Source organism: Haliotis cracherodii, unplaced genomic scaffold (assembly GCF_022045235.1).
Source record: "Haliotis cracherodii isolate W230 unplaced genomic scaffold, xgHalCrac1.p SCAF_7, whole genome shotgun sequence".
NCBI lineage: Eukaryota > Metazoa > Mollusca > Gastropoda > Lepetellida > Haliotidae > Haliotis > Haliotis cracherodii.
The window spans coordinates 21,608,270-21,752,448 of record NW_027266330.1 but is presented as its reverse complement, the minus strand read 5'-3'; the positions used below and the strand labels follow the sequence as shown (position 1 = coordinate 21,752,448).

Genomic DNA, 144,179 nt, shown 5'->3' with positions numbered 1-144,179 from the left:
AAGCCTAAACTCTGTTACACTGTCTATAGATCTATATCTCATTCTTATTTCCTTCACTTTTCCAAGAGAAATTGGTTAGCAAGACCATGTTAGCAGTGAGTATTTTAATTTCCATAAAAAGCAAAGCATGCTGGGATATGAGCCATTTATAGTAAGGTTTCTCAACTCCGTTATACTCAACTCTGTAATGCTGTACAGCGTAATGGAGAGGAAAAATTTGTGCATCTGCACAATTTCGATAGTTATTGTCAGTACATAGCTTTGTTCTTCAAGAATATTTTATTTAATTTTAACCCTATACCTGACAAATAATTTCCCACAGTCTGTAGTAAGAACTTTTTTTTAAAATAGTCACTCAGACTGCTCTGATGTTTCGGATGAACAAGATGTTAGGAACTGTGCAAAATGTGGATTTGATACTATTGATAACACTCTTTCTGACAGTGGACTAATTATTGAAGACAGAACTGTTGTCTTTTACATTGATGGGAGTGCCTGGCTATTGTCTTTTGGCTGCAGAAAGCAATTTCATTATGCATGTATAAACATCATATTTTCTGACAGTGTTGATGATATGATTGATCTGAGATTTGATCTTGAAGTTTTGTAACTATATTATAGTGATCTAAAATAGCATTTTAAGCAACTTTGTGCTTATTTATTTCAACGTCTATACAAAGGGTTGAACATTAGTAATTTAGTAGACCCACTTTTGTATGCCATTACTGCAGAAACTGGCTCATAAACCATGAGTACCAAAGTACTGACAAGTAACACAACACAGTGCATGTATTTTCACATTTCATCTCAAAAGGGATGAAAAGGTTGTTATTTTATGCTAGAGAGCAATAACAAAATATATGAGTTACAACTCCGTTACAACAAACTCAACTCTGTTACGTCAGAATTTTTTTAATAGATGACTTCTTTTGACAACTGACGAAAAACTTTGTTGTTTTTATGAGTTTTAACTTTAGATTAGGATTAATGATAATATATGTTGTGACAAAAGATGAAAAATACTATATTTTGGATACTGTCTTTCATGTAAATGACTTTGTTGTCTAGGCAAACTTTTGAAATATGGAGCGAGCACTTACAAATGTCCAATCATACATTTTATTTAGCCAGTTTCCATTTGTTTAACACTGAATTGTATTCACACTTAATGTTAATTGCTGAATATGATTTTATATTTCAAAACAACCTAGCGCTATTAAAATTACTTTCCATTTGTGATCCGTAACGGAGTTGAATGTCCTAGCAGATTAGGCTAATTCATTAATTATTTTCTAATTAATTAAACACATCACTGCACTGCATTGAACTAGAAAGTACTTCTCAAGTATCATATACTCTAATATCAAGAGAAAAATTATATTAGGGACACTTTTATTTTTGCAAGTTGATATCAGAAAATTTGTCGGTTTTGAGATTTTTACCCGAGTAGGACTCGGGTACCCACAGGACTAACCTGACCCGTGGTTAGTCACGTGATATACTGTTTAATGACAAAAGGTATCTAAAACTCTTTGTTTAAACTACAAGTCACTAATGTTCGCAGTTCTTCTTGACTACTACGCCCATTCCTTCTGACTTTTATATGTTTGAATAAAAATAAAACTTCAGTCATCTTCAGTGTATACACCAGATCGTTTCATACATATCTTAACACATTTTACCAGAGCTATGGTCAAACTTTTCCCAATCGGACAGTTTGTACCTACCTTTTGAGACAGCTGGTACAGCTGGTACCAGGGTAGGGTCGAGTAATAGGGGAGTGGGTACCGGTGCAGTAAATTTGGACTCGTCCCAGCCCTATTAGAAACCCATACTATATGTTACATATAGTGTCTAGAAACCCATACAAACCGTGAAAATCCCTGTTAGGATAGGTCTTCAGCAACCCATGCTTGCTGCAAAAGGCGACTGTGCTTGTCGTAAGAGACGACTAACGGGATCAGGTGGTCAGACTTGCTGACTTTGTTGATGCTTATCATTGATCCAAATTGCATGGATCGATGCTCATGATATCAATCACTGGATTGTCTGGTCCCGAAACCTAAATCAAAGTCTAGGTTTCAACTTTGCCACTTCAAGCCTACTTTTCTTGCGTGGATCCTGGTGCCACCCTGTGAAGAACACGAATTGTGCCCAATGTGATGAAAACATGATATCCAATCAGATCGCTGTCCTTATTTCGAAAGGCTTTACTTTGAAGACTACCATAGCAGACGATCTGGTTGATCAGATAACACAAAGATTCCAGATTTCATCCCTGACAGACAAACAAAATAACAGATTACCACAGTGAAGATACTTACTGATGCCACGTTTCTCTAACAAAAATAGAGGCTCACAGACTAAACAGTCAGAATGGTTTTACGCCTTTAACAATTTTTCAGCAATATCACGGCAGGGTACACCAGAAATGGGCTTCACACATTGTACCCAAGGGGAATTGAACCAGGGCCTTCGGTGTGACGAGCGAACGCTTTAACCACTAGGCTACCCCTCAGATCCCAGACTACACAGTATTAAGTAACACTGCACATCGTGGTGACAAGATACACTCAGCTGGAGTTGTCTGAAAACAGCACTGCATCTCAGCCATTGTGATAAGTGCTCATTGTTTGAGTGAAAATACAATGAAGTTTTCACTGAAATATATATCATGCCCTAAGTACTTTGGCAAGATGATTGACAACTTTGAAAGACTTCAAACATATGGTCACATTTCATCGTAAATTTGACAAATTTAGTAAAACATTCTTAGATAGGACTATCGACATGTGCTATAGTCCAAACCTGAGCAAGTCTGTATTAACACAGAAATTAAGTTTGAAATGGCAAGGGTGAAAACTAAACTTTGATATTTACTAGTCCGGACTAATGTCGGTTTTATTGTACTAGCACACCAAGATACCAGGCCACAGTTTAACAAATGTTGAACATGAATACCCCCGACTCTGAGCTGACCAGTCCTTGTTTTATCACCATAATGCTGAGCACCAGACGGGGAAACAACAAATACCATCTTTTAATATTTTTTTATTAGAGTGAGTGAGTGAGTATGGTTTTACGCCACTTTTAGCAATATTCCAGCAATATCTCGTCGGGGGACACCGGAAATGGGCTCCACACATTGTACCCATGTCTGGAATCGAACCCGTGTCTTCGGCGTGACGAGCGAACGCTTTAACCACTAGGCTACCCGACCGCCCCCTTTTGATTCGAGTATTTAGACACAGCTGGGGATTGATCCACAGACCTTCCGCTCTCCGGGTATATCCTCTTTCCACTTGACCATCCAGTTACAGTGGTCACCAAGTTAACACAGTATAGGTGTGATGTGGTTTTCAATCACAAATCAATTTACACCAAATACAAAGTATGCAAGCATGTGTCAACCTTTAAATAGATTTATTCACCATGTTCACTGTTCATAGCCAAATTTGAAACATTATGAAACATTTTACAGTCTGACAGAAAGACATCTAAAACTTATTCTTAAGGTGATAACATGAACATGTAAAAACTGCAGGGAAATCCGAATTCAATATCTAACTTCATTTGCCATGTAAAACTCCTTGATGTTTAGTAATGTACAGTTAAGTCCCGTTAATCTGAGATTGTCAGTTGCACATAATGCACATGATTATACCGGATTAACGAGTATGTTGGATAAACGAAATTAGGTAGTATCAACATTCGTGATTGAAAATTGGACAACTATATGATACATTACGATTCAAATTCTGTTTTGTTTACTTAAAGCAGTAATTGTTTATTGTTCAGCAAGTTTATCTCTGCAGCCCTTGAAATATGCAGCTATTCGCTGACTCGTCTCGCATCAAAACACGGGGCTGGCAGATGACCACGGAGTACGCTGATCACTGTCGGATTAACAAGACTGATTAAAGAGTGATTTAAGCAGTTCATTGCAAATTAGGTGTGTCGGAGTCCAAGTGCAAGATTGTTGGATTAACGGGTCAAAACAGCACTGATTTAGTCGGTTCCCATCATTTGTGTCGGATAGAGGCTATTGTTGGATTAACAAGTGTCGGATTAACGAGACTTGACAGTATTATGTTGATGGAATTATTCACCCAGGTTAAAAAAATACCAAAAAATACCCGAGACCATGTCCAGCAGATATCATGTCCAGTGAACCTCATTAGTGTGGACACCTTAAAATACCAAAACCCGCATTCTGGAGGATTACCATCAGTACTGCTTGGAACGCTTATATCATGTATACCATGAACATGTGGGATCAATATGATCAAATCTACACAACTCTAATTTTCTCCCTGTTTACCTTGTAAACATGTTCTTGCACTTGTTGCATTTTCTTCACTACTCTCAGTATCATAATTTTTTCACAATGAATCAATGTCTTTTTAACATGTTTAACATATCATGATTCTTCGTCTTCTCTTTGCATCTGTTCAATAAGTCTCTTTCTCTCCTCTGCTTGGCGCATCTTCATTAAAACTAAGCTTTCAAAATCTCTCTCATGGCTTGTCTTGGGTATACAACTTGCTTGCATGTTTTTTTCAGGAACCGTTGTGAAAGAAACACTATCACTTTCTGTGGGAAATGAAGGAATTTGAGGGTTTGCATCACTGTATGTCTGATTCACAGTCTCGTAAGTCGGTGTTTCTGGTTTACCAGATAACCATTTCAGAGTTAATGGATTCTCTCGCAAACCACATTCATTCCTAAAAGCCATATCTGCCGATCTGGGAGATTTATACTCAACTATAGCACGTCCTTTCTTGTTCCCTGAAATAACAAGAGCACTCACTTCTCCATATTTTCCTAACATAGCACGCAACATTCCATGTGAATATCCACCATTGCTGTTATCAGTCTTCTCTGCTGTCCATGTAACTTTTAGTTTGGGTGAAACAGCTGGTGGCTCTTCCTCCTTGTTCTTGTTCTTCGGTATATTCTTTATCGCTTCTTCTCTATCCTTTTTTAACTGTTCCTTCAAATATTCTTGCTCTTGTTCAAGAAGCGAAGAGCCCTGTTTTCTTAATCGTTCTATTTCTGCTTCTAAATTTCTCTGCGCCCGAAAATCATCTGATTTCTGGTCTTGAAACGCTCGTTCTCTCGCTTCCAAATCTTCTTTGAACTTTTTTCTCTTGCTGTCAAGAACTTTGTGTCGTTCCTCGGCCGCTTTCTTGGCTTTTCTCGTCTTATCATAGGCAGCTCTTGCCGCAACATCACAGAGGATCTCGAGTGCTTTAGAAAGTCTCTGAAACTCATTGGCCGCGTCTGGATTGTCCGGGTTTTTATCAGGATGGCATTTCAAGGCTGTCTTTCTGTAAGCTTTCACCATTTCCTTTTCGGTGGCATCTTCTCCAACTCCGAGCAAACGATATAGATCTGTTTTGTTCAAATCAAGCGCCATGTTTGTTCTTCCTATCAGTTCATAAAATACACTACTGTACCTGCGAGTTCGTTATTACCACAGATTAGTTACACATACGTCGCAATACACATGAACGTTTCTGTTCCGGAAGCTTTCAGTTCACTTGTTTCACATACCGAAGAGCGTCCAAAGGGAGATAATTATTTCATCCGAGAACTCGTGTTAGTAAATTTCTGATAGTTTGGTCCGAGTAATACATTTAACAAAAACGGAGACCGAAAAACAAGCCTTAAGTGTTTTATATCAACGATCTTAGGGTTTGTTTTCGAAATTAAAAAAAGCAAACTGATTTTTTTTCAGTACTTGTCATGGCAAATGTTTGAGAAAAATTTAGAGTTATCTCCCTTACACCCATTCCTGGCCACAAAGTTGTCCACGAGTGGAATATTATCTCGACTGAAATCGTGTGGACTTTGTGTTCTGCTCGAGTAGAGCATGGCTGAAGTTCTCAAAGTCACTCAAGGCCTGCTTTCGACAGTTTACAGTTATATTCCCGGATTGCCATCATCTAAGGAGGTCGAGAAAGTGATAGTCCGAGAGATTGAAATGGCTCGACCCAACGCATTTTATCGCCTCGCCGGCTTGTCAGGCGCAATTGCCGTTGCAATGGGCGCTTACGGGGCTCACGGTGGGAATTTTTACTTCTTATCATCAACGTTGTGCATATGATAGCGTTATAAAATTAATTTAAAATCTTTGATAACTGAAACTAAGTGCAGGCACGATTGCATTGAGTCTTTGTGACGTAACACGCGTGCATGACGTCATAATTACGTCACCATGCAATATACCGTATTACCTCTCGTAGATGCTGGAACTACAATACATGTATTTAGATATAAACGATCTGGTCATGCACTGAAGTTGACATGAAGCTTTATCTGTTTCAAACATATAAAAGTCAAAAGAATGTTTGCAAAGTCAGAAAGAAATGCGAACACCAGGTCCTACCCGACCTGAGTACTGGAGTTACATAGCCCAGCCCAAGTGGTGCAGTGTGTAATGTACCATTCACTGATTCACCCCACGCTGAAGACCCAGGTGCGATTCCCAACATGGGTACAACATGTGAAGCCCAATTCTGGCGTCCCCGGCGTGATATTGCTGGAATATTGCTAGAAGCGGCGTAAAACCATACTCACTCACTCACTCACTGATTCACTCAGTTCATGATGCTCTTGATGCTACTGTTCTTGATGCTACTGCCGAGAAATTTATACCACAGATATTTTGTTTGTTTTGTTGTCACACACACTTAACAAATTTCCAGCTACTGTAAATCTTGAAATTAATGCAAGTGTAGCGGCCATAAAATTTCCGAGTCCCGTGATGGGATTCGAACCACGTACCTTCTAATCCGAGGTTGGACGCCTTGTCCACATGACCAAAGAGGTTAACCCCGTCAGCAAGCTGACAAGGTAAGGATGTCATCTGTGGAACGACTCCACGCCCTGCTACATACTCCCCTGTCAACAGAAGGCACGTCCCGGGCCGCATAGTAGGGTACTGAGGCTTATTTTGCTCAAATTTAATATGAACGTGCTCATCCCCACGTTGGGCGCCAATGTAGTGGCCATAAAATTTCCGAGTCCCGTGATGGGATTCGAACCATGGACCTTCTGATCAGAGGTCGGACACCTTGTCCACATGACCAAAGAGGTTAACCCCGTCAGCAAGCTGACAAGGTAGGATGTCGTCTGTGGGATGACTCCACGCCCTGCTACACAAGAATGATTTAAATGCAAAAAATGTGAGTGGTTGGATTAAGGTAAGGCTGGATTAAGGTAAGGATATGTATCATTCCACTGGGGATGGGGCGGGGGGAGTCTCATTGATATTGAGTCACATTTGTTGCTAGGGGTCAGCAGTCATATTTATTATGAGACATATTAATTTCAATATTTACAGTATATGACAGCGTCCTGTAAATATCTGGACTAGACATTCAAGTAATTGATTTCAAAAGTAGTGATCCATGATGCTGGTGTATGGAGTTGCAATAACACAAGCCACTGATTCTGATCATGTGATCTATCTGGTTGCCTGGAACTTTTCTAACCACAATTCCAAAAGGGGATGAAAAGTTTGATCATTAGTGAACTAATATTGAATTCAAAATTTGCCCTAAACTTTAACCCTGTTTTGTATAAACTGTTTTCATTTAGACTGTTGGTAATGTCAGTCCAAGCTTCTGCCTTGTGTCAAGGAAAAGTATCTGTTTGAAGTTTTATCTATTTCCACTGTTGAGTTAAGACCCTGCAGTAATGTCAGACTGTGTTTGAGTTGCACACAAAACACTATTGTGTTTGTTTGTTTGTTGTTTAATGTCGCACTTAGCAATATTACAGCTATATGACGGCTGTCTGTAAATAATCGAGTCTGGACCAGACAATACAGTGGTTGACATCATGAGAATCGATCCACGCAATTGGGATGTGATGACATGCATCAACCGAGTCAGCGAGCCTGACCACCCATCCCGTTAGTCGCCTCTTACGACAAGCATAGTCGCCTTTTACTGCAAGCATGGGTTGGTGAAATCTAGCCATACCTGGAGCTTCACTGATCCACACTATTGTGTGCTGTTCCCCCAAACAGCAACTGAACGATCCCCATCCTGCCACAACTTTCAAAAATACTGGATTATTGTCTGTTACAAAGAGCAGTGGCTACTACAATATTTAAGGGTTGTGTGGGTGTAACGATATGGTCGGGTCACGATACTATTCGTATCCCGATGGTTTGGGTCCGATACCATTTTTATCCAGAATCTTATCCACTCACAACCCTGAATCAATTCTTTTTAGATGAGATGGAAGATGGCATACTGAAGGGCAGAAACATATAGGCTAAAGGGCGCTGTGTTATGCTATTTATAACCAAAAGGGAAATACTAGAGAATTTGCATAAGCTGGTTGTTGAATAGTTTCTGTTATTTTCGCATATTTATGCATCAATATAACTTCTAAAGTAATGTATCCTTTGTATCGCGATAAGGGTTGTAAATCACAGTATTGTATCGTGAGCCTTGTATACATACGATACGATACGATACGATACTATATCTCTGTATCGTAACACGATAGTGTGGCAATACATTGTGGACTGAACATGTCATAGAAAAATCAACAAAGAGGGTGTGTTTCAAGTTATCAGAGAAAACATCTTGAAATTGTGCACTGCACTGTCTCCGACTGTGACATCATGTTTTGCATCACGTCAAGCTGTGTTATTTCATAGTAGCGATGCTCAGTTTGGAACTAAGTTGTACAGACATTTTGTTTATGGGCGACCACATAATGTTTGCTTATAAATCATCTGCCACACGTAAAATATTTTGATGTGAAAATCATTGTATGAGTGCATAAAGCTAACCATTGTTTAAACGCTGTTATCAGGTTTTCTTTAAAACAACAATTCAATCATAACATTGGCCATGTCGCTTCACTCATTATCTTTGCTAACACCAAAGATTTTTTCATATTATTGAGTTGAATGGCAAATGCATACTGTTGTTTTATGTGGAGATATGTAGATTTGACAGGGCTAAATTGACTTTTGAACAGAGCACACAGCATCCAAATTAAATGACTGACAACGGGGGTTTCAGGGTCAGTGCAAAATGTGGTAGAAACAAATACATTGATGTCATTTTGAGAGGATCAGGAAGTACATTAACAGTGACTCTGCTGATGAAAAATCAATAGAATTTGTGTGATTTCGTCATTTTGACATTTTCCACTTTGGGAAATTTTCCCGTTATGATGTTGTGGACATCATTTCAGTGAGTATTCTGTTTGTTTCAGTTTTCCGTCCCAGTGATGCTGACGAAAGATTAAAAGAGGTAAGTAAAATAGCTTGTGAACCAGTTTTACAACCAAAGAAATATATACTCCTTACATATGGAGCACAGGGGTGTTAAAATTAATTTAATCAAATTTAAAGTGTTCCTCTAATTTTTAAGTTATGTATTAATTGTTTATGTATGAGGGAATTACTCTGCACAGTGCCACATTGTTAGTCTGTCATACAGACCCTGACACAAATATATCCGATACAGCCCTTGCAAGTCTATAATGTTTGGCAAGTCTAGATTACTGCAGTGTCTGAAAATGAAGAGAGTCTCTGGGCTCCTTATTTTTATATTTTTATTAAGATAATTTAACAACTGTTTTTTTCTGTAACACATGTTCATTTCAGAGACTAGATGTTAGTCTACCACAATGTATGTAATCAATAGAGTTATTGAACCATGGTGAGAATTACTAAAAAAATGAACATGGAGGTTTTTGATCCAATTTATCATTGCATTTGAAATTTTTCTAAATCTTACCACATCATACATATGTCTGCATATTTTCTAATCATATGCTTGTCGTAAGAGGCGACTAACAGGATCAGGTGGTCAGGCTCCATGACGTGGTTGAAGCATGTCATCATATCCCAGTTACATGTGACCCGTGAAGATCTGGGGTAGAATAGGTCTTCAGCAACCCATGCTTGCCATAAAAGGCGACTATGCTTGTCGTAAGAGGCGACTAACAGGATCGGGTGGTCAGACTCGCTGACTTGGTTGATGCATGCCATCAATCCTAATTGCGTGGATTGATGCTCATGATGTCAATCACTGGATTGTCTGGGCCGGAATGGATTATTTACAGACCGCCGTCATATAGCTGTAATATTGCTGAGTGTGCGGCGTTAAACAACAAACAAACAAACAAAACTTCGAACATGGCAACACGATTTGCTTCCTCAAATATAATGTTGGGTTAGCCCAGTGTTGTAAGACCTCACAACTGGCCACTTCCCTAAGGCTTGCTAAATACCTGTGGGTTCAAATCGAATTGGTAAATTTCTATTGTTTTGAGATCTGTTGGCACTAAACCTGTGCATATGGGTTTCACTAAAGTCAAGAATTTTTCCAGGATTCCAAATTGGGACATTTGTTAAAAATTTGATTTTGTTCTTATTTTCTCAAATTAGGAGGTATCTTCAATTGCATTCAGTGCACTAGTGTAAAACTGAGCACGTCAGAACTTTCAGTCCTCTTTACTGGTCCGGGGCGGTTGGGTAGCCTAGTGGTTAAAGCCTTCGCTCGTCACGCCGAAGACCCGGGTTCGATTCCCGACATGGGTACAATGTGTGAAGCCCATTTCTGGTGTCCCCCGCCCTGATATTGCTGGAATATTGGAACTACATGATTTGGGAAGTTTGTGATTCCAATTTGGACACTGGCTGCAGACATTGGGGTCGTATATCGGCCTCTGACTAGGGCTTGATAAATTCTTGAAAGTGGTGAATACTTAGATCGGCATCACTGAAATACTGAGATCATGCAACGCCATGACATAACTGAACTACTGCTTAAAGCGGCATTAAAACTAAACCTCGTTCACTCACTTGGTGAATCCTGCATTCCTGGGATATTGGACCGTCTCCGTAGTTCAGTGGTAGAGTGTCCGCCCGAAGAGCGGAAGTTCGGGGTTCGATCCCCGGCCGTGTCCTTCCAAAAGACATTAAAAGATGGTACCCTGCCTGGTGCTCGGCATTAAGGGGCTAAAACAAGGACTGGTCGGCTCAGAGTCAGTAAACTGTGTCTGAGTGTGGTGTTCATGTTAAACTGCGGCATGGTATCTCAGTGGGTTATCACTATAATGCATGCAAGTCGCTATATAAGTGCAATAATCTTGGACGTGACGTATAACACCATTTCACCTCACCTTACCTCCTGGGAGATTGCATTTGAAATGCAAACTTATGTCAAAATGTTAAGAGGTGGGTCCAGGATGTGAGAGTGAGTATGGTTTTACGCCGCTTTTAGCAATATTCCAGCGGGGGGACACCACAAATGGGCTTCACACATTGTACCCATGTCGGGAATCGAACCCGGGTCTTCGGCGTGACGAGCGAACGCTTTAACCACTAGGCTACCCGACTGTAATGTAGAGCGTTTGCCCCTTCCTTTTACGCTGAGATCGAAAACAATTTCTGAATCATCAGAATTTTTTTCTTCTTTCTTTGTTCCAGGAATCATGCTGTGCATTGAGCATGTTCATATGGGGTGGTTTTTTTGCATGTGTTGGGGCACGGGAGGCCCAGTCGTCTATGGCACCTCAAGTTGCTGTGCAGTTGCGTCCCTTGGGCATGCTAGAAACCTATGATCATGGGTTTGAATCCCGGTTCGCCCCGATTATGTTTCTAGGTTTGTCAGCACCATACCCGTGGTAGTGGGTTTCACCCAAATGGTGGAAGTCTAGACCTACATCACTTCGGGCTCTCCTCCCACATGATGTAACTGGAATACTGTTAAAAGCGTTCATTCACTTTACATGTTTCTCCAGATTACTTTGGCGAAAGAACATTTGTGATTGGCTTCCTATAATATCCATCACCACAAGGTGTTTTTTAAAAACATGATTTCCAATTTTCCATAGGGGACCAGGAACATTGTTTGACTCTAACATGAGTTTAATCATTGGCACTCTACTACACCTTTCCTCATGGCAAGCGTGTCCACTAGCCTATATCAAAGCCTAGTTTCTGCCCTTGCCACATCAAGGCCACTTGTCTTGGCTCGACCCTGGCGCCACCTCGCGTAGATCACAAGGTGTGCCTCTCGTAATGAAAATGCAATATCCAATCAGATCGCTGTTCTTATCTCTTATACCTTCACAAAGATGGCTACTACCAAAGGCGAGGACCTAGTCGATCAGATAATGAAAACATTCGCAATTTCATCCCTGACACAAAAACATATGCAGATGTTGTGGGTTTTAAGAGATGAAAAAGATATATTTGTGTCAACAAAGACAGGCAGCAGTAAATCACTTTCATACGAAGGTATACCAGTCGTGGGTGTTGATTTTATGAAACGTTCTCTGATATATGCGATAGTCCAATCATTGGGAAAGTGGGCTTGATGTGGCAAGGGTGGAATCAAGACTTTGATCAAAATACTAGTGGATGCCGTTGCCTCGGGGAGATGTCTACTATAAGGAATTAGGACCATGGGTTTCCTATCTCTCAGTCATTGTTGGGCCGCCCTGCCCCCACTCCTCCCTCTATTCTCCGAGCTACGTGCTCAGCTGGTGACCCCATGAACCCATTTAGTCACTTACAGCAAGTATCGGAACCAACACTACCTTAGGGGATCAGTAAACACCAACTTCCATCAGTATGGAAATTTAGATCTAATAACAAAATGATTGGCCTGAGATCTGGTTTTCTGTATATGAAGATGTGACCAGCTTGTTTTTTCTGGGGGCTATTTTGATATCAGGGATCTGTTCAAAGTATTCTTAAAATTGTTCAGGATTTGTGTAAGTTGATAAAATGAAGGGAGGTAACTCCTTCCGGCTTGTTAGTCTATTCACGTGAAGGCTACATCACTTCAGCAAGAGAGGACTATTTTTAAGAATTATCAATCGTATGATATTCATATTTTTTTCTGATACAATCTATGCGGAGGAAGCCTATGAGGCCACAATACATTAATTTTTAGATTTTCAATCATCAAATTTCTTCAAAATGTCAGGCTTCAAGAAAAGCATTTTTCTTTTTTCCCCTCAGAATCTGTTGTAGTATATTTGTTGAAACTCCGGCTAAATGTTTGTCTCCATGATAAGGTTAAAGTGTTTATAAAATCAGTAAAGTAAACATGGTGAAGTAACGAATAAAACAATAAGTTGCTAAAATCGTTTTTTTGTTGCATTACTTGTTTCATATTTATCAAAGTCCTCCTCTGTATTTTTTAGAAGTAATTAAATGTCAATACTGACGACAACTTTTGTAAACTGAACTTTGTAATGTACACTCAGGTGAGCATGTGTTTGGAGACAAGACTGTATGTATTAAATACAAAAGATATACAAATTCAATTACTTTCTTACACTGCTTCGATTAATGAGTCTCATAATGACTAGCAGTAGACCTACAGAGATCAATCACATCAATGACTAGCCAAACTTCCATATATCAGTCACATCAATGACTAGCCAGACCTCCATATATCAACCACATCACTGATAAGCCAGACCTCCAAAGATCAATCACATCAATGACAAGCCAGACCTCCATATATCAACCTCATCAATGACAAGCCAGACCTCCAGAGATCAATCACATCAATGACTAGCAGTAGACCTCCAGAGATCAACCACATCACTGACAAGCCAGACATCCAAAGATCAATCACATCAATGACTAGCCAGACCTCCATATATCAACCACATCAATGACAAGCCAGACCTCCAGAGATCAATCACATCAATGACTAGCAGTAGACCTCCAGAGATCAATCACATCAATGACTAGCAAGACCTCCAAAGATCAATCATTTCAATGACTAGCCAGACCTCCATATATCAATCACATCAATGACTAGTCAGACCTCCATATATCAACCACATCAATGACTAGCCAGACTTCCAAAGATCAATCACATCAATGACTAGCCAGTGAATTTCAAGGCTCAGTCTCATTTCATAAATAAGTTCTTAAATTTTTCTTTAGCTTGTATTTTTGTCCCAAACGTTGCTATAATTGTTGGTGATAAACTGGCCAGTAAACAAATGACTATTTTCTGTCATGAGACACAAGATGGATATTGGTTGTGATGTTTTAGTCCTGATTTAGGTTATTCAGCTTGACACCATGTTGTTGTTTCAGACGTTCAGAACTGGTTACATGATTCATCTAGTCCACTCCGTCGCTCTGATGGGCACCCCAATGGCTTGCAGACCTGTGTTGGTAAGTTAAACCACCTCCGTCGCTCTGATGGGCACCCCAATGGCTCGCAAACCTGTGTTGGTAAGTGAAACCACCTCCGTCGCTCTGATGGTGACCCCATGGCCCGCAAACCTGTGTTGGTAAGTTACACCGCCTCCGTCACTCTGATGGTGACCCCATGGCCCGCAAACCTGTGTTGGTAAGTTACACTGCCTCCGTTGCTCTGATGGTGACCCCATGGCCCGCAAACCTGTGTTGGTAAGTTACACCGCCTCCGTTGCTTTGATGGTGACCCCATGGCCCGCAAACCTGTGTTGGTAAGTTAAACCGCCTCTGTCGATCTGATGGTGACCCCATGGCCCGCAGACCTGTGTTGGTAAGTTACACCGCCTCCGTTGCTTTGATGGGCACCCCATGTCTCGCAGACCTGTGTTGGTAAGTTAAACCGCCTCTGTTGCTTTGATGGGCACCCCATGTCTCGCAGACCTGTGTTGGTAAGTTAAACCACCTCCGTTGCTTTGATGGGCACCCCATGTCTCGCAGACCTGTGTTGGTAAGTTAAACCACCTCCGTTGCTTTGATGGGCACCCCATGTCTCGCAGACCTGTGTTGTTTAGTTACACCGCCTCCGTTGCTTTGATGGGCACCCCATGTCTCGCAGACCTGTGTTGGTAAGTTAAACCACCTCCGTTGCTTTGATGGGCACCCCATGTCTCGCAGACCTGTGTTGGTAAGTTACACCGCCTCCGTTGCTTTGATGGGCACCCCATGTCTCGCAGACCTGTGTTGGTAAGTTAAACCACCTCCGTCGCTCTGATGGTGACCCCCATGGTCCGCAGACCTGTGTTGGTAAGTTAAACCACCTCCATGCTCTGATGGGCACCCCATGGCCCGCAGACCTGTGTTGGTAAGTTAAACCACCTCCATGCTCTGATGGGCACCCCATGTCTCGCCGACCTATGTTGGTAAGTTAAACCACCTCCATGCTCTGATGGGCACCCCATGTCGCACAGAGCTGTGTTGGTAAGTTAAACCACCTCCGTTGCTTTGGTTGGCAACCCCATGTCTCACAGAGCTGTGTTGGTAAGTTAAACCACCTCCATTGCTCTGATGGGCACCCCATGGCCCGCAGACCTGTGTTGGTAAGTTAAACCACATCCGTCGCTCTGATGGGCACCCCATGTCTCGCAGACCTATGTTGGTAAGTTAAACCACCTCCATGCTCTGATGGGCACCCCATGTCTCGCAGACCTATATTGGTAAGTTAAACCACCTCCATGCTCTGATGGGCACCCCATGTCTCGCAGACCTATGTTGGTAAGTTATACCACCTCCATGCTCTGATGGGCACCCCATGGCCCGCAGAGCTGTGTTGGTAAGTTAAACCACCTCCGTCGCTCTGATGGTGACCCCATGGCCCGCACACCTATGTTGGTAAGTTAAACCACCTCCATGCTCTGATGGGCACCCCATGTCTCGCAGACCTGTGTTGGTAAGTTAAACCACCTCCATGCTCTGATGGGCACCCCATGGCCCGCAGACCTATGTTGGTAAGTTAAACCACCTCCATGCTCTGATGGGCACCCCATGTCTCGCAGACCTATGTTGGTAAGTTAAACCACCTCCGTGCTCTGATGGGCACCCCATGTCTCCCAGACCTATGTTGGTAAGTTAAACCACCTCCATGCTCTGATGGGCACCCCATGGCCCGCAAACCTGTGTTGGTAAGTTAAACCACCTCCGTCGCTCTGATGGTGACCCCCATGGCCCGCAGACCTGTGTTGGTAAGTTAAACCACCTCCATGCTCTGATGGGCACCCCATGGCCCGCAGACCTGTGTTGGTAAGTTTAACCACCTCCATGCTCTGATGGGCACCCCATGTCTCCCAGACCTATGTTGGTAAGTTAAACCACCTCCATGCTCTGATGGGCACCCCATGTCTCGCAGACCTGTGTTGGTAAGTTAAACCACCTCCATGCTCTGATGGGCACCTCATGGCCCGCAGACCTGTGTTGGTAAGTTAAACCACCTCCGTTGCTCTGATGGTGACCCCATGGCCCGCAGACCTGTGTTGGTAAGTTAAACCACCTCCGTTGCTCTGATGGTGACCCCATGGCCCGCAGACCTGTGTTGGTAAGTTAAACCACCTCCGTTACTCTGATGGGCAACCCCATGGCCCGCAGACCTGTGTTGGTAAGTTAAACCACCTCCGTTGCTCTGATGGTGACCCCATGGCCCGCAGACCTGTGTTGGTAAGTTAAACCACCTCCATGCTCTGATGGGCACCCCATGGCCCGCAGACCTGTGTTGGTAAGTTTAACCACCTCCATGCTCTGATGGGCACCCCATGTCTCCCAGACCTATGTTGGTAAGTTAAACCACCTCCATGCTCTGATGGGCACCCCATGTCTCGCAGACCTCTGTTGGTAAGTTAAACTACCTCCATGCTCTGATGGGCACCTCATGGCCCGCAGACCTGTGTTGGTAAGTTAAACCACCTCCGTTGCTCTGATGGTGACCCCATGGCCCGCAGACCTGTGTTGGTAAGTTAAACCACCTCCGTTGCTCTGATGGTGACCCCATGGCCCGCAGACCTGTGTTGGTAAGTTAAACCACCTCCGTTGCTCTGATGGTGACCCCATGGCCCGCAGACCTGTGTTGGTAAGTTAAACCACCTCCGTTACTCTGATGGGCAACCCCATGGCCCGCAGACCTGTGTTGGTAAGTTAAACCACCTCCGTTACTCTGATGGGCAACCCCATGGCCCGCAGACCTGTGTTGGTAAGTTAAACCACCTCCGTTGCTCTGATGGTGACCCCATGGCCCGCAGACCTGTGTTGGTAAGTTAAACCACCTCCGTTGCTCTGATGGTGACCCCATGGCCCGCAGACCTGTGTTGGTAAGTTAAACCACCTCCGTTGCTCTGATGGTGACCCCATGGCCCGCAGACCTGTGTTGGTAAGTTAAACCACCTCCGTTGCTCTGATGGTGACCCCATGGCCCGCAGACCTGTGTTGGTAAGTTAAACCACCTCCGTTGCTCTGATGGTGACCCCATGGCCCGCAGACCTGTGCTGATAAATTAAACCACCTCCGTTGCCCTGATGGTGACCCCATGGCCCGCAGACCTGTGTTGGTAAGTTAAACCACCTCCGTTGCCCTGATGGTGACCCCATGGCCCGCAGACCTGTGCTGATAAATTAAACCACCTCCGTTGCCCTGATGGTGATCCCTATTGCTCGCAGGTGGTCTGGTGGGTCCAGTGTTTCAGGTTTAGTCATGACAACCCCACACTAATTATGTATCCTATGTTTCAGGTGGGCTCACTGATGACGGTGGGCACACTACTGTTCTCCGGGAGCTGCTACTACCATGCCTTGAGTGGCAACACATCTGTCCGGTACATCACCCCTTACGGTGGCATGATGATCATCTGCGCCTGGCTGGCCATGACATTGTAGCCCAACCCAGCCTGCATGCCCCCACAGCCCCACAGACCCACACACCACACAGACTCGCAACCCCAACACCCCAAACACCCCCACACTCACATCCAAAACACATCTAACACACATCCAACACACACCCACCCTGACAGTGCAAGGGAAACTGTGACAGCTCCACTGTTAAGAAAGAAGAAATGTTCAGAAGAAAATGTCATTTTCGTTATGCCTTGCAGCAAAAAGTGCTTTTAGATTGTGAAGAGTAACTATATTTGTGACATTGTTTGTTGGATTCAGTAATGTGTTAGTGATGTGCCAAAAGGATTTCATCTAATTATAGTCACTCTCAGAGTCTGAATTCAAATTTGTTTGAAGAAAGCGACATTTTATTGTAGGCAATTGTTTATTGATGCATATATAGATTGTTATTTGCTAACATTGACATTTTGATGTCATGGCTGTACATGTCCATTTGACACATATTATAGTATTGCCATGCTGGGAAACTTTTCAATAGGATGTTTGCAGTACCCGTAGATTGAATTACCTAAAGTGTTTTATAAATGATTAATGAAAACTGAAACTGAAAGAGGGAGTAAATAATGGATGGCGAGATGTTGTCCTTGTAAAGTTTGTATGTTATCAAAGGTCATTTCGATAAGAAATAAACAGAAAGTAAATAGGTCTTTTGTTTGTGTGTTGTAATGGTGTCAATCTCTCCATCACAGTGTAGGGGGTATATAAGAATGGTGTATTGTCAATCTGTCTAGCACTATGTAGCAGGATATATAAGAATGGTGTGCCATTAATCTATCCATCACAGTGTAGGGGATATATAAGAATGGTGTACTGTCCATCTATCCATCACATTGTAGGGGATATATAAGAATGGTGTGCCATCAATCTATCCATCACAGTGTAGGGGGTATATAAGAATGGTGTACCATCAATCTATCCATCACAGTGTAGGAGGATATATAAGAATGGTGTACCATCAATCTGTCCACGGTGTAGGAGAATAAATAAGAATGGTGTACCGTCCATCTATCCATCACAGTGTAGGAGGATATATAAGAATGGTGTACCAAGAATCTATCCACAGTGTAGGAGGATACATAAGAATGTTGAACCGTCCATCTATCCATCACAGTGTAGGAGGATATATAAGAATGGTGTGCCGTCAATCTGTCCACGGTGTAGGAGAATATATAAGAATGGTGTACCGTCCATCTATCCATCACAGTGTAGGAGGATATATAAGAATGGTGTGCCGTCAATCTATCAATCACAGTGTAGGAGGATATATAAGAATGGTGTACCAACAATCTATCCACAGTGTAGGAGGATACATAAGAATGGTGTACCGTCAATCTATCCACGGTGTAGGAGGATATATAAGAATGGTGTACCGTCCATCTATCCATCACAGTGTAGGAGGATATATAAGAATGGTGTACCATCCATCTATCCATCACAGTGTAGGAGGATATATAAGAATGGTGTACCGTCCATCTATCCATCACAGTGTAGGAGGATATATAAGAATGATGTACCATCCATCTATTCATCACAGTGTAGGAGGATATATAAGAATGGTGTACCATCCATCTATCCATCACAGTGTAGGGGGTATATAAGAATGGTGTACCATCCATCTATCCATCACAGTGTAGGGGATATATAAGAATGGTGTACCATCCATCTATCCATCACAGTGTAGGGGGTATATAAGAATGGTGTACCATCCATCTATCCATCACAGTGTAGGGGATATATAAGAATGGTGTACCATCCATCTATCCATCACAGTGTAGGGGGTATATAAGAATGGTGTACCATCCATCTATCCATCACAGTGTAGGGGGTATATAAGAATGGTGTACCATCCATCTATCCATCACAGTGTAGGGGATATATAAGAATGGTGTACCATCCATCTATCCATCACAGTGTAGGGGATATATAAGAATGGTGTACCATCCATCTATCCATCACAGTGTAGGGGATATATAAGAATGGTGTACCAACAATCTATCCACAGTGTAGAGGATATATAAGAATGGTGTACCGTCAATCTGTCCACGGTGTAGGAGGATATATAAGAATGACGTGCCGTCCATCTATCCATCACAGTGTAGGGGGATATATAAGAATGGTGAACCATCAATTGATCCATCACTGTGTAGGAGGATATATAAAAATGGTGTACCGACTATCTCTCTATCCCTTTGTCTGAGGGTATATAAGAATGGTGTATGTTCAATCTATACATCGTTATAACCGTAGGTCGTTATAAACATATATGCAACGTATATACAGCAAATAGCCGGGACCAAAAAGATAAGTTTGTTGTATCCGTCAGTTCGTCATAAGCGTGGGCGTTATAAACGTATTACTGTATACAAGACTGGCGTACCGTCGATCTGGCCGCGACAGTGACAGGGTATGTAGGAATTGGAATAGCAGATGGAATACGATGACACGCAATCAACCAAGTAACCGAGCTTGAACACCCATCCATTTCGTCGCCTCTTACGACAAGCGACAAGCGTAGGTTGCTGGGGACGAGAATTCTTCCCTGGAATCCCCACGTAGCGCAGTGTAGGAGGATACGGAAGGTTTGTTGTACTGTTCATCTCTAAATCCTTACTTTCAATAACATTGTGAGCTGAGGTGTTTTAAAAGTATTGGCCTTTGTTAATATGAGACTGGATTGTGTTTTATAATTAGGATGTAATGAGGATTACAAACTAGATCTGTAAGCGTCATGGCAATGTAATTTTGCCCAAAGTATCAATGACAGAAGATTAGCGTCAAGGTAATAATTTGATATATCAGATCTTCCTTAAGACACTCTTCTGGTGTCTCTATAAGAACACACAACCCTCAGCAACCGCCTCCGTGGTCCAGTGGTAGAGCGTCCGCCCGGAGAGCGGAAGGTCCGGGGTTCGATCACCAGCCGCGTTATACCAAAAGACGTTAAAAGATGGTACTTGTCGTTACCCTGTCTGGTGCTCGGCATCAAGGGGCTAAAACAAGGACTGGTCGCCTCGGAGTCAGTATACTTTGTCTGAGTGGGGTATTTATGTTAAACTGCGGCATGGTATCTCAGTGTGCTAGCACTATAAATCGGCATCAGTCCGGACTAGAACAAGCAGCCACACACACACGTGCATGCACGTCGCTATATAAGTGCAATAATCTTGGACGCGACGTTAAACCCCATTTCACCTCACCTCACCTCACAACCCCCAGTTACTGGAGATCCAATTCTAAACCGGACCATCTGGGTCAATATTAGTGAGACACAACAGTGCACATATCATCAATGTTATTCTAGAGCTACTAACGTTGTCTACTATTCTTTTATTACAAAAGGCTGAATATTACCGCGTCTGGACCAGACAAACCAATGATTGAGAGCATGAACACACCACAACATCAATCCCAATGGCACACCAGGTGATCCATTTCAACCACCTAATACCATTTTACTTTCCTCTTACGACAATAATGGGGAAATGTGGATCATTTCTCCCTCGGATACTCCCCAGGGAGTTCAACACATAATCCATAACTATTTCTTAAATTGTAATAATAATTTCTCAATTTGAAGTTGTTTTTTTTATGTGAACATTGACACAAGAATTCTAAATTTTCTGAATAATGTAGAATTTATTGTCCAATACGACATTAGAAGAATTGAATTCCTCTTTTTCTGATGGAGAAATCAGTGATAAGCCTACTCGGTCATCGAAGGTTGTATCAATCTGCTAGTGACACTGATAGATATAATGACACAGAAATAAAGCACAAAGTAGGTAATAGCGTCGCTAATAGATCACCAACAAGCGCAGGTACTTAAATGCGTAATTTGGTTATATGAACCGCCCATTTGAAATTCTGGAGGGCTGGGATACGCGTTTTGAAGAAAATACTGGAAACACTTAATCCTGCGTCAAGATTTACAAGCAAGAATAAATGTTTCCAGGACAGTCTTGATACCGCGAAAAAAATGTGTTGTGAAAAAACAAAAACCTGTTGGTTTCCTATTTTCAGAGAAAAAAATGTGTCTTGAACCAGTAGACATATTGTGTCTAAAAAACAAAGGAAGGCAAGATCTCATTCCAGCCAGATTCATTCAGTATGTCACAGTTGTTAGAAAACTTGGATGAACCTATTTTTCTTGTACTTTTTCCACATTAAAAGTGTTAACCTAGGAGTGTCATAGACAAAAATATATAAATATCACAATTAATTAACTTATATTTGCATTAAAACGATTCATATTTTTCACATTTACCAAGTGTTCTATTTCCACAACAAAAACACCATGGCTTATGCCCCTTGCAATATGACGTCATTGGTGCCAATTGATAAACATTATGACGTCATCATGCTTTGTTAGAGCCGCTTCACGTGGTGTAGGTACAGGTGTATGATTCTAGCGTCTCAGATTCCAGCCAGCAAAGTGTTATGCTGAGTCACCACTGCGCCGGAGTGTGTCGTAGGCCATGTTGTTTTACCGCAAACTGGTACTCGATATCTTTTGCGTTGAGAATAGACAGGGACCCAGTTGAATTGGCACCAATTACGTCATAATCTAAGGGGGATAACTCAGGCCTGTTAAGCTCGAAAAACGAAGTCCTCATAACGGCATAGCATTTTCACACTATTGTGAGCTTCCTACTTTCACTGTGAAAAAAATGAGTGTATATTTTCAAACACAGATACTAACTAATACTAAAATTGCGTTTTGTTTAGAAAAAGAAAGAAAGTGATTTTACACTTCCCCTTTAAGCTGTGCATTTGCACTCAAGTCGGCGTAATTATGGTTGGTTGGTTGGTTGTTTAACGCCTCACTCAGCAATATTCCAGCTATATGACGGCGGTCTGTAAATAATCGAGTCTGGACCAGACAATCCAGTGATTGATATCATGAGCATCGATCATCGCAATCGGGATCGATGACATGCAGCAACCAAGTCAGCGAGCCTGACCACCCGATCCCGTTAGTCGCCTTTTACGACAAGCATAGTCACCTTTTACGGCAAGCATGGGTTGCTGAAGACCTATTCTACCCCGGAATCTTCACAGGCCCGGCGTAATTATGATAACGCAACATGCTCCATACATACGATCATGTAAGGCACTGCCCATTTCAGATACTACGTGTGTCTAGAATGGTTATTTGAAAAACTTTTATTTCAGAAATACTTGAAAAAGATTTCGCCTGTAGATTTCGGTGTAAACAGCATTGTTAGGTTCCCCCGTTTTAAGGACAATAATGCTTTTGTTTGTTTGTTTGTTTGTTTGTTTAACGCCGCACCCAGCAATATACCAGCTATATGACGGCGGTCTGTAAAAAATCGAGTCTGGACCAGACAATCCAGTGAGTAACATCATGAGCATCGATCTACGCAATTGAAATACGATGACCTGCATTAACCAAGTCAGCGAGCCTAACCACCCGATCCCGTTAGTCGCTTCTTAAGTCAAGCATTGTCGCCATTTACGTCAAGTATGGGTTGCTGAAGACCTATTCTACCCCGGATTTTCACGGGTCAGAAAACAATGCATGCCTTGAAGCACATGCACAGCTAAAGGTAATAAATACCTTGAACTTGGTGTCTAGGAGGAGGTTATTTTCTTTTATTTGAACATAAACCTTTAACCCAAGCTGTTCATCAGGAGAGTGAGTGAGTATGGTTCGAAACCGCTTTTTGCAGTATTCCAGCAATATCACGGAGGGGGACACCGGGCTTCACACGTGGTACCCATATGGGGGTCATCAGGGATGAGTGAGTGAGTATGGATTTACGCCGCTTTTAGCGATATTCCAGCAAGGGTCATCGGGAGATTAAGAAATACACACGGTAAAGATCAGCTTGTGTCACAGACTTAAGGGTTCGATTTTCTCTTGAAGTTCAACAACTCGGCCTTTTCCAAACATTTAAGCCATACTTCTGCGTTGTTTGTTGTTTAACGCCGCACTCAGCAATATTCCAGCTATATGACGGCGGTCTGTAAATAATCGATTCTGGACCAAACAATCCAGTGATTAATATCATGAGCATCGATCCACGCAATTGGGAACGATGGTCAACCAAGTCGGCGAGCCTGACCACCCGATCCCGTTAGTCGCCTTTTACGACAAGCATAGTCGCCTTTTACGGCAAGCATGGGTTGCTGAAGACCTATTCTACCCCGGATCTTCACGGGTCACTTCTGCGTTGACCATGTCTAAAACCCGCAAGTGTTAACAGAGCAAAGGGTAGTTGCCAGTTCTGTGAATATCCTTATAATTTATTTAACAATTTTAATGTTTACTTGACTTCAAAATCTGTTTTTGTTCAATGTGATAAAACAAATCTGATCTTATCTGCTACTTCAAAGAATGCGCGATCTACAAGTTCAAGAATTCATCAATGTTTCGGCAGACACACGCCTTGATGAATAATATTTTTATTGTGAACAGATGTTTTCATTCACACCGTGCAACTCGTGCGCACAAGTACAACACGCGCCACGCGGACTTGAAAAAACTTTTAAAGGCTCCTTGGCTTTCCTGAACGCATATACAGAAATGAGTTCATTTCAAATTACGGTACACAATGAATTAGTTTGGTTTGCACGGGGGAGCTAACAGTGCACGTGCAGATCATGCAAATGAAGCTCTGTACATGTCGAGCGATGAGGTGTCCCAGTGCACGGTCAACGAGAGCGAAATGTGCGGCAGTTGTACCCGACCTCGTCAAGCTGTTGAAATGTTCTTTCCAGAGAAAACTCAATATGTGTCCAATTTCCAACATATATACTCAAACTCAAACGTCACTGTAGTCATACACATTTATGAACAAGGAGAGCACTCCTCTCTTAGCTACTAACGATCTTAACGTATAAAAACACATGTAACCAAATCTTTTGGGGACATTCTCTCAACAAAAATAACAATTATTTGACAATATCTTTGGCTAACAAACGCAAATTACTTCACGACTTTTGAGCTTGCATTTCAAGTGCGCATCCTCTTTTCCCAGAAGGATGTATCGGGCTTGACAACAAACCAAGAAGTATCTTAATGCCATTTTAATGCGGTAAAGGGTATACACAAAAAGTCACACCTTGGCTGATCTTCCCTCCCAATCCGCTGTACTTCTCAATTACAGGGATTAGAAATATAAAGGCATTTAAAAAAAACCCGTGAAAACAACAAAACAGTGCGAGGCAGAATTCGAAATCCGGAAATTTTGCATTTGCTTAAATTTTTATTTAAAATTTGAAAATCTCTAGAATGCCAAGGGGGTTAATCTTCAGTCAATAAAACACCAGTAGACCCTTTTTTAAAAAAACCCAGCAGTTAAAGTTTAACTCTGTGATACATGAACACTATCACTAACCTCTGTATATAACCTCACCTCCCTAAGATACAGAAGTTAAAATTGAAAAAAATAAAATCGGGTTTCAAGGAAAAACTGAAATCGATTTACGTTGAAAACTCAGCGACTGTCTACCTTCCGAATGAAGTAGTGCTGATTTCGAAAACTCCGCACAGATGAAAATCGATTGAGAAATACTACAGAGTATCATATGCGTAAACATGTACATACTGAAAACCGTATATATTTCAACCATATGTACATGGAAATCAAACTGACTCCGGAATTCCAAGCGGTAATAACAATACGACAGAATGGATGAACGTTGTTCGTGACATTGAATACAGTCAGCAGTAGACTCACAAATCAAATGTATATTTAAAAATATATCCATCCCTAAAATCCATACCCACATTTACCAACATATATCTCCAAACTTTAACGACATTTCCTTCTTAATAGTACAACAAAGATGTGAGGGATATTCACACATTGGACGCTGCAACGTCCGTCAACGTCATCGCCATAACGCGCACTGACGCTTAACCCTTGTCGTCATCTTATCGCATTTATCTCTAATATCCCCTGTGGGTTTCCATACATTCTCATGTTTATTCCTCCCCACTTTAAAGTCATATATTTATATCTCCTCACGACCAACCCCACAGTATATCCCCAGCGTTAAATTGTAACAATATACCGTAGTATCAGGGCCAAGACGGAAAATTCGGTGTAATAAAATCCGAATTTTGTCTCGCGAGATCGATGGCTTTGTTCGTAAATTGATTAATTGTTGTCACTTTCGATCTTTCGTTGCCATTTCTTTATAGGCGTAATGTTTTAATGACGAGGGCCCGGCTCTTATTTGCTCAGCTAATTAAAGTTCCCCGCTCTCCCGCTTGGCCCGGTCAGCCGTTGAGGGACGTCCCCACGGGCAGATGACACACAGCTTCATACGGCAATAATCTCGGCATCTCACACCGCCTCCATGTTGAGAAGCTGCCAGAAAACAGTCTCGCGGCTGAAGTCGTAAATGTGGGTTGCGTTGTGGCGCCGGCTACCACAAGGACAAGAACGCTATTTTCTTCACATACGGTTGGCCCGAAACGGGGGGAAATAACGGTGTTGCGACAACTACAGTAAAAAGCTTCAAGGTCATGACAATGACATAATTAAGAAATACATGTAGAAATCCATGGGGTGACACACGGGGCACGTGAACAAGTTAAGAGAAACGCCATATTCTTACATCTCTGCATCAATTCTGAGAGAGGGAGGGAGTGACCGAATGATGTTTGGCGCATATCGCGGCATGTCAAATCAAAGGCAATCATTGAGCACTCTTAGCAATCGCTGCTTAACCCAGATCAGGGCTTACAGTGTCGTGCTCGTGCGTCAGCGAAAGTTTCTCAACATAAATACGAGGGCTGGTCAAAAAGTTCTTAGTTGGACTAGCTTTCAACGATGGGCCATAACAAAGTGAACTAGTCAATGTAGTACATTGTTCGAGTAGTTCATTGCAAGTGTATTTGGTCTGTTGAGGCCGTTTGGATATAAGTGACAGCCAGTTGAACGTGATAGGGATCCAAATGGACACAGAAATGGAAAAATGCGAGATACGAGCAGTCATCAAAAATATGACTTTAGAGAAAAATATTCCCCCCAAAAATGCATGACCGTATGTCACAAGTGTATGTGGATAAGTGCCCTAGTTATTCCATTGTTAACGTTGGGCAGCTATGTTTAAGGCTGGGAGAACAAGCCTTGGTGATGACCCTAGGTCTGGACGTCCCTCAAGTTCCATCAATGAAGAATCAGTCAAGAAGACAGAAAAAAACATATACTGTCAGATAGACGTATTACCATTGCTTAACTTGAGAAGAGTGACAGGTCTAAGCTATGGATCCACTGAAATTATTATTCATGAACATTTACAGATGAATAAGATATCTGCTTCTTGGGTGACAAAGTTTCTAATTTCTGATCTGAAGTATAAAAGGACTGATATTGGAAATTGAAGAGGATTTCGTCCAATTCAAAAAGAGATTAGTAACGGGTGATGACACATGAGTCTACCACTATTATCCCGAGTCAAAACGACAATTCATTGAATGGCACCATTCCACTTCTCCGGCGCCAAAGAAATTCAAGTCTTCAAGATCAGTGAAGAATGTTATGGCCACTTATTCTAGGATGCAAACGGTGTGATCCTTGTTGATTACTTAGGAAGTCAAAAGACGATTACCGGTGCCTTCTATACTGATTTGCTTCATCGCCTAAGAGATTCTATCAAAGAAAAGCGTCGAGGAATGCTGACTGCAGGAGTTCTACTACTTCATGACAATGCCTCTTCTCACACCTTTCGACTTGCAAAGTTTCCTCACCCTAATAATACCGCTCCAGCAACAAACGCATTACTTGATTACAAAATGCAAATTGGCAAATTAATATATGTAAAAACAGCAGTATACATATTATTGCAAGTTTTGGTGCGTAAGTAATTAATGTTATAATAGACCCAATATTCCTATAAGATAGTTTCAGCTTCTTGATCGGATAGCATTGAGCATCATTGCATTTGTAATGAAGGCATGATATTATCATTACCATTTCAATTTGTTTATTACGTTTTCAAATTATATCCATGAGTAAAATAGTACATGTTATATTCAATAATATCATAACGTGCATTTTCGGTTAGCCCCTTTTAAGGGAATGACAGTTTTGTCGGTATGGCCTTGAATTGTTTCGGAAAATAATATTCCGGGTTGATAAAATACGTTTGAGAGAGAAGGACGGCATAATTCATGCGCCATATACAGACGACACCCGTCCAACCAGTTGAAGTTCTGATATTGTCGGGGCGGTCGGGTAGCCTAGTGGTTAAAGCCTTCGCTCGTCACGCCGAAGACCGGGGTTCGATTCCCGACATGGGTACAATGTGTGAAGCCCATTTCTGGTGTCCCCCGCCGTGATATTGCTGGAATATTGCTAAAAGCGGCGTAAAACCATACTCACTCACTCACTCACAGTTTCGGGTTTTTGAAGCATATATTGAAGTGACGAGTCTCAAAATGTTATCATTCGGAATGGGATTCGTTTTTTAAAAAAACTATACATTCAAAACGTCAGAGAATAATGTCTGCAGAAACAGCTTCCATAGGGCGTAAAACGTAGTGATGAAAATTATATGAATGGATCGCTGAAATTTAGTGATCACACCATGTGTCCACGAAAAGGATGTTCTGCCCTACCGGTAGCACCCGCCACTCATACAGATTTCAGTAATGAAGTTAGTGCCATTGCGTAAGTATTAAAAGTTTGTTTGTTTGTTTGTTTGTTTGTTGTTAGCGCCCCACTCAACAATATTCCAGCTATATGACCGCGGTCTGTAAATAATCGAGTCTGGACCAGACGATCCACTGATTGACATCACGAACATCGATCTACGCAATTGGGATACGATGACATGCATCAGTCAAGTCAGCGAGTCTGACCACCCGATCCCGTTAGATGCCTCTTACAACACGCATGGGTCGCTGAAGACCAATTCTAACCCGGATGTTTACGGGTCCGTCTGAAGATCATAGCATGGGATAACATTGCGCACCGTGTTGTCAAAACTTTGGCACGAGATCTTGGACGCAGTTCATGTTGTTACACAGGCGATGCCAGATCACATGGATCCCGGGGAACAGTTTGTGTGCTAACTCGGTGGTCACCAGTTAGACATTGACCAGATGTCACTTGATTTGATTGATTGACACCTACTTCTTTCCACCATCTTCCCGAGGCAAGGGAGTTAACTGACTATAAAAGTCCAGTTTCCACCCTTGCCGAACTTGTCTGGAATTTTCAGGCTCAATTGTAGCGTCATCAGTGGCTGTTATGAGTTATGTCCCTTCTATGTCCCTTCTATTGACCAATCAGATTCCATCTCTCATATCGCTTGCATTTGCTTCAAAATAAATGGCTGCGCCCAGTCAAGACGATCTGATCGACAAACAAGATCTGGGGTCTTACCCCGCGAAGTGCATCAAATCACTTGAGCACCTTGATTAAAATATGAAAAGATTGCAAAATGTCTGTCGAATGTTCATTTATCTGTTCATTTTCTGTGATGTTTTGTATTTTAATATATTCAAATGTGTGGAGGAATTAAAGACACACACTCACTGACAGATCAGTGACGTCCTCAATTCAATTACTCTTAAATGTTCTTCTGAACTAGCACTCGTTAACTCTCGCCCCTTTCCGTAACCTCAATGACACGAGTGATCCCCAACACAGACTTAATATTAAAGCTGTATCCCTGTGTGGTTCACCGGCCCCTGAAGATCCGGGATAAAATAGGTCTTCAGCAATCCGTGCTTGCCGTAAAAGACGACTATGCTTGTCGTAAAAGGCGACTAACGGGATCGGGTGGTCAGGCTCGTTGACTTGGTTGATGCATGTCATCGATCCCAATTGCGTGGATCGATGATCATGATGTCAATAACTGGATTGTCTGGTCCAGACTCGATTACTTACAGACCGCCTTCACATAGCTGTTATATTGCTGAGTGTGGCGTTAAACAACAAACAAATAAACCAAGACTCTTACAGCAAACAAACAAACAAACAAACAAACAGTATGGTTCACCGTTAAACGGTGTTCGGAATAGAATGTAGCTGTCCACCCTTCTCCTATGGCCAGCTTTTTGGGACAGCAGTGATGGCTAAGGGTGTAGACCCATCACCCTCTAGACCTAACTGTGTCCCCCTGCCGCGATGTAGCTGTGCTGTTTATAATCTAACTCACTCACTCGAGTCATCACATTAAGGGGACAAACCCCTTTCCATATTCACAAGTAATCTCTGCCAAAAGCAGAGTCGATTGTACGAGACCGACTATATCAGGAACATGTGTTTATGAATCACCATCAAATCGTGATGACACCAGGTGTAAACTTGAGCAATACTGAAGCATTCCGTGCGTTCCAATGTGTTGTCTTTATGTTGTACATACAATGAAAGACCGTTAGTCTGGTCAGCATGGTTCCGGAAAATTAGATTTCTAGACAGCAACTGTTGAGAGTTCAAAAGTCATTAATACGTAAAACGACCCGTGAAGATCCGGGGTAGAATAGGTCTTCAGCAACCCATGCTTGCCGTAAAAGACTACTGTGCTTGTCCTAAGAGGCGACTAACGGGATCGGGTGGTCAAGCGCGCTCACTTGCGTTGATCGATGCTCATGATATCAATCACTGGACTGTCTGGTCCAGACTCGATTATTGACAGACCGCCATCATATAGCTGGACGTGCTAAGTGCGGCGTTAAACAACAAACAAACAAACAAACAACAATACCACAGCAGTACAGAAACATAGCAATTCGACCGATAACTGTATGTCTACATTATACAGTCTCCGCTGTTTTCTACGAATCTGTGGTCACAGAATAGTTTGAAGAAAAGCCCACTCGCTGCAGAAATCTACCTGTCTTGCACACAACCACATTAACACGTGTGCCGAGAGATGGTTGAAAACATGTAAACGGGTATTGATTTCGTTTTAAAGTGAAGTGCACTTTTTGATTACTGCGAAAGTGGATTTCGGTAAGTTAACACGAGTGACCTCCAGATTCACTTCAGTAATCTGTTCTTTCGGCGGAAGATTCGGACACTGATCCCGGATAACCTGGTGTCTGTTACCTGGAGGGGAGAAGAGAGTCAGCCATTGTTTTGTGGCAAGATTACATCCACCATTGCCAAGTCGACAAGATCGCCCCCTGCTGTAGTCCACGCTTCTGTTGTCGCAGAATATTTTGCCACAATTCCCTCTCGGTGCAGAAAAATACCTATCTTCATCCTTTGTGCAGAATTTTGCATTAAACTGCCACACAATTTGTCAAAACACTGCAGAATTTTTAAAAGGATGTCAAAAGTTGTCTTTAACATTTAAACAGAAGAGTATTTCGTCTTGAAGTTAAGTTGACTTATACATCGTTTATATCGTTGACTGAAACTGCAAGTCTGCATGTTTACACGAGTGACCTCCAGATTCGTTTCAATAAGCTGTTCTAGCCATGGATAAGTTTATCATAAAAACGTCTGTCACAAGTCAAACAAGTGCACAACTACGCAATCCACGAGAACTAAGCTTAAAGTTTGCAGAAATGTGTGCATAATTATTAAAAATTAAAGAATTTATATGTTTTGGCCAAAGAAAGACACCAGGGACTGAATTAGTTGTATGCTTATCGTGGGGGAAATACGGGTTCATGTTCGGGGGGTACATCAAATGGTGGATTAGCCGACTACAAGTAGATCCTACAGCCTTGTTTATTATTTACCACAATTTGAACAACCACGGTAATTTATCTCTCTAAAAGGAATTTGCCGAACTGTGGGATCAAAGGCAGCGTTCTAGCCATGTCATTGGTGTTCTGAAGGCACAAATGTACATCGAACCGTATTTACTGAGAGATAAGGCTTAACGCTAACATTTCTTCTGCTCCTCACTAGACAGCCTTCAAACAAAACGGCGTCTACTTTTCGCTCGCTTATTTGCATGCGGCCATTTTGTTTGTCCCAATATGGTGAGCGCCAAGAGTCAATTTGTGTATGCTTAGGCTCAGTGCACCACGTTCATCTAAAATTCAATGTTAATGTAAATTAATAAACGCCGTTTTGCTGTAAGGAGCTTGAATTGCAGAGATCGGCAAAATATCCGTCGCCATGACGGTAGGATATATTCCTCCCTGTTGTCCACCTCTGATATATATCAAAACGTCAGCTAATAAACATTCCTAGTATTCTATGTAAAGTAAGATAATTAGGAAAAAGAACATACCTCTAATGATTCATGAATACGGACATCTGCTAATCTGGACGAGTTTACTGGACACGGGGCTACCCTGTATGTTACTCAGTATGACATCAAAACGGGATGTTTTGTGATTTCAAAAGAAGTAAAAGAACATCCGCGTGAAATGACATGGCATGACAGAATCCTACTTTAGAGATATGAAAAAAAGGTGTTCTTGAACTTCTTTTGACTAGTTTACACAACGATAAAATCACAGAATATAGTCGTAGTAGTAGTGGTGGTGGTGGTGGTGAGTAGTGGTAGTATTAGTAGTTGTGTTGGTGGGTAGTAGTAGTAGTATTAGTAGAGGTAGTTGTGACACGTCCGTTGTGACAGATTAACTATAGTAATTTGAAAGAATCGGGTGTTCTTAACTTCTCTTTGGGAGTATATACATTGGACGCTATGTAATTTGGTGTATGACGTTTCACGTTTTTTGTGCGTAGTTCTATCACCGCTATTTGTGTAAGATGACAGTTCACTCCCACGGGACGCCAATGTCCAGAGAGGCAAAAAGTACGTTAAACGGTAGTGAGCAAGTCCCATACCAATCCCATCTCAATGTAGCGAGCGCGTTTCGGCAACATACTGTAGCGGCGGCAGTTGCATCGCTATTAGGGGGCACGGGTGGCCCAGTCGTCTAAGGCGCCGCGATTCGCTGTGCAGAGTTGCGTCCCTTGGGCACGCCAGAAACCTATGATTGTGGGTTTGAATCCGGGTTCGCGCCGATTATGTTTCTAGGTGTGTCAGCACCATAACCGTGCTCGTGGGTTTCACCGAAGTGGTAAACATCCGAGACCTGCATCACTTCGGGCTTTCCTCCCATATTAAGCTGACACGCCGCGATATAACTGGAATATTGTTAAAAGCGGCGTTAAACCCAACTCACTCACTCACTGCATCGCTATTGGGCACAGTTTCTACCCACCGCAATGGATATACCTGTACCTGTCGCCGCAAATAGCTGCAAGATTGATGCTGTGGCGTTAAGCAATATTCACTCACCCGCTCTACGTGTCTTTCAATACAGGTGCCTGTGGTTCACACAGAGAGATGGTGAAATGACGGGTCAGTATAGAAAATTACGGGTGAATATATATTCAATTGTTGGTTAGCCAAACACTACTTATAAATATTATATATATTCGCGAGCAACGTGGACAATACATATTGGGATTAAATTTCAAGAAATCTTGACAGTTGGTAGTTGGTTGGTTTGTTGTTTAACTCCGCACTCAGCAATATTCCAGCTATATGACGGCGGTCTGTAAATCATCGAGTCTGGACCAGACAATCCTGAGCATCGATCCACGCAGTTGGGATCGATGACATGCATCAACCAAGTCAGCAAGCCTGACCACCCGATCCCGCTTTTACGACAAGCATAGTCGCCTTTTACGGCAAGCATGGGTTGCTGAAGACCTATTCTACCCCGAATCTTCACTGGTTTGGAAAAGGCACCGATGAACACGTAATATTATATATTTTCGCCAGCAACGTGGACAATACATATTGGGATTATATTTCAAGTAATCTTGACGGTACAATATAAGGAACATGCATGATCATACCCCAATTTCAACAATAAATTTCCACAATTCAACCCTTTTGAAAAACTGCAGCGAGTTCAGTACACTTTGCACAAAGCCGATCTGAGATACCACATTAAATATAGACATTGTGGTAACACTGGAAACCTGGTCCGAATTACCAATTATTAACTTATAAAAATACACAACCAAAACCAAAAACATTACACAATAGACTGCTCACGAACGTAACAACATCATCCCCTGATCTTTGCCATATAGCCTCATCCCTTGCCTCAAATCCTTTCAACTAATTATCAGATAGACCCACACATCTTCGTCTCCACTCAAACAGCCATCAGGTGCAATGTTGGTAAAGTGGAATTATTCCAACTGCTTCACTCTCTTCTCGTTATCTATTATACATGCCCGTTAATGTAAAAAACATCAATCATTCTAACAAGGCTTAATTATCAGCAATGGAGAGGAATTCTTCTCAAGTTTGTCCAATAAAGCCAAACTGGCATTCTTCCGGTTCAATCGCTCTGGCTTTCATTAGGCCCAATTGTCAGCTGTTAATTAAGTTAACAACTGATACCGTTCAAGCATTTTCACCTATTGTACCGATTCGGCGACACAAATAACCTAGTGAAGCAAACAGTTAAAAACTAATGAATCCATCCGGGCCCGATAGTTCAGATTAAGTGCTGATTTTACACCTTTCACAGATAATACTGTGACCTCTCCCAGAAGCGAGGCAAGGGAGCACAATAGGTGACGCCGAGACCTTATTCCCAGAACAATTAACGGTGGAATTGTTTTACCTCCATCATAAGGCGATCTCCGAACGGGCCTGGCTGTGTTAACATGGGTCGACTTGAGCAGTTTAAATTTGCCCAACTACCGTAAATGTAGATTAGATTCTTTGACGAAGAGCGAACACTTATAACCCAATAACCGAATTTAAAGAGTCGACTTTTCTTTGATTTCCTGAGGTCGCGAGAAAGTATCTGGTTGTTGATTGAAGAATAAGGGACCTATCTTGTCGTAGAAGACCTCAGCCATTCCATTAAGACACGAGGTCACGCTTTCCCTGAAGGCGGCTAACATAGGGCGAGACTTGGCCATCTTACCATGCATACGATTTCGAGTTGAGAGACTAATTTGCGGAATGTTACCACCGCATTTCGCAACCCCTTGAAAGATTAATGTTTTAAAAGGGAAACAAAGTGTGGTAGGCGTAATCTAGTAAGTTCACAAGAAGACTGAATTTGTCATTGGAAACCACTTCCCCACGAAAAGAGTTTCTCAAATTGACGTCTGTTTAGGTGAAGTTTTTTCTTTACACCTTGTACAGCGTCCAGCCACAGTGCCCGATTGTCTGTCTGTAGGAGGGTCTGTTTATCCAGTAAATGTAATAACTAGCTTATTGGAAAGAAAAGCTGTGAAGAGGATTGAGACCTACCCACTAATCTGTTTTGTATGGAGATGTTGTTTGTGTTACCTAATATTGTTACAATCTAGACCACTTTCGTGGCAAAAGAAATTATTTGTGACAAAATTAAAGGAAAAAACAAACTATACTAGATGCGGAAACATTTGTGTTTATCAGAAAACATAATGTTTTTTTGCATCTGTTCGGTTTTGAGATATTTAACTTTTGTAAATTGATTTTTATAATTAGTGATTTGTTTCCAAGTGAAAAATATCCTGTTCTAAAACAATTAATTATCTATACCGAAATTAATGAATGAATTTTTTTTCCGGAACGATGTTTTTTCCATGATTATGTTCACAGCATAAAAATATGAATAAAGTGCAGAATGATATGTTAAACCCTAGGTAATTATGAGGATTGTTTCAAACCGATACATACTGACAATATCTCCTGTAAAAGGCAAACCTTTAACGCACGCACACATATATGTAGATATATAGTCACGGATTCCAACGTTGTTCTTTTAAATTTAATTCAATTACTTAAGAATATTTAAGATAACTATTATGCATCAAGATGATATTAAAACGTAAACTAATAAACTCCAAAGGGTTAAGTGTGTTAATTATGCACATTTCCATTTTTTAGTAGCTCGAGTATACAACCGAGGGCTACACAAACTATACCTCTCAGTTGATATTATCATATGTTTGAATTTTTAATTGAAAATATCTAAAGTAAACGATATTATAATGATCCAAAATATGAATTGAACTGGTGCTTAGTCTGCACTCAAAGTATACTTACACATACAGGTTTTTTTTTAAAAATATAAGTTGAAAACAATGTTTTTCGCATAATACACAACTGCTGATTTTTTACATCTTATTTTGAAAATAAATAAATTGGCTGCACAAATTTACATTTCAAACATGGTGGGGGTCATGTAGTTGCAAATTCATTTCTTACCCCAGTCGTCATTGAACCAAGTCATTTTTGCAAACAAAATTACCCAGCCACAGATTTCTTTTGATTAACTGTGGGGATGAGTGATGGTTAAATAGACATAATCAAATTTAATAACAGTTCTTTCAATTTTCAATTATATAAAAAAATCGGTATACTTTCTTTTGCCCCTCAGGTTATGCGCAAACAGATGAAATCCGTATTCGAAATTAATGTAATCTTCTAGCAATACCAATCGAAATGGATTTTTTTTAATTGTGTGAATGTGTGAAATAGAACCAAAAAAAAATTGTTTTTACAAAATTAAAAATCTATGTAAAATATGTATGCAAAACAAACGAATACTGATCCACCGATGTGACGCACGCTGGAGGAATGGACGTGTTGTTAAATGATAGAAAACTCCGACTTTGAGGACACGTGTGGCCCAGCCGTCTAAGGTAACACGTGAAGAGTTGTGCCCCCTAGTGGCACCAGAAACCAATGATCGTGGGTTCGATTCCCAGATCACTACAGACAATATGTGTGTCATGAGCGGTGTGCGCCTGGCGGTCTGGGCGTTGGGCTCTTGCACACATGTTCCAACAATGTAAATATAGTTTCTGTTTAATATATTTAGGATGATGATAAACTGACATTCAAATGAATTTATACACCTGATAATTGGATTTGATCCCCAAATGCGATGATCGATGCTCATGATATCAATCACTGGATTGTCTGGTCCAGACTCGATTATTTACAGACCGCCGTCATATAGCTGGAACATTGCTGGGCCCAACCACCCCTATCCATCTAATCGCGGAGCCCAACCACCCCACCCATCTAGTCGCCGAGCCCGACCACCCCATCCATCTAGTCGCCGAGCCCGACCACCCCCATCCATCTAGTCGCCGGGCCCGACCACCCCATCCATCTAGTCGCCGGGCCCGACCACCCCATGCATCTAGTCGCCGGGCCCCACCACTCCATCCATCTAGTCGCCGGGCCCGACCACCCCATCCATCTAGTCGCCGGGCCCGACCACCCCATCCATCTAGTCGCCGAGCCCGACCACCCCATCCATCTAGTCGCGGAGCCCCACCACCCCATCATCTAGTCGCGGAGCCCGACCACCCCATCCATCTAGTCGCCGAGCCCGACCACTCCATCCATCTAGTCGCCGGGCCCCACCACCCCATCATCTAGTCGCGGAGCCCCACCACCCCATCATCTAGTCGTCGAGCCCGACCACCCCATCCATCTAGTCGCGGAGCCCAACCACCCCATCATCTAGTCGCCGAGCCCGACCACTCCATCCATCTAGTCGCCGGGCCCCACCACTCCATCCATCTAGTCGCCGGGCCCCACCACCCCATCCATCTAGTCGCCGAGCCCCACCACTCCATCCATCTAGTCGCCGGGCCCCACCACCCCATCCATCTAGTCGCCGGGCCCCACCACTCCATCCATCTAGTCGCCGAGCCCGACCACCCCATCCATCTAGTCGCGGAGCCCCACCACTCCATCCATCTAGTCGCCGAGCCCCACCACTCCATCCATCTAGTCGCCGAGCCCCACCACTCCATCCATCTATTCGCCGAGCCCCACAACCCCATCCATCTAGTCGCCGAGCCCGACCACCCCATCCATCTAGTCGCCGGGCCCCACCACCCCATCCATCTAGTCGCGGAGCCCCACCACCCCATCCATCTAGTCGCCGGGCCCGACCACCCCATCCATCTAGTCGCCGGGCCCCACCACCCCATCCATCTAGTCGCGGAGCCCCACCACCACCCCCCCCCCCCCCCCCCATCTAGTCGCCGGGCCCCACCACTCCATCCATCTAGTCGCCGAGCCCGACCACCCCATCCATCTAGTCGCGGAGCCCAACCACCCCACCCATCTAGTCGCCGGGCCCCACCACTCCATCCATCTAGTCGTGGAGCCCGACCACCCCACCCATCTAGTCGCCGGGCCCCACCACCCCATCCATCTAGTCGCCGGGCCCCACCACTCCATCATCTAGTCGCCGAGCCCGACCACCCCATCCATCTAGTCGCCGGGCCCCACCACCCCATCCATCTAGTCGCCGGGCCCCACCACTCCATCCATCTAGTCGTCGAGCCCCACCACCCCATCCATCTAGTCGCCGGGCCCCACCACTCCATCCATCTAGTCGCCGGGCCCGACCACCCAATCCATCTAGTCGTCGAGCCCCACCACTCCATCCATCTAGTCGCCGAGCCCGACCACCCCATCCATCTAGTCGCCGGGCCCCACCACCCCATCATCTAGTCGCCGGGCCCCACCACTCCTCCATCTACTCGCCGGGCCCGACCACCCAATCCATCTAGTCGTCGAGCCCCACCACTCCATCCATCTAGTCACCGGGCCCCACCACTCCATCCATCTAGTCGCCGAGCCCGACCACCCCATCCATATTCGTTTTTCTAATAACGAAAAACAAGCCAGCATCGGTTTCGTTATTCAAAGGCTGTATATTAAACACCTACAGTAATGTGGTCAAATACACTGAAACTCATTTAATATATGACAGCAGATTTGTCTTACATCGTCCAAAAGTTGTTTAGTGTTTTAGTACTTTTGAATAAGAAAAATTAAACTGCAGCATTTTAGTTTTTTGTTCATGTCCAACAAATTGACAAATGTGAGGTAGTCTAATTTATGTTCAAGCAGTTTTTAGTTACTAAGTGTTGTCCAGCAACTTGAATCTAAACAGCACCACTCATCTTTTTTGCAAAAACACTAGTCAGTCGGATTCTTTCCGGCAGTTTATGGATAAATAATAACGAACTAAAAGGGGATAGATCAAACTGTATTAAATTTATTTGCAGGAAAGGGTTACAATACTAATTACACTCTTGTATGATAATTTTCATTACAGTTAAATGTAGTGAGTTACCCAGACAGTAAGTCTTTCGTCAGATAGCAGTTATGTTCATTCTAAAGGTAAATTTGCTGTGGACAGAAAGTTATATACGTCACAATGCAAAACTGATCCATCTGACTGCTATAATACTAAATGGCAATGTATCTATACAGACAATGTGCACTTATGTTTACTGAAGTCTTGAACTCTACTGAACTATAATCTAAGTTTACTACACTATGCACGTGGTTGTCTAGAACTCTGCCAACAAACGTGAGTTTAACTTGTCACCTATATGATGAATACAATCATGGGATCCATTCCAGGTCGTAGTGTACGATCAAGGTTACAAACACAAACAAATCTAATGTCATAGTATCAGACATTCGGAGAGTAGTAAGACATCTTACTGCAGCTGTGTGATATGTCATCACCATTTACTGACCAGTCATGTAATTCATGAAAACATAGATACATTGTAAGACTCTTTTCTATAGTGGGTGATGATGGACACTGACCAGAAACGTTTTTTTTCTCTGGGAACGGATATAGGTGGTGTGGTTGAAGATACAGTGGCAGAGTCTACGAGCAGAGGCCACACTCATTATACAATTAGATTTTCCTGTATTTGTTAATTTGTCCTAAAATAAGCCAATATTTAATGAGGGCTACTTCTGCAAAGGTTTTCCCACAATTTAAGTCTTTTTTGTAAATAGGTACATAAATAAAAACAGTAGCAGATTCCTTATTCCATTTATTTATATATTTTCTTGGCCATGAACTGAATAACGAAACCCGTGCTGGTTAGTTTTCTATACTCAAAAGTACTGAATAGCTTAACAGTCGTTGGGAGATTGACCATAGCCTATCGTATATTTAATAGAATTGTTGGACATAAATTAAATAACGAACCCGGTATTTGACAACATTACTGTAGTTGTTTAATATACAGCCTTTGAATAACGAACCCGGTGCTGGCTTGTTTTTCGTTATTCGAAAAAACGAATAACGAACCCACTGGTAATACGGTATCTTATACAATGTATTTTTTATACCAAGTCTGAATAACGAACCCGGTGCTGGTTTGTTTTTCGTTATTCAAAAGTACTGAATAACAAAACAGCTTTTGGATGATGATGTAAGACGAACCTGCTGTCATATTTTATATGAGTTTCAGTGTATTTGACCACATTACTGTGGTTTAATATACAGCCTTTGAATAGCGAACCCAGTGCTGGCTTGTTTTTCGTTATTCGAAAAAACGAATAACGAACCCGCTGCTAGCTTCAGGCCCCTGACAATTGTTACCTGTCTAGTTACAAAGTTGAGAGCCAAGATTTCGTAAAATCGCTTTCGGTTAAATGGTTTAATATCAACACACGGCGTGGGCGGTCTGGCATTGTCACGCCACACACTCACTACTCTGATGCAGTGTTTAGAGTACACGCCAAACCTTTATGCGTTCTTCTAAATGCTGGCATTGGCTACAGAAAAGTTCGTGCAGTCGCAAATGTGTTGCTGATCTGTATTCGTAGAACATCATGTCAGATAATATAAATTTTAAAACAGAACTTCATATATTTTACATACGGTCTAAGACATTCAACACGACCATCGGGCGTTCAATTTCTAAAAAATAACTGCCTACCGAAAACAGCTCGTCTCAGACGGTCGGGCAGGCTGGTAGTGAATGTTGCTTGTGGTAAAAGGCGATTACTAAACAGGATCAGGCTCGGTGACTCGGTTGACTGCGTGTTATAGTTTGTTTGTTTGTTTGTTTGCATTCAACAGTTTGTTTGTTTGTTTGTTTGTTGTTTAACGCCGCACTCAGCAATATTCCAACTATATGACGGCGGTCTGTAAATAATCGAATTTGGACCAAATATCCCAGTGATTAACATCAGGAGCATCGATCCACGCAATTTGGATACGATGACTTTGCATCAACCAAGTAGCGAGCCTGACCACCCGATTCCGTTAGTCGCCTCTTACAACAAACAGTCGCCTCTTACGGCAAGCATGGGTTGCTGAAGACCTATTCTACCCCTGATCTTCAGGAGTTGCGTCTTATAGTACCCGGCGTCATGGGACGTTGCTCATTATGGCAGCAAGAAGAAGAACTGAAAATAAAATTGTTTCCCAAAATACTGTTAGGGAAATATTTTGCTTGAAGTTTTACCAAATAAATAATAAGGTTTGCTAGTTATAATGGACGTCCTAAACATGAGTTGTGAAAAAACACATCGACTCCTATTTCAGTAAAACGATGTTATACATACAAGTAGTAGGCAAAAACATATTCTCTCCCAACCCCGCCCCCATCGGAATAATGTTGGGAAGTTTAATGTTGTGTTTGGTAATGAACTCTGAGATTAATACTAAACTTATTGAGTAAAAATACCCCTTATTTGTCAATATTAAATAGAGACTATTCTCCGAGCGTGTTTACTTATCGTAAATATCAAACGTTAGGAATAAAAATAGGCGAGCTTAATCCCTATATTTTATTCCTAAAATATGATATTTACGATACGGAGACACACACTGGTAATGATCTCTTTAGAAGCTGAAAATACATACAATGTTTGAGTGAACCGCCTCATTCATCATACAGTTCCAGGTGAGGTATGTCCACGTTTGCCTATTATTATCCATATTATTGCGAATATCCCTCAATTACAAAATATACATGTATATCACTGATGTTTAAATAATATAGGACTATCCTTATAAACATGTCCAATTATATCCTTTCATCAATGATTTTTTACTAATATATATATATATATATATATATATATATATATATATATATATATATATATATATATATATATATATATATAACATATATATATTATACATACTGTGTATTTGTCTCATGTATTATTATTATTATGATGATGATGATGATGATGATGATGATGTACAGATTAAAATAAAAAAGGCTACAAAGAGGGTTTGGGTGATCCTGGCTGTCAGTGGCATAATCAACTCAGGGCCCTTATTATTTTTAGTAGTAGCAGCAGCAGGAGTAGTAGTAGTAGTAGTACTAGTAGCAGCAGCAGGAGTAGTAGTAGTAGTAGTACTAGTAGCAGCAGCAGGAGTAGTAGTAGTAGTAGCAGCAGCAGAAGCAGCAGGAGTAGTAGTAGTAGTACTAGTAGCAGCAGCAGGAGTAGTAGTAGTAGCAGCAGCAGCAGCAGCAGGAGTAGTAGTAGTAGTACTAGTAGCAGCAGCAGGAGTAGTAGTACTAGTAGTAGCAGCAGCAGCAGTAGTAGTAGTAGTAGTAGTAGTAGTAGTAGCAGCAATAGTAGTAGAAGTAGTTGTAGTATCAGTAGAATTAGTAGTAGTAGAAGTAGTAGTAGTAGTAGTAGTAGTAGTAGAAGTAGTAGTAGTAGTAGTAGAAGTAGTAGTAGTAGCAGCAGAAGTAGCAGTAGTGGTAGTAGTAGTAGTAGTGGTAGCAACAGCAGCAGTAGTAGTTGTAGTAGCAGCATCAGCAGTTGTAGTAGATGTAGTAGTAGAAGTAGTAGTAGCAGGAGTAGTAGTATCGACGCACCCACACTACATCTGAATATATGTGTACATATGAATATATTCTCTTTATCACACGTGATGAATTAGAATAAATTTGACTTGACTCGACTTGTCTACAGAAACACCAAGACCTCGGGAAAACCCTACCTGAACCTATCTGGAACATGAGGTAATAACCTATTGATCACGCAGACATCGCACCGATGTACAGAGCCGACAAGTAGTTCCTGCTAAATGAGCTCATTTGCATATATACTACTCAAAAGAAGATAAGGATCACCTGATTTTTTCATATTACAATAGTTAAACTCTCATGCCATGACAGATTAACATTACCAATATGAAATAATCGGGTGGTCCTTAACTTCTTTTGAGTAGTATATATATAGCATCGTGATGCCAAGTTCATGGGACTGGTTTCTCGCATCGGTACCCTATTCATTGCATGGTAACGTGATTTCCCTATCATTCTTAATAAATCATTTATTTTCATAAGTCAGCTGAACATATGTTACAAGCCACGTCAAATCACGACGTGTGGTGTATGTTTTTATTTCATACATGTAGGACATCCGGCTCACAATTCACAAGCAAAATACTGATTAACGGTCTGCCTTTGTTCATTCAATACATTAATATGAATATATATCATCAACAAATGGTACTGCAGTAACTATAAACAGCATCAATTACGAACACGCTTCCACCGAACTGGCCGATATAACGAATTCATTTTTTAGTCCCGGTCATTTGTTGCATATATGCTGTACATATGCTTATAACGAACTACGGTTATTACGAACTAAAATTAGTGGCCCCTTTGAGTACGTTATAACCGTAGTTTACTTTTATTCATATCATAGTGTTTTTCAATCCATTGTCTTCTCTCATTGAATCTATAACATATGTATGCACCTAGTTTCCATACATGGTTGTCATTTCAAATCTTCATAATATTGATAACATTAATATGTCCTTTTAAAACACTGCAATACTGACAATTTCCATACAAATGACAGATCAAGAGAAAATATTTTCCATCTTCAATAACTTTATTAAAACATCATTTTAACTATATAAATATAATCATTCTCCGTACAAACTATTTTCACTTCGTCAACTCTCATTACGTAAATTCCCCGTTTAAGAGCCGTGTCAGAATTGGTCTTCCCCAACTCATGTTTGTCGTAATATGCGACTAACGGATCGGATGACTAGGCTGATGCATGTCATCGAATCCCAATTGCGTAGATCGATGTTCATAATGTCAATCAATGGATTGTCTGATCGAGACTCAAGGATTTACAGACCGCCGTCATATATCTGGAATATTACCGAATGCTGAGTTAAACAACAAACAAATAAACATTAATGGTATTTCTTGCAACACAAGCCAAACTACCAACAAGACATACACCGTATGTAATCTTTGAAACAGGTGGCAGGGGTGGCCCAGTCGTCTGAGGCGTCGCGATTCGCTGTGCAGAGTTGCGTCCCTGGGGGCACGTGAATGTGGGTTCGAATTCCGGTTCGCTCCGATTATGTATCTAGGTTTGTCAGCACCATACCCGTGCTCGTGGGTTTCACCGAAGTGATAAACGTCTGAGATCTGCATCACTTCGGGCTTTCCTCCCACATTAAGCTGACACGCCGTGATATAACTGGAATACTGTTAAAAGCGGCGTTAAACTAAACTCACCTTGAAACACATCTTTGACGTCTTTCTACTGTTAAAAATGTCCATTTTTTTGCAGGCATGGGCAGAGGACCGTCAATTATTCATTGTCTTGAAGCAACATATCAAACAGTATCCCCTTGTTATTGGTGGAACTTATAGGTTTTGGCCATTCTCGTGGACGATTTCAACTTTTGTCGGAAAACACGTGTCGCCAGCGGGGCTCGAAACAGTAAAAATCATTAAGGGCACCAGGTGTTCGGGAAAAGAGTAAGCATATCCTGCCCTACCTGTGGCAATTACAGTCGTATACAGAAGTAAGTGACCTTTTCGTTTTTGTTTTTGACTTTTCCATTTCATTTTTGATATTTTCGCTTCACATTTCAGTGATTCTATAGCTACTTGAAAGTACATTTTCCATGTTTTCGGTTGTTTTTATGCATGATTTATCACATATTTGGAATGGAATATTAGAATCACGGAGTGCTTCAAGTCTATATTGAATAACTCGTTTGATGTTTCCAAATAAAATGTTCCAAAGTTTTAAATTTGCCTCGAAATGTTCAGGTTGCCTTTGTTAGCATTTCATTTGCCACGAGTCCCGCATCAGAAGACCAATTACTGGATTCACGAAGACCCCCGACTGCTGCCCAATGAGGGAAACTTTGTGTTTAGATAAGATATTGATAGCAAGGAGGCACCGGGGTTTTATCAACTGTCTGTTAACATGAAAGTTATTTTGATATTGTTCTAAGACAGATTGTCTGTCCAGCAGAAACAATGTCTGAGTGCTGACTTGTCGTCCGTGTGAGTAAACACGATTCAAAACGGACTAATCGCAATGTGTACTCCTCTGGTAAAGGGTGTGTGTGTGTGTGTGGGTGGGTGGGGGGTGGGTGGGTGGGGGGGGGGGGGGGGGGGGGGCACAATTGCGTGGTAAACATCTAAGACCTGCATCACTGTGGGGTTTTCTCCCACATTAAGCTGAAACGTCGCGACTTTACTGGAATGCTGTTCAAAGCGGCGTTAAACTCACTCACTCACTCACTCACTCACTCACTCACTCCTCAGTTGGGATTCCGAGTTAAAATTGTTCCCAGCAACACATGTTTGGTTGTTTTGTTGTTTAACGCCGCACTCAGCAATATTCCAGCTATATGACGGCGGTCTGAAAATCATCGAGTCTGGACCAGACAATCCAGTGATTGACATAATGAGCATCGATCCACGCCATTGGGATACGATGACATGCATCAACCAAGTCAGCGAGCCTGACCACCCGATCCCGTTAGTCGCCTTTTACGACAAGCGTGGTCGCTTTTTACGGCAAGCATGGGTTGCTGAAGACCTATTCTACCCTGGATCTTCACGGGTCCCAGCAACACATGCTGCTAGTAAGGGGCGACGTGGTGGACGTAGTAGAGTGCCTGTCATCGTCTTCAGCGTTTATCGTTGCTCATAATATCAATCACTAGTTGGTCTGGTCTTGATTGTTTACAGGCCGCTGTCACACAGCTGGAATATGTTTGACTGTCAATCACATGCATTTACCATGGGCATGAAAACATGGGATAACTTGGGATAAAAATATAACGAGTTGAACACGGCTTTCTGTCTGACAGAATGATTAAAGGAGATCTTCACATATCGATCAGCAGGTATAGACAGTTCGATCAAAGGAGATGTATACCGTATCGGTCAAGAGGGATTTTCACAGAGATACTCCCTCCCAAGAGTGAGTGAGTATGATTTTACGCCGTTTTTAGAAGCAGCGCAGCAGGATCACTGAGTTGACACACGCAAGGACAGGTCCCATGTAGGGTTTATGTACGAGTATCTGCGCAACGAAGTTCGTTTGCACAAGAAATTAACGAAATCTTAACGTCCGTTGTTTTTTCATTTGACATATCATACATAATAAAAGTTAATTTCGCGCTAATACTACGCCTGACTAACTTTCAACTCTGGGCCATAACAGAGTGAACATTGTTTGAGTAGTTCATTGCAAGTGTATTTGGTCTGTGGAGGCCGTTTGTATATTAGTGACAGTCAGTTGAACGTGATCGGGGTCCAAATGGACACAGAAATTGAAAAGAACGAGTACCGAGCAGTCATCAGGTTTTTGACTTTAGAGAAGGTACTCCCCTAGAAATTCATGACCGTATGTCACAAGTGTATGGGGATAAGTGCCCTAGCTATTCCATTGTTAACGTTGGGCAGCTGTGTTTAAGGTTGGGAGAACAAGCCTTGGTGATGACCCTAGGTCTGGGCGTCCCTCAACTTCCATCAATGAAGATTCAGTTGAGATTGAAAAAACTTATACTGTCAGATAGACGCGTTCCATTGCTGAACTTGAGGAGAGACACAGGTCTAAGCCATGGATTCATTGAAACTACAGTAAACTACGGTTATAACGAACACGTTTATAAAGAACTGACGGATATAACGAACTAAGTTTTTTAGTCCCGACTATTTGCCGTAGTTATGCTGTATATATGCTTATAACGAACTACGGTTATAACGAACTAAAATTAGTAGTTCCTTTGAGTTCGTTATAACCGTAGTTTACTGTATTATTCATGAACACTCGTGTCAACACATTCCACCTGTTACAAACATGTTTAAGGTTCCTAGACAATACTACTCAATGATTCGTTTTATGACACTGGCCGATTTTAGGATACAGTAGTCGTTACCATTTACTATTTGTCGTAAAACGTTCATAGACAATGTATTATTGATGACAAGTGTCACAGCACTTTTAGATGATCGTGGTTTGTTTTCCTGTGCTGATCAAGGCCTATTCTATGGATTTGTCCTTTCCAAAGTTACCATCAAACAAACATCTGGTTACATCTCAGACATGTCGGCAACGCGTCTACATCTCAGACATGTCGACAACCCGACGACATCTCAGACATGTCTCAACCTGACTACATCTCAGACATGTCCCAACCTGACGACATCTCAGACATGTCGGCAACCCGACTACATCTCAGACATGTCTCAACCTGACGACATCTCAGACATATCGGCAAGCCGACTACATCTCAGACATGTCAAAACCTGACTACATCTCAGACATATCGGCAAGCCGACTACATCTCAGACATGTCAAAACCTGACTACATCTCAGACATGTCCCAACCTGACTACATCTCAGACATATCGGCAAGCCGACTACATCTCAGACATGTCTCAACCTGACTACATCTCAGACATGTCCCAACCTGACTACATCTCAGACATGTCGGCAACCCGACTACATCTCAGACATGTCTCAACCTGACTACATCTCAGACATGTCGGCAACCTGACTACATCTCAGACATGTGAGCAACCTGACTACATCTCAGACATGTCCCAACCTGACTACATCTCAGACATGTCCCAACCTGACTACATCTCAGACATGTCTGAACCTGACTACATCTCAGACATGTCTCAACCTGACTACATCTCAGACATGCCGGCAACCCGACTGAATCTCAGACATGTCGGCAACCCGACTACATCTAAGACATGTCAGCAGCCCGACTACATCTCAGACATGTCAGCAACCCGACTACATCTCAGACATGTCTGCAACCTGGTCACATCTCAGACATGTCTGCAACCTGGTCACATCTCAGACATGTCAGCAACCTGGTCACATCTCAGACATGTCTGCAACCCGGTTACATCTCAGACATGTCAGCAACCTGGTTACATCTCAGACATGTCAGCAACCCGGTTACATCTCAGACATGTCAGCAACCCGGTTACATCTCAGACATGTCAGCAACCGGTTCACATCTCAGACATGTCAGCCACCCGACTACATCTCAGACATGTCAGCAGCCTGATTACATCTCAGACATGTCGGCAACCCGGCTACATCTCAGACATGTCTGCAACGTGGTCACATCTCAGACATGTCAGCAACCCGACTACATCTCAAACACGCCAGCAACCTGGTCACATCTCAGACATGTCAGCAACCCGACTACATCACAAACATGTCGGCAACCCGACTACATCTCAGACATGTGAGCAACCCGGTCACATCTCAGACATGTCGGCAACCCGACTACATCTCAGACATGTCAGCAACCTGGTTACATCTCAGACATGTCTGCAACCTGGTCACATCTCAGACATGTCAGCAACCTGGTTACATCTCGGACATGTCGGCAACCCGACTACATCTCAGACATGTCAGCAACCCGGTTACATCTCAGACATGTCTGCAACCCGACTACATCTCAGACATGTCGGCAACCCGACTACATCTCAGACATGTCGGCAACCCGACCACATCTCAGACATGTCAGCAACCCGACTACATCTCAGACATGTCGGCAACCCGACTACATCTCAGACTACATCTTCAGTCATGTCGGCAACCCGACTACATCTCAGACATGTCAGCAACCCGACCACATCTCAGACATTACAGCAACCCGACTACATCTCAGACTCGTCAGCAACCCGACTACATCTCAGACTACATCTTCAGTCATGTCGGCAACCCGATTACATCTCAGACATGTCGGCAACCCGACTACATCTCAGACATGTCAGCAACCCGACCACATCTCAGACATGTCGGCGGTTAATCGTGTTGCATGTTATGTATGTTCTCTCAGATGTTGACCGACATGTAGTTTGAGTATTTTGTCTGCAAGCCACTTTAAAGCACACATATACCTCCATTTAATTGAAAATTTAGAAGAAAAATGTCACTGCCAGAGTTTTAATTAAAAATCGTGGTTCTTTTTACATGAAACTAACATAGAATTTATCGATTTTTTTGTAGGTTTATGTTAATCTGAAGTTAAAAACGAGAGTAGGGCAACAGAGATCTGACCTAAACGAAATATTGATTTCTGAAGGCTAAAAAGTTTATTTACTTTTTAAAGAGGCTTTTATGAGCATTGATTCTTCATATTAATCAAATGAGTAAGATAAATAACAACAATCGATCGAGTCAACCAGGATGCCAGTGACGGATCGACAATTCCTGGGGGTGGGATGAGGTTTTAGAGAGTCTTACCTTGACGTCCTTTCCAGTCGTAATAAAACGAAACAACTATCGTACTGTTAAACAAGGAAAAACTCAACACCGGGTGTCGTGGATCCGGGGTAAAATTGTTCCCAAGTCGCTTGGCTTGCTCTTAGAGCTTATTTTGATAGATCGGATGTCACCATACCTTGACGGGCGGTGGGGTAGCCAAGTGGTTACAGCGTTCGCTTTTCACGCCGAAGGCCTGGGTTCGATTCCCCACATGGGTACAAAGTGTGAAGATCGTTTCTGGTGTCCCCCGCAATGATATGACTGGAATATTGCTAAATCCGCGTAAAACCATACTCACTCACTCACTCACTAGACACGCTTGTTGCATGTAAGGTGGCGATGTGAAATTGGGTTTAACGTCGCGTCCAAGATTATTGCACTTATATAGCGACGTGCATACACGTGTGTATGTGTGTGTGTGTGTGTGTGTGTGTGTGTGTGTGTGTGGCTACTTGTACTATTCCGGACTGATGCCGATTTATTGTGCTAGCACACTGAGATACCATGCCGCAGTTTAAAATGAATACCCCACTCAGACACAATATACTGACTCCGAGCCGACCGGTCCTTGTTTTAGCCCCTTAATGCCGAGCGCCAGACAGGGTAACAACAAGGACCATCTTTAAACGTCTTTTGGTTTGACGCGGCTGGGGATCGAACCCGCATGTAAGGGTAGTGCTAGTTTGACGTAACAGAGTACATTGTGAAGGAGTGTCCATTGGATACAACTCCAGCAGAGATCATGTTTACATATCTCCAAGACCTTTTATTTTTTAATTTCTTGGCGTACGGTTTGTGTTTTCTGTGAAGGTGATCGAAATATATATTTAAAAAGAGTGAGTGAGTTGGGTGATGCAGGTCTCAGACGTTTACCACTTCGGTGAAACCCATGAGCACGGCTATGGTGCTGACAAACCTAGAAACCTAATCAGGGTGAACCGGGATTCGAACCTGCAATCATGGGTCTCTGGCGTGCCCAAGGGACGCAACTCTGCACACCGAATCGCGGTGCCTTAGACGACTGGGCCACCCGTGCCCCCTATTTAAAAAGAGATTTAAAGACGATAATTTATAAGTGCTCACTGAAGAGTAAAGTCAGTAGGGTACAATGTGTACGATACATTACCAGTTTTACAACTCACTAATATAAAAAAAATATATGAGCAACTGTGGCAATTATTAATAAAAACACACACTTTTATACCATTAGGCTACAGGCCTCGAAAATTGGCCTACCCCGTGACAATATTGTCTCTGCTTAGAGAAATATATCAACACAATCGGCGGGAATAAAGAATGGTTGTCCTCATAATTATAATATTCTTCCACATTTGAGAAAGCTAGAGTCGGCGGATGTGTAAACAGACTATAAACACTAAGGGCCAAGATATAAATAAGAATATAAATAACGTTTTGAGAGAACCCGGAAGCCCTTTACAAGAACATGTCTGTAGTATCGATTACGGAAATAACGTTGCTCGTGTTTGACGACGTGGGTTGGGATGGGGTATTACAAAGTTAAAGATACGATGTAGATAGGTTAATTTTGATATCCATTTTCGATATTCCATTTATCCAGGATATCTGGGACATGCCGTGTGTATCGACTCACGTGATGTGCCATTATCAATGTATAACCGTGTAGATTTTGTAGAAACATCTACGGTAGAAACATCTTATTGCATTGATAATATCAATTATGTCTGACCGAATACATACATTTATATCTGTCAACAATGCATTTATGTTGGTTTTATTGTTTCTACAAAAACAAGGAAATGACTTTTTTGTAAGTTTTAGAAACCGATTAAGTATCAATTTAAGTCACCTCGGACAGAAAAATATTGCAAAGAGTACTGAATGTAGGTTACACTGAAAGTATGTGACATTTAGGCTGTCCGTATTTTGTCTGTGTTTCCGATCTCCCGTCCGCTCTGAATTTTCATTCAGACGTGAAACAATTACAAGTTTTCTCATCTCAATTTCCCTGCCGCTGTGGAAATTGATGTCCCGATACCGTAAAAAAAGTACCCCTGCCATTGCACACTCATAAAAAAACATGATCAGCTTGATCTTTTTTCAACTATATTGATTAAAGATTCGTTTCCGAATCAAAACGACTAGATCCGTGTCTAAAATAATTTAAAGACTATTATCAAGTGTTTAAACTGTAAAACTTAATAAGATAAGTTACACAATTAGCTTACGCAACAGTTTTGTTGGATTTTTGTTGTTGGATTTTTGTTGTTGGGTTTTTGTTATTGTTGTTGTTGTTGTTGTTTTCCCCGCCCGCTCTCTTGCTGGTTGAGGTTGGTGATGAGAAACATAAAAAAATAGGGATGGCCTCATACGCTTCATATTAACTCAGATTTTCCAAAAATAAACATCACTGGGTGTATAGTCTCCAAATTCATCGTTTCCATGACAACTCCCTATTTTAATCATATACAATTCAAGTTGATCGCTGTATCAGCAATTAATACTTCTTCGTGGTCTCTTTCCGATTGGCGCAAAATGACACAATTTGGACAATTCTGTCAGTTTCATTTCATCCTTTCTCAAACACTAAAGACAGTTTTTGATGTCTAAAGGGATCTCTGCAGACAAAGGTTGGTGCCATACTTCAAGGTATACCCCAAACATCCACCTCTACAGCTCCCTAAGTTGTCCAGCGAGCCCCCCTTCCCTCCACTCACAATAGCAATTATCCTGTATGTCGTTATGCCAGAACGTGAATGGCAGTATACTCATATATTGTGTTTATATTGTTTGAAACTGACATGTGTGCAATTTGTTAGGAAGCGTGGAAGTTCGAAACCATCACGGCGGCGAGCGTTGAGACATCAGGTCACGTGTGCGTTTGCTTTTAAAAAAAGTGAAATGTTTGTTTTCCTTAGTAGAGGAGATGCGGGAATCTTTTATTAATATCTGTATCGCATGCAAAGCTGGAAAATAACCCACTGATACAAACACACAGATTTAAAAAATAGCTCTTCGTATTCTGTAAATTAAGAAAAAAACAACTTTTTGTGTATTTTTTAAAACTAAGCATTTGTAAGAAACATATTTGACTTGTTACAAATGTGATGGTATACAGTACACCTTATAATATCTTTGATGATGTTTGTAGGAATTAAATAGAAATATACGTGCTTCAGACCGATATAATATAACTTCTTTACAGGATTTAATTCTCAAAATATCTCTCAGACATTTACCACTTCATTGTTGGTTTTAAAAGGTTAGGCAGTTTACTTTTAAGTCTTTTAATTTTATATATATTTATATTTTAAGTATATAAATATTTTGGTTACATTTTAAAACGTAATTTATCACTTTTTATCGCTTGTTGTGGACAGATATGTATTACAAAAACATATGGATAAAAAATATACGATACGAAAATATTAATTGATATCAAAAACTCCAAAATGACAATTTTAAAAGTGTTTCTGTTTTCCGAAAATATAATTACACACAAGGAATTATTGTTATTCAAACGGTTTACAATTAACAAATAGAAGCGTCAAAACCATTTCCACGATCATAAGAAATATCTGCTAAAAACACTGTATATTCCGACAATATTATAAGCATGTGTTTATGAATCACAATCAAATATATAGTGATGTCACCAGGTGTTAGCGAAAAGGTGAAGATGAACTGTTTTGTAATTATTTAGATGTACTGACGCCATATTCAGTGGCACTTACTTCATTGATGACAATTGTGTGGCAGGTGCTACCGGACAGGATCACCATTTTCCCGATCGCGAACACCCGATGTCATCACTAAATTTCAGTAATCCATTTAAACAATTTTCATAATTATATTTCCCTTTTCGACCAACGGAATCTGTTTCTAGCTATTTCCTGGTATTTGTGTTTAATCTTAATCTTACCGAAAGTTTAATTAAAAGTCAAAAGTAACGTGTTTACTTTCAACTTGCCTTCAAAGATGTAATTGATTGAAAGTAAATTAATCTAATTTTCATAATACGAATTATAAAATAGAGTATCAAAATATTAAATGCGAACCATGAAAACGAAGATGTTGATCGAGCAAATGTAATTATCTTTTAAAAAGCTGTAGTAAAACACCAGTGAAGGTACCGGAGAAAGACAACGGACGCCAATCCACAAGCAACACAAAGAAATATCGCCAATCCGGAAAGCTAAACTTTTGTAACTATCGTTCACATTAACGGGGATCCGTTTCAGCGAGGTATTATATTATAAGGGATAAATCCATTCATTTTTTCATTATCCCCGCAGCACCAGCCAGTATATGAAATATAGTTCGATTGAAAAAAAAGGCTTCATGCAACGACCACTAAGTTTCAAATCTGGAATACCTCATCATCATCATCATCATCATAATAATAATAATGATAATGATAATAATGATTTTATCTTTATCCTTATTATCGATAACGACAGTCACATTTACGGAACAATCTTATCCCATATATGATGATATCGTCATTCATCATATCGCTGTATGTGACACAGTCAATTAATCTGTCACGGACCATGCCATTATTATCGTAATCATCCTGCTCGGAAACAGCAGATTCCTAATGACTACAAGCGCGTTATGAATTATGAATCTAGTCCGACAATTCTCATAACTTCCCACCGTGTCGTCCCGGCCGCCTTCTGCACAAAAATCATATCACATTCGGACATCAAACCAAAATTAATAATGTGTTGACAGCATAAAAGCTGGCCGTGACCCCAAGAGATCGTTAACAAACGGTTCTCCGAGATTCAGCTCTCGCCCCCCTCAAATGGACGTATAAAAAAGAAATTTGGAAAAATATAAAAGCGGGAGAGAGAGATATAAAGCCATTCACCACAGGCCAATGGATGCTCTGGTTATATTTTCCTAATTTCATAAACACCATTTGACTCGTGCCATAGTCAAGCATATGGGCCGCTTTGATATCGCCAAGTCTGAACGACCGGGCGCGTGCCAATGACAAGCAATCGTTGATGTTAACCGCTTTCTGCGCCCTCTGTCGGCACGTGACGTCACTTGAACTGGCCAATCACAGGAGTTATGGCTTCTACAGTAAATGTTTAAGAAGATAATTAGCAACTCGGCAAATCTATCTTATTAAATTAATTACGCTTCTGTGTTGAATATGAAGAATGGACCGGAGGCCCTTTAGGACGAAACGACTCCGACGGAGGACGCGAGAGGACACATTGAGCTCCTTGTCCGATAGTCTAGTTAGAATGTGACGAGCTGTGCCGGTCTTTGACGATCCTTCCTGTTCCAGGAATTTGTCCGAAGACGGTAATAAATTCTTTATAGGATCCTGCTTGAAACGTTTTTATCTCGGATCTTATGACAAGCCCTTGGAGGAAAGTATTTGATGGTGTGCCGTGAGTTTTAAGGTTTCGAACCTTTTAAGGACTCATTTTACTATAGTTTACCTGAGAAGAATTTTTTTTCGAAAACTTTTTTTTCTTAAAAGTGTATCGGTACTTTAAGGTATTTTTAAACGGATTCAGCGATGGAAGGATTGACGGAATTTGTGTCCAAGTCTTTTGAGGAGTGCACAGATAACATCAAGAAGGAGACAATCAGTATACCCGTGGTTTGTGATGACAAAAACAATTTGGACTCTGAAAATATCAAGATCACCAGTTCGGGAAGTGAAGATGAGAAGAGCTGCGACGAATCTGACGACGACTTGTCCATAGGAGGGAGAGAAAAGGGTGTTCTAACAGTAAAAACAGGTAAGTGAAATAAAGACTACCTGAACAGTATAATCGTTATCCGAGTTCGTTCATGGAATATTTATATTTTCTTGACAATATTGTATTGTTATTTAATTCTACATGCTTTGAACTGAAAGATAAGATGGCATACATTCACATTTGTTTATTTTTCATTTTTAATGTGATTTTTATACAGTAACATATATAAACATAATCTGTTTTATCGTTACATGCGCTATTTTTAATGCAAATATTTAATATATCGTTTTATTGGAATATTTCACATTTAAATTCTATTGAAAAAATACTTTGTCAGACCATGTCAGCAGTTCTGTGTATGAACCGATTAACCGTTATAATGATTATTATGAAATATTACAGAACATACCTCTACTATACTGCCCCCGACGGTGTGACAGCATATAAACACCCTTGTGAGTTACTGTTATAAAATAGATAACTAAACAGCCAAACTGTCACAATGGTGTCAAGAAGTAACCATGAGAAGAGAAACGCGTGGTTGAAGATAACGAGGAAACTGTTTACAATGCCAACTAATCGTTTTTTATATATAAATACTCTTCAGTAAAGTTGTATAAAATAATATAAAGGGTTTATTCATTCAACTTAATTCAGGGGAAGGGTTATCAGGAAATTGTGTGTGTAGATGGCATTAATAATATTAGATATTTAGATGCAAGCAAATAACGTTTGATTTTATGAATTTTGAAACGCTGTTTTGGTATTGTGTAAAACTGCATCTCTCCAACACCATATTCTATATAATGATAACATGAGGTTATTCTTAAACTGCTTCAAAATAGTTGAATTTTGTCTGATATTCTTTAAAGAAGACACTGCAGTACACATGAACAAATAATGGCAGATACATGACACAAATAAAATACAGTTGCTTTGGTTATTATAAATACTGTATTGTGTTCGTTTCATGACGGTCTTCCGCAGATAGAATCTCTCTAGTACATTATTCTCATCAGTACATGCATTGTTGTACTGAAGAAGATATTCTACACATACAGTCTGAAATGTGAACGAATTACGATAACCTCACCATGGATACGATATGCTGTTCTTATGATATCAGTGAGTGCATATGTTTTATCATGTTTCCATATTATTGTGTATAGTTCATATCGCTATTATTTCGTTATTATAAAAATATGTTTTTACTAGAGATAGAGACGGATCAACATTTTTAAAGTTCATAGATGTGCTCGATAATGAGGCAAAGCAACACATTTAAATTGTCACATTTCAATATAATATTACATTCATATTTATAGCCGATCCAAACATTTCGTTGAAGTAGAAATATATTACGTTATTCATTTGATTGTTGAACTGTTATGTTTGAAGTACATTGTATTGTACATGGAATACTCCCAATTATTAAATAAGGTTCAGTGAACAATAAATGCTAAACAATCTTCAAAATATATATAAATAATATATAAACAAAATTGATATGGGCTAATATAATTTTGGAACTAAGGATGCGTGAAAATATGAAGGGTCACGTTATATGACTGTAAAGGGTTATTGCAAAGTGTGCTTTGTAGACAGGAAACGGTATCGCAATATTCATGTACAGTGTCCTGTCCATACTTTTGTGATGATATATCAGCATACTTTATAATATAATATTTAAACGTTTTGGTGATTATATAAATAAAATTACACAATATAGTGAACACCAACTCCACATGAGACGTCCATCAAAAGACGATACGTGTATAACACTCGGTCATTTTTACCAAGTATCTAGTATATTAGAATGAATATCCCCTTACACATGAATAATTTTTATAGTAGCAATACAAAAATCTATTACCTTATCTGAAAAAAAATAAAATTAATCAAAATAATCGCCCGGGAGTATTATTTCACCATCTCTTTAACGAATAAAACGAGATAATGATCCACGCTTGTTAATAACGGCTCACGTGGTTCATAATACACATGTTATTTACAAACCATGCGTCTGTATAATGGAAAATGTCGAAAGAAGAAATAGGGCTTCACTTAGTTCTAGCAATACATATATACAAATGGTATATTCAGAGTAATATGTATGTAAATACACGCGCTAATGACGGTCGAGTATCCATTCCAATATTTGAACGCAGGGTTTCGCTTCGACGCTGAATCCACAGGAGAAGTGCTTGAACGAGTTATCGTAATATGGCCCGGTGCTGTGTTAATTACTCGTCTCTAATGACTCCCTGGTGAGATTTCAACTAATTTTAAGCGTCGTTTGTTTGAATGTGCATCAGAATTATGGCATGAAATGTCAGAGGTATTTTTCAGTTTTTGTGTGGTATTGCTAGCATTACCGCGAAGTCATCGAGTGATAAACATTTACAACTATACATTGTTTTATGAAATGTAGTTTTGTTCGTTTACGTATGAATTACCAGGGAGTAAAACATGATAATTTCTTGTTTGTCGTTACTGGCTTCTCCGTTACAGCCAAAGGGCATTGTGCCAGAGGAAGTAATTGTTGTGGTTGGTGGTGTTTGTGCTATGAATTACAAACAATTAAATAAATTGCAACATTTGAATCAAGGTAATTGATATATAAGTAGGTTTCATTTATTTATGTTGACAGTCTCACCCAAACTCGTGACCTTGCATGAAGGATATTTTTTAACCGACGCGCCTCCACCCTGTCAGTAATAGAATATCATTTTCACAGATCTCAGACTAATATATTTGTCCCTTGAGTTCCTTGAAGCGAACGCAGTGTTGTACACTTTATTATTTCATTTTTTCGTTAAAACATTTATATTTTTTCCCAGGATTTGAACACAAACATTCATCATCTGTTTTATTACTGTAACAATTCAACGTATAAAACAATAGTTCTATTATACACGCATCCGAGGGATGTTTTGATAGAGCTGTTCTATATCATCCAGGAGTAATCATTTTATTATATCATCGTAATTCGTAAATATTTCCCGAACCAGTCTGTATTAATTATTTATTCTACGGCTAATGTATCGTGTTAATGAAATGAGATGTACGTTCTGTTAAACATTATCGCTACTGTGTCTCTCCTGCGAACGAGGGTATGTCTGTATAGCATTATATCAGTCTGTACCTCTGCATTATATAAACACAAGTTGATAATGCAATATAATGCTAATGGAACGAGGTCTACAGACACGGGATGAAAAGGCTAATATCACGAATTGAGCGTGTAAACCACTTTAAGGGAACGAGAACAAAAATAAACTCGTTCCGTCCATGTTCTTCTCTGTCTCACATCAGAACGAGTCTCGAGATCTCGTTACAAATTACACCAACTCTCGCGACATTCCCTCTTCTGAAAAATCAAAGCGTCATTGATCTGTCGCGCGCCCTGATCGGAAGCGTTGTTCGCGCTTCATAGGATGATAAGGGCAAGCTTCAAATTAAAATGACAGCGTTAGCCATCGTTTATTACGTCGTACCACAGACTCCTATAATAAATGCTCGCCTATTAGCTTCCAATTACTAACTGAAAGGAAATAACAGGGTAAGAAATTCGCTGTTGCCCAGGTTGACAATTTCCTTAATAAAATGATAGCTTAGAGATACCGTTAGGGCCTTGCGATAATGACATCTCTGAACAAGAGCTCGTTACTTTAATACATTAAAGGACGAAATCGGTCTAAAATTGTTCTAATCGCCCGCCAATGACTCTGCAATGAATTAGTTGCAATCAGTAATTGATTTTAGCTAATAATCTCATGTAGTAGATTTTTAGCGTCAATTTCTGACACTGATTCTCTCTCTGTAATTACGTAAATATATTCCGGGGCAGACGAACGTGGTCGGCTTTTTATACACACCAATGGTTTTGAAGATTTGGGCCTATGCGTTGTTGTCGTGTTCGGAAGTGGCGCACTGCTAGACGAAGAAGGAATTGGTAGATGGATTGTTGGTACCTGGATTGTCATGTGGATTGAGAATAGGTGGATGTATGACAGATGGGTTGATGGTACCAAAATTATGGATTGATAGTAGATGGGTCAGTCATTTTGACAGATGGATTGATGGTTGATGGATTAGTAATAGAAGCATTTATGATGGATGGATTTGTGGTAGATGGGTTGGTAATGAATTTAGATTTATGACAGATGGATAGATGGTACATGGATTGAAGCATATTCACATATAATAGATACCCGTATCAAATGTATCCCCATCGAATAACCATTTCTTGTTTGTTTCTTGTTCGGCTACCATCAAACATGGGTGCATACTTGCTTTTGACCGACAGTTTATGTATGAACGCTGGGTTAGCTAAACCAATTTCTGTATGGGGGAATATATTTATGTATGGATGAATGTGTGCATAGGGATGGAAAGATGGAGGGATAAAGAGATGATAAATGAATGTCATTTAATCGAACAACAGTATTGGACAACACATGGAATGTCCAAACGTTGAAACCAACCCCGGCATTTCGGTGACACGAACGTGCGACCTCGCCTCTCTGCATCCCACTGGCCGGACACGTAGATAGGCAAATAAATGGATAGAATGTATGTAAGATAGTACGATATGTCTGTACAAACTCTATATTAGAAGGCTAAATACGTATTGATAGATATATGTATACATGGAAAGGATCACATTCAGACAGCTAGGGGGTGGGGTGGATGGACAAACATTTTACTATGTTACAGGATTTAACTACACTGTATTCATTTTGAAATTGCACTTTCCTTTCAAAGCAGTGTTAAAAGATCCATAAATTAAAGATATAGCAAAAAGATTTGAAACAAATATTTTGGATTTTAGTCACAATTGTGCTATCTAATTTAATGATTAATGGAGTATTTGTTGAAGCTTCTACCCATGATACGTCCATGTGAGATGGGGTATATTTCCTCTGATGATTCTTCAGTAGACCAGAACCAATTTGCATATAATGCAGGGTCGGGTAGACTAGTGGTTTAGGGTTCGCTCGTCACGCCGAAGACCAGTGTTCGATTCCCGACATGGGTACAATATGTGAAGCCCATTTCCGTGATATTGCTGGAATATTGCTAAAAGCAGCGTAAAACCATACTCACTCTCATATAAAACAGGCCATTAACATGATAGAATAACCAGTCTCCCTTATCTGATTCCATTGGTCGTAAAAAGCAAAAAAGCGATAAAAAAAGTATGAATGGATCACTGAAAGTCAGGTGTTCGGAAAAAGGGTACGTATATCCTTCCATAATACAGGTTGTCCATCTCATCACTTCCTTCTACGCATATCCGCTGATAATTTTGTCATTTGATAGATTAGATTTATCAATGTAAGGGCACTGCGTAAATGGGAGGACAATTAAGCCTATGACACGTCATGCAACTAACCAATGCCTAGGCATCCTAGGTGCAAATGCATACATATTTTGTCTCGTAATACTAATTACTGTCGCGTTGTTCAGCCAGCTATTTATTGTAATCAATAGTAAATAATACCTCCGTGACTATAATAAATCAAACCGAGGCTTGTCCTGCTCATTATACGTGACAGGGATTATAGGCTCTTCACCAGTTTGTTTCACGAAGCCCACAGTCTAATCACTAGTACTATTTATACATCATTTGAATTTTATACACGTTTATAGAAATCTATAACAATATCCGGCTTTGGTTTTCATAAGTGGTCTCTAATTTCGAGATGATTAATTTGATCATCAACGGAGATACATGTATACGTGTTGAACTGACATAGTAGTAAATGTGGTAAGTGAGTGAATATGGTTTTACGCCGCTTTAAAAATTATTCACGCAATATTACGTCAGTGATACCACAAATGGTCTTCATATATTGTACCTCTCTGAGGACTCGAACTCAGGCGACTGGAGCAAACGGTTTTACTTCTACGTAACACAAAGGTCTTGTACACCTGTAAACCTTTCTACGCGTAAAGATTAAACTTGACGTTTTACCTTTTTGTCTGCGATGATTTATGTTATATATGCAGCTATGAATGTTGCTGAATCCTCCATGATAATATATTTTACATGTTTATGACATATGGAACAGAGACATTCAGTCCAACGCTACCACGCTTGGGCAACCAACAGAGACATAGGTGTTTGGTGATGTGTCGAGTGCGTCCTTTCCCATCTGGTTAATGGTTTATATTGATCAATGTTATATGAATTCTATACCACATTAAAGATGATTTAGGACGACAGCTTTATATTCTAAGTCCAAAGACATCTTCGTATAACAGACAAGATAATTGTAGCATTGATTTCTATTCACCTTATAAACAGAGATAAACATATATACGCAGATGACGATATATAAGAAGATGGGCATATATATACACAGATGAACATATATACACAGGTGACCATATACACACAGATGACCATATATACGAAGATGGACATATATACACAGATGGACATACATACACAGATGAACATATATACACAGGTGACCATATACACACAGATAAACATATATACGAAGATGAACATATATATACCCAGATGAACATATATACACAGATGAACATATATACACAGGTGAACATATATATACCCAGATGAACATATATACACAGGTGACCATATACACACAGATGACCATATATACGAAAATGGACATATATACACAGATGAACATATATACACAGATAGACATATATACGCAGATGACGATATATACGAAGATGGACATATATACACAGATGAACATATATACACAGATGAACATATATACACAGGTGAACATATACACACAGATGACCATATATACGAAGATGGACATATATACACAGATGAACATATATACACAGATGAACATATATACACAGATGGGCATAAAAACACAGGCGAACATATATACACAGATGGACATATATACGCAGATGAACATATATAAACAGGTGAACATATATACACAGATGAACATATATACACAGATGAACATATATACACAGATGGACATATATACACAGATGAACATATATACACAGATGAACATATATAAACAGGTGAACATATATACACAGATGGACATATATACACAGATGGACATATATACGCAGATGAACATATATAAACAGGTGAACATATATACACAGATGAACATATATACACAGATGAACATATATACACAGATGGACATATATACACAGATGAACATATATACACAGATGAACATATATAAACAGGTGAACATATATACACAGATGGACATATATACACAGATGAACATATATACACAGGTGAACATATATACACAGATGGACATATATACACATAAACACAGGTGAAGTTGACCACCGTGTCACATTGATGTTAATATTAACCAACTAACGATAATAATTATGCATTATATGATGGTTGCCATTGATGACATTGTCACATAAGTATTGTAACAGTGCTAACTGTATTAAAAATCACGACACAATCATTAAGAGATATAAAATTTATGGGACCAGAGTGCAACCTTAATTTTGGCTGGCAACTAAATCAAGTTCCTGGAACGTGTTTGTACAAGGGAAATATTGTTGCTCCCTGGAACGTGTTTGTACAAGGGAAATATTGTTGCTCCCTGGAACGTGTTTGTACAAGGGAAATATTGTCACGCCCTGGAACGTGTTTGTACAAGGGAAATATTGTCACGCCCTGGAACGTGTTTGTACAAGGGAAATATTGTTGCGCCTAGGAACGTGTTTGTACAAGGGAAATATTGTTGCGCCCTGAACGTGTTTGTACAAGGGAAATATTGTTGCGCCTAGGAACGTGTTTGTACTAGGGAAATATTGTTGCGCCCTGAACGTGTTTGTACAAGGGAAATATTGTTGCGCCCTGAACGTGTTTGTACAAGGGAAATATTGTTGCGCCTAGGAACGTGTTTGTACAAGGGAAATATTGTTGCGCCCTGAACGTGTTTGTACAAGGGAAATATTGTTGCGCCCTGAACGTGTTTGTACAAGGGAAATATTGTTGCGCCCTGAACGTGTTTGTATAAGGGAAATATTGTTGCGCCCAGGAACGTGTTTGTACAAGGGAAATATTGTCACGCCCTGGAACGTGTTTGTACAAGGGAAATATTGTTGCGCCTAGGAACGTGTTTGTACAAGGGAAATATTGTTGCGCCCTGAACGTGTTTGTACAAGGGAAATATTGTTGCGCCTAGGAACGTGTTTGTACTAGGGAAATATTGTTGCGCCCTGAACGTGTTTGTACAAGGGAAATATTGTTGCGCCTAGGAACGTGTTTGTATAAGGGAAATATTGTCACGCCCTGGAACGTGTTTGTACAAGGGAAATATTGTTGCGCCCTGAACGTGTTTGTATAAGGGAAATATTGTTGCGCCCAGGAACGTGTTTGTACAAGGGAAATATTGTCACGCCCTGGAACGTGTTTGTACAAGGGAAATATTGTTGCGCCTAGGAACGTGTTTGTACAAGGGAAATATTGTTGCGCCCTGAACGTGTTTGTACAAGGGAAATATTGTTGCGCCTAGGAACGTGTTTGTACTAGGGAAATATTGTTGCGCCCTGAACGTGTTTGTACAAGGGAAATATTGTTGCGCCCTGAACGTGTTTGTACAAGGGAAATATTGTTGCGCCTAGGAACGTGTTTGTACAAGGGAAATATTGTTGCGCCCTGAACGTGTTTGTACAAGGGAAATATTGTTGCGCCCTGAACGTGTTTGTACAAGGGAAATATTGTTGCGCCTAGGAACGTGTTTGTACAAGGGAAATATTGTTGCGCCCAGGAACGTGTTTGTACAAGGGAAATATTGTTGCGCCCAGGAACGTGTTTGTACAAGGGAAATATTGTTGCGCCCTGAACGTGTTTGTACAAGGGAAATATTGTTGCGCCTAGGAACGTGTTTGTACAAGGGAAATATTGTTGCGCCCTGAACGTGTTTGTATAAGGGAAATATTGTTGCGCCCAGGAACGTGTTTGTACAAGGGAAATATTGTTGCGCCCAGGAACGTGTTTGTACAAGGGAAATATTGTTGCGCCCAGGAACGTGTTTGTACAAGGGAAATATTGTTGCGCCCAGGAACGTGTTTGTACAAGGGAAATATTGTTGCGCCCTGAACGTGTTTGTACAAGGGAAATATTGTTGCGCCCTGAACGTGTTTGTACAAGGGAAATATTGTTGCGCCTAGGAACGTGTTTGTACAAGGGAAATATTGTTGCGCCCTGAACGTGTTTGTATAAGGGAAATATTGTTGCGCCCAGGAACGTGTTTGTACAAGGGGAATATTGTCACGCCCTGGAACGTGTTTGTACAAGGGAAATATTGTTGCGTGTGGAGATATTTCCCTAACTCTTCCTAGCGTTGCTGTGCATATGTATTGTGATGAATGATATATCCGACACCCCATCGTTCTGAACGCCGTACACACTACAGCTTGTTACGATTAAGTCCTTGCATGAAATGTCAATGCCAGGAAAAGACGCGATCAACTTGCTCCACATTGAGAATAACAACATTTTCAAAATCAGTTTACATTAACTCATAGAGTGTCCTGATTGCATGTAATATGCCTACGCCCCCTTGTGCACAAACAACGCAATATAGTATTATCTCACATAATGGCATGGACACCTTCAGCGTTCTCCAACAGAGAGGTAACGCTTATTTCATTTATGCTTTATTTTATCATCGAACCTAACGCAGCATGTGTTTCATAAATGTTAACGCTGCTGTGTGTGTTTCATCAATTGACCGCACATATAGAGAAAACGTGCATTACATATTATGCATGGAATTTCAATTCAAATCACTTAGCGTGTTAAAGTGCGTGTTATTGTAGGCGCGCTTTGCACGACGCAATACTGAATAACTATGCGTGGGGACAAACACCCTTGTGGTCCTGGTGCAGAACAAGCTATATGGTGGATAAAGTGCCAGGGTAGATATGTTCAGGACCACAAATTTGACGCATCAGTGACAACAATTATGTCCGATGCAATTCCCAATTTTGCCTTGTACGATATGTTCCCGTGACTTACCTTTGAGTGTCGGAATCGTACAATCGACTCAGCTTTAAGAAGATATTTTTTATGATTGTGAAAATAGTTTCTGTGGCATTTATTTACGCGACACAACACTTAATAACGATGCGTAGGAATAAACCCAATCGCATAGTCATTACGTGGTCTGGATATAGCACATGCTTGAGAAATAACTTGTTCATGCATGGAGATTATTCCATCTGTCTGGAACATTTTTCACAATATTTGTTCTTTTCATTATCCGGCCTCCAATATGAGCCAATGAAAATTATATTTTATTAACAGCTTTCTGAGTTATGATTTTTCCAAATTATTAAACAGGTAGGAAGAAAGTTGAGTTCACTATTGACATGATCGATATCCCTGATTACCTATAGGGAATTGATTGATTTTCTTTGAATCAATATTTCCTCATACTTGATACAGGCACACGTACACATCCTGGCTTCGCTAATCCTATCATACCACGTGTCAGTTCGCTGACCTTGGACATGGCATGACATAACACACAATGTGTAAATTGAATGACAGCTCTACATATATTTCCGTGTCTATATATGCCACGCCCCAGACATGTATTTAACATTACGTAACCACCAGTTACAAGAGAAATGCACTGTTAAATATTTAGGTTGCGTTATCAAATCTAGCGATGCGCTCAGAGATGAGTTTTTTTATCAGCAAAACGTACATAATTTGCCATTAGGACAGACATGACAGATGTTTCCTTTACAATATCTAGCTTGATAAAGGCATCTGAACTAAAACGATAAAATAGTTGAAATCTGTATATTTCTTTATTGTTACTACAAATTCTAAAATGTCACTTAAAGATAACACCTATTCTGTGTTAAGGTATTGAAGGTTACCGTATTCAACGTAATAAGCTCCCAGGGCGCTCTCAAAATTAGAAATAGGGGGCGCTTATTAGAATATTATTTTAAGTTGAAAGACCGTAAATTTCGTGGTTTATGCTGACAGCCTGAAATGTTTACATACGACAGATATATTTTTCAAAAATTTAATTGCCCATAATTAAGGGTGATCTAACACACGAGTGCGTATTTTACACGAATAAATAAGTCTTGTGTACATTGATGAATTGGAAGGGGTGCTGATTGGGATTGTTCACGAGCCAATATATTAGCAAATATCACCGTGGGCGCTTATTAGAGCGGGGCGCTTATTACGTCGAATACGGTATTTTCATTTTGTATTATTGTGACCTATGTGATATGCATGGAGACGTAAGGCCCTATGTATCCTTACAGATAAATGTCCCACAGAACCCATGCCGCCTTTGTCCAAATGATACTTGGGGTACGAGTGGCCCAGTCGTCTAAGGCGCCGTGATTCGCTGTGCAGAGTTGCGTCCCTTGAGCACGCCAGAAACCTATGATTGTGGGTTCGAATCCCAGTTCGCCCCAATTATGTTTCTAGGTTTGTCAGCACCATACCCGTGCTCGTGGGTTTCACCGAAGTGGTAAATGTTTGAGACCTGCATCACTTCGGGCTTTCCTCCCACATTAAGCTGACACGCCGTAATATAACTGGAATAATGTTAAAAGCGGCGTTGAACCCAGCTCACTCACTCCAAATGATACCTGTATTTCCGTAGAATACAAAGTATCTCTTTATTAATACCAAGTTATGATATTCAGAGAATGTGGCATTTGCATGTATTTGTGACGGGTGCCACCGGTGGAGTAGGTGGGTCAGGATACGCCCACCCCCTCGCGAGCACCTGGTACCTTCTCTATTTGGTATTGAATCATGAACACATGCTTATAATATACATGTAGTCGGAATCGCACAGTGGGCTTATTTCTCTTACAAATGTGGAGTTTTGTCGCTTATTTTCATTAAGATCTAAATAATTGATGTATTATACAAGGCATTGTATGTAATACTTTGTGTATTGCCTGAAGGCCTGAAATATAAAGTACAGTTTTTCTTCTTCAAAGGCAGAGAACGACAGATAGAGTCCAGATACACAGGAGACAAGACAACTGCGACAATTCCGACTCACCTGTAGAACGGTCGAACATTTAATGTTACAAGAAAACCTGGCTTGCATTGCTGATAATTTTTATTGCAGTTTGAATCCTCAGAATTTCTGCCAATAATAATTCCTCGTAAAGACGAGATTGATGTAGTTTTTAAAACCATGTAATAACGATTCACCGATGTTACTTAATTTGCTATTACATGCGTATGGACATAAATCTGAAATAGAGATTTTCCCCAAGTTACAGTTCTGAAGTCGGTATTCTGGTGCTCTGCGGGTAATTCTAACATTCAGTCCTCAACATAGAATTTCAGTACTACTGACTTTATAGACAACAGATATAATGTGCTCAAATAACAACAACATAAATAATTTTGAAGGAAGAACAACACTAATTGAATGCTTTGAGCATCAGTGAGTCAGCTTTGGGCTGTGTTTGTGTGTAGGTTAATGTGGGAGTAAAGCCTAATGCGATGAAGGTCGTGCCACTCCTACTACTACTACTACTACTACTACTACTTCTATTACTACTACTTCTACTACTACTACTACTACTACTACTACTTCTACTACTTCTTCTACTACTACTTCTTCTACTACTTCTACTACTACTACTACTACTACTACTACTACTTCTTCTACTACTACTTCTTCTACTACTACTACTACTACTACTACTACTACTTCTACTACTTCTATTACTACTACTACTCATACTACTACTACTACTACTACTACTTCTTCTACTACTACTTCTTCTACTACTACTACTACTACTACTACTACTTCTACTACTTCTATTACTACTACTACTCATACTACTACTACTACTACTACTACTACTTCTTCTACTACTACTTCTTCTACTACTACTACTACTACTACTACTACTTCTATTACTACTACTACTCATACTACTACTACTACTACTTCTACTACTACTACTACTACTACTACTACTACTACCACTACTACTACTACGACAACTACAACTACCAATACTACTACAACCACTATGACAACTACCACCACAACTACTACTACTACCACTACTACTACTACTACTACTACTACTACTACTGCTAGAACTACTACTACTACTACTACTACTACTACTACTACTCACCACCACCACCACTACTACTACAACTACTACTATGACAACTGCCACCCCAACCACTGCTACATATTTGAACATTTACGATTCAAAAGGGGACGATGTTCCACGGCTTTTGACCAGTATCGTTTCATGAAAATGAGACATCGCCTAATTGTTTTTAAGTTAAAATAGATTGTTATACATAATTACAATTAAAATTGAGTTAGCAGACAGACAGAGTGGCGTTTAAACAATTGCTAGGACTGCCATTTGAATCTAGCCTCTTCCTCAACCCCCATCACCCTCTCTCTCACACCCCCCACCACCATCTTAAACTTAGCGTTTTAAGGATCTTGGGGGTAGTCTAGCAGTTAACGCGTTGGGTCGTCACGCCGCAGGCCATGCTCCCAGTCCCCACATGGGTACAATGTGTGAACCTCTATTTGGTGCCCCCGTGGAGATAAGGCTGGAATAATTCTAAAAGCGAGCGGCGTAAAACCATACTCATTCACTCTTACTGTTTCAGATGTGGCGTTTATGAAATGTCACCTTCTTTGGGTGTTTTCGTTTCCATGGTAACGTCTAGTTAACCTGGATTCTGAGTTTACGAAAAAAGGGTAGAAACGATAGCATCATCTGTTCTTAATGATATCCGCAAATGTAACTTCGATTTGGCGACCATGATTGGCAATAAAGTACTCCTGTTTGGGGTTTCTGGTCAACTCGAGTTTAAAGTAAAGTATTTTGCAAGATTTATATTTGTAAATGAACATTGTTATTTATCAAACCGACTTAAAACAACGAACGCTTATAAAGTTACCGATAGATAATTTAGTCTAACATAAAAGCATTCAGTAAATAATATAATGTGTCGAAGGTAAAATATCATAAAGAGGATGAAAATGCAATAATCTCAGAAAGTAGAATATAAAGCCAGCTAATTGAATCACCGCTGGAGCTTCACGATGTACTGTTATGTGATAGTTCTAAATATCTCTCTAGAGCAGATTTGTTATGTTCATAACAAACACTAAAAACCTTTTTGATGTCAGATTTAATTTTAAAGTATTAAAAGACAGAGTTTTACTAAAATTTGATAAACAATTCAGTATGATTAACTTATGCAATGTTGACAAAACATCTTAAAAGAATTTTCTGTTCGAACAGCAAATGTAAAATTACGGACGGTTTCTTTAATATCTAATGGGACGAAACGAATCTTCAGACAAGATCCCTTGGTGATCTCTCAAGCTGAAATATTGGTGGGTGTTTTAATCGTATTTCCCTTGATTTGCCTGCGACTGCATAACTCTTATTTCTACACAACTGTGTTCTATGTAAAGCAATCACGAAAATTACAAATCCAATAGAACGAAATAATGAAATTCCAGCCAACTCGGCTATCGTCTCTTTCGAGAACGAAATCAAATTACGAAATTCTCACTTTTTCTCGTCTCTATCATTTAATAACACATAAAGCTCAAATTTCAAGCCCAAGTCCAAAACAAAAGCTGTTATCGCCAATTGAAAGAGACGTGGATACATTTCATATGATCTCGTATCCACTAACTACGGTTGACTCGCGGATGGCGAAGCTAGCTCGGACCCTGCGCGGTACGCTGCTCTAACGCAGCTTTCATCGAGCGATGTATCATCTTAATTGATTTTACATAACACTTCAGCATTGTAGCTGTCGCCCATTCCGACTAACGGCGAGTGTATCCAACTGATTGAATATGATTTTCACTTAGGCTAAAATTCTCTTCACACGCGGGTATCAACTTGTATACGGGTAATTGTCTCCCTTGTGACAGCGTCCTGTCATGCTGCGCACCGCAGACGTTGCGCATGTCTCTTGCAGTTAAGCCTGACGTGCGTCGCTGTGTCATCCGACGGTCAGACGGACATTTTGTGGTACAAAAGCAAGCCAGACTGCTATCCCGATCTAATTTTAGCGTTACGTGTGTCAATTTGGGGTAGAATTTCAAACGATTTTTTTTAAAAACGAAACTGAACCTTTATTTGCATTCACTTGCTTTGGCGGTGGTGGGTAAAGGGTCACTAACTGACCTTGATTTGGATTTTACTTTCATTTTTGGACAGGTTTCAAATTATTTGATATCATCGTACAATTTTATTGATATTACTTTCAAGCCACGATCTTAACTGTCGTGGCGGATTTTTATTGATTTGGGGTTATTTTTTTTAAAATTAATTTTATTACAATATACTGTCTCGTAATGTTATTTTTTGTTGTTGTGTTGTCTGTTTCTCATAAGAATGTACTGCGTTTATGATTACCCGAAGGTGACGACTGTCAAACACAATTATTGACTCTGGGCTGGGACAAAAAGAGCATGACAGGAGCATGAAGTGTACTTATTTTTAGCAGTTCTATACACAAAAGTGAATCTGATGTCGCACAAGTAAACCGTTTCTATTTTATCTTCTTCACATCTGTATACGTCTACATTATTAATACATACATATGTAGTTTCAGAACAATACGAACACGTGGTATCAGCACTGATTTTTCTCTGATCCATTCCCATAATTTCCACCGCTACATTTAACGTTTACGACCAAAGAATGGAATCTTTCGATGGATAATCGAGACTTGTTATTGTCTGGCTTTGACGTTTTATATTTGCGTATATTTTAAATTGGAAACTAACGAAGGAATGACATTTCACGAGTAAATATAAACCATGCTCTTATTCTCAACACAAGTTTTTTAGGAGTTTATTCAGAAATCAAGGGAATGGGATTTGGGTTACATGATTTGTGACGTCTCTCAAGTGTTTGTGACGGGTTCTACCTGTGGAGCAGGTAACGTTCACCTTTTTTCGCGAGCACCTGGTATCATCACTATTTGATAGTGATTCATGAACACATGCTCATGATATACTCGGAATCGTACAATCGACTCTGCTTTTGGCATATATTTCTATTGAATATGGAAAGGGTTTTGTCGCTTTTAATCTTTTATTTCAGATGATAACATTTTATTAAAGAAGACAATAAACAGTGACCTTAGTCTGTGAAGACGTCTCAAAATTCAAAATGAATAAGGGAACAAAACAAAGATAATTTAATAAAATCACTTGCAAATGAATCAGTGTTAAAATATACATGGTAAGAAAGTAGAGGTCCGTTTTGTTTCTCTATTACCATATGTTCGTCTTGATGCACCGTGAAATGTTGGTTTCAGGTTTGATGAATGACATAAGCTTTAGACGCACGGTGACAGCGGTGCAGCGAGCGGTTTAAGTTACATTGTGTAATTTGTAGCTTGTCATGTTCAATGTAACAGACTCTTCTCGTATTGTTAGTTTATGAAATATTAAAAGTGTTATTGCAAATACAATTGCTCATGGGTGTTCTGCCATCAAACTGTCGAAGATGGTTTCTAGTGAAGCTGATATACGACGTCAGGCATGTGGACAGCGCGCATCTAGGGTTGAATAAATGGAATTCAACCATCAGCATTAGAACCGGAATGTATCATGTGCTGAAACGGTTCAAATGAAGTTTCTACGTTTTAAAGGTGTCATGACTTCACGCGAACACCTGGTATCAGTACTGATTTTCACTAATCCATTCATATACAGTAAACTACGGTTATAACGAACTCAAAGGGACAACTAATTTGAGTTCGTAATAACCGTAGTTCGTTATAAGCATACATACAGCATATATACAAGAAATGACCTGGACTAAAAAATAAGTTCGTTATATCCGTCAGTTCGTTATAAGCGTGTTCGTTATAAACGTAGTTTACTGTAAATGTCACCGCTAGTTACGCCCAGTGGAATGGAGACTTGATTATACTCTGGCGTTGACGATACAGTTTAACCGATGGAGCAGAATACGCTCAACTTTTCGCGAGCACCTGGTGTCATCACTATTCGATAGTAACTCATAATTGCATGTCCAGCATAGGCGGAATCATACAACGGACTCTGCTTGGAGCAAATATTTCTTAGGATTACGGAACGGGATTTATCGCAAGATGTAACAAATATATACATACATTAGTATCAAGTGAGTGAGTGAGTTGGGTTCAACGCCGCTTTTAACATTATTCCAGTTATATCACAGCAACTCTGCACAGCGAATGGCGGCGCCTTAGACGACTGGGCCAACCCCACCCCCATCCCCCACCCCCATCCCCCACCCCCAACCCCCATTAGTATCAAGATAACTGTTGATTCCAAATAATAATGGTTAAAATACTTGCATTATACCAGGATAGAAGTACAGCGTATGTAGATAAATATTAAGTTCTATCAACATACCTTGAGCCAAAGTAAGATGTCCGCCTTTAGCAGAGGTTTCTTATGATTATGGAAATGTTTTTTGGCGCTTCTATTTCAATCTAACTATTTCAAAAGCCTTCAAAGAAGAATAAGTGACACCACTTTCCCATTATTAAAATATTTAAAAATTAAAACGTTAAGTATTAATTATAATTTCGACATACTTTGCGATCCACTCAGAAACAACTCCGACAACAATTCAAACTAACAAGGCATAAATAATTATATTTTTCTTTGCATACCGTATCGACATGAAGAAATGTAGTATCTGAGAATGTCAAGAAATTATTTCGTCTACGAAGTGTTTTCAGCATTAATAAATATCTCAACAGGTCATAGAGTATTAAAAAGCTATCTCTATTGATTTATTGTTGACAAGGATTGAAGTTCCTCTGCAAAACGTATATCGTCCAAAGTAAACAATTGACTTGCCTTTGCAGGTGTTTGTGACGGGTGCCACATGTGGGTCAGGATATGCTCACCTTTTCGCAAACACCTGGTATCATCATGATGTGATAATCATACATAAACACATGCTCATGATAAAGTCGGAATCGTACAATCGACTCAGCTTTTGGCAGATCTCTCTTGTGAGTGTTGAAAGGGTCTTGCAGCTTTTATTTATGTATCAAAATATTGTTTTGTTTACAGATTTGAAGGAAGGAAAAGAGAAGGAGGAAGAGGGCTCCCCTAAAGTCAAACAGAGACGCAGCAGAACAAACTTCACCTTAGAACAATTGAACGAGCTGGAACGTCTCTTTGACGAGACCCATTATCCCGACGCCTTCATGAGGGAAGAACTCAGTCAGAGGCTTGGACTCTCAGAGGCCCGTGTTCAGGTGAGCTTTTCTAATCAGGTATAGTTTCGTACCTCGGTAATATTGTTGGTTTGTGTGCTGTTTAACGCCGCCCTCAGCAATATCTGTAAATAATCGAATCTGGACCACACAGTCCAATGATTGACATCATGAGCATCGATCAACGCAATTCGGATACGATGACATGCATCAAGTAAGTCTGACCACCCGATCCCGTTTGTCGCCTCTTACGACAAGCATGAGTTGTTGAAGACCTATTCTTACCCTGATCTTCACGTGTTACGTCGGTAATATTCATCTGAGATGTTTGACATTGACACATACTCACGCACTAACACGACGAACTCAACAGAAGCATTTTCAAAGACAGTTACACAAACAACTAACAATATTTCAGTTATTAAATCAGATGTTGTGTATATAAATATTATATAAAATAAACAGAAATAGAAATATATAATTGGTAATATCTGAAAACATTCGTTAAATCAATGCCAATAACGAATTAAGTGTCCAAACTTGAAACTATCTAGCTATATCGACACATTTACTGAGTTCAGAATACGTGCTAACACCCAATAATACAGAAACTAAAATTTGTAAAAATCAACACGGATCTATATTTTTCGTGTAATATTATTCTTTGTGTGTAAACACTCAGACTGAAATAAACAAAACAAACGAAGCGACACGAGCCCTGCTCATTTAAACCCATTCACAAAACCCTTATACCGCCTTGCAGCATTCGCTCTTCTTTTTAACCATCACAAGCTTCATCAAATAATCATCTTTTTAACCTAAAGGAAGGAAATTAGTCTTTCTTTTCTTTCTTCATAAAAAATAATGATACAAACTGAAATATCTGAAGGGCTTTGGACGAGAGAATCTGCGACCACTCGAGTCTATTATAACGAAAACAATGGCAACATGGCCTCTCCTCCTTGGAAGGAAGCCGCCAATTAATGCCCATCTGTGTCAGAAACTCAGCAACTCCCGAAATGCCCTGTTAAATGGGGAAATTATTCCAGTCAATTGACACGAAGAAGGCAATAAGGCCTGAGTATAATTTGATTAATCGTAAGGTTCGCAGATTAAGTGTCTCCTTGAAAAGTAGAGGTAGCGGTCAGTAAATAAAGGACAACTGGCCCGTCTGCGCGTCTTAATCCAGTCGAAAATAAAGATGGCGGACTAGGGTTAGGATTAGTCTAGGAGAAGTAGTACTTTTAAAATTAAAACATTCGAGGATATTAAAATGAAATTTAAAGTTCTCAATTTGCTTTCTTTAGTTTTTTAGGGGGTCTTTATTTCCTGGAGAATCTCAAGCAGTAATTGCATGCATGTCGATCTGCAGTTGGAACCGTAAGTGATGCAGGAAGCTTATTTATAGCGTGGCTCTGCATTGAACGTTCGCAGTGTCTGAATTTGAGAATAGGCAAGACAATTATGAATTGTCTATTGTTTATTATACCGCATGTGCTAATTAGTTACACCGTTGAAATGTGCCTAAAGAGATCTCTATATGGTCCCATGGAAGATAACCCGGTCTAGGATCAACATAAATATACTTTTGCAACACTTCTTGATAACATAACTATAGTTTACGCAGCATTTGTCATGTACAGTGACACCCCGTTAATCCGTTCCTTCCCAGTATCATCTTCCGGATAAACGAATGTCGGGAATGACACATCACTGTTCTAATTTAGACGTTACCGACAGTCAGGAAGACGGAGTGAGTGAGTCAGTTGGGTCCTAGCCGCTTTGAACAGTATTCAAGTTATATCACGGCGTGTGGGGTGATATTCAACAACAAAAAGTATGCACTTGAAAATAGAATTGGACCAAAAAATTAAAAACGTTATCAAAACGTTAATCGGTTGAAAGCTGTTCAAATGTAAGGTCCGAAAGGCAACAATGATACCCGTAGACAATATATAACCATCGAATAACTATTTCTTGTTTCCTTTCAGACAACATAAACATAGATGTATTCTTCCTATTGCCCATCACTTTAGGTTAATAAACATGGTTTTTCACTAATTTTGATAAAAAAATATTTATCTGAGGAAGATAAGATACTATGTGAGATTTGAACCTGAACAGTGATTCGTGATCCCTGAATGTGAGTTAATACTAGTAAGTTGGGCAGATAAGATGCGAAAAGGGATATGTGCTGATTCTTCGGTTGCATTTAGAGGTACATGTGACTGGTTTCCATACAGTAAACAAATACCGTAGCTTCGTTCATGTACTGATAAGAGGAGAATGTATAACTTGTTTAGATAATTTACTTGGTAAAATGACGCGACGTAATATGTCTTGACTAGTGCAATTGCGGCGCAAAACACAACTCACACGATTAATTTATATGTTTTGTAATTATAAGTATTCTTCGAAGAAATAAACATTAATAACGCCATATACACTGTATTGTGACGAAATTTTCGTACAAATATGATCATGTAGGTGCATGTTTTTCTTGTGCACAACAGAAAAGTACTGTTATTTTAAACTTATTTTAATATATGATTTAATATTTTTTTGTACTCACTTACCTGGAAGAATATGTTACCAGTGTAATATAATTGGAGCAAGTTGTTAATATAATTTTACTCAAAGGGGGGTAACTGCAGTGTGGGGGATAATTTCAACAGGAAATAATTTCATGGGAAATTTGTCGTCTCGTCTTTCAGCCCCGGATGTGATACTTTGATCGCACATGCGTGAGTGAGCGACACGTGACTTACACGTGATCGATCAGATAAGCACGTGCAATCCATGCCCTTCTCATTTCGCTCTTTTGTTAATTCATTTATAATTGATTAACATTGTCAAAACAGGTCTTTTACTCGTGTACGCTGATGAAAATCGCGTCTTGATTCAATGATTAGCTCTCTTTGGGGTCAAAGTTCAGTACTTTCCAATTCATTATAATTAAGGTACAATATTTCTTCATTATAAAATTTTTCGAAAATAGGAAAATTGGATGCATGTTGGACATTGTATTATTTACGCGTGGGAAGTAAATGATTCTTTTTTTTAACTTTTGTGCCAAATAATACACTACTCAAAAGAAGTTAAAAGAACATAAACATATTTAAACAAAAAGTTAATGTGAATGGGGCTGGGACCACGTCTCCACCTTCTGAAACATTCTGTTGTGGCTGCATCTGTTTCAAAACATGTTCCCAAGGCGGTTATTGAAGAATGGCGTGTTTCCTTTTCAAATAATCAAATAAAAATTCGAATACACAATACGATTTTTGTAAAGAGAAAAAATATGTTTACAACATACAAATGCCTTAAACGGCTACTGAAACAACTTGTAGGGGAATTATCTGTTTAAATAAATATAAACAAGACGGTTATTTAAAAAAATATATTTATTTTGTCTAAATAATTACAAACAAACAAGACAAGACAAGGTCTTTGAAAAGCATTTAGACGTAATTCACATAAGGAAGAGAATATATGGATGTCAACTTCTTTATTATGAGGAACACAACGTTTCGGAGTTGATGCCTACTTCTTCATCATTCGCCTGATGAAGGAGTAAGCATATACTCCGAAACGTTGTGTTCCTCATAATAAAGAAGTTGACATCTATATATTCTCTTCCTTAAGACAAGACAAGATATCTTGAAATATTGTGCTGCTGGGTTTTTGTACATAACAAATCTTTTTATTTGTTTGTTTGTTGTTTAACGCCGCACTCAGCAATATTCCAGCTATAAGACGGCGGTCTGTAAATAATGGAGTCTGGACCAGACAAACAGTGATTGCCAGCATGGGCATAAATCCACGCAATTGGGATACGATGCTACGCATCAACCAAGTCAGCGAGCCTGACCAACCGATCCCGTTAGTCGCCTCTTACGACAAGACCAATATTTTTACCATTCTATATATACACAACAGTTAATTTTCTTCATTCCGAGGATATCAAATTACACCCCGCGGGGAGTCCAATGAAGAATAGGCTCCCAGTATGCAATGCTTGTCCTAGGAACCATGCAATGAACATTGGAATGTACCGCTGATTGTGTGTGATCGTACCCTTGTGGGACATCGCTCATGCTGTCAATCACTGGTTCACCCAAACTCCCATGATATAGCTGGAATACTGCTGACGGCATGTAACAACATTCACTCACTCAGTCATCGACTCGTATCGATAAGTCATATCGACTAAATATAATTTTGTACAAATAGAAGCTTACACGAGTATCATACACAAGAACTCTTGTAATCGATAAAGGGGCGGTCGGTAGGGTAGCCTGCAGGTTGATGCGCCCGCTCGCCACGCCAAAGATCCCGGTTCGATTTCACACATGGGAACAATATGTCAAGTGACTGGAGTACTGAGATGTGAAAATTAAAGAGACAAAACCCTTCAAAATCATACAAAACTCACTCATTCCTAAATAGGATGAAGACTAATTCATAGCCGATGATCACGAAATCTTAATATCAAAAGTGATATCATATTATTCATTCATCGGTATTGGCCCATTTTCAGTACGTACGCCCGCTTCTTCGTCTTCGCTTGCAGAACCAATTCTTAGTGGTTGGTACCCATTCAGATGGGTCTTGTTCAGTCACAATTAAAAAACAACTATTAAACTTGAAAAAATGATGTATGAAATCTACACTTAATATTGTAACAGAAACAATAAAACAGTAACTAATATCCGATATATTTCATAAAAAAAATTCTGATTTTATTTCTATAAATCTAATATATGATTATAGGCAAGCACACATAACGCTCAGCCGTCAGCAACAAAAGAAAGCACCCGTACCCATGAGACGGTATCTATAGACGGTATCCTAATAGTACTACTTGCAACGCTTCTTGAATATTAAACCAGTCCTTCCGACATGCACAGACGTATGGATTCCAGCCCCATATTTATAACTGTCGACGCCTGCAACCGTCGGGGAATAAGAAGGGGCTGAGTCAAGGAGAGCCTCTTTAATCTTTCATATTTATCAATTATACTTTATAATGAATATGGTATCACTCAAGATCACCTTCGGTATCTGTAACGTTAGCGTAAATTGCATTTCCTTAAGCTTTAACAATAATTCAATTTCTCGTAGGAGAGTAATTGGATTATAGAATATGAGGACGTATTTCACGTAAGATGGTATCGCGTGAGGCTCCAGTGTTATGGCTTAATTTTTTTTATTCATCAACCATATCACCACAAGTTTTTAATAATTTGTTTGTCTCGTAAGGACAGTAGTTAAATCGCCGAAGTTCTGTCCAAGGTTTTCCCAATTGAATTAATGAAATGAAATATCACACAGGTTGATGAAATTCACGTTTTTTGGATACGTTTTATTTGGATTTTTTATCACAGAAAATAGATTACCTTACAAATCTTGTTCATGATAGCGAGACAAAGATGGCTAAAAAGTGAAAATTATTCAATATAAATTTTGAATTATTTAGTCGTTGCATCGGAGGAATTGAAGAGGGGGAATTTATAAAAAAATATTATTATATGAATTATCGCTTTAAAAAATACCATATCAATAATTGCATATATATCGTAACTGAATTACATATCACGAAAATGATTTTATGGGCAAATGTATTCTGACTGCAAGTGAATAGTTTACAGTTGTAAGTTAATAGTGATACGATGAAAAAGAGAAGTTACAGGTGAAATGTGAAAATAATATAGTGCAACTTATCGATCTCAAAGATTCTACCTGTAACTGAAGTGTTCATATTAGTCTTGAGTTCTTTTAGAACAAACAGGAATTGTGATTTCTTCAATATTTTTTTTTGCGATGTTGAAGTTTTCACTTGTAAAAGCGTCACCTTCGTTTTTGAATACATGTCAATATCCATATATCAAGCTTTATGGTCACCTGGAAAGGGGCGGTCGAGTAGTCTAGTGGCTAAAGCGCTCGCTCGTCACGCCGACGACCCGGGTTCGATTCCCGACATGTGTGAACCCCATTTCCGCTGTAAAATCGAAGTAAAACCCCAGAGATTTTATTTAAAAAAGAAAAGGTTTCAATTTCACGAGTTTTATTTTTACGAGAAATACACGACAAAGTGCCCAATTTTGTACTCGTGTGATTGTTCAATGTGATTGTACAGGGTACGGGAATAACTTCATGTTGAACCTAGACCAAGTGGGTAAAAACCTGCGTTGAATGACATCGATTATTATTTATGATCATAACATAATAATGATATCCTGTTTATGGTCTTTGTCCAAAACATTTATTTCATCCTCATCTTAAATGTGTCATCCCATTATTATTGTGTTATTAACATGGTTCATATGTCACTGAAGGAGTGCAAAGTGCTGACAAGTTGAACTGATCTAGAAGCTAACAACATTGCAGGCGAACTGCACCAGAAACTAACAACATTGTAGACTAACTGCTCCAGAAACTAACAACATTGTAGACTAACTGCACCAAAAACTAACAACATTGTAGTCAAAATGCACCAGAAACTAACAACATTGTAGACTAACTGCACCAAAAACTAACAACATTGTAGTCAAAATGCACCAGAAACTAACAACATTGTAGACTAACTACACCAAAAACTAACAACATTGTAGTCGAAATGCACCAGACACTAACAACATTGTAGACTAACTACACCAGAAACTAACAACATTGTAGGCAAACTGCACCAGAAACTAACAACATTGTAGATGCACTGCGCCAGAAACTAACAACATTGTAGTCAAAATGCACCAATAACTAACAACATTGTAGACTAACAGCACAAGAAACTAACAACATTGTAGTCGAAATGCACCAGAAACTAACAACATTGTAGACTAACTGCACCAGAAACTAACAACATTGTAGACTAACTGCACCAGAAACTAACAACATTGTAGACTTACTACACCAGAAACTAACAACATTGTAGACTAACTGCACCAGAAACTAACAACATTGTAGACTAACTGCACCAGAAACTATACAAGTCAATACGTGATGGCACAAACGTGACGTGACTATTCAGGTCAACTTTCAAGACAATTAAAGACACAATCATACAGGCCTAAATACTAGTAGTTCCAGCACTCAGACAACGTGTAAGATGGAAGAACAATTACTTTGTTAAGCTATAACACGTATACGGATTTTGTAGATTAATTCTCCCTGATTGTCTGGAACGTGGTTAATACCGTTCTGGCGATAGCTTACATGAAGCTTGATATAGATATATCTGTCATCCTTTGTCACACAGTGACGTGTAGTAAATAAGAATACACTGTACTGAAGAATAGTCAAGGACGTGAGTAGTCTCCTTGTCGCAACACATTAACACAGTACAGTCATTGTGTTATGAAATGTGGGGAGACCATGAATGACATCAACAGGAACACTTCCTTCTTCTGTGTATTGTAATGTTCTAAAAGTAGCTAAAACTGTCTTTTACAAACAAGTATAAATATTCCTGATTAGATAAGATTATTGTGATTATTATGTGTTGAAACTGTACTCACAGCTTGTTTATTTGCCTAACTGTTAAACAATATGCACTTAACAAATTATTATTATTATTATTATTATTATTATTATTAACAATGATGCCGACGATGATGAGGTGATGATGATGAGGAGGATATATATTTCGACGTTCAGTTCGAATCCGTGGTTTAGTCCATCAATTCGTCATATTAATTCTAAGGGAATACCATTACAAATACACACATCATAATATATAAGCAATTTACAGGTTATTGCCACAATTACAACAAAAATACTCTTCAAATAAACAAATCCAAACTTTTGTTTTGTTTCACCAGACACGCAGTGTAATTTCTGGTTCCGTTCCCGCTCGTAGATTTTCAAACAAAATATTCTCCTGTAGCCGTTTGACGTTCTCTCCGAGCATGATACTGCTTACTTCGCTTTTTTCTGCAACCAGAGCTTGTCATCGACGCCGTAACAAACGCGGCTTCAACAATAGCATACCTTTCACTTACAGCCCGCCATCGAAATCAAATCATATTTCGTCAAAAAACCGTTCCTGATTGATAGCTCTTCCAATGTGTTCGCACGCATTTTGCCTCTCGCAAAGGCTATTCGTTACAATGTTCATCAATTGTATTTAATTTACACCAGATACATGATGTGCTATTATTGTCTTATGCTGTCCTCTCCATTATCCTATTGTCGAGGTGTTCTGAAGATGTAATTGAAGCTAATTTCCTATTGGGACAGAAATTTAATCGCCATACTGCACACGAGCACTCTGTCTCGGACGAAATTCCATTTATGTCAAAAACTCCCTACACTGTCATTTTGCCAATTATACTGCGGTTTCCATATGAGGTCGAAGGCAGGCGGGCAGTAAATAGCAGTGAAGTGGAGTTTCATTTTCTAAATTTGATCAAGATGACGGGCCGTCATAACGTTGTGACATCGGTTATTAAACACGAGAGCATTACGAACGAAGTAGTTGTGACCTCTGACCTTGCATGCATTCCCGTCGGAGCAACACCTGGTACGCGCGCGTGGACTATGTAATTAACACCTCCTCGTGGCACGCGCATGAAATGGACACCACTGTCGCGGCCGCAACTTGACAAACGAAAACATACGGTGTGAATACGAAATAGCGGTTATCGGAGGCCGGTGAAGATTTCTAGGGATTTGACGATTAGCAGAATTGGGCGAATCAATAACTATATTGCAATAGCACTGTGACAGCGATTAGAGCAAGCCATGGCGAAGGAATATAATTCAATCGCCGTTGCCGCCCTGCACTCTTGGGACATTGTTTTCGCTAGAATGATAGACAATTATGAATATGGCTCTGTGCTCTCTATTTTCGCGAGAAGCGTTTAGAGGTTGGCGGCTAAACACTGCAATGAAAACATCGCGCCTAATTTGGAAATTTTAGTTACTGTAGAGAATAAGAATTACATTTTCGCTTTCATACACAAATGTCCCATTTTTGTATGTAATTGAGGACTGGATTCTATCTCCAAGATTCAATTTTATAGTGTGTATTTAATCTTGTAAGGTGGAGGCAGTGCATGATATTGATATCATAATTCAATGGGTTTGTAAATTTGTATTGTTCGCAGCTCGACTGTGAATGTAATCTAATAAACAACCGAAGCCTTTTCATTTCTGATTGGCACCGGAGAACACGCTTTTAATTCAAAGACCCCACAGAGCAATTTCTTCCGCTTGCGAAATTATCATTTATATTCATATTTCAAGGGAAGGGAAACAAGAATATGCATTAATAGTATTATCGAAAGTGGAAAAGATACCCTTAGGTAATATAACTTTTCAATTTAAAATCTCTTTGCTCCAAAGAGCGCCTCGAAATTGCTATGTTTGATTTAACAACTTACAACTGCAATAACGCCGCGAACTTTTTACGAACTTGGGATCAGGGAATAAATTGTGGGATGCTAGGAGCTTTTTCACTTTTTTGTTGGAAGATATTATTTCTTTGTAGGGTACACAACTTTATCGATAAACTAATGAAGGAATATTGAATCCTTATCGTCGATATTATATTGGGATTTTAGTGCAGTGATTTGATTGGATTAAAATATTCATGCACAAGCTATCAGTTCGTTTAGTCGCCCAGTTGATTATAAAGAAGGATTTATTGGCTAATGGAGGCGATTTGTTGGTGAGGCTCACTAATGACCTACATTATTCCAGATTAGACGTGCACTATAAACTAAATTAAGTCGTTTTAAGCTGCAATAGCAACAAGGACGAGAGTAGCAGTAAGAGACGTGTGGCGGTGTTTCAAATATTGTGTTGAAATTTTCACGTCATAAACCCTGTATCGATGTCAGCGGTCCTTGAGGAATAAAGAACGTGTGGCAATATTGTGTACATTGAGTTGTACGTAGGTGTACAGTGAGTGAGTGAGTAAGTGAGTGAGTGAGTAAGTGAGTGAGAGCGTGAGTGAGTGAGTGAGTGAGTGAGAGCGAAAGTGAGTCATGAGTGAGAGTGAGTGAGCGAGTGAGAGGGCGAGTGAGTGAGGGAGTGAGAGAGCGTGAGTGAATGAGTAAGTGAGTGAGAGCGTGAGTGAGTGAGGGAGTGAGTGAGAGCGAGAGTGAGTCATGAGTGAGAGTGAGTGAGCGAGTGAGAGGGCGAGTGAGTGAGGGAGAGCGTGAGTGAGTGAGAGCGAGGCTAGAGTCATGAGTGAGAGTTTAAGTGAGAGCGAGAATAAGTGAGTGAGTGAGAGGGTGAGTGAGGGCGAGAATGAGTGAGAGGGTGAGTGAGCGAGAGTGAGTGAGTGAGCGAGAGCGCGAGGGAGTGAGAGCGATTGTGAGAGATTGAGTGAGAGCGAGAATGTGAGTGAGTGAGTGAGAGAGAGCGAGAGTGAGTCATGCGTGAGTGAGTGAGTGAGTTCGGTTTTACGGTGCTCAGTGTCTCCGTTGTATCACGGCGCCACACCTGAACGTGAGAAAAAAGCCCAGATTTTACGAGCATGGGCATGATGCTTAGCAGGCAGGGATAATATATTGGGCGAATCTGGATTCAAACCCATGACATCATCGAATCCTGGCTGCCAAGGAAATAGTTCTGTCCCAGCTGATGTGGACACCCCTGGCTTCGTAGTTGTAGAGCACGTCGTAGTATTGTGTAGATGTAGACGTCGTGACAGTAGTTGTTGAAGTAGGTAATAGGTAGATGAATGGCGTCAGTAATATTCCAGCTTTGTTAGGTCGGTCTGATAAAACTCGAGTCTGGACCAGACAAACCTGTGAGACATGAAATCGCCGAAGTGAGCCATCCAATCCCCGTTAGTCGGATCTTACGACAAGCACAGGGGGCAGTCGATTTAGTTGCTACAGCAGCAGTAGTTATTTTGTTTGTTTGTTTGTTTGTTTAACGCCGCACTCAGAAATATTCCAGCTATATTAGGTCGGTCTGTAAATAATCGAGTCTGGACCAGACAGTCCAGTTATTGACATCACAAGCATCGATTAACGCAATTGGGATACGATGACATGCATCAATCAAGTCTGCGAGTCTCACATCCGATCCCGCTAATCTCCCCTCACGACAAACATGGGTTGATGAAGATAAATTCGAACCCACATCTTCGCGGTTCGCAGCAGTACTGATTGATGTACATGTAACCGTTGTAGAGGTAGTCGTGTTGTATGTTGAAGTTGCTGTGGTACATGTAGTTGCAGTTACCTAATACGTCGTAAAGTAGCCGTGAGAACAGATACAGCAATAGACGTAAATGTCGGGACGTCAGCCTCATGGAGCGTCTCTGGCTACAGGTAGAGTTATTGATGTTTTGATATGAGCCGCACTTTAAGCGTGGGTCTTTAGGGGAGAGTTCTGAAACTAACGCAACTGTTGAGACTGGAGGTGGACATGTTTTTTTGGGTTGTTTTTTTTGTTTGCTTGTTTGTTGTTTATCGCCGCACTCAGCAATTTGACGGCGTAGGGCTGTAGGGCTGTGGGGTAGACCAGTAGTTAAGGCGTTCGCTCGTCACGCCGAGTCTTCCGATTTGGTGCAATATGGAAATGGAGTTTGGCCACTTATACCCAACTTTTGGTTCATTGCCATTGGATACGTTCAGCTCAGTGGAGAAAAAATATAATGCTGTTCAGTTCACCACAAGACTGATCTGTATAGCAAATTTCATCTCCGGAAACGAGCACTACCCTCATTTTCAATAGAAGTCCAACTTTTCGCCATGAATAAAACAATAAAAAAGTCTCAATTGTACAAAAGGCACCAGTTCACCAACAGACTGATCTATATAGCAAGTTTCATCAAGAAATATTTAACTGTTTTGGATTTCCGTTCCGGTAAGGGAAAACAACCTGTTTTCATCATGAAAATGCATGAAAACAAAACAAAATAAAAAGAATACAAATTCCAAATCATCAAGTGGCACCAGTTCCCCCACAGGCTTATCAATAAAGAAAGTTTCATCAAGAAATATTTAACGGTTTTGGAGTTCCGCTCCGGAAAGGGAAAACGGACGTTTGACGGGCGGACATGTTGATCGCTAAATCTCTCGATTGTGTCGAATGCACGATTGTTACCATCTATCCAATACTTGGCTTCAAACACGCCCAATACTTCTTATCCAATGAAAGATCGTCTTTTGATCACGTGTTGTAAATTACATCACACTAACTGCACAATAGGAATGTGTGCTGCACGTGCATTCCATGCGAAATTGATATTTAGCTGTGCTTGAAGCCAGCAACCACACGGCAGAACATTCTCCGAACATAAGAGCAGTACTTTAATCTCGTGGGTTTGTACAAACACTCGCCTTCTTACTATTCGTCATCGAGGTTTAAGAAAATATCATTATTGTCAGTTTGTTCTGTGCGGGCTTTAAACCAACGCAATGTATCGATAACATAAGTTTCTTTGAACATGCCAATAATTTATTTGCGTTATTTTAAATCAGACAGAAGAGGCAAAGGGTAGATTCCGGGTTAATCACCGACATTAAGGCCTCCGGTTTTAGACACTTAATTAAAACATTTAAGTTTTCGGGGTCAGCATAAATTGAATTAAAGGTTTGGGTTAAACCAGGGGCTTAAACCCAAACGCTGGTATTTAAGGATTCTTAATTTCAACCAAACACACATCTTCTGTCCATTTTTGATTAAAAACTTCAATCGCGAACATAAATATAATAAACCCTCATTTATGAGGTGACAACTTGAAGCCAAGCACGTGCTCGAGACGAAACAAGCCCACATACGCTAGTTCACCAACGTGCCGCAGGACATCTTTTACTTTGTCAGCCCATAAAAACTAATGAATACGAATTGAATAAACCCCACTCAAAGCTATAGCTACCGCCTCTTCAATTGCAGTCAAACAGGGAAACAATATAGAAACTATTTGCTACAATTTTCCGCGGATCATTCACATGTCGAAATTTAGTGCAAATATCGTTTACGATGATTTAGTCAAAACCTCTTCTCTCAAAGACCGGGGAGAAGGAACGTGCCGCGAGAAAGCAAAATTCAATTACGGATTTTGAAGAATTCTTTAGGGCTCTTATCAGTATTATACGCCCGGTACATTGTTGATAGAACTCGTGCAGATACGTAAAGAAATCTATGCAGGGGGGCACAGACGCACGCGCTCGACGTCGCTTGGTTGTCATGGTTTCACGTGACCAAACAATGGCGGACAGGCAAGACGGTGTCGTTTGGTGGCGGAGTGTGATGTCCTTAAATCAGAGAGATTTTCTTTGGGATTTCAAGAATTTTAGACTTCTGAACTTACAGCGTTCGGTTTATAACAGCAATTACCCAAATTGGCTCCTTTACGTCCAAATCTCGTTGTGTTTCTGGGCCAATTATGGCGAAAATGAAGAACGTGAGTCTGGTCTTGGAATCCTAGGTTAAACGTCATCTTGGTTTCAGCGGTGCCGGATTGAGTGTGCGGTTCCATGTTGGGCCGCTCTACAGAATTTGTGGCGCGTTCAGATTATATCCAGGGCAAGCGGCGCCAGTACAGCGAGTTTGTGCTCACGAGATTTAGTTCGGATGGCAAGAACTCGAAAAGGCAAAGTTCCCGAAATATCCTACAGTCTTACAGATATGTAAGAAAATAGTTCTAAACATGTCACAGTTACATATGATCATAAGTTAACAGATACTTTGATAAAAACAGTTTATGTATTTCTCGAGATAATAAAGTAATTGTCTAGCTGGAGAAGATATACTAAATTATACCAAATATGTCATTATAATGAAATTACCGTTTCCCAGGACACTTCACGGAACAAAAAAGTCCACCTTATTTGTAAGGTCACACCTAAAAAATGGATAGTAAATGATACAAAAACTCACGATTTCCTTGATGTGTGTTTCAAATCGACTCATCATTTTTTTTTTAAAACTTACTTCAGAAACCAAATCATATTAGATCTGTTTATTTCAAATTAATGTAATTGTTACTTTTGGTTTTGCGTGTTAAACAAATAATGTTTTATCAAAATATCTTTCACAAGAAAATTAAACGCAATTATTTCTCTGCATGAATATTGAAACGGCAGAGAGTTTTTGCGATGTTTTGTTGAATTGGTCTAGATATCGAATTACATTGAAAATAGCTTGTACATCTCTATCCAGAATCAACATTTAAAAACATCCCCCGAAGGATGACGGTGGTTCAATGTACTGTTACATCGTCTACGGAGATTTGATCCTTAAATTAAATCAAAGTCTCAGCCTGCAAAGTTCTTTGGTGTTTCTTTGCCTCCTGTGCTGGGAAAAGGGTAATTTAATTTATCACTTTTGTAATTCCAATCCCATTTCAATTTGTCATTTAGCGCCAAATTAGTAGTCAAACACCAAAGAAGCACGTTGTTCGGGGCGTAGATTTCTACTGTTGCCTTTCTGGACGATGTATATCGAGCCTTTGTTGTTTCCTAGATCAGATAAAACGCCTACCTTACTGGGGCTCAAAAAAGGTACAAGCTTTTTCGGGAGAGGTTCCTGAAGGAATTTGATTCATACCGGTTTTAAAATTGTTATAACAGTTTTTTATACATTGAAACCCGCTATGAGGACCGTAAAGTTCCTAGTCACGGTATTAACGAATTTGGGTACCAGGTGATATGTTTTTAATTTTAAGTAAATGTTACCAAGAGTAACTGTCCGGAAGTCGGGGTTTCTGTATTAAAAGGTGTCCGGGCTGCAGAGGTTAAACTGGAGACTAAGGTTTTGTTTTATTGAAGAAATATCCATGGGAATATTTTGCTAAAGTGCCGTGCTAGATAGAGTATCCATCCATGTTTGATGGTGGCCGAATGAAAGAAACAAGAAATGGTTATTCGATGGTGATGTATTTGACACGGTGTATCACAGATATGTTTTGGATCTTCAGTTTACCGTGTTTCCGCGACCGTTTTCAGCCGAGTAGCGTTTCGATTTATAATGTTTTGGTCAAATTCATTATTCAAGTGTATACTTTCTTTTGCCCGGCAGTTAATGTACAATGTTTGAAAAAGAATTGTAAGGAGGTGTAAGGACATCTGATTGATTTGGTGTTTTACAGTCATACATTGTTGGTAGTCATCATGCTGTTCATTCCCTATTCAATGTCAAAATAATTACTCACTGGACAACATGCATCGTGATCGATAGTGTATGAATAAATACGGTAAGGCCACATGAAATGCATATATTGCATTTTTGACCCAGTTGCTTGGCGAATTCTATCATCATTATTTTCATAATCATTCTGAAATATTATTTCATTCGGTGAATGAAATATCGTTTCATTGAAAGCAATGCCTTGATGTCATTTCTTGCTTGACGTCTACTGTTTAATCAGACCTGTAGTCAATATCAGCCACCAGAAAGCCTATTAATTCAAATCCTTCTTTAACTTTGAAACTTCATCGATTATGGGTGAAATATGTGGTCAGATGTTTTGCAAATTGATAAAATTAAGGAGCCAACGTAAAATTAAAAATAGATTATATAATATGAATATAATGCTCTAAAAAATCATCAGATGTACCGGAAAACAGTTTAAATATATCTTAATATATTTGGAAGCACAAGTTAGTAAGTTCACATAATGTACCAAAACCGACCAGTGACGAGCGTACATTTGAATTAATTAGCTACAGCCATCACCCATTAAAAGAGTGAGTGAGTGAGTATGGTTTTACGCCGCTTTTAGCAATATTCCAGCAATATCACGGCGGGGGACACCTGAAATGGGCTTCACACATTGTACCCATGTCGGGAATCGAACCCGGGTCTTCGGCGTGACGAGCGAACGCTTTAACCACTGGGCTACCCGACCGCCCACCCATTAAAAGAGGTATCGTATATGCCGAAGTTTATTTGTCAAGAAAACTCCAAGAATGAGTTACACAAGAGAGACCCTGGATATGTGTTCACGGCATAAATGGTGTGGTATGTTAGGTATAAATGTCAGGTATAATATGTGTTTATGTAATATGTGTAGGTATAATATGTGTTAGGTATAAATATGTAATAGCTGTAATGTGTTTGTGTAATATGTGTAGGTATAATATGTTATGTATAATATGTGTTAGGTATAAATATGTGTAGGTATAATATGTTATGTATAATATGTGTTAGGTATAAATATGTGTAGGTATAATATGTTATGTATAATATGTGTTAGGTATAAATATGTGTTAGGTGTAATGTGTTTGTGTAATATGTGTAGGTATGATGTGTTTGGTATGATATGTGTTAGGTATAATGTTTGAAGGTATAAATATGTATAGGTATAATATGTGTTGGTTACAACGAGTGTTATAATATGTGTTAGGTGTCATGAATGTAAGGTAAAATGAGTGTAAGGTAGTATCAACGTTACCCTGTGACCTAGCTCGCTTTGGGAGTGGTACTCAACATACACATATCGTGGCGCATTCGGGGGCGGGGACACACGCGCGCACACACACACACGCACACACACACACACACACACACACACACACACACACACATATGCACGCACGCACACACACACACACACACACAAAAAAATACATACATTTATATTATTGATAAACACAGGTGTAGTATACACCCTTGTCTGACCCAGTGCACTGTTTGCTTATTGAATATTACAAAAGAGTGGCATAAAACCCCATTGACTCTAACACTAAAGCGGTTGCCAGCCCTCATCTAATCCAGATACTTACCACAATTATTGCAGGTAAGATCCCGTTCCATGTATTGGACTCTCACTGAGACTAAGATGCAAATTAAGTACATGTAAATGTATGCCACAGTTGGAAACCAAGATGCAATGCACGAGTGTTGGACTCAAAAGCCCTCTTTTCTGATGCATGTTTGTACCAGTCATGTCCCGAGGCAGGTCCTGCTAATCCCTTTACTGTTTGACAAAAATCGTTCATAACATAATATCTAACCGCATCGGCTTTGGAATATTCCGTTCCCGCGAAAAGTGCCAGATTTTGGAAGTTAAGCAAGTGATTCATTAGACTTGCAAATACAGAATGTGTTATTCCTTATTAAGGCTTCACCAATAGCCCTCATCGTAAATTGAGTTTCCAATTTATGATTGAGAAATATTGAGTTAGAATTGCCCAGATAATTGTAAAATCAGATGCAAAGCGTAGACCCTACATCGCACAGTTTGCCCAGTACGAACAGTCAACGCCTAAGGGTTCAAATTTCGTAATTCCGAAATCAGATTATCCCGAAATGTCTCAAAACTTTCCGTATTCTTATCAAATTCGCCACATCTCGTGCCGAGAAGGGGTGTCGCCCTAAGGACCAATCTGTGACTAGCCGTAAATTGTCTAAATAAAGACAGACAATGCCTAATACGTCGGTCTGGCGTTGAAAAGAGGCGAAGGTTCTTAGCAGGAAAAAAATCGCAAACTCCTCTTATCCTCTGCATATCGATATGAGAGAAGGTGTTAGAAATTTGGCGCGAAATGGCTTAACCTAATAAGCAGAATGAAGTTGGAGAAGTTTTAAGGATTAAGTACACAAAGAAATGGGAAAGAAAAACTCGGCGTAATTGAATCAGGGGGAATAACTCGATGAGCAAAACAGGCAAATTAAATTAACTGCGAAGCATTGTGTTTCAAGGGATGGCTTGTCAATCTGCGCATTTTCCCCTTCAGGTATGGTTCCAGAACAGACGTGCCAAATGCCGGAAACAGGAGAGTCAGATGCAGAAAGGTGGGTTCTGGTCTGCTTCCAAGCATGTAGCAGACGACATATTTAGAATGGATGAAATAAACTTCATTCAGTCTTATTTTGTGAAAATATATGTAAGTTCGGACACAAATATATAGCTCCAGCAAACGATCGGTCCAAATGCAGAATGGTGGATTATCGTCTGCTTCCGTAATGTAACAAACTATATGTTTGAAATGGATGAAATAATCTTACTTCAGTCTTATTTGATGAAAAAAAAATATGATTAGTTTGGATATGTATTTTCTAGTATGTAGGCACAAGCCAATATTAACATGATCCATCCCAACACAATACAGTTGCACTCGAGTGGAGTTCGCAGTTAATTGTCTCTATCTTGTTTTGTAAGAAAACTGTCAGCGGGTCAGAAACCTGTGGGTAGCAGAGTTCGTCACCCAGTGTCCAGCTTGGCACAAGGCAGTCATATAACTAGAAACAAGCAAGTCTGCTGCCTAGTCACTATAACAGCAACTACAGCTGCATCACAAACATACGTTCCCTTGAAAACATATACATCCTGGTCAGAATTGACCTGCTGTCAGGCGGCGACAGGCTCTGGTTGTAGACAGGACAGGGCTAGGTAAGGCAGGGGTATAAGATTACTTGATTTTCACATACTTTTTGTGATTTTCATTGGATTAGGTACTCGGGACTTCAGCATGTTACAAGTGCAAATTGTATAGACTGTTTAAATGTGTCCATGGTAGCCGTTTGTAAGTTACTTGTTGGACCAATGGTTAGGTGAGGTGAGATGAGGTGAGGTGAGGTGAGGTGAGGTGAGGTGAGGTGAGGTGAGGTGAAATGAGGTTTAACGTCGCGTTCTATATTATTGAACTTAAATAGCGACGTGCATGCACGCGTGTGTGTGTGCGTCTGTGTGTGTGTCTGATTGTACTAGTCCGAACTAATGACAGTTTTATAGTGCTAGTTCACTGAGATACCATGCCGCCGTTTAACATGAATACCCCACTCAGACACAGTATACTGACTCCGAGCCGACAAGTCCTTGTTATTGCCCCTTAATGCCGAGCACCAGGCGGGGTAACAACAAGTACCATATTTTAATGTAATTTGGTTTTACTCGGCCGGGTATGGACCCACGACCTTCCGCTCTCTGGGCAGACGCTCTTCCACTAGACCACGGAGGCGGTCTGTGTAACCTGACGACTATGGCGATTAACGACTTTACACTCTCTTTACGTCTAACACTTTACACTCTCTTTACGTCTAACACTTTACTCTCTTTACGTCCAACACTTTACAAACTCTTTACGTCTAATATTTTACATTATCTTTACGTCTTACACTTTACACTCCCTACGTCTAACACTTTACTCTCTTTACGTCTAATATTTTACATTCTCTTTACGTCTACTATTTTAGATTCTCTTTACGTCTAACACTTTACACTCTTTTTACGCCTCATATTTTTCATTCTCTTTACGGCTAACACTTTACACTATCTTTACGTCTAATATTTTACATTATCTTTATGTCTGGCCCTTTATACACTCTTTACGTCTTATATTTGATATTCTATTTACGTCTAATATTTTACATTCTCTTAACGTCTAACACTTTACGTCTAATATTTTACATTCTCTTTACGTCGTGCACTTGACACTCTCTTTACGTCTGACACTTTACACTTGCTTTACGTCTACTCGTCACTATATGGCTGAAATATTGCCGATGTGGCGTAAAGCAATAACTCACTCACTCACTCACTTTACGTCTAACACTTTACACTCTCAGACAGTTCATGCAATTACATAATATTATTATTAATATTTTATCAAATCTACTGCAACCTTGCCTTTCTAAGATGCCTATTTCAAACTACATTGCCCTGAAAAAATGCAAAGTATAGCAATGAATGTTCAAGGATGCTGTTGAAAACAGAAAATGTTCCAGATTACTCCACAGAAAAATAATTCCTAAATCAAATTTCTCATTGGATGAATATAATTACTTCAACATTAAAAACTACTATGTTAACGTGAGACTTGGTTCGTCAGCTGTACCTGATGTCTGTGCTCGTTAGAATCATACCGTCAGCCCAAAGTCTTTAGTTTTTACTAGTCACGAAAAATGAATCGCCGTAATTGAGATGGGAAAGCGAGACTTTCAAATAAGGTAATGTGTTGAAGACTCCGCAGAAGAAAACAATGCCATTAATGAAATCAGGGAAGAACATTTAAGTTGCAGACGCCTGATGGATGATGCGATGATTTCTGTTGACACTTTCGATCAAGAACACTAATTGAGTCGCGAAATTTACAGTTTAGGGAATTGATACAAGGGATGAATAGATTATCCCCCTTTGTAGTTTTTGTTGCCACCAGGTGGCGTTAATTCCGTTGTGGTAGGTGTGAATCATTTGACCTGTTTATTATATTAATTCCTCATAAATTTTATATTCATGAATTGATCAGTGACATGGTAGATTTTGTATCCCACGTGTACCTGCTAGAGATCACGTTAAACAAAACATGTTTCAATGAACTGGAAATGATGCTGTTCAACATAATATATATTAATATTGCAACAGCTAAACAGTGAATTGTAAGAGAGAGAAAGAGTGACACGGAGAGAAGGGGGAGTCAGGGAGAAAGTGTTTGATGTTTCGTTTGTTGAGGGCTGATGTTGCTTGGCCGTAAATATTCCAGCTATATCAATGTAGCTTGTCACCCGTGAACATCCGGGTTAGAATAGGTCTTCAGCAACCCATGTTTGCCGTAAGAGGCGACTAACGGGATCGGGTGGTCAGGCTCGCTGTCTTGGTTCATGCATGTCATCGTATCCCAATTATAAGTATCGATGATCATGATGTCAATCACTGGATTGTCTGGTCCAGACTCGATTCTTTTCTTTTCAGACCGCCTTTATATATAAATGGAACATGGCTAAACAACAAATAACCCTCCCCCCCAAAAAAAACAAAACAAAAAAACCCAGCTGTGTTGCTTGTTGACTGACTTAGGCAACAGCCCGCATTATCTGAGCACGATGACCCCCAATCGTCCAGGTCAAGCATTATATCCACCCAATCTTCAGTTAGCTCTTCCGACAAACGTTGGGGAACTTGGTGCATATTTTCAATATACGATATAGATCGTAGGCGTGACATTGTTTGTTGTTTAATGGGACACACAGCAATATTTCAGCTGCATGACATCGGCTTGAACGTTATCAAGACCAAACAAACCAGTGATTGATATTATGAGCAACGATTTCCACTGTCAGAGCACGATGACACGCAAACAACCACGTCACCTAATCATCCGATCCACAGCCACCTCTTACAGCATTGTGTTACTGTGAAACTGTTCTAGCTCCAAATCCTAACTCCAATATTATACGTTTATCTTTAACCACGATAACAAAACAAACACGAAGCTATATTCCTGTCATGAAGATTTTATTATTTCTTGTATTTTATTTACGCAACTGTTGTTTTTAGAATATTTTGTATATAAAATGTTTAATACAATTATACGAAATAGTTCATCTTGCTAAAAGTGACAAAGACCATTATCGACCTATTGACGTTTTACAACAAAAACAGAGACGAGTTATCTACAATACATTGTCTCGTATAATTACTTGATTCAACCCAAATTACCATACATTTTTTTTAATGTTCAAAGGTTATTTCTATCCCTCCTCTCTCTTATTTTTTTCATTGATTCTTATTAAATCACAATTCACGACTTTTTAAAATATAAATCCCGGTTCAGATTTGGAGTGACATTAGTTGGGTTGATTTAATGTGTCGGGATTAGAAGACTGGTGCGAATTTGAATCTTTGCCTCAATTGAGAATTTCAGGTCTTATTTCGGCATCAAAGAGATTGGCGGTGCGGGTCACAAACAATTGTCGTCTCGGACGGGGAAATGATAGGCGATAACCGAACGAGCGCGTGAGCTGCAAGTTTGTCAAGGAAATCCAACGGCCCCTTCCTAGACGAAGATCACCCATAGAGCCTAAACTCCGTCCAAATTGGCTACTGTTTTAATGAATATTTTACAAATTAATCAAATTAGGCTGAAAAATACTGTCAAAGGCCTGGCGACTCCCATTAACCTTGTGTTAAGCATTCAGCGACCATACTATCTTAATTAATTTAATTTGGGTGATATATTCGGCTAATTGAGGGTACCACAGCTATTGCTGGGGCTGATGGCTGAAAGCGTTGCGAAGTGACGTCCTCTCCCTCGTGGGTTGATTGCCCAAATTAACGCAAAACAGTTCATCTTTATTTAATTTTCTTGGAGGATCCTCGATACTTCCCGCGCCATTTCAAATGCCCGCTTTGGGACAAGAAAAAGAGACTCGATTACTTAGCCCAGTGGTTGGGTCACCAGGCGTGACATGGCATCGGAGGGGACAATACCGAACTGGCTACAATAGGCTTCCTTCCAGGGCTTCAGGGAAAACCGAAATGGAAACGTGGAAACGCTTTGTTCACCCCGTTTGGCAACTAAATGCCGCTTCTGTTAACACAGTTAATTTAGTGGCGAAGATGTTTTTTCCCCTGTCTGAACCGGGTTCAAATTATCGACGTCCACAAACGCCCGGTTCTGCTAAGTAAAGAAGTTTCTTGGGAGAAAGTTTATTGAAATAAGAAGCTTATTTGATCAAGTAGCAGCGGGTTAGCTGAATCGAAAAAAGGAAGTTTCAATTTGAAGTATAGTTTTACGGTTTAGGACAAAAACGGTTAATTGTTAATTTGGTTAAGTGTTCATGCTTAAAACACGATAGGTAGGCTACGCGATAAGAAGTTGGTTCGGAATGACAACAAACTCTAGGCAGAAAAAGGAGACTCGGAATAAGATAAGAGTTCAAATTAATGGAATCAGTAATTCGGTGTTAAAATATATGGGCGGCGAGAACAGGAAGCCTATTAAGCTCTACGCTGAAAGAGAGGCTTTCTCTTTAAAACAAAAAAATCTCTTTGGAAACAGCTAAATCGTTTGAACGAATGTTATATGTTTTGAAGTTTATTTCAAGTACTAATGGCCGTCGAGTTAGGACATGGGCGCTGGAATGCAGTCGGTCAGGCTTATACAGTGTTTCGATGACCATTTCAAAAGACCTACTTGTAAAAAGGAAATAAGCGATCAGCTGTCACGCATTATTTCCCATTCGTCTGGACGTGTGGGAGTTTGTGTACTGCTCCCTTGTCTGTTTGGGTATACGAGTGTGTGCTGTTGTGCGATACACTTGAGAAATGGGTGACTTTTAAAAGCACCCCTGTAATGATATTATGCTTCGAGCACCACTTGTCCTATATAAATCCTATACATATCAATTGATCGATCAATTTCACTTCCGAAACGACCAATACAAGTTAAACTTACAACGGATCTATATTACCCGTTTCATGAAGGTCACATTTTGGCTCAGTTTGTCTGTTTCAAGGTTAAATATTCAGGCCTACACTTCCTGTACTCCGGTGCACGTGTGTGCACGTGTGTGTACGTGTAATCACGTGTGGGATGTTAATTCTAAACACTACAACCATATTAATACTCCAGCTGTGCCGTATTCTATGTAGGCTATGCACGTATGCTGAATAATATCTCCGAAACACATATTTGAGTGGAGAGGGAACGTTGCATCAAGCTACAATTATCAATACCACAACTATACATCGTCGCTTGGCTACTCTCGAATATTTACGAATACTATTTATCCCTACTTTGACCTCTAAGATAATAACGAGCTGGGAAGAATTAAGGATGAGTTAATCTGAGTGAAAAAGACCCAAGCCTCATGTCACAAAATTTATTCTCTCGGGACAACCCTTAATTTCTGCTGGCCCGAACGTACAGATAAATATCAAGCTTTATTAAGAAGTAAATATGATTTACGGGATACATCAGGACTCGTGTATATAATCACCATTACAACATTCTGTTAAGACAGATCTTTATTCTTTTATCATCAAATCCCAACTATCCCGAAAGAATCTGAAATAAATTGTGCCGAATGCTTTAATCTCAATCGGACCTTTGGAGAAGTCTTAATATGGACGCACGGTAACCATATAACTTACTTTGAGGCCGTTGACTGAGAGTATACACTTCTATACTATCGACCGACTTATATGGCCGCAGCGTTAAGTGATGAAGTGTTAAACCACTCAAACCTGACCGTTCCATTAAGTCACATAGGTATACGCCTCGTCCCTATAACAGCTGTAGGACATGCGCAGTTGGTTGATAAGAAAAGTACGAGCATTGATCTGCCTCTTCTTTGGAGCATCCTCATAAATAACAACATATCTTTCCGGAACAAACAACCGGGCCGCGTCGGAAATTTTCCAATTTGCCGACTCTAATTGTACACGCGACATCGGTGCCCCCTTCCCAGTTTATCCCCGCCGTTTAATCAGTAGATTCGAAGAGAAAACTGTCATGGTGAGCTGAATTTGTACTCTATGGTATCATTTAATGTCGTGTTATCCATCTAATAAAGCAATTACTGGGTGTCTCTTAGCGGAGCCAGATAGTAACATCGCCAGTTTCAATAAGCCAGTGTTTATTTTCCCCGCTACGCGAGGATGATCTTTGGTTCGGCGTGTCTCGTCGCTTGATGAATGAGTTTTGTTAAATATTTGATCATCAGAGATCATCGGATACAGGTCACATTTTGAAATTTCTTTCATTCAAAAATTGACCCCTTTCCCCTCTATAAAGCCGAAACGTACATTTTTATTTTTGACGATTGCGAAGTATGGCTCCGCGGCGTTGAGGGGGAGCAATTGAACGAATTAGCCCAACATAGGGGATGTCGAGTTGTCGGATTGGAATCAGTTGTTGGGATAGACGAATACAATTGCTGACACGAGGCGATGACTCTCACTAGCTATCATAATCTTAGACACGGGCGGTAAACAGTTGGCGACACTTCAATTAGGACGATAGCGCGGGTTTTATGATAGATCACTAAATAAAACCCCTCCTAGAATCAATTAGGGCTTTACTACAATGGCCAACCATGTCCAATAATTGTGAGGGCTGCTCAAATGAAGGGAGTAAATTTGACAATATTTACTGTAATTTTCCTGTATTTGCTGTTTCGGAGGAATCAGGGTGTAATAATCAGTGGAGGATTATAGTTTTATTGCCGTGGTTCTGTGTGAAAGACTTCGCGGCGTGGTCTGAAGGAGATAAAACCATTGGAACACTACCAAACAGTATAATGTCGAGGGTCCGCTAATATTGGAACATCACAACATGAGGGAGTTGAAACTAAGTGGTGGCTAGAGCCCGGGTGATCGAGGATGCATGGAGCTATAAGGGCATTGTGTGAATATGGTTTGGACAAGGGATGGGTACTACAAGGGGGGAATCGTAGATGGAGTAATAATCATTCTGGATATATTGACGAAGATGTTGGGGCGTGACAGATGATTAGCCCTCCACACACACACACACACACACACACACACACACACACACACACACACACAGAAACTCAGACACATACCCATACTCTCTCTCTCTCTCTCACACACACACACGTACTCACATACTGAGACACGCACATTCATAAACACACCCATACTCTCTCTCTCTCTCTCTCTCTCTCTCTCTCTCTCTCTCACACACACACACACACACACACACACACACACTGTTGAAAGAAATCAATTATAGTGAAAGATCAACTCCACAAAATAACATACGATATGCTAAGATGACACGATATCTCAAACACTATTTATTTACCTTTACAAAGTGTAGTGATGTACGAATGTGAATTTAAAGGGGCTCAGCACAATAGAGAAGAAGTGGAGGGGGGACTTAATGGGAGCGTCACATACTGTACAACACAAAGTTCAAAGGTGTTATGCGGGTGTGTTTGCTCGAATTCCCGACCCCCATGACCTATGAGACTCTAAAGTATAACAGATGTCACCCTGCTACCCCGGGTTGTTGTTACCCTGCCAGGCGCGGCATTAAGACAATAAAGCAATGGTCGGTTCAGAGTCGCCTGCAGCATAGTATCTCAGTGGGCTAGCACTATAAAGTTGGCATGAGTCCGGACAAGTACAAGTAGACACACACACGCACGCACGCACGCACGCACGCACGCACACACGACCTGTTCTCTCTCTCTCTTTCTCTCTCTCAGATGACAGATGATTAGCCATTCACACGCACACACACTCCGACTCTCTCTCTGTCTCTGTCTCTTTCTCTCACACACAAACACACACACACATATACACACACACTCACTTCGACTCTCTCTATCTGTCTCTCTCACACACACACATATACACACACACACACACACTCACTTCGACTCTCTCTGTGTGTCTCTCTCTCTCTCACACACACACACACACACACAAACACTCTACATCGACACCCGCGACCTGCTCTCACGGGTGTATATCAGTTTTAGCATGTTTACCTTATTGTTAATATATTAGTCTGTATCTGTTGTTGACGTCCATGTCTGTTTATTTCAGCCGGTCTTCTAATGCAGTCTCAAGGTACCCCCCTAGACCCGTGCCGAGTAGCCCCCTTCATGAATCTTCCCCAGGTGCGAGAACCTGGGATTGAGAGACTGCCGTATCCACCATTCTACCCCTTTCTACCCCTCCATCCCGCCGCTGCTGCCGCTGCTGCTGCTGCCGCCGCCAGCGCCTCTCAACATCCAATTCACCCGATGCTTCTTTATCATCACCACCTCGCTGCCCTCAACTACACCGCACTTCCGGACAGCAGCTTCCGGTCCGCCAAGAACTCAAGTATTGCAGATTTACGTCTCAAAGCGAGGCAACATTTGGCAAGCCTCGGGATATAACCCGGGAAAAGACAATCGAATAGCAAAAATTAGGAACTTGGTTTGCTGAAACGGATAAAGAATGTTTTCCAGCTCAAAAAATGACAAATGTACGAATGTAGTAAAATCATTTCTAGACCAGATGAGAGGTTTATTAACAGAAATGATGGGATCAAAATTACATCAGTTGCCTTCGTGCAAACAAAACAAAGGACCGTTGGCCTGGGAAAAATTTGATTGTGACAAAACTTATACAGCGTCAAGAACGCCGAGGCTGGTGATCAATTTGGCTACGGGTGAACGAATTTCGAAGCAACCATCCATGTCGCTGTGCGAACTTGCCTGTTTCATACCTCATCTTCGCAGAAACCATTTTCACAATTGCCAAAGAAAGGCGACCTTTTCAAGCCGGACTTGAGCCATGAAGATTGTTCTAGGCGCACTTCTTTTCCAAAAGGGCGGAGTAAAATGTACACAGCCCGATCACTCAATTCACACTTTGGACATGCGTGGTTTCATTCTCATCCGGGTCCTTAAAGGACCAGTTGAACAGTTGTACTTTTTCTTGCACATTACCGTGTATTTATGCATATCTTTTTAAATGTGACGTTGTGTGTGTTTAAATGGGAACTGCTACATAATTCAGTGACTAATTGTATAGACCCAACTTCGTTAGTCGGGATGTTGTTTATCCAATAACTATCGGGTTTGTACAGTGAACCCCCGATAGGACGGAAACCCGATTTCCGGGCGATTGCCGATAGAAACGTCTGTAAGTATACTCAAGATAGAAATTGATTTGGTAATAATATCGCTGTGGCTCGCAACGGTACCGACCGGATAAACGGGGTTTCACTCGACACTTGAATAAGCTCCTTAACAGAAACCCGTTCACCCGCTCGATATTGATACCGATTGCGGTTTGTCAAGATTCATGAGGTTCGACTATGATTCTTTTTTTTTTTGTAGATATCCTTTTTAACTCTTAAATAATCCATGCATATTCTCAATAAACCGCAGCACATATATTTCATGAAAAGAACCACACTGCAATGTTTCGCTTTGTATAAATGTGTTGGATATTGCGGGGTATCGACACGTGCAAGTCTGTGTTGTAATTTGAGAGTAAGAATCCCCCTCCATGTCTCTCTGCTACAGACCAGTGAGGAGTCAGGACACTGTAAGCCGTGTTATTCAAGGGATGTGTAAAGACACACCCTCGCGACCCTTGCTGTCGCAGTTAACGTGGGATATGTTTATGATTATGCAAAGCAGTCTGAAATCTCTGAAATAATTCCATTGGCAAGAACTGCTCTGATTTCAGTGTTAGCGTGTTTGTTTACAAAGAGGAGAAACGTCCTGTCACGTGGTATGCAAATTAGATTAGGCAGTGGTGTAATGCTGAGTGTAAGACTGTCATAGCAATATGATAAGACCTACTACTACTACTACTACTACTGACAATAATAGTAATGATAATAATAATAATAATAATGATGATGATGATGATGATGATAATAATAATAAGGTGCAATGCTTAGTATAATTATGACTGTCACAGCATTATCATAAGCCCTGCTACACCCACTTTATTATTATTATTATTATCATCATCATCATCATAACACATCTCATGTGCATAATTACTTAAAGATAAATGGGAAGTAAGTTAGCGTTATCTTCATTTTAATTTGTATGTGATTTTGGTAACAAATAGAGATATATAGTGATAGGCTAACAATCTGGTATCCAGGATCCACTGATTGACCTTTCTTTCTACGTCGAAGGCATTTAAAATAATGGCTTTGGGTCGAGATTGGAAATGACGGATCAAACTTAAAAACTGAATTAAAAAACAGATTTAAAATCGAGCGGTGATAAAATTCTAGTACATGATATATTTCATGGTCTAACGTGTGGGCTGCCCTCAAAATATGAGGAATATAGGACAATGGGAGATACGAGAGACTTTGATTATTCATCATATGAATATTTATGACTATTTTTCCATCACTTCAGTGAAACCCTAGTTCAGAGTGAACATGTTAAGTTCATATGGATCTTACCATCCTCGATAGTCTTAGGTATTATTTTCCCACCCATTAATAAAAACATTGGGCCCTATCGCTTCCACAGCTTAATTACTCCGCATTAGAATAGTCAAATTACTCTTATGGACGAGTGAGATTCCATGCTGAGCTACAGATAGGAGCGATGGCGGTGGTGACGTCACTTCCGCTATGGTTGCGAATGGGTCCAAGGTATTTATCACGATGGAATAGTGGCATAAGAGTCTGGACAATCGAGGGCGGAGTTTATCGGGACCTGACATGCTGTAAGGGACAGTTTTATGCAAATATGTGTTGGCTTCGGCTGTTTCTACCCGCGGTCGCTGATTCTGTATGCGGGAACACATGGACATTATACATTAGTGAAACACATGGACATTATACACTGGTGAAACACATGGACATTATACATTAGTGAAACACATGGACATTATCATTGGTGAAACACATGGACATTATACATTAGTGAAACACGTGGACATTATACATTAGTGAAACACGTGGACATTATACATCAGTGAAACACATTGACATTATACATTAGTGAAACACATGGACATTATACATCAGTGAAACACATGGACATTGTACATTAGTGAAACACGTGGACATTATACATAAGGGAAACACGTGGACATTATACACTGGTGAAACACATGGACATTATACATTAGTGAAACACATGGACATCATACACTGGTGAAACACATGGACATTATAGTCTGGTGAAACACATGGACATTATACACTGATGAAACACATGGACATTATACACTGATGAAACACATGGACATTATACACTGGTGAAACACATGGACATTATACACTGGTGAATGTTAAACCTTAACTTGTTATGTAGTGACCCACTTTGATTAAACTTTACTTGTATCAAGATGTGTTCTTTGTTTTTTATATTAATCAGCTGACAGTAAGCCATGCAAGCCCGCCGCCATGACCACAAATGTGCAGTGGGGTAGCCCAGTGGTTAAATCGTCAGTGCATGAGGTAGAAGACCCGGGTTCGAATCCGCACGTGGGTTCGATGCGTGAAAAACCTGTTTTCTGGTGGAATAATGTTAAAAACGATGTTGTCACTCATCCAAAAAAATAATATGACAAAGGTGTTTATGTACTACAAAGGTACTACGACTGATAGGGATAATAAGATATGCCATTCTATTTAAATATACACTCGACATGATATGAGAATTAGTTTTGAGTATCATGGAAAGATGAACATATCCCTATCAGTGGAGTAGTAAATGGTCCGGAGTTACGAGGTGTCCGTATTATAACGAGTGATTTAAAAGAGCGGGCGAGCGCCAGTGATATCTGAGCCATGTCAAGAGATATGTCTAGCGTATAAGATTTCCAAATGTGCAAACTGAGTTGGGTAGTGAATACTCGCTTGTCATGTTTGATGGGTGATTGAGTGAGTATGGATTTTACGTCGCTTTTTACAGTATTCCAGTAACATCACGGCGGGGGACACCAGAAATGGGCTTCAGACATTGCACCCATGTGGGAAATCGAACTGGGTTTTCGTCGTGACGATCGAACGCTTTAGCCTCCAGATTACCCCCCCAAACATCACGACGGGTTTGTTGTCCATGTATGATGGCCCCGCTGTTTACTGTTACAACCGAGAGACTGTCCGGGGAGGGGGAGGTCGGTGGTTCGATCCCCGGCCGCGTCATACCAAAAGATGTTAAAAGATGGGACTTGTTGTTACCCTGCCTGGCGCTCGGCGTTGAAGGGATAAAACAAGCACTGGTCGGCTGGGAATCAATATACTGTGTCTACACGGGACATCCCTGTTAAACTGCGGCATGGTGTCTTAGTGGGGTAGCTCTTCAAAACCATCTTCCCGAGGCAAGAGAGTTAACTGATTTTAAAAGTCCAGTTTCCACCCTTGCCGAACTGGGCTGGAATTCCTGGGCTCGATCGTAGCGCCACCAGTGGCTATTGCGAGTTATGTCCTTTCTATGCCTCTCCTACTGGCCAATCAGATTCAACCTCTCGTATCACTTGCATTTGCTTCAAACAAAACGGTGGCGCCCAGTCAAGACGATCTGATCGATAATCAAGATCTATATTGTGATAAAACGAATCTTACATCGCGAAGTGCATCAAATCACGTGAACACCTTGATTAAAAACATGAAAAGATTTAGAAAATATCTGTTGACAACGAGTTAGCGGTGCACATGCTTTGCAAATGCTGCAGTCGACCGAAATCTGCACGACACTTTACGAACCGGATTTCGATTTCGGTGCGCGATTTTGATTGGACTATGCATAGACTCGTTAGTCCAGCCAAAATGTAACTCCATAATACCAGCCTAGTTCGGCAAGGGTGGAAACTGGACTTTTATAGTCAGTTAACTCACTTGCCTCGGAAAGATGTTCAAAAACCGGACTAGTACAAGCCTACACAGACACACAGACACGGGCGCGCGGGCGTTGCTATGAAAGTGCAATTATCTTGAACGCGACGTTACACCGCATTTCACCTCACCACCACGCATTTATTGAGGGCACAGGTGAATTGCCTAGGAGGTGTAACCTAATACTATAATTATGGATCATCGATTCGCCCTGCGTAGCTTTCTTGTGTTTTTCAGCACCATATCCGTGTTCAAGGGTGTCTTAGGGGTTTACACAGATGACCTGCGACATTTGGAGCTTTCCCCCCATATCACGCCGTGATGTCACGGAAATCCTCAACAAAGCGGCACAAAATAAACTCACTCACGATTTAAGCTTATCAATTATTCCATATGTGTGTCGTCAATTATGCCATTCCAGGCTATAACAGCCCCAGCAACCTACATGCTTGTCGACAGTACAGCTTAATGGACCGGTGGGTCGGGCTCCTTGACGAGGGTGGTTGTGTATTATCGTACCCCCTCGGCGTAGAACGCTTGTCGAGATATCAATCACCCGATTTTCTTGTTCAGACTCGTTTGTTTATAGGCAGCCGTCAAATAGCTGGAATATTGTTGAGAGAGGTTTGGGCAACAATCGATCAAATAACAAAAATTGTTGCTCATAATATCAATCACTGTATATTTCCTGTCCAGACACGATTATTTACAAGCCGAAGTTGAGTGAGTAAGAATTTTCGCCGCTTTTAGCAACCAGTAATATCACGACAGGGGACACCAGACATGGGCTTCACGCCCTGTACCCATGTGAGGAATCGAACCATGGTCTTCTGCGTGACGAGCGACCGCTTCAACCACCAGGCTACCCTAGCGCCGTACTTTCGGCATGAAACAACAGACTACACTCCATTCATCCAGTTGTCACTCACATACTCCGTCATTTATGTTAACTGGTCCACAAATGGAGCAGTTTCTTTCTTTAATTCTTATCTTCCCGGGACGGATTACTACAGTGACAGTTTTCAATATTCACTCAGTCCTGTCAGAAACATTTTACACCGGTCAACCAAAGCATCGTCGACTCCTTTTACGTACGCATCTTTCACGTTTCATTGACATCGATTTTGCTCTTTTACACAATGTAAAGTGTGTAGGAGCAGGACCGGCCAGGGATCCAAGGCGTCAGAAGTCGCTGGGTAGAGTTGTGTCCCTTCACCACTATAGGATCAGCTGTAATTAGGTTTGTTTATTTGTTTATATAACGCCGCACTGAGCAATATTCCAGTTATATGACGAGATATATTATATTAGAGTCTAGACCAGGCAATCAAACGATTGATATCATGAGCATCGAATCAAGCATTTCGGATACCATAACATGCATCACCTCTTAGGACAAGCATGAGTTGTTGAAAACATATTCTAACTTGAATTTGCCTGTGTGCCTGCGTGCGAAGATAACCCCCTCAGACACAACGTGCTGAGTCAAAGCCGACCCGTCCTTAGTTTATCCCCTTAAAGCCAAGCGCCAGGCAGGGTAAATGAAATTCATTTCTTTTGAACGATGTCAATCACAATTTTATGAAATTCTCTTTGGTGGGCGAGCCATTCTCAAAGGGAACTAACTCTGGTATAGAGGGCGCTGCTATGTAATATAAAAGTCTCGTCAAATTGCGGGAAGTTCCGTGTGCGAAATACGCATAATGTCGGAAAGTGCATGTTAAATCTCCAATAGTAAGTAAGTAAGTAAGTAAGTGGGAAGTTCATTCTCACACCCGATAATAGACCTTGCCAGAGCCTTTGGCTTCCATACTGTTTATACGTATTTTGTCCGCCATGTTGTAATTTTGAAAAATTGCCAGCACGTCTGACAACAAGCTGAAGCTGGACGATATTTTATCCACGCTTGCTTCGTCCAGAGAAGATGTAGCAAGACGAATCCAAGTTTGCAGTGTTGCAAGACTGTTTTGCTCAAATTTCGGCTGATTTGTGGAAACGTATTAGTGAGAAACCCTTTGTTAGGAAACGTGAAGGACAGACACTTCAATATGGTTTCATAATTTACATCGTTGACAATTTGAAGTACATGAGTTTTGCTCTTTGATTGAATTGATTATCTCGGGGGGGCTCTTTTCCACCGAAATCGCACGCACAGAAAGAGGAAATAAGCTTATTAAATTAATTAGAAGCTCTGACGGGGGTTGAGAGACTACCTCAATATGCAAGTTGGATGACAAGACGACCGTGTAAGCTGATGTTTGGGCTGTCCGGAATTTGGAAAAGAAAACAAATCCACCTGGTTTAAAAACAATTGCCGCATAGGATGGATATTTCGAGGACTGTTACCCAGTCTAGTTTGGATAGCACAGCTTTTCTTCTGCTTGTCACTCAGCGTTCTTGTCGTCAGCGCTCAATGGCGTCCAGCGCTCTGATTGGTAAATATCACCTTGGGTGTTTGTTATGGTTGGAGCGCGGACCGATGAGAGCGCTCGACGCCAATGAGCGCGGAAATTTTGATTACTTCATTCCCAATTAGCGCGATTGTGCCAATATGTCGATAAAATCACCCAATATAGGTAATAAATTGCGACAAAAGAATTTTTGTGGCACGCAGTGCGTATGTGGAGGGAGGTGGGGGTGTAGTGAACATGACATGCGTACACTTCCATTTCATTCAAACGATACAGCAGATTTCAACTTCGGCCAAGATGGCGAGTGGCGTACCTTGTTTATTTTATATATATGAGTCCGGTGTTCAGTAATATCACTATCCTGCTTTAGGGGGGCGCGCTCAGCAAAACCCCAGCTAACGTGTCTGGGACAGACAATCCAGTGACCACCCGATCCCGTTTCACGGTCCCGTGGGCCGTGGATCACCTCAATGGAAGCACTACACGGTAATCAAGGTAATAGTTTAGCATTCGCCGATGATCATTGTTAACAAGGCAATTCAGAAATCACATGAGAGCGATTGTTGAAACGTATACTGACTTCAGATTTTATGCAGTATGGCTATAAAGGTTTGTTACTCTTGGCATTGTCCCCCTACAGTGCCCCGGTTAAGTGATTATATGGTGACCCTTTTAGACAATAACCATGTCCTAAACAAATTAGCACGGAAACGGCGCGTCAAATACGATTGCAAAGTCTTCACAAGTGTCACCTCGACCATCCGACATTTGCCCCACCCCATTCGCTATAAGCATGTTCGTTATAAACGTACTTTATTGTGTTTGCAAAATGACCCCAGTACTGTCCATTAATTTGGTTATTGTGAACACCAGCTGCTATTGCAGAAGAAAACAGCAATACCAGCTTCCAGGGGTGTTTTCAGGGAACACGGGCCTGTAGATTATATAAAAAGACTCTAAAAAAACGTGTTCTGACAAAACCTTGTTAAGCGTTATCATCATGCATGTATGTCTTCGTACCCCAATTGCAAGTATCGATGATCATGATGTCAATCACTCGACTGTCTGGTCCTGACTGGGCGCCACCATTTTTATGTGAAGCAAACGCAAGTGATACGAGAGGTGGAATCTGATTGGTCCATAGGAGAGGCTTAAAAGGGACATAACACGTAATAGCCACTGGTGGCGCTACGATCTAGCCCAATAATTCCAGCCTAGTTCGGCAAGGGTGGAAACTGGACTTTTAAAATCAGTTAACTCTCTTGCCTCGGGAAGATGCGATAATGGAGGTCCAATGAACTTTCGTGCTGAATTATCTGGCCATGGACTGAATCTGACATCTAGAGTGCCAAAGTTAGAATGAACCAGTATGGAGCTCATGGTATTTATATCTGTGAGAAAATGGCAACGTCCGTTTAAGACCAATCAAATGACGAGAAATGGCGTCCCGTACTTCCTTATTCCCTTAAGGATATCTACTTTCACAACGTTAAACCACTGACATGAAGTGGAAGGCGAACAACCCCAGGAGGTAATTTGGTTTAAAAATGAGTTTTTATACCTCTCAATAAATAACGTCTAATTGATTCTATAATTGCCTGCCAGTATCACAAAATAAACAAGTACGTCCTGCTACGTCCCTGTTGGTGACGTAATAACAACAAACAACATCGACTGGGAATCACGATGGACAATTCAAAGAGGAAGATTACACATGTCAGAAGGCAATTGGAATTTATCTGAGAAATAAGATATCCAATACCACAAACTGATCACTGATACGACTTGACTTTTGCACTGGATGTCATATTTAAAAAAACACGTTCATAAATAGTGATGCTAAATGCCGCGCATGAATACATCAGCGAAGATAACACAGTTCCTGATGTCAGAATTAACAGCAACTTTAACACGTCTTAACATAGCATAAAATACGATTTGAGGTTCATCTGTACGTAATTCATCAGACTAAATAAACTTTAAAATGCAAAACACTAATCTTGAGCCAATGTCAGTAACTTCATTTCGATCCAAGGTGGCTGTCACCACGGACCTGTATAACAGTTATACAGGTCCGTGCTGTCACTAAGTTAACGTGTGGGCGTCACCGAAACACGTAGGTCAGTTCTGATCACACATTCACAAAAATATAGCTAAATAACAACCTGTCAAGGGATTGTGATGTGTGTGATAAAGGACGAAGGTATGATTAATCTAGATCTGATGCTTAAGTTGCGTAACTCTATATTCTATTCCATAGAACGATGAATTACGATCAATGGAAAAGTATTGAAAAAGTTTAAAGATCGTTTATCTCAACAATAAGCGTAACGTATAACATGGCTTTGACAAGATTATTTTACGAATAACGTGCGATGAAGCTCCAAAGCAGGAAGCTAAGAGTGAGTGAGTATGGTCTTACGCCGCTTTTAGCAATATTCCAGCAATATCACGGCGGGGGACACCTGAAATGGGCTTCACACATTGTACCCATGTCGGGAATCGAACCCGGATCTTTGGCGTGACGAGCGAACGCTTTAACCACTAGACTACCCGACTGCCCCAGCAAGCTATGAACCTGTGATAGATTTCTAACCGATCAGATTTCAAAACATTGAATTACGTGAACACGAGGTTGCCAATAATATACGGGTACAAACCTGGAAAAATAGTTACGGTTTACTGGATAATTATGATATAATTTATGCACTTGTATTCGCCATATAACCATCAAAATACAACGGGGAAAAATTTCTTACTTTCTAATTATTTACAAAATTTATTTACCCTTAACGTTTTCAGTTAAGATATATTAATAGTTATACTATCTTCGTGATGGCCATCGAAGATAAAAGACATTTCGTTTGTTTTAACGGTGTGAAAAGCAACGGAATTGACTTCTCTTTGAGCAAGCCATACACAAAGGGCGGTAACTCTGGTATAGACGGTGTTATTATGTAGTACAAAAAGAGACGTAAAATTGCGGAAATTCATTTTCACCTGCGGTCTTGTTCCTGACAGAGCTTGGATTGACTGACTCGATTTTTTACAGACCGCCGTCATATAGCTGGAATATTGCTGAGTGCGGCGTTAAACAACAAACAAACACTGGTTATTCATATCAGTATCTGATCAAGATGTGTTCATACACTTGTGATCCTACCGAATGGTTAATTCTCTTGCATATGATTAGACCCGTGAAGATCCGGGTTAGAATAGGTCTTCAGCAACCCATGCTTGCTGTAAGAGGCGACTATGCTTGTCGTAAGAGGCGACAAACGGGATCGGGTGGTCAGGCTCGCTGACTTGGTTGAAGCATGTCATCGTATCCCAATTGAGTGGATCGATGCTCATGATGTCAATCAGACCATGGTAAAACCGTAAGACAGATAGGCCACGCCTACTATGGGTCTACTGTTTCCCGATAACAGCATGGGCTTTTGTTGCATTACAGCGCTGATTTCGTAAACGGAAAATTGCCATACCTCACAGAACCAAGCCACAAAAGTGGAGTGCACAAAGGCCCCTATGCAGTCAACGAAACAGTGTGGTTCAATGTGACAAATGGTAATATAACGCAAACAGACTACAGTCTACATTGAATAATCCCAAAGACAACGAATGGTATAAATACTATGCAAAAAAATGTAAGGGGTATTTTATTTTGAGGTGAAACTACAGGAAAATACACCAATGTCTGGCAATGACAGTGAGTGATTTGTGTGGCAAAAACATTTCAGAATAAATCAAGCTCCCAAACACAACACTGTGACAGTCGTGAAGCACGTGACCCCGGACGGCACGTGCAAGGGCTGGTATGCCATATTTAACATTGTCACTCTGTCAGATCACAACCGAGTCACAACAAATATTAATTTCTTGGAACTAAACTCTCAAAGACACTTTATCAAAAACATATAACGACTATGGAAGCAACAGCATTGATCATGCGACGTTTGCACGTGCTGAACGTCTACGTGACATAGGCAGGTTGCAGGTGGGCACAGGTCAGAATATTATTGTCCAAACGCTACATGTTTCTCAGTTGTCATCAGCAGATTGTGGGTCCGATACCAACAAAGACGTAACGTCGATGATCGACGCCACTTTGGACGCCCAAGGACAACAACTCCTGGCCAGGACAGACGAGTCAGAACGATGGCATTAAGACATCGGTAGTAAACTTCCACCGAGATAACGGACCGGTTGCAACAGGCAAGTGGTGTAAGGGTAGATGCCCAGGTGGTGCGAAATCGTCTGCACAGATGGCATTTGCGTGCACGACGTCCACGTGTCATCCCACAACTAACTGCACGTCATTTGAAGCAGAGGCGTCACTGGTGTAGGGAACGTCAGCACTGGGATAATCGACGTCGGGCTGATTCATTTTTTTCTGACGAATCGCAGTTCTCTCTCCACGATTGAAGGAATCCAGTTTGGAGACGTCCTTATGAGCGTTTTATAGACGTTAACCTCTTACAGCATGATCGTTATGTGGGTGGGTCCATAATGGTATAAGGGGGTATCAAAATGGCGGGATGAACTGCGCTTAATATTGTCCATGGCAGAGTCACCGGTTTATACTTTCGGGACATCATTGCACCCGTTGTGTTTGTCCGGTCAAAGGGAGACAACTCTTGACACTTTTTACGAGGTTGACGACACAGTTTTACACATGGTAAAACCCGTACGGATCCGTCTAGTTGGGCATTTCGGTTTTCCGTATTCCGAGGCGTGCTTATTTAAGTGATATCAGGAATATTTTTAACCTCCACATAATATTTTGCAGATGTGATGAAGCAATATTCCAGTCATATCACGGCGTGTCACCTTAATGTGGGAGGAAAGCCGCAATATTCCACCTGTATGACGGCGGTCTGTAAATAATCGAGTCTTGACCAGACAATCCAGTGACGGACATCAGAGCATCAATCCACGCAACTGGGATACGATGACATGCATCAACCAAGTCAGCGAGACTGACCAACCAATCCTGTTAGTCGCCTCTTATACAAGCACAGTCGCCTTTAACATTGCTGCTATCGTAATGTAGTTTAATGTACATGAATCGTAGGAACGGGGATTGACGTGAATCTTAAATATTTTGGTTTTGGCAAGAGAATTTGTCACCTTTTACGGCCATCATCGGTTGCTGAACACATATTCTAACCCGGATCTTCACGGGATTTTGCACACAGCTAGACTGGGAATATAGAATGCCCTCTCATAGCAAAATGTTTTAATGCTGCGATTTAGTCGTCTTAAATACCGAGAACATATTTAATGGATAGACACCAGGTATACAACAAAAGATAACACTTTGAAAAACGCAAAACGGGTGTATATCCAATCGACGTAATGGAGAAATCATGCGATTCAACAGATTTAAGTGATCTCTCAAGACTTTAACCATGTTATTTCTCCATAATATTGCAAATAATACTGGCATGTTCGGAATGGCCAGTGAATTCCTGGCTAGGAATGAACTACAAGAACAATAGCACGAGTCATTTAGGTTTAATTAGCAATACGCCCCCTTGGACGAATTACATCCCAATTTTAGTCTACTCAAGTCAGGTAGTGAGTGAGTATGGTTTCACGCCGCTTTTAGCAATATTCCAGCAATATCACGGCGGGGGACACCAGAAATGGGCTTCACACATTGTACCCATGTCGGGAATCGAACCCGGGTCTTCGGCGTGACGAGCGAACGCTTTAACCACTAGGCTACCCGACCGCCCCTCGAGTCAGGTAAGGCAGTCAAAATCCATTGCTGCTCTGAGAGATTGTAACCAAAGGAGTGCAAACTAACTTGAACCCGATCCCTAGTGAAAAATCCTGTTGACAATGTGGGAACAGATCCACCCGTTCAAGGCCACAATAAATTATTTTTATGCAGTTTCTTAATTAAAATAGGAAGCATTTAATTTCTTGGCTGACACGAATATTCCCAATATGTTAAGGTTTTCATAATGCAATCAGTGGGATTTATAAAACATGCTGATGAGCAATAGATGCAGAAAGTCCAGTTGGATTTAACTGCACTTTGAACAATATTCCAGTCATATCACGTGTGTCAGTCCTAGTGATACATGTCTCAGACGTTTGCCACTTTGAAACTCATGAGTATGGTGCTGACAAACCTAGAAACATAACTGGGTTGAACCAGGATTCAACCCGCCTTTATAGGTTTGTGGCATGCCCAAGGGACAACTCTGCACATCAAATTGCAGCAACTGGGCCACTGGTGAAACCACATCAAGAAAAAAGACAATATTTTTCACCAAATATATACAGCAGACTAGTAATAAATGACATCTGAAGCATGTATGTTGCTGGGATTCTTAAATCATGTATTGTTTTCATCAAGAAAAGAAAAAAAAACACCAGATTATCGCCATCTATAATAATTTGGGCAGAGATGAAAAATCTAACAATTACTTAATATTGGCTTAAGGTTCTCATTGCAGTCAACAAACTTGCAAGCATGAAATGAGTAGTCTATAGCCATGGTATAATGTTTGAGGACCATGATAATCTGTATAAATAGTCAATAGATGTAGACCAAAGCGCTGCTGCACAGATTGTACCAACTTTAACCACAAAACTACCCTAAACCCCAACCTTAGCAGTAGAATAGACACGCCTTTAAGAGATCACAGCTGTTTGAAGAAAAACCCGACAAAGGTTAGTTTGAGTGACATTTTTATACCAAGAGCAGATCAAGAAGAACAGTGCCTTTTGCCAATCACTGAAGGGGTCTTCAAGCATATGGAGAAACACCGAATGATAAACATGTCCTTAATCACAGTCTACTGGCCAACAGGGAGGATTTATGTAGAGCCAACATGTTCTAATCACCCTGTACATAAATCAGCCTGGAAGAGGAATGAGAATGTTTATTTTCAACAACAAAAAACACTAGCCGAAAGTTAGCTGAATGTCTTGGGGTGTGATTTGTGTGGGTACTGTAACGGCATGCATCACAAAAGTGACCCTTCACCTAATGAAATCCATGGGGTAACTTCTCCAGTGGTCGAAAGCATGTGCAGTAATAATCCTTGCATCTGGGAATGATCACACAATCATCACAGCTCCACATTATAATCATCCGCTTCTGTCCTTGAAATCCTTAGGGGCCCGGTCAGGAGAAATGTTACACGAAAAGTCACACAATATAATATTCAAAGCTTTATTGATCTTCTCAAAGCTTACCCGTTGTGACATCTTTTGGAAATCGCATCATGTGAAAAGTTATATTGACTGCAATGAAAGCCTGTCGGCATACTAAATGTTAGCATGGTCAAGGCTGATCACGTTATTGAAGCATAAAAATGTTGTAGATCCCTTACAATAAATTACATCTGTACAAATATCGACTAACTGATCTTTGGCACCTGCGATTTCTAAAAGACATGAAAGATAAAAGCAGTAAACTGCGTTGGGTGTAACTGTTCTCATGCCGAATGTCTGACAGCAGCTCTTCTGAGTGAAGTCCAGCCAATCTGAGGAGCTCCTTTACTTATATATTGTCCTTGGTTACTGGAAGACAAAAGTAGACAATCATATTTCAATACATAAAGGGCATGTCAGGTTTAATGTATGAACTGATAATCATAATAAATCGCTTATTTATCCATTGGATCAAGCAGATAATAAATATACCTAAACAATCATGGCAGTGGTAGAAACTAACATTTTTAGATATAAAAGTCCACTAGTCCTTATAAGAACATATAGCAAGACTTAAAAATGGCAAATTTCTACTAGTCCTTATGATACCTTAACTATTGGACACTTTGGCAAGGACAACAGGACTAGTGCCAATTTATGACGCTGCATGGCATCTAAACCTCCCCCGAAAATGGACATAATTGACAGTCAAACGTTGTGGACCAAACGAATACTGAAAATATATCCCAAAATATCAAAAAGATGTTCGTCAAACAACAACTTGCAGCTATGACAGAAACAAGTTAGAAATGATGTTTTGACAAATTATTCTCCCCAACCATTCTCAACCACAAAGTGAAAGAAGTATCACAAAATGGCTATCATAGGTGGGTATTAGTACTTTGAAAATATCAGTGTTGTCAAATAAAATGTAGTTAGTAGTTTTGGTGGATATAGCAGGTTTGTACAGAACAGTCACATTACACCTCAATAGTTGAACACTGCATCCAGCAATATTCCAGCTATATTATGCTAGCAAAATTATCACGACCCCAGTAACAAGTGATTGATATTGCAAGCAACAATCCATGACGTCAAGTTAATGAGACACCAGTCACAAAGTCTTTCCACCCTGATCAATTACCGTATTCGACATAATAAGCGCCCAGGGCGCTCTCAAAATTAGAATGTTATTTTGGTAAAAAACAGAGTTGAAAGATAAATTTTGTGGTTGACAGCCTGAAATGTTTATGTACGACAGATATATTTTTCCAGAATTAAATGCCCATAATTAAGGGGGCATATAACTCACGAGTACGTATTATACGCGAATAAATAAGTCTTGTGTACATTGATCAATCTGAAGGGGTGCTAATTGGGATTGTTCACTAGCCAATATCTTAGTAAATGTCACCTCGGGCGCTTATTATGCCGAATACAGTAAGTCATCTTATGACAAGCATTTGTAGCTTGGGACAAATTCTAACCCAAAGTCCCCCTAGCTTGTTGAATTACAGAAGTAGGCAAAATATTTTACCCGATGTTATGGTTAAAGTGTGTGTGAGTCAAGTGGGTCTTATTATTGAATGCAGTGTTCATCAACAAACAAACAGATCTAAAACAGTCACCCAAACACTTGTGACTACTAGTACTGACCCAAAATTAGCATCATTTTCAGAAAATTTGGTTTGTTTATTGTTTGACGCCGCACTCAGCAATATTCCAACTATATGACGGCAGTCTGTAAATAATCGAGTCTGGACGACACAATCCAGTGATTGACATCATGAGCACCAATCCACGCAATTGGGATACGATGACATGCATCAACCAAGTCAGCAAGTCTGACCATCCGATACCGTTAGTCACCTCTTACTACAAGCATAGTCGCCTTTTACAGCAAGCATGGGTTGCTGAAGATCTCTTCTAACCTGGATCTTCACGGGTCATTTTCAAAAGAATTTAGAGTTATTATATGTACCATCATAAGCTAAACTTGGCAGACCAAACAGAATTTCACTAGACTCGGGCTTTGGACTATTGGCTTAAATCACAGACTGCTAAAATAAGATATAAACTTCCTGAACACATTAATGGATATCCTAAAATATTCAATAAATGTCTGTAAAACATTAACTTGCAGCTATGACAGAAACAAGTTAGAAATGATGTTTTGACAAATTTTTCTCCCAAACCATTCTCAACCACAAAGTGAAAGTTGTATCACAAAATGGCTATCATAGGTGGGTATTCGTACTCTACATTAGAAACTGGCACTAGTCCTACTACAGCCCTTGCCAAACAGCTCAATAGCTAAAGCAGCGTTAGAAATTTGCCATTTTTAGGGGTTTTGCTATATGTTATTATAAGGACTAGTGGACTGAAGCTGTTAGTTTCTACCCCTGTAAGGTATCCTAAGGATAAACAAAAATTTGTTTCTATCGCTGCTACTACTTCTTGAATATCACTGTTATTGGCAGTCTATACAAAACAGAAGTCTGAGCCAGACAATCCAGTGATTTACATGAGCATCACGCATGCAACCGAGATACAATGGCCTAAAGGGTTTTACCCAAAATGAATAAACATTTTGAGATTTCAAAAAAAGAATTGAAATAATATTTTAGTTGTATATATCGGTAGTAGAGATAGGCTTGACTCGGAAAGTAAATTAGCTCGTAATCGGGTTTCAGTGAGTGAGTGAGTATGGTTTTACGCCGCTTTTAGCAATATTCCAGCAATATCACAGCTGGGGACACCAGAAATGGGCTTCACACATTGTACCCATGTCGGGAATCGAACCCGGGTCTTCGGCGTGACGAGCGAACGCTTTAACCACTAGGCTACCCGACCGCCCCTAATCGGGTTTCAGAAATTATCTCTGTTGTATGCATGCCGAAAAAGCTGCATTGGGTATTTATGCTTATTAATTCATCACTAATCGTTTTTAATAAAATATGCAAGATTTTAGACCTAAGATACTTTTTCATCTCTTGCACGATCGAGGGAATAAAGAAATACATGTCGCTCATATCATAAACAGCCGACATACTTGGCAACCGTCTGTTACAGAAATAAACAAGTGCACTGAGCAGGAGGTATCGAAACTAGTTTTAAAAGGGAGATATTCATGCTCAAATGTCAAAGCAATAGTGAACAGTTGAGATTGATTTTTGGAGTGAAATGGCTGACATACAGAAGTTTTTAAACGGGGATGATGGTGTTAACAACAAAAAACATGATTTAATTAACAAAATCAAAAACAGTCTGAGTGTAAAAAAAGAAAACAAATTGCAAGACGCATGGCTGAGTGAGTTTGAATGGGTGGAGATGAACATAGATGGCAAGGACTGAATTAGTATGTACTGTATGCCGTAAATGATAATAAGAGAACATAAAACATCATGAAATTTAACAGGGCAAGTGAAACAATTTCAGGAAGAGAACAAAATATTATCTAGTTCCCCTGCAGGACAAGTTCGGGATTGACATTTTTTAGTCCTGAATGTTGATGACGCGGTATGAAAGGCCATGTGTATTTCATATGTAAGGAGACATGTGCAGTCTGTGCAAAAAACAAAAAACTTTTGAGTCAACTAACCCAAACTTAGCTCTAATCAGTAAGCAACATTTTCAGATTTTACTATTTAATTTTACATACACACTGTTATTAGCCGAGCTTAGTAGACCAAACAGAATTTTACTAGACGCTGGTTTCGGACTTGTGCTGTCGAGCCCACAGACAGGGTTGATACTGCTACCAAGTTGTAGCTTGTACTTACACATTTCTCTTCCTTCAGTCCACGTCGAAAGAACCACATGGTGATGGTGTCTGTTTCCGAGCAGCGATGAAGGGGAATAACGAAGCCGTCAATATCTTTTGGGTCTTCATAATCGATGGGGACTGCAAATCAAATCAAACTACATTGAAACACCCTTCGACTTCTTTGGAAATGAAGAACTATATCTGCAATGTCTCAGGTGATATCCAGTAGAGTAGGAGGAGCATATTTTCACCATTAATGGTGAAAGGTGTGAAAGAATGCAGTACTCATTTGTCCCAGGTCAACACTAGGTCATACTGAAACTAATTTGTCCCTTTCTGTTGTCTGCATAATGTTAGATTTCCTACAGCCATAGTAACAGGCATTCTAAGGAATAATCAATTTTTTGTCAGTCTGAATGGCTACGTCCCATGGAATTTCTACATCTAGCTAATCCTAGTTAAATCCTAGATATTTTGTATACTTATCCTGTGTTACTCCCTAATGCAAAGCTGAGAGGACGGGTGCAGGCTAAATGGCAAAAAACAATTTCTCGGGCGAAAACAGCACCTCATTTGAGGAAAACGGCTACTAATTGTCAGTTGAAAACAGCACATCTATTTTTATAACGATAAGAACTATTTATGTAGTAGTATATACTACATATATGTTATGTTGTAGGATATGTTTTCTTTGGGCGGGGACACGGTCTGTTATCCGCAGAAACATTCTTCAGAAGGGGAGATATATATATATATAAAATATCTATAAAATATCTCTAAAATATCTATAAAACATCTATAAAAAAATCTATAAAATTACTATTTATTCCCTACTTACTAACAAATATTAAATATATAGTATACCTGTACTGAAGTCCAATTTCTTGACATTTCTGCCACTCAGTTTCAGTTTGACCAAGTTAATTTGAGTAAAAGTAATTCAAACTTTTCAAGTATGTGATGTTTCAACGATAAGTTTAGTCCCGATCAGAGTCAGCGAGTTGATTGGAATAGAGGCTCATTTCTAATGAAATCTTCTTGTATTTCAGTACCAATGTAACAAATATAAGGTGCCGTTTTAGCTATAACCCAAGAGAACAACCCTATCACACAGCCTCTCATAACTACCAGGTATGTGATCTAAATGACAAGGCCAGCCAAATTCCAACAAAACTGTAAAGTATTCCATTTACATGGGGCTACTTTAATAGTGCAACAGCAACTAGATATCCCCTTATAGAGCTACTAACATCATATTTGGTTCTCTGAAATAATGGAGTGAGGGAATGTGTATGGTTTTACGCTGCCTTTAGCAATGTCCCAGTACAAGGTTCATACAGATATGGAACACTAATATTCAAGGCTGCAAACTGTCATTTTCAAGGCTTTTTTTAGCTGGGTTAATAGCCATAGTCTATTTCATTAAATCCAGGATACCATGTATCAGGTATATATACAAGTTGTGGACCCCCAAAAGCTGTTTGACCATCACCCATTTTCAAACAAGATTGATTTATATTCCGGACTTTTCAAGAGAGGCCTTAACATTTACGGCTTTTTCAAGCCAGTAAAAACCCTGCAGTAATATCAAGAAGGGAGACACCTAAAAGGACGTGGGGAATCAAACTCGGGTTATCAGCGCCATGAAATTATGATATGATTGTGAGACCTTCTGGAAAATATCTGACAAAGTCATTCATTTCAAACATTATTTGAAATGATAAACTTAGTCAACTTGATGTCCCATCAAAAGCGCGACCATTTAATCAATGCTGATAAAACGGCTATCAGAGATGGTAACCATGGTTACAGAAGGCACAATTTCAAATTTTAGGATAATGTCTGATCATAATTCACAGGGGTTGAAAAATACCATTGCCCGACGCCCGTGACAAGTAAGGTTCAGATGTCGGGCGAGTAATATAAGTTTTCTAGCAGGCCCGTGGACAAGTGGAGCCCACACAATGAACTGGGTCAAGTTTCACGAGAATGTAATCATGTGATCATGTTACGATATTTCATTGAGTTTATTATATATGTAAGTACATTTTGGGAGCCATGCATTACCATGCGCTCAAACCGAGTTAGCGCTATATCGTGGGGCGCAATAGCGAGGGTACACTGTATCTCTGATTCTCAGTACTGTAGATGTAACATTTGTTACTGAATTTATTAGCTTGACTTTGGGCAACTACATTTTAAATACTGTAGGGCAAGTAAGAATGTTGGTCATACTTGCCCTTGGTCAAGTAACATTTTTCATAAATTTTCAACCCAATTCAAAGTAAAGTATGATGTCATCAGAAGGTTGGTTTGTTGCACTCAGCAATATTCCAGCTATATGAGAGCTGTCTGTAAATAATCGAGTCTGGACCAGACAATCCAGTGATTGATATGATGAGCATCTGTCGAAGTCTCTGTCAGGCTAAGGGAGTTACAATCACCTTAGTGCCGAGATACAACAGCACCCTGATCAAGTGTTTTTTTGAGAAGTACTGTTTACAGTCTTAGGAAATGCATTTTGGGAGGGAATTTAGTGGCATATCTAAAATTCAACAAATTGCGAAAAAAACGGAACATGTTCAACGCCACTACTTACAACACAAATTGCATTACCAGATTACATTTTGAAGGAAAAATGACGGACAAATGGCCAAGAGAAGCTTCAGCTTCAGTATGGACGAATGCTCAAAGGTCACAGCAAGCAGGACTCGATTTAAGAACTTGATTTAACTTGCACCAGGTGCATGTTGACTTGAAAACTTAGTTGCGCCAGACAGAACCAGGTTGTACCCTGGTACCAGAAATTTATCTAAACAATACACTCTCCGATCTCTGCTAACTCTTTATTATCAGTAGATAGCACCTACTGTTACAGTGCCAACGTGCCAATGGCATCCACTGCAACCCTCGTATAATGCATAATGATTATGATTAGTTGGACAATCTAAATAAACGTGATACTGTCACTGTCAGAGACTTGGAAGGAAATAAAGACTTGTGACCATTTTTGCAACTGGGTTCCGTCTAAGCACAAACGGGCATAGCTAAAGAGAATTCTGATTGTTATGTCATATATTCGCACATAACATTCATCGATAGGGGGACGAGTCTTCTTGCAGGTATCGGAAAGGAACGAGTGGTGAAATATGGGGCCATTCAGCTTACTATGTGGGCCATTGATAATTGCCATCGTTCAATGAGTTCAACCTAACTTCAAAATGATTGCAGCTGAGCAAAACATCTTATCCTTCATAATATTAATCTTGAATCAAACAATAGCCATGATAACACGTCATTTCATAAACAAATATTGCAGTCAACTTACAAACGAACGTGTCGCCCCTTGTGATAACACCCTTTACGATATCATGGATTAACTTAAACGCTTTTGTTTGTTGTTTATCGCCACACACAGCAATATTCCAGCTATATGACAGTGGTCTAAAAAAATCCAGGGATGAAATCATGAGCATCGATTCACGCAATTGGGATACGATGACATGCATCAACCAAGTCAGCGACCTGACCACCCGATCCCTGCCTCTTAAACAAGCATGGGTTGCTGAAGACCCATTCTACCCCGGATCTCCACGAGTCCACAGAGACACTGGACAGGTAGAACATGACATGTAACTGGACTTTCATTCAGGGGAGATAAGAAGGAATCTTACATCTAAAGAACTGGATCTCATCAAAGTTCTTCTTCACCAAGCTGGTAAATTTCACAGCCTCCTCCTTGAAAGAATTGGATTGTGTCTTTTTGTCTTCATCACTCAAGTCAGATTCCATGATGCCATTTATAATTCTGAAAGAAAAGCACTCAGCAGACTTTACACATTTTCTTGCACCAGCAATATTCCAAGACTATTCAGAGTTACACAGGCCCACCGTGAGTGAGTGAGTTGAGTTTAACGCCGCTTTTAACAGTATTCCAGTTATATCACGGCGGGTCAGCCTAATGTGGGAGGAAAGCCCGAAGTGATGCGGGTCTCAAGACGTTTACCACTTCGGTGAAAGCCACGAGCACGGGTATGGTGCTGACAAACCTAGAAACATAATGGGGGCGAACCGGGATTCGAACCCACAATCATAGGTTTCTGGTGAGCCCAAGGGACGCAACTCTGCACAGCAAATCACGGCGCCTTAAACGACTGGGCCGCCCGTGCCCCCCAGGCCCACTGTGAAAATCTGGAGGATATAGCTTTTCCCCCCCAAAATGTAGTTAGATTACATAAAGCACAGGTCTTAAATGAGTTGTGGACAAGTAGGATATGACCAAAGGTGTTTACCCCTGAATATTATGAGGCAGCTTATATAGGGGTCATCATAGAAGCATGTGTCTTACAAAGCGAGTGTCAGAATTCTTGAATGAATTATGAATTCCTACATGATTTTTTATAATTCAGTACGACACACATGCAAGTATTATTTTCTTTATTACAGATTATTTCATGATACATTTAAGCACCCCTTTAGAAAAATGCACTGATCACAACCACTGTCTTAGAAAACCACAATTGTTGGTCGTGCCAATAAGATTGGAATGACGTAAACATGGTAAACAATACACTGGTGCACATAAAGCGAGATTTGTACTTGTGCACAGACAATTGTTATGGTTGGCTGGTTTGTTGTTGGAACGCCACACTCAGCCAAATTCCAGCTATATGACGGCGGTCTGTAAATAATTGAGTCTGGACCAGACAATCCAGTGATTGATATCATGAGCATCGATCCACGCATGTGGGATTGATGACCGTGCATCAACCAAGTCAGCGAGTCTGACCACCCGATCCGGTTAGTCGCCTTTAACAGCAAGCATGGGTTGCTGAAGACCTATTCTACCCCAGAATCTTCACGGGTCACAATTGTTATGAACTGGGTAATTTCTAACTATCAGTAATAAACACCATAATCATTATGTACTTGGAAACTATAGCAGACCATGTTCGCACACTTCAATGCCATTTTTACCAGAAGAAAGTATTACACAGCTGCCCACATTCCCAAATTAAATGTAGACTCTTGTAACAATCTTCTGGTCCGGACATCAATGCCTGACGATTTGTTTGTTTGTTGTTTAACAAGGCGAAATTGCAACTATATGACAGCGGTCTGTAAATAATGGAGTCGGGACCATCAATCCAGGCGCCAGTGTCGGCAAGTACGGGTTGCTGAAGACCTATTCTACCTCGGATCTTCACAATTCCCAACATTATGAATAGTCTACAGTACAATACAGCCATGTCATTCCGTAACACAGTTTATAATATTATAGCTCTTCTGTTGCTGCTGCTGCATAAATGCATTTTTCTATCATAGGAATCCAACACTGTACCCATACCAGACGCTTTAACTACTGGGTTACCCCACCCTGCCCAATGTGAAGAGAAACACCTACCTTTTGAAGTAGGTTTTTAAGAATGCATTGTATAGTTTTAGGGGATAATCGTTAGTGCATTCTTCCAGGTGCTGGTTGATGACAATGTCGACGCCCTTAACAACAGTCTCCTCAAGGTCTTCTGCAGCCTCTTCTGCGCTGGCATTTGCCCCGATGTCGAAGTTTGCACTTTCCTTGGAAACTATTTCCTGTAGAATTAATTATAGAGTACTATACAGTGTTAAATCATAGGCATATAACTGCAGAATTAAAAACAGTTGTTGAATGACAAGAGTTGTAATAAAGGTTATTTCAAACTAAATGTTAAGAAACAAATATGCAATTAAACATGGTTAAAATTATACTTATATTTAATATTATTGAGAGTACAATCAGTAATGGAGAATATATGTAAATGGTCAACTACTTGCAAGGGTCTGGACAAGTCAGGGAGACACACATTTCTTTATATTTTTTTTTGCTGTTTAACGCGGCACTGAGCAATATTCCAGGTCTGTAAATAATCAAGTCTGGAATAGACAATCAAGTGATCCAGTGCCATGAGCATCAATCACCCAATCGCCTCTTACGACAAGCATAGTTGCCTTACATGGCAAGCACGGGTTGCTGAAGACCTTTTCTACCCAGGATCTTCACGGGTCCTTTAAATTTGTATCTTTTGCATTTCCGAAGCACTTCCAAGGCAACAAGGACTAACGGTTCAATATTCTAAGATTGAACTTTGCAAGCACATCAGATAATCATACAACGCTCTTTGGATTCTGGGTTAAAATAGGTCCCATGGAACTTATGCTTGTTACGAGGGGCGACTGAAGTGATTGGATTGTCAGGCTCGGTGACTGCAAGCCAGCGAAACTGTGCGCACACTGTGTCAACTTGCTCTCGTTGAAACATGAACAGTCCAGTCCAGAATGACATGTTGACATGTTTTAACTGTTCGAAAAAAGGGTATGTGAAAATAGGAAGGTGGATGCCTCGATGCACACGCGACCCGCCAGTCACGACCTTGGGTGAATTGTGGTCCCTCTCGGCAGTGGATGATTTTACATAGCGCTTTAATTACTTTCGCAGAGGTAGCGGGTGACAGCACAGCCACTGTGATTGAATTAATTAGTATCAAGCGCTTCACCGAGTACTGCTGACCGCACCCGTCTCGCGTACAAGAGACGGCAGAGCCGTCTCGCATACACGTTACGTCTGCGACTGATGAAGAGAAGGGGTTAACGGTCGGTTATTACCTCAAGCTGTGGTTAGACAATTATGATAAGTACGTGAATAATGTAGCGATATCAACTTTTCAGTCAAAAGCCAACAGGTCATTTTCAAAAGTATCAGGAAAAGGGGAAATGAGCCACCCGAGTCTGAATAGATGAATAAAGGTGGTGTCCTCAGCTGTGATGTCGGGCAGGCCTCAAAGTTACAATTTTTACCAAGTAGCCATATGGCTACAAGTATTTTTGTCCAGGTAGCCAGTGGTAAAATCAAGAAGTCAAGCCAATATTGTACGTAGTCAAAAGCATTTGAAATTATCTTTATCAAATAACTGTTATATGTACAAGTTACAGCACAAGTCTTGAAATTGGATCTTAATGGAAACTGTACTTGAATTTTGTTACTTGTTACTTGAACAATGATGCAATTTATGTTACTAGATTATATAGGTATATCCTTGCTTATGCAATGAGCATTGTCAACTAAAATAAAGTAGTTTTGAATTACATTCATTTTCATGTATTTTGGTTCATGGTCGACTTAAGAAATTATTTGAGAGTACAATTTTTAGCAGACGTGTTTTCCAATATCAGCTGCTATTTATTTTTGTGTCTACAGATGAGTAGCAATAGAATTTAGTCGCCAAAAGATATTTTTCAAGGTAGTCATTTGGCTTCCTCTGAATTTTAGACAGTAGACAAACTGAAATTTAGATCGCATTGGCTACCATTCTAGTCGTAACTTTGAGGCCTGTAGAGTCACATCTCAACTGTCTGATACCATCGCAGCTCCAATCACTGGATTGCCTGGTCCTCCAGACTCAATTACAGACTGCCGTCATATAGCTGGAATATTGCCCATTGCAGCATTAAACAAACCAAACCAAAATCTTTGCCGACAGGTATATGATGCACAATGGTTGACATCCAATGTGCCCTACGATACTCGGTGGAACAATAAGAAGTGTATCAATGTCATATCACAAAACTATTCACATACAAGTAACTCATGGACATGAAGATCCAGGTTAGAATTGGTTTTCAGCAACCGCTTGTAAGAGGCAACTATGATTGTCATAAGAGGCGACTAGTCTAAGGAGCTATCGAGTTGTCAGGCTCGCTGGCTTGGTTGATGCATGTCATCGTCTCCCAATTGTATGGGTCGATGCTCATGATATCAATCATTGGCAGGGGTAGAAACTAACATATTTTGTCCACTAGTCCTTATAATGATAACATATAGCAAGACCCTGGAAAATGACAAATTTCTACTAGTCCTTATCATACCTTAACTATGGGGCAGTTTGGCAGGGACTACAGGACTAGTGCCAATTTCTAACGCTGATTGGATTTTCTGGTTCATACTCGATTATTTTCAGACCACCATCGTATAGGCCTAGCTGGAAAAATGCCAAGTGTTGCGTTTGGCCTAAACAAACAAGCAGTTGTATATAATAGATCTACCATGATAAACCAAATTTTAAACGATATGAACATTTATTGTAAAATCATATTTTGTTTTTTTTAAGTACAAGAGGTGACGAGCTTCAGTATTATTGATTGATTGAAATCTAATCACTAAATTATTATATGTTTTTTTGTCGGTTCGGCTTCATTTCAATGTGATGGATGTGTATCTCTCCGGACCTGTCAATGTTTTATACCTTGTTTTATGGCTTGTACGGAGACCAAGAAAATCACAATTCAATCGCGTTTTTTCAAGACATTCAAAATATGTTTTCATACCACACACGTCACTTTGAAGACCTCGTTGTTTCCGACTTTCGTGATCTTGTTGCTGTCAGTAAACAACTCATCACCTGCAACACAAAAACGTTCATAGATCAGATATAGCTTGAAGTTAACTTAAATAAACATGAACACACAACAAAACATACAGTACGTGTGAGTCCTGACCTGTGAAGGTGTCGCGGAAGATGATCATCGTTGAAGATGGGGTCTGATTTCAAGATCAGTGGCTCTGACAACGTCGCAGTTATGGCGAACGGGCTGAAAAGGAAGTGGGTGCAAGGTGCGACAACCGGTGTGCGCAAACGAATGGTAGTATTGACTAAACTGGCGCCTGGTTCTGTCTGCGCTTAGCTTGTCCGCTAGTCTGTTGAAAGCGACAGAACAGAACTTTATTACGCTCAGGCCGAGATCCTCGGCACATGAGGTACAAAATGACAGCAAAATACACATTATAATAGCGGATATGTGGTTAGCCGGAAGATTTTACAATTTGCATTTCATATTTACAGAATTTACTAAGGTTTTTTAATACAGATATCTCTTTACAAGTGAAAAGTCTTTGAAATTTAATCATTTTAGGTCTTTTAGAATATGTAGGTGGGATATACAAAATTCTTTCTTTAGTAAAATATGGACATTTAAAAATATAGTGAAATTCATCTCCAATATCATCAACAAAACACAGTTTACATTTTCTTTCACAAATAGGTATCCCATTCCATCTTCCTTTTTCAATTGGTAAGTGGTGGCATGGCATGGCATGGATAGCTTTATTTAGGGGTAGGTACGTCAGATAATTTTCTAATTCAAATTGTGGTTTCAAGAGAGAATAGACTACACTTTTTTGGAATTTTCCACCTCAGAGCTCCAGGTTTGTTTAGCATGATCAGTTAAAATAGAGTGAGCTGTTGCTTTGAGCCAGGAAGATGAAACAGGAGACTATGACAACCATACATAACTTAAACCAATATTATTTAGAACATTTTGAATACATGAAATCCAGTCATAGTTGTAAACACCTGTATTATGGATGTTATATACAATAGAGTAAATGATTGAAGATATTTTGCTGGATTTATCTGTAAGTAATTTCGACCAAAAGGTTAACATACGGAGATAAACAAAACCAGCTGTGTGTGTGTGTGACTGAGAGTGTGTGTGTGTAGGAGAGAGAGAGTGTGTGTGTGTGAGTGTGTGTAAGAGAGAGAGAGTGTGACTGAGAGGGTGGGGGGTGGGGGGGGGGGGGGGGGGGGTTATGGTTCCCCATGTGTTCAACCACTATGTGTTATATTAATGTTTATTTCACTTTGTACGGGGGCCCGAAGTCCTTATACTAAATAAAATGGTTGGCTGGCTGTTTGTTTGTTTGTTGTTTAACGCCGCACCCGGCACTATTCCAGCTATAATCACTTTGTTTGATAGGCATTACTTAGAAGTTGACGGATGACAAGATAGACACAATTTTTATGGATAACAACTTCTTTAATACTGTAAAAGGCGACGTTTCGGTATAGATCCTTATACCGTTGTCAAGCAAGACTGAATGAGGTTACTTACTTACTTATATTGGAGATTTAACGTGCGCTTTCCGACTGCAAGCGTATGTCGCACACGGGCCCGGCCAGGCCATTTAATGTGTTTCCAAAAAGGGGAAAAGTGAGTTTGTGCAACCCAGGAGGGGGGCTTTTAGGGGTTGCTTATATAGTAATTTTGAAATTTTGAGATTTGGAAAGAATGCCAAGAGTGGGTGGGGGACGAACTAAGGGAGCTGTGTGTGTTGGGTGGTTATCAAATAAGGTAGTTTTGGTTTTAATATTTTATTTGTGGTTTAAATGCGGCTAATTAGTCCTGTTTTTATTAGGTATATGCCTAAGGCTTTGAATTTTTCTAATTTATTTTGTGGATTTAGGATTGATTCTAGTGTAAGTCCGGTTTTAAGATTTAGGGTGGTCTGTAGTGTTGTTCAGTGTGTTTGGTAGTGTGTGCAGTGAATGAGTACGTGTTCTGGTGTTTCTTGTTGTTTGCAATGTGGGCAGTTTCCTGTTGTGTGTAGATTAGCTATTTTACGGTGATTATTTAGTTTGGTATGGCCTGTTTGTAGTTTGGTAATTATTCTGTCGATTTTTTTGGATGGGTGTAGTATTTTTGGTTTATTTAGGGTTTTTTTGAGTACTTTCCTGATTTGGCTATTTGAGTTTTGGTATATATTTTGCCATTTTTTGTTGATTTTTTGTTTAGTGACACTTTTGATTTCTGATTTTGAGCTGGGTAAGTTTAAGCTTATTTCTGGGAGTTTAAGGGATAATTTTGCTGCTTTATCTGCCTTTTCATTTCCAAAGATTCCTACGTGGGCGGGGATCCAAATGAACTCTATTTGTTTACCTACCTTAGTTAAGTTGTTTGAGCTATTGAGTATTTGATTTATTAGTTTGGGGCGGTTTTTAGTGTTTTTATTTTTGAGGGCTTGTAGTCCACTGAGGGAGTCGGTTAGGATGAGGATTTTTTGGTGTTTTTTGGATTGCTGATTGTGTAGTGCTGAGGCCATGCCCATTAGTTCGGCCGTGAATATGGATTGGTTGTTTGGGAGTCGGTAAGATTGTGTGTCTTTGGTTGGTTGTGCGATGTGGACTGCGAAACCTGTGTGTTTTGAGATCGTATCTGAGGATCCGTCTGTGTATATGTGGCACCAATCTGGCCAATGTTCATGTATGTATGCTAGTGTGGTGGTTTTAGCGATGTTAGGATCGGTCTGTTTATTTAGTGTATCGGCTAGTGTTGTGTCTATTTTTGGTATTTTAAGTTTTGGAGTGAAGATATTGGTTGATTTATTGTTTTGTTTAAGATTATTTATTTTGTGTTCATTTAGGTAATTGGTTATTCTTTGGGAAATTGGAGTAAGTAGTGGATGTTTCCGGGCTAGGGCTTGGTTTCTAGGGCTAATATTTTTTTTATTAAGTTTTCGATTAGTGGGTTTGATTGGGACGCGGCCCAGAAGTTTAGGGTAAGTTGTTCCCTACGTAGTTTAAGTGGCATTTCTCCTGTTAAGGCCTGGAGTGAGGTGGAGGAGGTGCCATGTTGAGTTCGTGTGATTAGTGTTAGGGCCTGATACTGGATTGAGTCTAGTTTTTTAATAAGAGAGTTGTTTAAGGTGTCGTAAATGGCACTGCCATAGTCTAGTTTGGACCTAATTAGTGATATATAGAGTGAGAGGAGGGTGTTTTTAGAGGCCCCCCAGTTGGAGCCGGTTAGGCATCTTAACGTGTTTAGGTCTTTGCTGCATTTGGTTACAAGGTTTTTAATGTGAGCATCCCAGGTGAGATGTTCATCGAAGATTAATCCTAAGAATTTGGTTTGTTTTTGGAATTTGATTGGTTTGTTGTTTAGTTGGAGGTTTAGGGAGGCGGGTTGCATATTTTTGTGTTTAAATACTATTCCTGTGGTTTTTTCTGAGTTTAGGGAGAAGCCCCATTTGTCAGCCCATTTTTGTATTTTATTTAGAGATTTTTGTAGTAGGTTTTGGGCCATTTTAATGCTTTTAGTGCGGATCCAGAGGGCACCATCATCCTCGAATTTTGATGTGTTTACTTTGGGGGATAGTCCCTCGAATAGATCTTTAATCATAATATTGAAGAGTGTTGGGCTTAGGTTGCTGCCCTGGGGAGTGCCATTTTCTAGGGGACATTGGTCCGATAGCGTTTGGTCTATGCCCACGGTGATTTTGCGGTTTGTTAGGAAACTTTGGATGTAGTTTATTATTTGACCTTTAAGTCCTATTTTTTGTAGTTTTTGTATTAGCCCGTTATGCCGAACCATGTCGAATGCTTTGGAGAAGTCTAGAAATATGCGTGTAGTATATTGTTTGTTAAGTTGGCCTGTTTTAATGTCCTGCTCTAGTCGGGCGAGGTTATCTAAGGTTGAGCGTCCAGGAGTGAAACCGCTTTGGTCTGGATTTATTATGTTGTTTTGTTCTAAGTAGTGTTGTAACCTGTTTTTGGCCATTGATTCCATTACTTTGCATAAGTTAGAAGTTAGGGAGATTGGTCTGTATGAATTAGCCTGGTCAGCTGGTTTATTGGGTTTGGGGATTGGTATGACCAGGGCTTGTTTCCAAGGTGATGGGACCTGTCCGTTTAGATATATGAGGTTATAGAGTTTCAGAAGAGTTTGGGTGGTAGTTGTTTAATTATCTGGTATGAAGTAAGGTCTAAGCCTGGGGCTGTGCCCTTTTTCCTATTTTGTAGGACGTGGAGTAGTTCTTCCATTGTGAAATGGAGATTAATTTCTAGGTTATTATCTTTTGGCTCTTTGGTAAATTTGGTTTCTGCTTTTAGTTGTTCCTGGAATTTTTGGTTGAAGTTGCTATTGCTACTGACGGCCGAGAAGTGATTTGCTAGGTTATTAGCTTTTTCAGTGGGGTTTGTTGAATGACTTACTTACTTATATTGGAGATTTAACGTGCGCTTTCCGACTGCAAGCGTATGTCGCACACGGGCCCGGCCAGGCCATTTAATGTGTTTCCAAAAAGGGGAAAAGTGAGTTTGTGCAACCCAGGAGGGGGCTTTAGGGGTTACTTATATAGTAATTTTGAAATTTTGAGATTTGGAAAGAATGCCAAGAGTGGGTGGGGGACGAACTAAGGGAGCTGTGTGTGTTGGGTGGTTATCAAATAAGGTAGTTTTGGTTTTAATATTTTATTTGGGGTTTAAATGCGACTATTTAGTCCTGTTTTTATTAGGTATATGCCTAAGGCTTTGAATTTTTCTAATTTATTTTGTGGGTTTAGGATTGATTCTAGTGTAAGTCCGGTTTTAAGATTTAGGGTGGTCTGTAGTGTTGTTCAGTGTGTTTGGTAGTGTGTGCAGTGAATGAGTACGTGTTCTGGTGTTTCTTGTTGTTTGCAATGTGGGCAGTTTCCTGTTGTGTGTAGTTTAGCTATTTTACGGTGATTATTTAGTTTGGTGTGGCCTGTTTGTAGTTTGGTAATTATTCTGTCGATTTTTTTGGATGGGTGTAGTATTTTGGGTTTATTTAAGGGTTTTTTGAGTACTTTCCTGATTTGGCTATTTGAGTTTTGGTATATATTTTGCCATTTTTTGTTAATTTTTTGTTTAGTGACACTTTTGATTTCTGATTTTGAGCTGGGTAAGTTTAAGCTTATTTCTGGGAGTTTAAGGGATAATTTTGCTGCTTTATCTGCCTTTTCATTTCCAAAGATTCCTACGTGGGCGGGGATCCAAATGAACTCTATTTGTTTACCTACCTTAGTTAAGTTGTTTGAGCTATTGAGTATTTGATTTATTAGTTTGGGGCGGTTTTTAGTGTTTTTATTTTTGAGGGCTTGTAGTCCACTGAGAGAGTCGGTTAGGATGAGGATTTTTTGGTGTTTTTTAGATTGCTGATTGTGTAGTGCTGAGGCCATGCCCATTAGTTCGGCCGTGAATATGGATTGGTTGTTTGGGAGTCGGTAAGATTGTGTGTCTTTGGTTGGTTGTGCGATGTGGACTGCGAAACCTGTGTGTTTTGAGATCGTATCTGAGGATCCGTCTGTGTATATGTGGCACCAATCTGGCCAATGTTCATGTATGTATGCTAGTGTGGTGGTTTTAGCGATGTTAGGATCGGTCTGTTTATTTAGTGTATCGGCTAGTGTTGTGTCTATTTTTGGTATTTTAAGTTTTGGAGTGAAGATATTGGTTGATTTATTGTTTTGTTTAAGATTATTTATTTTGTGTTCGTTTAGGTAATTGGTTATTCTTTGGGAAATTGGAGTAAGTAGTGGATGTTTCCGGGCTAGGGCTTGGTTTCTAGGGCTAATATTTTGTTTTATTAAGTTTTCGATTAGTGGGTTTGATTGGGACGCGGCCCAGAAGTTTAGGGTAAGTTGTTCCCTACGTAGTTTAAGTGGCATTTCTCCTGTTAAGGCCTGGAGTGAGGTGGAAGAGGTGCCATGTTGAGTTCGTGTGATTAGTTTTAGGGCCTGATACTGGATTGAGTCTAGTTTTTTAATGAGAGAGTTGTTTAAGGTGTCGTAAATGGCACTGCCATAGTCTAGTTTGGACCTAATTAGTGATATATAGAGTGAGAGGAGGGTGTTTTTAGAGGCCCCCCAGTTGGAGCCGGTTAGGCATCTTAACGTGTTTAGGTCTTTGCTGCATTTGGTTACAAGGTTTTTAATGTGAGCATCCCAGGTGAGATGTTCATCGAAGATTAATCCTAAGAATTTGGTTTGTTTTTGGAATTTGATTGGTTTGTTGTTTAGTTGGAGGTTTAGGGTGGCGGGTTGCATATTTTTGTGTTTAAATACTATTCCTGTGGTTTTTTCTGAGTTTAGGGAGAAGCCCCATTTGTCAGCCCATTTTTGTATTTTATTTAGAGATTTTTGTAGTAAGTTTTGGGCCATTTTAATGCTTTTAGTGCGGATCCAGAGGGCTCCATCATCCGCGAATTTTGATGTGTTTACTTTGGGGGATAGTCCCTCGAATAAATCGTTAATCATAATATTGAAGAGTGTTGGGCTTAGGATGCTGCCCTGGGGAGTGCCATTTTCTAGGGGACATTGGTCCGATAGCGTTTGGTCTATGCCCACGGTGATTTTGCGGTTTGTTAGGAAACTTTGGATGTAGTTAATTATTTGACCTTTATGTCCTATTTTTTGTAGTTTTTGTATTAGTCCGTTATGCCAAACCATGTCGAATGCTTTGGAGAAGTCTAGAAAGATGCCTGTAGTATATTGTTTGTTAAGTTGGCCTGTTTTAATGTCCTGCTCTAGTCGGGCGAGGTTATCTAAGGTTGAGCGTCCAGGAGTGAAACCGCTTTGGTCTGGATTTATTATGTTGTTTTGTTCTCAGTAGTGTTGTAACCTGTTTTTGGCCATTGTTGAATGAGGGACATAGTGCAGAATATATATGGTGGATTAACAGTAGAGGATTAACAGTAACAACAAGGGCATACATGAGTGGAATAACATAGGTAGGTGTGACAACAAAGGGGTGATGCTATCACAACACGATGGACAGAAAACACATAGCTAGAAGCCAATGGGGGCATGAAGCCAATAAACAGGTGATTATTGGTTGATGTAGGCGGATGGGATGAAATAGCATTGATCCCTGTTGATTGATGGCTTGTGGCGGCGAATATGGACTGCTTCTGTTAGTTTTCTTTTGGTGAAGTCATGGAGGTTGTTGGCGAGGATTTGGACGTTGTCCCAGTTGATGATGTGATTGGGACAGTTGATGATATGGTCCGAGATGGCTGATTTGATGTCGGATTTGATGGTGGAGGTTTTATGCTCTTTGATTCTGGTGTTGATTGGGCGGGATGTTTCACCTACGTAAGATTGCCCACAGTTGCAGTCAATTTTGTAAACTACACCTTTAGCCTCTTGGGGTTTAGATGTGTTCCTGCCGTTGGCTCTTAGCAGGGTGTTGAGGGAGTTGGAGCTGGTGAAGTGGGTGTCGATGTTGGCTTGCTGTTTGAGGAGGCGGCTGATGATGTGGGAGGCTTTTCCTATGAACGGGAGGGCAATGCGGAAGGGCGCTGATTCGGGTTTAAGGGTTGCAGGTCTGGGTGTGGGATAGAGTACAGAGGCGATGACTTTGTCGACTAGTTTGGCTGGATAATTAATATTGTTGAGGTGGGTGAAGACTTGGCGGAGGTGAGCGATCTCAGGTTTGGGGTCAGCAGAGGAGAGGTTGATGGCACGTTTGGTAAGGGTGGAGATGATGCCAGTCTTGGTTCTAAGAGGGTGGTTTGAGTTGAAGTGGATATACTGGTCGGTGTGGGTGGGCAACTTTCCTGTACCAGCAAATAGGTTGGATGGGTGATCCCATCCAACCTATTTGCTGGTACAGGAAAGTTGACGATACCTTTGTCATCCTCAAACAAGACCAAGACCCAACCCTGCTACTACAACATCTTAACCAACAACACCCCCGAGTACAGTTCACCATCGAAACAGAAAAGGATAACCAACTACCCTTCCTAGATGTCCTCGTCTGTAGAAACTCAGCTAACAGAATCCAAACCAGTGTCTACCGGAAGCCCACCCACACCGACCAGTATATCCACTTCAACTCAAACCATATCCAGCCACACATTACCATGTTCAATCTACCAGCCACCTACCCAAGCCAAGCCAACTCGCTCACGACCGTCACCCCCTCCACTCCCGCCTTACCCCCCCTCCCAATAGCCACGAGCCCACTTTTTTTAGATTAGGCTACTCCCCCCACCTTATTTCTTTATTTTTTATAGTTCTAATAGTATATTACTACATTAGCATATCAGCTTAACTGGTCACTTCCATTATTTGTCTATCCCACTAGGTTTTTATAGTAGAATAGACTCCTACAGCTCTATACCTCTGTACTAAGTTCTCTTATCCCTTCCCCATCTTTACTGATTTCTTTTCTCCCTTTTCTCCTTTCATTTATAGTTTTTTGGGCCAGTCGATTATACTTTATTCCCCAATATTGCTTTGTTTATCTATATCCCGCCTGGCCCCGACTGCGAAATAGCCGACGGCTGAAGCGGTCGTAAAATCCCTTAAAACTCTCTCTCTCATTCAGTCTTGCTTGACAACGGTATAAGGATCTATACCGAAACGTCGCCTTTTACAGTATTAAAGAAGTTGTTATCCATAAAATTGTGTCTATCTAGCTATAATCACGGCGGTTTGTATTTAATCGAGTCTGGACCAGACAATCCAGTGCTCGACATCATAAGGATCGATCCACGCCATTGGGATACGATGACATGCTTCAACCAAGTCAGCGAGCCTGACCACCCGATCCCGTTAATCGCCTCTTGGTTTATATGTATTGCAGCCTCCAGTGTAACGTTTATCTAGAGGACAAATACGGGCCAGAGACATTTTCGAACATAGTTACCTTATGATGCAAGTAGTATACTGTCACGAAGCGCAGTGTGTTACCCAGAAGGTAAAACAAGATGTAATTTGCACGTGGTACCTTCAGAATCAGGAATGAGAACATGGCACATTTAAGTTTAAATATTTATGTAACATAAATGTACAAAACAAACATTATGAAAACGAAACTAGAAAACTGTTTTCATAAAAAAGACTTCCTGAAACATTTGTTTTTGTTTTTATATATATAAATCATGTATGTAAAATATATGAAGATAATAGTTTTAGAAATTTACTTTCCTACAATTAAGTACAATTTAAATTTTGAAGGTCTTTCTTGCACCTGATGGTGGCGTATCTTACAAAACGACAGAGAGCCGTTTGTGACGTTTCTCAGTGGTCTATCGGGGAACCCTTCGTCTAAAAATAGCGACCGATGAAAAAATACATAACATAGTGTACGTTTAATATTTCGAAGGCATTTACAGCCATAGTCCGGCAGAGAGGACAAAATCCAAGAGTTGGGGGATAAAGTTTTTTTATTGCTAGATTTGTTCAAGTACACATTCTAGGTTATGAAATTGACTGATGACACTCTGTCATCTTTGGGCATTTTAAAATATTCAAGATGGCCTCCAAGATGGCCGCTAAAACATGAAAATATTTCTTCCGTGCTAATTGTATGGAATATGGGACTACTTTTGGTGCATATCACTATTGTTTTGCCATCAACATATTAGAATATGTTATTCTTAATGAAATAGTTTCATTTGGAAATGTAATTAATCAAAATAATAGGCAATATTGTCTATGAAACACCCCAAATCAGTATATATCGTTATATATACATTTGTTATTTTATTATTCAGTGTCAACTGGGATGCTTGTGGATTTTCTAACGATTGTTAATGTTCTATAGTTACAAAATAAGATAAATTCCCACTGCATTTTGAAATCAAATTATAAAAAAACAATAAAGATAAATAAAAATAATAGTAACCTCAAAAGAGGTGCAAATAAAGCAAAACCTATTATGTCTGTTATACACATGATTATGTTAAATTGTGTTAAATACTTTTAAGAAATTCATGCCAAAACAAACTGGGCCAAAAAAGATTGGGCCAACTTTTTTGGAAAAAAAGAATGGAACAATTAATGACTGGTCCCTTTCAATGGCTGCCTCAAAGCTTGAACTTGACATCTCAGCATGCACTGCAAACACGTTTTTGGTCATTGGACGGAAAAACAACTAAAAATTCATTAAAACTGATTAATTGGTTAGCGTCTAGAAAATGTCCGGAAGAGCGTCGAGTTTTTCAAGCGTAAAATGGCCGGAAAAACGATGCTTTTTGCTCCGCCTTGAACAACTGTTAACGGCCAATCAGATGGCGCTGGTCCCCCGACGCACGTGACACCCAAGGCTTCTTTTCGGAAGCATTAGGTTTCGTATTTCTGGCATGCCTTGCTCTAGTATCTGTCGCGCGCAGTGCAGCGAGATTTGCTGATAAGTCAGTTTTAGGATATGTAACATGGTAATGGAATTCAGACACGCGCCAAGAAGTCAAACCAAACCATGCTACCAAGTTTATTGAGATAACATATCCCTCCGCTATGAACAGTTACCTCTATCGGATATTGGGTTGTGTTTCATTTGGTTATAACAGTAACTAATTTTGTAATGTGAAGTTTACACGATATACGGCTTTTCCATATGACGAGAGGTGGGTCACATGACGTTTATCAGGTGACTGTATTCTTGAAATTACGTAAACACTGACTACTTCCACATTCCTGGGGAAAACCCATCGGAATTCCCAAGTACGAATTCATACAGAAGCGTTGTTTTTCATCATTTAGACCCTTTAAATTTGAACGTAGCGTCTTAGCATACTCTGGGATAAGTCATAGAGTTTGGTTGCATGCCCGTTCAAGGATACCCATCCTAGAGAAAAAAACAACCCAAAAATCCAAACTATCGTTGTGACAATCTACAGCTATCTATGAATTTACCTTAGTATCTATTTGACACATCTTTACAATCACCTTTCAATGATCGGCCAATTGATCAGTGTTGACAAAGGCTTGAAATCGCCACAGGTTAATTAACAACTTCGGAAATATCTCCCGTCACGTTTATCGTGTCGGCCATTTTGTACTTGATGTAAATGTATTACAACGCTCTGTCATTGTGATTGACTTACTGAGGTAGTTCTTAACGGACCTTCTCATCTAATGAGGATATTTTTTGGAATACATTTCTTGTAAACAAACTAAAACAGATGTTCCTCGCTTTGGGGGGAACTATTTTATTCCGGAATGGCCTATTAAAGCTAATAGTAAGTCAAGGCACAATGCGTGTATATGATCTGTTATTATATGTGTTTAACAAATACGGTTTGGGGCGTTAATAAAATACACTGACGCATGTATATTCTAATCAAATCAATTGGATAATTGAATATGCTTTATTTTACATATTACATAACATCACTACACAAAATTTGGACAGTTGCAGTAACACACTACGGTGATTGCATTAAACACCACTTTGAACAGTATTTTAGTTATATCACGGTGTATCAGACTGATGTGGGATAAAAATCCGAAGTGGTTCAGGCCATCCAACGGGTGTTCGCGAAAGGTGAGCGTATTCTGCCATAAAGGGTGGCACCCGTCACAAACACATGCAAGGACAAGTCAATTGTTCACCTGAACAAAGCACGGAAACGCACAATGATGCCCGTCCTCACTATTACCGAGCATGTAAATTATATTGTCCGTCAAAAACATGGACGAGTATAAGCAATATGTTCCTTCGGGTAATACATGTCATACATTTGACAAAATGTATTGGCTCAGAGCATTATTGTTCATCACAGCGTATAGACTCGGCATGCAGATGAACTCATCAGCGCATTTTTACACTTTATCTTTTAACTGGCATGTTAAAATTTCATTCTATTTCATAACTCAGTTTTATTTGCACGGATCACTATGGAATCTTGGAAGGGACATTGTTGCGTTGTCGTATTGCCGCATTGACGCCTTTACAAAAACAAGCAAAATGTGTCGAAATTAACCAAAGCGCGACAATTCGACAACGCGATATTTTGGCCATTTGTCGCATTGTCGCGTTGTCGCATTGTCGCTCTTTGAATAATCTGTTTCTATATTTTACAAAAGGGCGACAATGCCGTAACGCGACATTTTTCAATGTCAAAATATGTCTCGTTGTCGCATTGTCGCACCATCACAAATATGTATAAAAGGCGTAATGTTCAGTTAATGTTACAGTTAGGAAGCGGTAACCAAGTTATATCTGTCGTAGAAGTTCAACTTGATACATGTACGTCTTGAATTGAAAACACAAGTCCGTCCGCGAGTCCATAACGTTTTATGGTGAGCTCTTCTCTAAAAGTGTTTGTGTTCAACTCCCAGTTTCAAACACGTTGTACCTCATCAACAATCCACATTCCTCTAGTGCAGTGATAGTCCGGAAGATCTTACTCTTGACCGTATCAGACAACTGGCGAGTGCACGCCTGACCTGTGACCTCGTTGCAATCCTCATGAGGTGTTTGCAGAAGGGAGAGGGGCAGGAAATGTGTGCTCCAGCCCAGCGCGGAGCTCGCGACACACTGTATACTGCATGTTGTATACAGTAAATTGCAGTTGATATACTGTATACTGCATGTGATACTGATTTGCAGAAAAGCTGCAACTTTCAAGATTCAAAATTCAATTTGCATTTATTTCATATACAACAGACCGCCGTCATATATCACTGGAATGCTGCTGAGAGCGGCGTTAAAACAACTTGTTTTCATAATGGAGCGCTGCAGTCATTTAAAATGGCACCGTATACATGTGTTGTACCAACTCAATCACTCTGTTTCGAATATTCAGCAGCAAAAAATATATAATAACCAGCTGTGAGGAGAGATATAAGATTTTTATAAGCAGTCAAATATGGATGATAAAAGACCCCTCACTGATTAGGTTCTTGTTTACTTAAGAGCAGAGTTGGCCATGTTAGATGATATAACGGTGTCCTCCCAGATCGCCTAATTTCTCCCCACAAGGTACCAAAATACAATTAGGTGATGTGGGTATGCCATGCCTGGATGAGATTTATAATTACGTAATGTGGGTAGTTGGAACAGTCCACTTTACTGAATGAAGGGATGACAAGACAGCCAGAGATACATAGTTTTACATATTTTAATCAACAATATATTATAACAAGTACATGTAGCCTCTATCAAAAACTATGTGTCTCTGTGTCTCTTGTTGAATTAGTATTAGATAAGGTTGAGAAATAATTTGGAAAGTGTGTCGTCTCCTACCCCAGCTGGCGCCATCACAAATCGCCAATCACCCACTGACCCATAGCCCCGACAGCTGAATGTCCTGCTATTTTTCACAAATTAAACTACCAGCGGCGGTATTGATTTAAATATATTTTATTTCGGAAAACCAAATGGATTAGGCACAAGTGACACACTTACGAGGCCTTCTCCTATTACACTGTAGCCTGCGAATTCCCAAGTACGAATTCATACAGAAGCGTTGTTTTTCATCATTTAGACCCTTTAATCTTGAACGTAGCGTCTTAGCATACTCTGGGATAAGTCATAGAGTTTGGTTGCATGCCCGTTCAAGGATACCCATCCTAGAGAAAAAAAAACAATCCAAACTATCGTAGTGACAATCTATAGCAATCTATGAATTTACCTTAGTATCTATTTGACACATCTTTACAATTACCTTTCAATGATCGGCCAATTGATCAGTGATGACAAAGGCTTGAAATCGCCACAGGTTAATTAACAACTTCGGAAATATCTCCCGTCACGTTTATCGTGTCGGCCATTTTGTACTTGATGTAAATGTATTACAACGCTCTGTCATTGTGATTGACTTACTGAGGAAGTTCTTAACGGACCTTCTCATCTAATGAGGATATTTTTTGAATACATTTCTTGTAAACAAACTAAAACAGATGTTCCTCGCTTTGGGGGGAACTATTTTATTCCGGAATGGCCTATTAAAGCTAATAGTAAGTCAAGGCACAATGCGTGTATATGATCTGTTATTATATGTGTTTAACAAATACGGTTTGGGGCGTTAATAAAATACACTGACGCATGTATATTCTAATCAAATCAATTGGATAATTGAATATGCTTTATTTTACATATTACATAACATCACTACACAAAATTTGGACAGTTGCAGTAACACACTACGGTGATTGCATTAAACACCACTTTGAACAGTATTTTAGTTATATCACGGTGTATCAGACTGATGTGGGATAAAAATCCGAAGTGGTTCAGGCCATCCAACGGGTGTTCGCGAAAGGTGAGCGTATTCTGCCATAAAGGGTGGCACCCGTCACAAACACATGCAAGGACAAGTCAATTGTTCACCTGAACAAAGCACGGAAACGCACAATGATGCCCGTCCTCACTATTACCGAGCATGTAAATTATATTGTCCGTCAAAAACATGGACGAGTATAAGCAATATGTTCCTTCGGGTAATACATGTCATACATTTGACAAAATGTATTGGCTCAGAGCATTATTGTTCATCACAGCGTATAGACTCGGCATGCAGATGAACTCATCAGCGCATTTTTACACTTTATCTTTTAACTGGCATGTTAAAATTTCATTCTATTTCATAACTCAGTTTTATTTGCACGGATCACTATGGAATCTTGGAAGGGGCATTGTCGCGTTGTCGTATTGCCGCATTGACGCCTTTACAAAAAACAAGCAAAATGTGTCGAAATTAACCAAAGCGCGACAATTCGACAACGCGATATTTTGGCCATTTGTCGCATTGTCGCGTTGTCGCATTGTCGCTCTTTGAATAATCTGTTTCTATATTTTACAAAAGGGCGACAATGCCGTAACGCGACATTTTTCAATGTCAAAATATGTCTCGTTGTCGCATTGTCGCACCATCACAAATATGTATAAAAGGCGTAATGTTCAGTTAATGTTACAGTTAGGAAGCGGTAACCAAGTTATATCTGTCGTAGAAGTTCAACTTGATACATGTACGTCTTGAATTGAAAACACAAGTCCGTCCGCGAGTCCATAACGTTTTATGGTGAGCTCTTCTCTAAAAGTGTTTGTGTTCAACTCCCAGTTTCAAACACGTTGTACCTCATCAACAATCCACATTCCTCTAGTGCAGTGATAGTCCGGAAGATCTTACTCTTGACCGTATCAGACAACTGGCGAGTGCACGCCTGACCTGTGACCTCGTTGCAATCCTCATGAGGTGTTTGCAGAAGGGAGAGGGGCAGGAAATGTGTGCTCCAGCCCAGCGCGGAGCTCGCGACACACTGTATACTGCATGTTGTATACAGTAAATTGCAGTTGATATACTGTATACTGCATGTGATACTGATTTGCAGAAAAGCTGCAACTTTCAAGATTCAAAATTCAATTTGCATTTATTTCATATACAACAGACCGCCGTCATATATCACTGGAATGCTGCTGAGAGCGGCGTTAAAACAACTTGTTTTCATAATGGAGCGCTGCAGTCATTTAAAATGGCACCGTATACATGTGTTGTACCAACTCAATCACTCTGTTTCGAATATTCAGCAGCAAAAAATATATAATAACCAGCTGTGAGGAGAGATATAAGATTTTTATAAGCAGTCAAATATGGATGATAAAAGACCCCTCACTGATTAGGTTCTTGTTTACTTAAGAGCAGAGTTGGCCATGTTAGATGATATAACGGTGTCCTCCCAGATCGCCTAATTTCTCCCCACAAGGTACCAAAATACAATTAGGTGATGTGGGTATGCCATGCCTGGATGAGATTTATAATTACGTAATGTGGGTAGTTGGAACAGTCCACTTTACTGAATGAAGGGATGACAAGACAGCCAGAGATACATAGTTTTACATATTTTAATCAACAATATATTATAACAAGTACATGTAGCCTCTATCAAAAACTATGTGTCTCTGTGTCTCTTGTTGAATTAGTATTAGATAAGGTTGAGAAATAATTTGGAAAGTGTGTCGTCTCCTACCCCAGCTGGCGCCATCACAAATCGCCAATCACCCACTGACCCATAGCCCCGACAGCTGAATGTCCTGCTATTTTTCACAAATTAAACTACCAGCGGCGGTATTGATTTAAATATATTTTATTTCGGAAAACCAAATGGATTAGGCACAAGTGACACACTTACGAGGCCTTCTCCTATTACACTGTAGCCTGCGAATTCCCAAGTACGAATTCATACAGAAGCGTTGTTTTTCATCATTTAGACCCTTTAATCTTGAACGTAGCGTCTTAGCATACTCTGGGATAAGTCATAGAGTTTGGTTGCATGCCCGTTCAAGGATACCCATCCTAGAGAAAAAAAAACAATCCAAACTATCGTAGTGACAATCTATAGCAATCTATGAATTTACCTTAGTATCTATTTGACACATCTTTACAATTACCTTTCAATGATCGGCCAATTGATCAGTGATGACAAAGGCTTGAAATCGCCACAGGTTAATTAACAACTTCGGAAATATCTCCCGTCACGTTTATCGTGTCGGCCATTTTGTACTTGATGTAAATGTATTACAACGCTCTGTCATTGTGATTGACTTACTGAGGAAGTTCTTAACGGACCTTCTCATCTAATGAGGATATTTTTTGAATACATTTCTTGTAAACAAACTAAAACAGATGTTCCTCGCTTTGGGGGGAACTATTTTATTCCGGAATGGCCTATTAAAGCTAATAGTAAGTCAAGGCACAATGCGTGTATATGATCTGTTATTATATGTGTTTAACAAATACGGTTTGGGGCGTTAATAAAATACACTGACGCATGTATATTCTAATCAAATCAATTGGATAATTGAATATGCTTTATTTTACATATTACATAACATCACTACACAAAATTTGGACAGTTGCAGTAACACACTACGGTGATTGCATTAAACACCACTTTGAACAGTATTTTAGTTATATCACGGTGTATCAGACTGATGTGGGATAAAAATCCGAAGTGGTTCAGGCCATCCAACGGGTGTTCGCGAAAGGTGAGCGTATTCTGCCATAAAGGGTGGCACCCGTCACAAACACATGCAAGGACAAGTCAATTGTTCACCTGAACAAAGCACGGAAACGCACAATGATGCCCGTCCTCACTATTACCGAGCATGTAAATTATATTGTCCGTCAAAAACATGGACGAGTATAAGCAATATGTTCCTTCGGGTAATACATGTCATACATTTGACAAAATGTATTGGCTCAGAGCATTATTGTTCATCACAGCGTATAGACTCGGCATGCAGATGAACTCATCAGCGCATTTTTACACTTTATCTTTTAACTGGCATGTTAAAATTTCATTCTATTTCATAACTCAGTTTTATTTGCACGGATCACTATGGAATCTTGGAAGGGGCATTGTCGCGTTGTCGTATTGCCGCATTGACGCCTTTACAAAAAACAAGCAAAATGTGTCGAAATTAACCAAAGCGCGACAATTCGACAACGCGATATTTTGGCCATTTGTCGCATTGTCGCGTTGTCGCATTGTCGCTCTTTGAATAATCTGTTTCTATATTTTACAAAAGGGCGACAATGCCGTAACGCGACATTTTTCAATGTCAAAATATGTCTCGTTGTCGCATTGTCGCACCATCACAAATATGTATAAAAGGCGTAATGTTCAGTTAATGTTACAGTTAGGAAGCGGTAACCAAGTTATATCTGTCGTAGAAGTTCAACTTGATACATGTACGTCTTGAATTGAAAACACAAGTCCGTCCGCGAGTCCATAACGTTTTATGGTGAGCTCTTCTCTAAAAGTGTTTGTGTTCAACTCCCAGTTTCAAACACGTTGTACCTCATCAACAATCCACATTCCTCTAGTGCAGTGATAGTCCGGAAGATCTTACTCTTGACCGTATCAGACAACTGGCGAGTGCACGCCTGACCTGTGACCTCGTTGCAATCCTCATGAGGTGTTTGCAGAAGGGAGAGGGGCAGGAAATGTGTGCTCCAGCCCAGCGCGGAGCTCGCGACACACTGTATACTGCATGTTGTATACAGTAAATTGCAGTTGATATACTGTATACTGCATGTGATACTGATTTGCAGAAAAGCTGCAACTTTCAAGATTCAAAATTCAATTTGCATTTATTTCATATACAACAGACCGCCGTCATATATCACTGGAATGCTGCTGAGAGCGGCGTTAAAACAACTTGTTTTCATAATGGAGCGCTGCAGTCATTTAAAATGGCACCGTATACATGTGTTGTACCAACTCAATCACTCTGTTTCGAATATTCAGCAGCAAAAAATATATAATAACCAGCTGTGAGGAGAGATATAAGATTTTTATAAGCAGTCAAATATGGATGATAAAAGACCCCTCACTGATTAGGTTCTTGTTTACTTAAGAGCAGAGTTGGCCATGTTAGATGATATAACGGTGTCCTCCCAGATCGCCTAATTTCTCCCCACAAGGTACCAAAATACAATTAGGTGATGTGGGTATGCCATGCCTGGATGAGATTTATAATTACGTAATGTGGGTAGTTGGAACAGTCCACTTTACTGAATGAAGGGATGACAAGACAGCCAGAGATACATAGTTTTACATATTTTAATCAACAATATATTATAACAAGTAGCCTCTATCAAAAACTATGTGTCTCTGTGTCTCTTGTTGAA

The 144,179-nt window shown here is 40.3% G+C and overlaps 4 protein-coding genes across 4 annotated transcripts; 2 read left to right on the top strand and 2 right to left on the bottom strand.

Moving 5' to 3' along the window:
- Window positions 1–4,417: 4,417 nt before the first annotated feature.
- LOC139447405 (dnaJ homolog subfamily C member 17-like) lies at window positions 4,418–5,532 on the bottom strand. The gene has a single exon (XM_071228737.1). The coding sequence runs from the start codon at window positions 5,417–5,419 to the stop codon at window positions 4,421–4,423; it is 999 nt and encodes a 332-aa protein (XP_071084838.1). The 5' UTR covers window positions 5,420–5,532; the 3' UTR covers window positions 4,418–4,420.
- Window positions 5,533–5,703: 171 nt separating this feature from the next.
- LOC139447406 (transmembrane protein 256 homolog) lies at window positions 5,704–18,280 on the top strand. The gene is made up of 4 exons (XM_071228738.1): window positions 5,704–6,068; window positions 9,247–9,284; window positions 14,111–14,191; window positions 17,488–18,280. Exons 1-4 carry the CDS (start codon window positions 5,876–5,878, stop codon window positions 17,629–17,631), a joined length of 456 nt encoding a protein of 151 aa, XP_071084839.1. The 5' UTR covers window positions 5,704–5,875; the 3' UTR covers window positions 17,632–18,280.
- A 35,834-nt stretch (window positions 18,281–54,114) lies between these two features.
- LOC139447885 (short stature homeobox protein 2-like) lies at window positions 54,115–101,053 on the top strand. The gene is made up of 4 exons (XM_071229364.1): window positions 54,115–54,659; window positions 72,731–72,918; window positions 90,522–90,579; window positions 99,086–101,053. The coding sequence occupies exons 1-4, from the start codon at window positions 54,434–54,436 to the stop codon at window positions 99,421–99,423; spliced, it is 810 nt and encodes a 269-aa protein (XP_071085465.1). The 5' UTR covers window positions 54,115–54,433; the 3' UTR covers window positions 99,424–101,053.
- Window positions 101,054–113,445: 12,392 nt separating this feature from the next.
- LOC139447132 (translationally-controlled tumor protein homolog) lies at window positions 113,446–125,844 on the bottom strand. The gene is made up of 6 exons (XM_071228307.1): window positions 125,739–125,844; window positions 125,568–125,641; window positions 122,611–122,798; window positions 120,881–121,014; window positions 117,223–117,344; window positions 113,446–113,809 (listed from the first exon to the last, which is right to left on the bottom strand). Exons 1-6 carry the CDS (start codon window positions 125,764–125,766, stop codon window positions 113,807–113,809), a joined length of 549 nt encoding a protein of 182 aa, XP_071084408.1. The 5' UTR covers window positions 125,767–125,844; the 3' UTR covers window positions 113,446–113,806.
- Window positions 125,845–144,179: the final 18,335 nt, after the last annotated feature.

Coding starts and splice junctions, on each gene's coding strand:
- LOC139447132 (XM_071228307.1), bottom strand. CDS start 125,766: ATGATCATCTTCCGCGACACCTTCACAG. Junction 125,642..125,738: donor CTTCCGCGACACCTTCACAG/GTCAGGACTCAC, acceptor TTTGTGTTGCAG/GTGATGAGTTGTTTACTGAC. Junction 121,015..122,610: donor TTAAAAACCTACTTCAAAAG/GTAGGTGTTTCT, acceptor CTTTTCTTTCAG/AATTATAAATGGCATCATGG.
- LOC139447405 (XM_071228737.1), bottom strand. CDS start 5,419: ATGGCGCTTGATTTGAACAAAACAGATCTATATCGTTTGCTCGGAGTT.
- LOC139447406 (XM_071228738.1), top strand. CDS start 5,876: ATGGCTGAAGTTCTCAAAGTCACTCAAGGCCTGCTTTCGACAGTTTAC. Junction 6,069..9,246: donor GGGCGCTTACGGGGCTCACG/GTGGGAATTTTT, acceptor TGTTTGTTTCAG/TTTTCCGTCCCAGTGATGCT. Junction 14,192..17,487: donor TGGCTTGCAGACCTGTGTTG/GTAAGTTAAACC, acceptor CCTATGTTTCAG/GTGGGCTCACTGATGACGGT.
- LOC139447885 (XM_071229364.1), top strand. CDS start 54,434: ATGGAAGGATTGACGGAATTTGTGTCCAAGTCTTTTGAGGAGTGCACA. Junction 54,660..72,730: donor TGTTCTAACAGTAAAAACAG/GTAAGTGAAATA, acceptor TTTTGTTTACAG/ATTTGAAGGAAGGAAAAGAG. Junction 72,919..90,521: donor TCTCAGAGGCCCGTGTTCAG/GTGAGCTTTTCT, acceptor TTTCCCCTTCAG/GTATGGTTCCAGAACAGACG.